The 117,674-nt window shown below is 43.8% G+C and overlaps 3 protein-coding genes across 4 annotated transcripts; 2 read left to right on the top strand and 1 right to left on the bottom strand.

Moving 5' to 3' along the window:
* Positions 1–11,706: 11,706 nt before the first annotated feature.
* On the top strand, positions 11,707–31,850 carry CNPY2 (canopy FGF signaling regulator 2). 2 transcript variants are annotated; one of them, XM_056862264.1, is made up of 6 exons: positions 11,707–11,760; positions 14,076–14,203; positions 17,432–17,547; positions 23,305–23,502; positions 24,443–24,539; positions 31,766–31,850. In XM_056862264.1, exons 2-6 carry the CDS (start codon positions 14,098–14,100, stop codon positions 31,807–31,809), a joined length of 561 nt encoding a protein of 186 aa, XP_056718242.1. In that variant the 5' UTR covers positions 11,707–11,760; positions 14,076–14,097; the 3' UTR covers positions 31,810–31,850. The 2 variants fall into 2 exon arrangements, with proteins under 2 accessions (XP_056718242.1, XP_056718232.1); XM_056862254.1 differs by having other exon boundaries at positions 11,707–11,766.
* Positions 31,851–45,556: 13,706 nt separating this feature from the next.
* Positions 45,557–85,338, top strand: CS (citrate synthase). Its single transcript, XM_056863352.1, has 11 exons — positions 45,557–45,621; positions 63,279–63,326; positions 63,620–63,727; positions 66,366–66,431; positions 66,520–66,651; positions 66,880–67,068; positions 68,139–68,338; positions 69,365–69,494; positions 69,601–69,702; positions 73,340–73,549; positions 84,664–85,338. Exons 1-11 carry the CDS (start codon positions 45,568–45,570, stop codon positions 84,832–84,834), a joined length of 1,410 nt encoding a protein of 469 aa, XP_056719330.1. The 5' UTR covers positions 45,557–45,567; the 3' UTR covers positions 84,835–85,338.
* Positions 85,339–93,921: 8,583 nt separating this feature from the next.
* Positions 93,922–96,871, bottom strand: COQ10A (coenzyme Q10A). Its single transcript, XM_056848869.1, has 4 exons — positions 96,699–96,871; positions 96,065–96,257; positions 95,511–95,612; positions 93,922–94,089 (listed from the first exon to the last, which is right to left on the bottom strand). Exons 1-4 carry the CDS (start codon positions 96,869–96,871, stop codon positions 93,922–93,924), a joined length of 636 nt encoding a protein of 211 aa, XP_056704847.1.
* Positions 96,872–117,674: the final 20,803 nt, after the last annotated feature.

Genomic DNA, 117,674 nt, shown 5'->3' with positions numbered 1-117,674 from the left:
AGGCCCCGGCTGTCCCAGATCTTCATTCAAGCTGCACTGGCACTTGCTCTACAAGGTGGAGGCTGTACTCAGCATGCAGATACCTTGGTTCTGAATCTCTACAGGGAGCTGGGGAAAGTGGATGCAGATGCTCTGCTGATTGTGATGGCAAAATCTCTGGGAACAGCTAATTCCTCTGGTTGGAGCAAGAGCAGTACTGCCTTGCAGTTCAACCTGGACCAGCTGGCCTACACACGAGCTCGGCACTGCAAAGGTCTAATGCAAATTCAGGGGTCTGTCTTGCATGGCCAGGTGCGCGGTGTCTACAGAGGGTTTCTAGCAGCTGCCGCAGCTTGTCATCAGCAAGGAAACACTTGTGCCGGTGTGGCCTCCAATGGTACTGGTTTCTACCAAGTGGTAGATCAAGATGGCAGCTACTTCCTTCCTCACTATGGTGCCCATTCCTGGCTACATCGGTGTCATAAAGTTGCAAGAAACAGGCGTTCTGCCCCAGAGAACTGTACTGGTGAGAGAGAGCAAAAGGTACACAAGGTTGTGGAATGGATACCTGTGGTCAGCACCTATTACAACTTAGGTACCAGCATCTACTATGTAACCCAGAACTGCACAGATCTGGCCAAGGAACGTGCGCTGGAGGGTGCCATGGACCTTGGCTATGATTTACTGACAGCTTTGACAGGCGGGACCGGTAGCGTTGTCGGGATGGGTATTTCTGCAGGACTAAAGCCTGTGGTAAAAGCTGGTGTGCGTGCTTCTATCAGATACTTCTATCCAAAAGAAGAGCTTGCTCCTATCCCAACCAACTACTCTGGCCCAGTCAGCATCATCTAGCTGACTCTATTTTTCCAGATCATGTGTATAATTAGCATAATTAGATGTTTGCTATGTATTCATATTTGGTGTTTTAAGAGCATGCATGGTAGGAGAAAAATAACCCTTGTTTGCTCCTTTGACAGTTTGTGGGTTCCTACTTAATGGAAGATCGTTGCACATTCTCTGTCTTCTTACTAACTATAAAGTCCACAGGTTTGGGAGCAGAACTCTGGTCTCCTACAGCAGTGGTTCCCAACCTTTTTTTGACCAGGGACCACTAGGACTTTTTTGTTCGGTGCAGGGACCCCAAGGTTCAAAATGAAAATTCAGAGAATTTGAAAATAAACTTTAATCATAACTGTTAGTTAAACATTAAACTTAGAATAATATTTGAATGTATTTTTTATAATAGAGAACTTTTAATTGTAAATCAATGTGATTTTTGAGCTTGCATCCTTTTTACAAGCTGGACAATTCTGGGGCTAATACTGTTGCTCAGAGCTACACAAATATCATCACTTGCTTCCAATTGATTTCTGGTCTTGTTCTTAATTATAAGCAAATCAGAAAATCCTTGTCGCATAAATCAGTTGTGAAGAGCATAAGATATCGCAAGGCGAATCCCCGAACTGTAGGATATGAAATTGCTTTTTTACACCAGAACTCTTAAAGAGAAACTGATTCAAACGCATCCTTACAGTGCCTATCATTTTGGAATTCAATGAGCTCTTCCTGGATTTCTTCTGCAACCTCTTCAACAGCAATACCAAAAGGATTGTGAATCAGCTTTTGGGTATCTTTTGATTCTGTCTGGTTATATTCCGGGAAGTAACAGTGGAATTCATCAAACAGCATTTGCAGATGACTTCTGATGTTGTCTTGTATATTTGCGGTGATCATGTCATCTTTACTATCATCGACCAGTGCTTTTAATGTCACAAACGCAGAATAATTGTTTTCACCTACCCATAATTGAAGTTTCCAAATAAAGGCACGCAGTTTATCTTCAAACATAAAAATGTTTCCCACACCTGCTAAATTTGTTTCCAGAACCTTGCAACTATAAGTTTAGTTTATTCAAATGTGAGAAAATATCCACAAGATAAGCCAAACGCATCTGACTTTTCGAATCAGAAAACAGCTCTAGTAACTCTTTAATTTTCTTCTCGGCTAGAAACAGCTCAACCTCTTTTCTTAGTTCAAATAACCTTCCCAGCATATTGCCTTTCGATAGCCAACGAACTTTGGTGTGGAAAAGAAGAGTCTCATGACCGGAGTCCATTTCAGTGCACAGTTTTTTAAAAAGGCGTGTATTTAAGGTGCTGCTTTTAATAACATTGACCACTTTTATGGCCATTTCCATGGTATTAACAAGGCTTTTAGGAAGAGTCTTGGAAGCTAACGCCTGACGATGTATGATACAATGAGTTGTTATTGCTGAAGGATTCTTCTGTTTTATTAATGTTGCTAGACCGGAGCGTGATCCTAACATGGCTGGAGCGCCATCCGTACAGAAGCCGGCGAGCTTTTCCCACATAATGCTATGTTTCTCAAAATACTCCGCTATTATATTCATGACGTCGATACCTTTTGACGTCGTTTCCACGAAATCAATAACTCCTCTTTAATAGTGTTGTCGTAGTCTAAAAAGCGGACAAATACGATCAACTGATTGCAATTAGAAACGTCTGTCGATTCATCACACTGCAAAGTGAAACATGGCAAATTTTTTATTTTCGAAACAAGCTGCTCCTCGATGTCATTTGACATAATTTCAATTCGAGCTTTTACCGTGTTGTTCGATAGAGGTATTTCTTGTATTTTCTTTTTGGCTTCCATCCCTAAAACCTCTTTGACAGCTATCATCAAACAAGTGTTTCGCCTATTGTGTGTGGTAGTGTGAGGCTCGCTTGCACCCTCCCTTGGCCTCCCTGCCCCCGCATGTTCCTTACTTGTCGCGCGCCGCTCCCGCAAGTCACCACCGCATGCCGCCGCGCTCTGCGCCCGCGAGCCGCCGCCATGCTGCCCGCGTAAATATTAATTTATTAATTTATAAAATATTAATTTATAACTTTGTTTCTCGGACCCCTGGTTTAGTTGTCGTGGACCCCTGGTTGGGAACCAGTGCCCTACAGTGAGACCCTGTTTCCTCTTGCACAGACCATGTCTGCAACCTGGTACCTCTTTATTTCTTCCCAGCTATTCCATTTCTTCTTGCATGTCAAACTAGTACCCCAGGCTCTGTTTGTACTACGTATTTAGTGTAGAAAAAGGCCGATACTACTTGGTATCTGCAAATTTAGTAGGTTCACATTGTGATGTGTATCCACCCTATATGTACCTGTTATTGGCCACTTCAGCCTTATAGGAATTGCTGTCAGAGCAGCAGCGTTATACACCCCTCTCTTCTTTATCTCAACCCTGACATATTTGACAGGTCGGGGGGCCCTCCCACTGCTCTGGGTTGTTCTATGCCCCTCCCCTGCCGCTGGTGAGCAGCTGTGGCAGTTACCCTCCCCCACCCAGCAGTAGGGGCATGGTTTTTCATGCATCTTGAGGCAGATGTGAGTGTGAAGACCAAATTAGACCCCTTCCCCTGAATTTTTCACACGCCCCAGGTGCCAGTTTTGGGCGTGGTTTTTTTAGTCTTGATGCTGAGGAGGGGAAGTTTTTTTCCCCCAGGAGACAGGGACTCCATGTGCTTGTTTAGTGTACAACTTTGGAGTGGGGTGGGTAGTTTCTAGGAAAATAGCTCTGGTGAGAAGTTAGGTTTTTTTCCTGTCTCTTGAAAAAGCTTCAATGAGTGAATGAAAAGGAAAATTGAACTTTTGAAAGTACAGGTGCTTAGGGACACTTAGAGAGGTCTTTTTTCCTCTCTGCTAGTCTGCTTTGTGCAACAAAGGGGGCTGTCCTGGCAGGCAGAGAATTGTTACCCTTTTCTAAGGACTGCAGCAGCAAATGGATACCGCCCCCCCCCACACACACACACAGCCACAGGGTATGTAAGACTTGCATGCATAATATTTATTTTACTGTCGGCTTCACGGGGGTAACATTGAGAGAGAGACAGACAGAGAGAGGAAATGAGTTGAAACATAACGATGGAAGTTTTCTTTCAGGGGGGAATCAAGACTGATCTTGTCACAGCCGTGAATTCTATCAGCCACAAAACAAAAAGGCAGAGACAGAGCAATCTTCTCAGCGTTGAAAAATGCAAAACCCTATTTTGAAAATTGTTTTAGTCTGTTGTAAAATAACACTTTAGTCTTTCTGCTACAGCAATGCTATGCACGCTACACAACGGAGCCATTTTTTTTTTTAACTTCCTTGTTCCTGCAATGGGGTGGGTGGAGAAAAGTTCTGGATAGGCTGGTCTTTCAGGAAGACTGCTACATCATCACTCACCCCTCCCTTTACCCATATATGACCAACCAGCCCCTCCCCTCTTTACACACACACACTAAACAGTGTCTTAAAAAAAACTTTCCAAACTCATGCTTTTTAGCAAGCATGCTGCGTATCACAACCCTTTTGCAGTGATGAAAAGATAAGGAAAAATACAGCTATAGGCATTGAACCCACACAGCTCTTAGAATTGTAAGCCATGTATTTTTGCATATGTTCATGCATATGAATCAGCAAAATCCCACAGCCTATGATTCAACAAGCTTACAGCCTCAAAATGTATAAGCAATTATCACCCTTCCCCCACACCATCACACAGCACTCTACACACAATCCCACTTTGTACTAGATAACAAATGCCCTTGAAATCCATGTGGTTTGCAAACAGGCTTTTTGTATATGATTAGGCAATGTCAGGTTCTTCAGCCAATTGCCCAATTCTTTGGGCAATTCCTAAAAAGCCACTCGCTCAGACAGTCAAGTCAGAAGCAGGTAAACTTTATTGTAGAAGCATCAGGTACAGCTAAGGTAACTTGCAGGTTTCAAAGCTGCTAATGGCGGGCCAAGTTACAGGATAATACTTAAGGCATGGTTACATGATTACATCACAGGTGCAAAAACTAACAGGCTTGGGAAAGGGATTGATAACAGGACAGGGAACGATAACAGTGTCTGGTAGAGAGGAGAGCGAAGCAACTCAAGACAAACTACAGCTTGTTAGCTGCTCAAGGCCAAGGCAAAGGGCGGGGGGAAACCGGGAGTGAGAACAGTAGAGCTATAATGTAAACACCTCGCAGGGCCCTGACTCATGTCAAGAGCCTGACCGCTTGTACGGGCCAGCTCCAGCACGGCTAGTATGGGCAACACAGGCATCAGAGAAGAAGAAACCGAAGACCACCTCTGACAGGCAAACTTATAGCTTCAACAAGCACCCTATCTCCCTCCCACCCCCTCCACTCCCCACACACAAACCCTAGCCATGCTAGATAAAGATGCAATCAAAGGAGCTATTTTTAAATTTTTTAATCGCACGCCAACCCTGTAAGGTAGTCTTAATGGTCAATTTTACGAAGGAGCACCTTAAGAGTGCCAGGAATTCTCAGATGTTTTGCGCATGCAGTCCACATGCGTGTTGCAAATGTGTGTTTTCTTTTGGGGTATTGTGTGACATCTTGTTGAACTCGTCTTGATGAGGGGAAGCTGTGGGGAATATTTCAGGAGGGGGTTGACATTGCTATGTGGAGGGGCGCATTGGGATACTGGGGATTCCCAAAGACATGTGATATGTCTACAGGGGCGCGTGGCATGTCTACAGATTTGGGCCGACCCCCTCTATCCCCTGGAGTGTCTTTTAGTGTGGTTTAAACACAACAATGAGAGCTGAGGCCTCTGGTGGGCAGCTGTATATTCATTATCTAATAAAAATACTTTTCATAGCAGCAAAGAAAGGCTGAAGCGTCATGGCTCTTCAAGATGGTGCTTTAAAAAAGATTTATTATAAAACTGTTGAAGGGTGTTTTGGAGGGACTGAACCATTTTTCAGGGCGGCTTCTAAGAGGGGATATAGTCAGAGCTGAAAAAATTTAAAAGCATGGCTCTCAGGTTAGGATGCGTGCACTTTTTAGATAAATCAGCGAGGCTGCAAAAGAAACAGACTGATTGTGGAGGATATAGGGGAACAATGGCAGGCCAGTCTGGTAGATATGCAGAAATATTCTAAATACAACAGCCACTACAAATACATTTTAACGGTGATAGACATCCTGTCGAAATATGCCTGAGCAGTACCTCTGAAAGACAAGTCACCTACAGAGGTGACACACCCTTTCCATAGTATATTTAGAGAAGCATGCAGCCCCACAAAGCTACAAACTGACAGGGGAAAAGAGTTTCTAAATTAAAAAGTGGGAGCCATGTTAAAACATCAGAGTTTATCACTTTGTCACCAACAATGAAGTTAAGCGGCAGTGGTGGAGATCTTAGCCACAAAAGTAGGACTCCTCCCCTCCTGATCAAGCAAGGGAGGAGATGACTCAACTTTATGCAAAGAAGGTTTATTATTTGCCGGCAAGGAGAAAAGAGCCATACAAGCTCAAAGCAGTTCTCCGAAGGACCCCTCCCACTAAACAGTCTTTTTGTGCTTCTACTCAGATAAACCATATTAGGAATACAAATGATGCATCATTTCATTGGTCGAAGATCCTAACATCCGCGTTTGAATTACAATCAGCTACAATAGTTTTTTGTGTATATATCTGTTTTGATTGGTTGTTTATGAGCTCACTACTTGTTCTACGCATGTCCAGCCTCTCTTTACTATGCATATATGCTTGCCTTGGTTGGTTGCTACATCTTTAAAGCTGATTGGTCCTTTCTTAGGTTCAAGCTGCATAATCATCCTGTGCTCTCCCCAATTTGTTCACGCGCAGAGTTTGTGCTTAGAGATATACCTTGGGCATGTTAACTAGCTTATGCATCCCTCAGAGAGATTTATTAGAACCTTAAAGTGCAAAATGTGGAGGTATTTCACAGCCAATAATACTTTTAAGTACAAGGATGTCCCTCCAGATGGAGACTGAAGTTGGTTCCCAGTTGGTTCCTTATTCCCAGTTCCTAGTTCCTGAATGATATTGAGGACAGGTTAAAAGCTCTGCACCCCAAAATAAGGATCGGACCACCACATATCATATACCCCCACATTCAGGGGGAGTGTGCCCTCCGAGAAGGTGCATGCTGGGTCCTGGCCAAAGTCTGGTTCTTGTGCCAGCTGCTCCCAAGTGGGGTGCCCTCAGGACCAATGCACATACAGACACTGGGGCCCAGCCACATCCCAAAACAATCTTTGGACCATCCCACATTACACATCCCCACACTCCAGAGACTGTCCTCTGCAAGAAGACATACAGTGGTGCCCGGTCCAAACACTCGTTCTGGCAACACCAGCTTCTCCCAGCCCCCCGCCCCAAAACCTGTATTGCAAATAAGATTTGAATAAGCAACTGGAACAGTTGTGTTCTTTCTGTACCCCAAAATAAAGGTTGGACCACCACATCATATACACCTCCACATTCAGGGGACTGATCCCTCCAAGAGTACATATGCTGGGTCCTGGTCCAAAGTTTGGATCTTGTGACAGCTGCTCCCAAGTGGGGTGCCCCCAGGTCCAATGCACATACAGACACCGGGGCCCAGCTGCACCCCAAAACAATCTTTGGGCCACCCCTCATTACACATCCCCACACTCCAGAGACTGTCCCCTGCAAGAAGACATACAGTGGTGCCAAACACAGGTTCTGGCATCACCAGCTTCTTTTTGGGTCCTCCCCTAGAAAACTCTACTGTAAACTAGATTCGAATAAGGAACTGGAATAGTTATGTGCCCTCTGCATCCTGTTAGCAAAACTGCTCTTTGATTGGGGAAATTAGCATGAGCAGCGGCACTACTTTATTTATTTAGCGGAATCACCCAATGTATACCAGGGTTGTTTTCAGTGAATCTCAGAATAACGACAGACCAAGGAATTCCAGATTAAAAGTGTTTATATATTCATTCAGTGTTGCAAATACATACATCCAAGAAACTAAGAATAAAAAGGAGTTAGGATTAGAGACGTTTCTCAAGGGAGAGGATGTTGTTGATTGGGTAATACGTTACCGATCTAGAAGTGGAGATGTCCAAACTCCGTGGCATATAGGTACAAAATGAAATATAGTGGGGGATGGGAGAGAGATGTATCGGAGCCTTGAGCCAGCCAAGTCACCAGGAAGGAGGGGTGTGTGGAGCTTCGCAAAACTCAACACGGTAGAAAGGAGAGACGGGTAGGGTAGAACAACAACTTGCTTTGTCAGGGAGGGCAAAATATACTCTTCTCTGGGGTGGGGGGGGTTGAGATTCCCCATATGGCTCCTATCTAAAACAATAGGATCAGGGCAGGGATCGGGCAGAGTGACAATTTGTAAACTAAGCTGGCACCAATGATTTGCATATCTCCGGGATGGCTTGACTCGATCGACAATACCTCAGGAAGGTGTGAATCTTTACACTCCAGGGGGATTCGGCAGAGGAGTTGTTAATTGTTAATGCAGATTGCGGCGGATGTTTTTCTCACAGGATATTGGGGGGGGGGACTGCAGGAGAGAGCGACGTGATGCTCTCGCTTCGGTGTTATGGCTTCCCTCTGGATTAGGAGACAATCAGGATCATGGCTTCCCTTTGGCTGGTTCTGCAGGGGTGACCCGTTCTCTTGTCCTGGACAGCCTGGTAATGCAGCGGAGTGCTAGCCCAGAGCAGCAGGCTATTAATGCTTAGACAGTACAGTGAGTCTCTGAAGTAGTTGCCAAGACCAGGGCGGGAGGTCAGGTAGTACATGTGGCAACAACCCCAAAAGAAAATTTAGACCACCACATATCATATATCCCCACATTCGGGGGACTGTGCCCTCCGAGAGCTAAAGTTTTGTGTTCAGTTTTGGGCACCACAATTTAAGAAAGAAGGAGAGAAGCTGGAACGTGTCCAGAGGAGGGCAACAAAGATGGTGAGGGGTCTGGAGACCAAGTCCTATGAGGAAAGGTTGAAGGAGCTGGGTATGTTTAGCTTGAAGAGGAGAAGATTGAGAGGGGATATGGTAACCATCTTCAAGTCCTTGAAGGACTGTCATATACAGGATGGTACTGAGTTGTTTTCTGTTGCCACAGAAGGTCAGACCAGAACCAACGGGTTGAAATTAAATCAAAAGAGTTTCCGTCTAGACATTAGGAAGAATTTTCAACAGAGCAGTTCCTCAGTGGAACAGTCTTCCTCGGGAGGTCGTAAGTGCTCCTTCCCTGGAGGTTTTTAAGCAGAGGCTAGATGGCCATCTGTCAGCAATGCTGATTCTATAACCTTAGGCAGTTCATGAGAGGGAGGGCATCTTGGTCATCTTTTGGGCATGGAATAGGGGTCACAGGGTGTGTGTGGGAGGTAGTTGTGAATTTCCTGCATTGTGCAGGAGGTTGAACTAGATGACCCTGGTGGTCCCTTCCAACTCTATGATTCTACGATTGTCCTGAACACCCACCCAGAGACACACGCTGAGCAGCTGGGACGTGCTCCCCACCTCCCAAACCTAGTGTACATAGAGTACTAACACATGCACATAATGGATGGTGGTGCCCTATGGTGTTTCCTAAGGTACCAACAGAGAACCATATACCTGGGAAACAACGGGCAGATCAAGCAGAAATGTTACAAGCAGCACGCCCCAGCACCATGTTGGGGACATATTGCTGAAGATTCTTATTACTGTCTGTACATTGTTCTTACAAAGAACAAGCTTCCATGGAAAAAGTACCACCCTGCTCCTCATTTTCTGATGATTTGTGGCCTCCATCTGAATCCCCAGCGTAATCTTGCTCTCCAGAAGATGGACCACCTCCTGTCATGGAGAACAAACATAAGCCATCATGTGAGAGGCAGTGAGACAGGGACAGTGTGTCTACTTTTTCCAAACTCTGAAACTGACAAATTGTGTATCATGGGTCATGTTTCTTATCTTCCCTTGAACATATAACTTAGTGCTTTTAAACAGAAAGCCTCCCAAAGGAACCAACTGCAGAAACACATGCTGTGTTTTTTTAGAACAAAAAGAACACATGGTCTAAAAAAGGTAAGGGGCAGCATGCCATCCCCCCCTTAAGAAACCCAGAAACCCCATCCCGGACATGCTTCCAAGCAGCAAAATTCCATGGTAAACCCCCCACCCCCGGTAAAGAAACCCAGACACCCACATCCCAGGCATGCTTCCAGGTGTCCCTTCCAGGTCTGCCTGAGCACCAACGTGGAGCAACAAATAAAGACGCCAATCCCCCCTTCACCCCCCAACAAACCTTGCAGCAATTGGGGAGTAATTATGGTCTCGTCGAGGTCTTGGCCAGAAGATGGATTGGTAGACCCACCACTCACTGGAGTGCCCCAGTACCTATTAGGAGTAAAGAGTTAGTATGTGGTCAGGGAATGTAGGAATGATTCCTTGCTAATTTGATAAGCAATCGGGAGAAAAAAAAGTTGTCCCAGGGGCTGTCAATTCACTTGGAGGGCTGTCAATCCAGCCCCAGAACACTTCTGCTAGTCCCAGGGGCTGCCAATCTACTTGGGGGAGTGTCAATCCAGCCCTAGAACAATTGTGCTAGTCCCAGGGGCTGTCAATCCACTTGGGGGCCTGTCATTCCAGCCCCAGAACACTTCTGCTAGTTCCAAGGGCTGTCAATCCCTTTGGGGGCCTGTCATTCCAGCTCCAGAACACTTTTGCTAGTTCCAGGGGCTGTCAATCCCTTTGGGGGACTGTCATTTCAGCCCCAGAACACTTCTGCTTGTCCCAGGGGCTGTCAATCCCTTTGGGGGACTGTCATTCCAGCTCCAGAACACTTTTGCTAGTTCCAGGGGCTGTCAATCCCTTTGGGGGACTGTCATTTCAGCCCCAGAACACTTCTGCTTGTCCCAGGGGCTGTCAATCCCTTTGGGGGACTGTCATTCCAGCTCCAGAACACTTTTGCTAGTTCCAGGGGCTGTCAATCCCTTTGGGGGACTGTCATTTCAGCCCCAGAACACTTCTGCTTGTCCCAGGGGCTGTCAATCCCTTTGGGGGACTGTCATTCCAGCTCCAGAACACTTTTGCTAGTTCCAGGGGCTGTCAATCCCTTTGGGGGACTGTCATTTCAGCCCCAGAACACTTCTGCTTGTCCCAGGGGTTGTCAATCCGCTTGTGGGGCTGTCATTCCAGTCCCAGAGTAGTGAATCTAGGTTTAGAGAGCTTGCTGGAAAATCCGTTCCACATTTTCTTTGCAACTCTTTTTGCACTGTAATATATTTCAATGGAGCCAATGCAAGTCTATGGACACTCCAGGCTCCTATGATCTCAAATGGGCTGTGCAGCCTCTCCCATTGCTTCTAATGGACTAGTCTGTCATTCGTTTTAGTACATCCCCAAAGGAAGGGGATGGAACAGCGATTTATGACGATCTTGTAGAAACCAACCATTTGCAACCAGACACGGCGTCGCACTCTTCCCAAGTCTACCCAAACGTCCGGGGACCGTCTGTCACGAGTCTTTTTCTATCTCCATGGACACGGGGGAAGGCGTGGTTGTTCCCGCCCAGCGTCTCACCGGGTATCTTGGCCACGCCCCCGACTGCCTCGCGGAACGGTTTCCGGCTAAGCCACGCCTACCTTCCCTCCAGTTGGCGGCGCATTTCGCCACGCGATCCGGGAGGGCTTTGAAGGTCCTCTGGAAAGATTTAAGCGGCTTAGGCTAGTGCCTGGGTCCTCGAGAGGCTAGTTTTCACCGCATTTCGAAGGGTGGAAGGGCATGCGGGTTCAGTTTGGACCGCTTTCTGGAGCAGAGTTGAGGAAGTGGGATTAGCATAGTCGGTAAACGGGATTAATTTTGGTAGTCGGCCGGTCAGGCAGACGTTAGCCACCCCTTCAGCAGGGAGCTTGGAGAAACCGCTGCAGCCGACGCTGAGTTGGGGTTCGGGTGGACTCGGGTCCTGTCGTGGAAGGAGGTGGTGGAGGTGGTGGAGGTGGTGAGAACTGGGGCCGGGGGAGTAGCGAGTTTGGAAACGGGGGGGCAGTTTTATTGTAGAGAGACTCTGTGGTGGTGCAGCAGTGTCGACGCTTACAGAGTCTCTGGTTCAAATATGACTTTTCTCCCACGGAGGACGTTTTCTCAGCCCTTGCCTCGCCACGTGCGCTAAGAGGGGCAAAAATATTAACCCCCTTTACCAAGCTGTTGTAAAATACTGATGAAAGTAATACCCGTGATTTTCACGTTCAACCCGTGTGCTATAAATGCTGTTATTACAGCAGCTCTCTATAGCGAAGTGGTGGTTAGTGGCATGTATTCTGTTTCGGGACGGAGAAAGTTTCTGCCGCCCGAGCAGGCTTCTAATTTAAGTGGTTCTTTCGTTGGAAGAAGGCTTCAAACTTTACTCAGCGGAGTGATAGGATATATGCTACTAAGTGCTTTGAAATATGATTGCGGGGGGGCGGGCGGGAGGTTTGCTGGTGTCCAAAAGATAGGCTAGGGAAAGTAATGGAATATGCTTTGTGTGTTTTGGGGTGAGGTAAGTGAGCATCTATCCCCTTTATATCATGTATCCTCTCTGTGCCAGGATTATTATTTTTTAAATTTCATATATACATTCTGTTTTCATCCTCTCTGGCGGATGTTTAAAATCTATACTGTGGATTGGCAATTCCAAAACATTTTGGCAGGTCTTTTTCTGGCCACTAGAAAACTTTTTATTTTATTGGACCGCCTGATGAGCAGGAAAAGATTGGAGCCCCAGTCTGGAGAAAGGCATGCTTAAATCCCATTGAAATCAATGGAAAATTACTTGGGAATAATTTTTAAATTCAGTTCCACTGGAATTAATGGGAGTGGGACTAACTTTCTAAGCCAACATGCACCATGGGGACCACCATACATACAAAATGGACAGTCTTTGGTGCTTAATATGCATATGTAAATTCATCTTGGTCATATTTGTATAGTATATTTGTTTAAGTAATGCTTGCCATGAACAGGTCTCTATTTAAAAGCTGTTTTCCCTCCAACTTCTCATACGTCCAGGTTTTACATGCATCATGGAACTGTTGCAATGTCACTATGTTATGTTTTTAAATCTTGATATGTTTGTCCATAAATGGATGTATTATCTTTCTGCCCTATGTTAATCTGGCAAAAATATATGCTGAGGTGGTCATCTGAGAGCCGAACTACACTTTGGATGCAGGAGCAGGAAGGTCATCTGAAGGAAATTAGTGGTGGAGCCCTGAGATTGCTGGCATTGAGTGTTTATTTTGTAGAAGAAACTGAGAGCTAAGCTACACATTCAGCAAAATCACCTAGTAAAATTCTCCTCGGAGCGTTTCATTTTAGCCTGTTGATGAGGGCATGTTTTTTAAGTGCTTCCCAACATTTAAAAAGCCCTGCCTCTAGAAAACTAGTACACCAAGGAGAGATTCTAAATTATCAGTCTCCCTGATATGCTAGCTTTCTACATATGGGGCACCTTTAAAATGCTGTCTGCAGTCCTAGAAATATTCTACTGCAAGACTATGTTGAGTCTATACATCTACTCGTAGGCTCTCATGGGATTTAGTTTATTTAGAAAACCTGTCGATGGTGTCTTTTTAGAGATATTGAGTAGTTTTTGCATTGAGAGCTGTGCTTTTCAAGAAACTACAAGAATATAGAAATCACTAGGTGAAGTGGAAGACTATACAAGACTGAAACATCTGGCTCAAACCCCAGGAATGGAGTGCTACATGTTACCTGGAATTTGGGTCTCCTAGCTTGTTCCACCCCACAACTATGGATCAGTTTGATACGTGACCACTATTACCAAAATTTATCTTGGAAACTTCTTGTAGCACAATGCTGGGGTGCTGTTCTGTATCTCTTGCTGTTCATCCTGCTTGTTTCTCTTAGATGTCCAATTATGGAGGGGTTATTTTTGTTTCTCTGTTAGACAGAATGCTAAACTTGCAAATAATTCCAGTAGCTAAAATTGTAAGACACGCTCGAGCATCTGGAAACCAATAGCAACTGCTGCCTTTTGCCTGCCACACAAAGGGCACTTTGTGCTCTAAACCCCGAGCTCAGGGAATAAATATTAATTTGGGGGAGTGTTGTTCAGCATAGTAGGATGTACTATGGAACCTTGGTGGGATCTGACTGTCAGGCAGCTTTTATGTGGCTCATGGTAGAGGTTAGGATGAAATTCCTTGCAACAGTAGCAGTTTGTTTTGGGGTCTGAGGGATTGGCTAAAAATATTCCTAAACTACGTGGAAGCTAACTTCTGCCTTTATGTGCAGTCTGCTGTGCTTGGCCACATCCATGAAGATGAATGGCTGGGTTTCGAGCATGCTCTGCCTATCCATCGTCCTCTTTCTGCTGTTAAAGGGTACCTTTACCCGGAAAAGCCAAGATCTCCATTGTGGAGGTAAAAGGAGCAAACTAAACTATCTATTAGTTATATAATTAATTACATAAAAGTGGTCCTACTAAAGAATATCTTTCAGCACAGTACAGATGTTGATTTCCTTAGTGCTATCCAACTTTCTGATTTCCACAAGCATGTTCTGTGTTGATTTGTCTGAGGTCTTTGAGGCATTTTCAAAGGACACAGTGAACTGTGGATTTCATGGGAAGGTTGGTAGTGGTGGGTAAGCTGGTTTGTCAGCTAAATGTATCTTCCATTACTTGTCTTCTTATTGAGAATACACAGGTTTCCCCATGATCTGAATAGCACAGGGTTATACCACTTGTTTCTGTGCAGGGTAAGCTGCTGCTGCTTTTCTCCTCTGTCTCATTTACTTCACTGCTGCATGAAGATGAAAGGTTGATTAAGGCACGTGGGCAGGCAACTAGCGGTCCAGGGTAAATAACCGAACTATACATCTTATACAGATTATATTCATTACTTTTAAAAAACTGAACGTAGCCACAGAGGCTGTAGTTTCTGGCATGGGGGGGTGAACATATATTTAACTCTCTTCCCTTTCCATCGTGTCCCCCCAAAAATTGCCATTTTCGTGTTGCTTTTGCCCCTGCTAGGGAAAGCATATAAGTTACCCCCAAATCTGTGTTGTTTTCTTCCCTCTCACAGTGGGCAAAATCAGCGTGGAGGTGGTACTTTTCAGTGGGAAATGACACAAGAGGAAAAAATAGCACTGTTTTACCTAACCAATTTTTATCTTTAAATCCTAGTCCCAGTGGCTGCATTTTGTTAAAAAGGAAAAAATAATTGCTGAACCTGTAAATTATGTGTACCTTTTGACCTCAGTCTAGTGGTAGAGATTTGCCTTCTGGTCCCAGCATAGCAATTGATGTTAAGATTTGCCCCTTTATTATGCACCTTACATGCATTTTGCATCAGAATCATCTTGTTTGTTTAACGGGTTTGCATCTGTATGTTTTAAAAAACGCTTTTACTGTGTCTTAGGGTGAGTGGCTGGGATATTAATATGGGTAAATCCCTATCAAAGCATTTGTTGGTCTCCACTGTGAAGGAGGGGGTGAAAATGCCTCCCCCACCCCGGTCAACTGATGTAAGAGAGAGTCAATGGGAAGGACCAGCATCACTCAGTCCAAAATACAGCCCATTGCAGCTGATTTGCATGCCTGGAACACCATCACATCTTCTATCTGTTGAACTACTTCACCATATGTAATAATAATTAAGGGATGGTTCCAACATTGCCTGTCCTGGGGAAGACTACCCAAAGTGATTTATATTGGTTTTACTTTGCAAGCCAGACCAAACGTATGACGTTGCTTTGCACCAGCACTGAACACCCTGGGGGTGGCAAGGCCCTGGTATTGAAGCATTCTCCATAACTGGGCTAGTGGTATGGTTAGCATAGTACAAATGTTATGCCCCACTATGTGAAGTGCTTGCATCCAGAAGGAGTTTTCAGTCACATGGGAAGGGAGATGTTAGGACTGCTGCTGTCCTTCCTCAGGACCCACTTCTTTCAGAAAACAGTGTTTTGGAACCACCATGGCTTCACCTTAGTTCTCCCTCAATGGCTACTGGATTCATGAAGGGCTGCTAGTTTACAAAGCAGAAATGGCAGGCTGGAGGTGAGAAAGAAGAATAGGAGGACAGAATTGTTTTGTTGCCCTGGAAGTTATGAAAGCCAACAGGTGCTGTCTTCAGGTCAGCAGATGGCAACACTATCATTTTCTCGCTCATCACTTTCAGTTCTTTATGCAGATAAAAAAATAAGGCCAAGGCCAATGGTGCAAAATAGGTGAAAATTTTTAGTTAAAATTCCTTCTTCAGGGAGGCAGGGGATCTGTGATTTTTCAAAGAAGAGTGTAAGATTCTGCATACACGCACACAAACATATCTGCCTAATGTTAATTTTAACTAGATCATAATGCATCACAGTTACTGGTGTGCACAATTGTATGACATCAGGGGTAGTGTATTTATTTATTTAGATTTGTAGCCCGCACTCCCCAGCAAGCCAGCTCAGGGCAGGTAACATCATTTAAAACATCACATACAATTGATAACAAAATCACTAATAAAATCAGCAGTAAAAACCCTAAGACCCTACAGCAGAGATGGCGCATAAATTACTAAATGAACTGTGTGTACTGTACAGGTGGGTCCCCTTCCAAGCATAGGTTATTGTTATATGTTATTGTTTTATCGATTTACTGGTTGCTGTTATAGTTAAGGGCGCCTGGTTTTAATGCTGTTTATAGCTGTATTCATTGATGCTTTATCTTTGGGCGAAAACGCATGGTCGTTTTATCCTCCTTTAATCCCTGTTTCAGCCAGGATTCAGCCAGGATTGAACACATGCGTTTCGCCTAATGTGCGTTCGCTCCTGGCTAAAACAGGGATTAAAGGAGGATAAAGTGACCATGCATTTTCACCCTTTGTCTTTATCCTTTCCCACAATATTTCCTGCTTTTGCTTCCCCAGATAGTGATTGAGGTCCTATAGCATGAGTTAAAATTTATCTACCTCTGTTCTATGAAGTATGCATATAATGTATATAGCAAGATCTTTACTCCCTTTTGTTACACCTTCGCTCCCCTGAAATCTTTTAGAGTCACCTATGTGTAAAAGGCTTCCTATTTGCAGGAGGTTTCATCTTGAATACTGCATTTGCTCAGATGCCAGATTTGGGCAAAACTGGATGTAGAGGGAAGGAGGGAGTTGAATTTTGGAAATGGTCACTGATGGGATAGATGAGCATTTGATGAGCATTTGTTTAAAAAAACATAAAGGCCCTGCTGGATCAGACCAAGGCCCATCAAGTCCAGCAGTCTGTTCATACGGTGGCCAACCAGGAGCCTTTAGGAAGCCACAAACAAGATGACTGCAGCAGCACCATCCTGCCAGCAGCACCATCATTAGTTTGGCAGCTAATGATTGAAACGGAAAGCTCCAGTAAGCACTGCAGTGGGTAGCAAAGCTTTTTGATCCCATTTGGATTTGTCTGGATAAATTATCACTGGGTGTTTTGAATAGTCCTATGAACAGCAGCACCAGAAAGTGCATGAAGGTCATTTAATTCAACCCTGTGATGTGGGGAAATAAGAATGCTTTTTATGTTTAAGACTAGATTCTGAATGTGCCTTTTAAAATGTCTTTAGAATAAATAACAATAGTTGTTGCTATCTGGAATTAAGTTTTCTCTGATTTTAGCATGTAGGGCCCTGGTAGATGAACTGGAATGGGAAATTTCTCAGGTAGACCCCAAGAAAACCATCCAGATGGGTTCCTTCCGTATCAATCCAGATGGAAGCCAGTCGGTTGTAGAGGTAATTGGATTTTTGTTCTGAATCAGTACTATCGTTTTCTGTTTATTCACTTAGAAAGTACTTATATGCTACCTTTCTGCTTGATACCAAATGTACACAGTGGCTCATGAGCACATTAAGTTGCTTTTATACGAAATCAGACCCTTTGTCCATCAAAGTTAGTGTTGCCTACTCAGACTGGCAGCAGCTCTCCAGGGTCTCAAGCAGAGGTCTTTCATATCACCTACTGCCAGATTCTTTAACTGGAGATGCCAAGGATTGAACCTGGGACTTTCTGCATACCAAGCAGATGTTCTACCACTGAGCCACAGCCCCTCCCCAAAAATGAGTACATGGAACTTTGTGACATCATCATCCCTGTTGGCTCACACTCTTACTTTTGCAGCACTGAAACCTCAACATAGTTGAACCCAACTGTGATGACCATTTTTTTGACATCAAGTCACACCTGGCTTATGGCGACCCCTGGTGGTGTTTTCAAGACAAGAGATGTTCATTTTTTAAAAAAAAGATTTTTTTATTATTAAGTCACGTTCAATTTCAATATTATCATCTTCAGAGTTACATAAAATAAAACAATTTCAAACTAATCAGCCTAATCAGTGTTGACTTTTCTGACTTCCCCTCTCCCCTCCTCTATCAAATTAATATCTATATAATCCCCCCTGAATTTGTTTTCTAATTCATTATAATTCATTATATCATTTCTATGAACTACATATTATCATCCTATATACTTTAATTATTGAATACTTCATCCTTTCAACATTGATCAATTGAATTAGATTAAATCATAGCCTTTAACATTTCCCATATTTAATTCATTTTCACAATATGTTATCCATGCCTCCCATTCTCTCACATATTCTTCATTGTCTTTTTGATTTACTAAAGCAGTAAGTTTAGCCATTTCTGCTAGTTCAAACATTTTATTTATCCAGTCATTCTTGTTTGGTATCTCAGACATTTTCCATTTAGCTGCATAGACAATCTTGCAGCAGTGGTGGCATATATCAAAAAAGTTCTTTGTGTCAAAATGTGTTCTGGTATCATACTTAACAGCATCATCTCCGGTGTTTTTGGGATATTTCGCTGTAAAATTAATCTTAATTCATTTTAATCATATCCCAAAAGTTTTTAGCTTTGTCGCAAAGCCACCATATATGACGAAAAGAACCAACTTCTTCCTTGCATTTCCAACAATTTGGATGCACAAACAAACAAACAAATATGGCCCCGGTCACTCATTTTTAGGTATCCCATCTTTGTCCCTCCTCTAATCTACATTTTGGCTAGTTTTTTCGGTGTTAAATATCATCTGTAGATCATCTTATATGTTCTCTCTCAACGACTGTGAAAGCACAAATTTCATATCTCTTGTCCAAAGTCTTTCCCAATTAAGACAAGAAATGTTCAGAGGTGTTTTGCCATTGCCTGCTGCCATTTCATAATAAGAGGGAACTGTTCCACATGCAATAAAGATAATAACATAGAAAGAAACAAAGGCAACATTGATAGATGAAGGCACAGGAAATGTAAAATATCCTTCTCCTTAGATGTTACTGTTGCTTGAACTGTTTCTCTTTAAAAGATCTGGAACAGCCACAGGAGAAATAGCATACCTGGGTGAAGGGCTATGAGGCATCAAGGTCCAGGTGTGTGCGAAAAGGATCTTGGGGTCTTAGACCAAATACTGAACATGACTCAGCAGTGTGATGCAGTAGCTAAAAAGGCAAATGTGATCTTGGGCTGCATCAACAGAAGTATAGTGTCCAGATCACGTGAAGTGATGGTATCGCTTTACTCTGCTCTGGTTAGACCTCACCTACAGTATTGTGCTCAGGTTTGGGCACCACAATTTAAGAAAGATGTAGACAAGCTGGAACGTGTCCAGAGGAGGGCAACAAAGATGGTGAGGGATCTGGAGACCAAGTCCTATGAGGAAAGGTTGAAGGAGCTGGGTATGTTTAGCCTGAAGAGGAGAAGACTGAGAGGGGATATGATAACCATCTTCAAGTCCTTGAAGGGCTGTCATAGAGAGGATGGTGCTGAGTTGTTTTCTGTTGCCCCAGAAGGTCGGACCAGAACCAACGGGTTAAAATTAAATCAAAAGAGTTTTAATCTAGACCAGTGGTTCCCAAAGTGGGCAGTACCACCCCCTGGGGGGCGGTGGGATTACCTGGGGGGCACTCAGAGGCAAGGGGGCAGCAGAGGGGTGCTAGAGGTGGGCCCCTTCAACTGTGTTGTTGGGTAGGGGGTGCTGGAGTTGAGTTTGTGGAACCAAGGGGGCGGTGGCCCGAAAAGTTTGGGAACCACTGATCTAGACATTAGGAAGAATTTTCTAACCATTAGAGCGGTTCCTCAGTGGAACAGGCTTCCTCGGGAGGTGGTAAACTCTCCTTCCCTGGAGGTTTTTAAAGAAGAGGTTAGATGGCCATCTATCTGTAATGCTGATTCTATGACCTTAGGCAGTTCATGAGAGGGAGGGCATCTTGGCCATCTTCTGGGCATGGAGTAGGGTCACTGGGGGTGTGTGGGGGAGGTAGTTGTGAAATTCCTGCATTGTGCATGGATTTGGACTAGATGACCCTTGTGGTCCCTTCCAACTCTATGATTCTACTATTCTATTCTATGATTCTGTGGTAGCAGCTGTTTTTATCCATTGGGAGCAGGCTTCTCCTCATTCATACAACTGAAGAGCATGCAGCTCCTGGCCCTTCCTGAATAGCAGTGGTGACTGATGGAAACACTAGTAGGGCAATGATGTCATTCTCATCTCTTGAACATGAGATGAGGAACATGTTTAGCACACTGGTGTGTGAATGACATCTATGGAAATCTCATGCTTAGATTGTAAATCTTTGACAAAAAGGAATGGAGACACTAGAATCTTTCTTGCTTTCATTCCTTTCTTCCATAGCTCTGCAAAAGTTCCCTAATGGGCTGAGGCTGTTTAGTCAAAAAAGTATTTCCTTTTCAGAAGGCGGCAAAGGCACACTCAGCATTCTGTGTGATATATCCAACAGCTAATCTGTTTATTTTCATATAGCCTTACTGTCCAAAAATGTGAGGTAGCTTATAGCTGGAAGTATGAAGTGAAACCATAAAACAAACCGTATGTCCGAGTCTTAGAACAAAATGCAACAGTTAAAAATCTGGAAACACAGTGTCCAATGTCACTAATTAAAGCAGCAAAAACCTTTCCCAGCTGCTTAAAACAGATGGGCTTTTCAGTGGTGCCTTAAGGCCAACAAGGTGGTGGGCTGACACACCTACATAGGCAATTCATTCTAGAGCAGTGATGGCGAACCTTTTAGAGACCAAGTGCCCAAACTGCAACCCAAAACCCACTTATTTATCGCCAGGTGCCAATACAGCAATTTAACCTGAATACTGAGGTTTTAGTTTAGAAAAAACAACTCATACAGTCACATATTTTGCATTAAAAGAAAAACAATAACAGAGCTTTCAATGATACAAACAACTTTTTATTGAAAGGTAAAAGTTTGCATTTCGCATTTTGCATTTGGCAAACTCGTCCTCTGTTCAGCCACCGGACATTATTGTACATAAGTACATATTGTACATAAGTACATATTGTACATAAGTAAACAATTATACTGTGCCTGAACCTCCTCAAGAAGTGCTTGAAACTGTCGACAATTCAAAGCACGAGCCATGATGTAATTCACCATTTTTATGAAATCTTTGAGGACATCGTCAATTTTTTTAACAATTAATGTGATTTTTGCTGTTGTGTGCATGCTGATAATTTGTCTATCCTTGGCTCATACTTTGTACGTTTGAGAGCAACACATGCAGCACTCAGGTCATCTGTTAGCCTGTTTCTGGTGTCAGATTTGATATAATTCAAAGCTGAAAACAGCTGCTCACAAGCATAAGATGATCCAAACAAAGTAAGGAAAGCAATCCCAAGTGCTTTCATTGACTTAAAATTATTTGGCAGAGAATTCTAAGGATTTCATTTTCAGAACTAACTGTGTTGTCCTTTGGCATCCCTTCTATCTTCTCAAGTGTTTCACGCAGGTCATAGAATTTATTTTTCCAGATAGAGCTTTCTTGAAATTCTATTAGCTCCATTTCCAGATTTTCTAAATCTAACCAGTGTAGGCAGGAAAGATCAAGTTCTTCAAATGTGGCTTTATCTGGAGAAGTAAGAAAACACAGGGTTGTCTCCATCTTACGGAACTGTAAAAATCTGTTGCTAAAATTCACCTGTGCAGCTGCTACAATACTAGATTTCCTGATGGCTTGTAGGATTGTCTGCAAATGTTGTAGAATTTTCTAAATGCTTTTTTAGACGGGCGGGGACCCAGACAAACTGAAGACGGGCAGGCCCCCGACAAACAGCTGAGCTGCCCCGCAGCTCAGCTGAGAGGGGGGGGCGTGGCAAGGTTGTCTCCATCTTATGGAACTGTAAAAATCTGTTACTAAAGTTCACCTTTGCAGTTGCTACAATTCTAGAAAATTCCATGTAGATTTCCTGATGGCTTGTAGGATTGTCTGCAAATGTAGAATTTTCTAAATGCTTTTTTAGATGGACGGGGCCCCCGCAGCTCAGCTGAGAGGGGGGCGTGGCAAGGTGCTCCGCCACAGCCTCCTGGTCCAAACTGAAGACACCCAGGCCTCCGTCAAACAGCTGAGCTGCGGCCGGAGCTCAGCTGAGAGAGAGGGAGGGCGCCAGCGCAGGCTTGGGGAGCATGGGCTTGGGGAGAAGGAACACCGCTCTCACCACGGCAACACGGCACAGCCCTAGGCAGACGCAATGGGTCCGCGTGTGCCCACAGAGAGGGCTCGGTGTGCCAGCTGCGGCACGTGTGCCATAGGTTCGCCGGCACGGTTCTAGAGCATTGGGCCCATAGTTGAAAAGGTTATGATTCTTTCTCTGGCTATTCTAAATAACCCTTGATGCGAGAGTTCTCAGCAGCACTCACTGAATTTACCAGTGATGGAATGCACATCTCTTTTTGTGTGCCGCTGTTGTACAGTAGTTAGAGCAGTTATCTCCAGTGTGGTTCCCATACGCATCATGGCATGTGCTAGCATGTTTCTTGGTACCCATTTCCTTTCCCCCCCAAAGCAAACACCCAGTCATGTTTTCCTCTACCTAACTTGGGCCAGAGTGTCTGTAGGGAGCACCCACTTGGAAGCGGCAGTCTGTATTATAGGCTTGGAACTTCGTAATAAGCTCCAGGGCAGCTTATTTGTGATTGGCCATGCCCCTCAGGGTGGCCATTTTGTGGTGACACCCCACTACCGGCTTGCAAAGCTTCTAAAGTGCTGCAGAAGCTCTGGGTTAGAGTGTTCAGCTAGGGCTTGGGAAGACCTTGGTTCAAATCCCCAGTGTTCCCTGAAGCTGACTGGGTGACTTTGGCCAGTCATTCTCTGTCTGCCTAAGTTACCCGTCAGAGGTGTTGTAATCCTCCCCTTGTAGAATCCTGGTTTGTGGGGAGGAAACAAATACTAATTTGTACAGGTTGCCTGCACTGGGATGTCACAGCAAACTGAAGTTTGATTCAAGGCTTCCCAGATCTAGAAGACTTCAGTTACCGTCCTTCTGTATTGAGGGAGGGGGAAGACATAATGCTTTTTGTGGACGAACCTCTATTTGTCATGATGTCTCACTGCAACCACTATGTACCAGAGTGGAAATGGGGTTGTTTTTATTGTTGGCTGTGGTAAAGAGGAAGGAGGCTCTTGCCATTTGCCTAGCAGACTGCCTTCATTCTGCTGTAGGTGCCCTATGCCAGGTCTGAAGCTCACCTGACGGAACTGTTGGAGCGCATTTGTGAGAACATGAAAGAATATGGAGAGAAGGTGGATCCTTCCACTCATCGTAAAAGCTATATGAGGGTTCTCTCTCATGATGGGACTAAAATGGACCTTTCTGAGACCAAATTTGACGGTGATGTGACATCAAGCCTGAAATTTGCGGTGAGTAATGTAGAGGGCATAGCTGGCTGTTATGTAAGTCCTGGTATCTGGGGAAAGGAGATCTTACTGTTATCTCCTCTGTAGCCTCTTTCTTTCCTTTGGGAATGTAGTGGGTTATGCTTTCATTCACTTCTTACATGCAGGGAGTGCGTTATTGTGATAAGCAACTGGCAGCATAACGCATTTTATGTAGTAAGTTAGTTGCAGTGTTATTGCCATAGCCAGCATTTTGGGCTATCTCCTTGAAGTGCCGGATATGCTATGGAACAGGACAGAAAAGGATAGATACAGTAGAAAGCATACAAGAAGACCAGCTGCCACGGCAATCTGTAGCTTACATGCCAAGCAGCTTAGCCCCATCAAGCGTTTAATATATTTCTGGGATGGTCTTGGGTTCAATGCAGTCTGCTCTCCTTCTATACAATCTAAACATTGGGAGTTGCATCAAATGGCTACATTTATTTCCAGTTTCTTTGTCACCACCCATGTTCCTGCAATGCTTTTAATACTTTATATTTCCTTCATTTGTTATCTGCCTTTCTTGTTGAAACTCAAGGCGGATTACTTAGGAACCAATGCAGAAACGCCACTCATATGCTCATATAATTGGCCTGCTTCGTAAGGGAGCATTCATTATGGTGGCTGTAAGGGCATTTTTATTTAGCTTTCATAAATAACAGGATTTCTGCTTGTGGAAGGAGAGGAGCTACAACATCAACATAATAATGGCTAATCCAATGGACTCTCACTCCTGTACAGGCAGGCTCAGTTTGAATTTTGAATATTTTCTATTTTACAGCTTGTCATAGGAGGAGAGTTACAAAAGTAGTCTTGACCCCAGTATTAGCAGTGTTTATGATTGGCCAGGTCCAGTGTGCCTGTGGGATGGGCAATGGAGATATAAAGTTACTTGATTGGTTTGTTTGGTTCTCCTGTACAGTGTGAGAGTATAGCCGAAGAGTATGAAGATGAGCTCATAGAGTTCTTCTCCCATGAGGCAGAAAACGTCAAGGACCGACTATGCAGCAAACGCACAGGTGAGTGGGTGGGATTCAGGGGCTAGGAGCTGTAGGAATGGGCTCAGTCAGCATTAGCAGACTTTAAAAAGAGATAGGAATAAGATCAGATTATACATTTTCTGGACAATCCATGGTGTTGAAAGGGTAGGAACTTGGTTGCAATGTTCAGTCGGTCTGTTGGATTAATTGCTTGAATCCCTATTGATTACTTTTAAAAGGTGCCCCCAATTAATTGGGATGCAGATATTGTATTATGTTTTATTATTTTTGTTACAGTTACTTGCAAAAAGCACAGGTGGCAGATGCCATCTTTAGAAGACAAGGAGTTCCTTGTTCCATCTTGCAATGAAATATTTTTTTAAGATGGTTCTTTCTGTGACATATGTTGGGGGAGGTAAAGTGTCAGGGGTCTCTTTGGGAGAAGCAGTGCCTTCAGTGTCTTGCTCCCTTAGGGGACAGCCTCCGTGTGGGCAGGAATCCAAATGAAAGAGAATGTGTGTGTCACAGCACTACAGAGGCCCTCCTCTACTTTGCTCCTGGCTGGCCACGTACTGAGTGGTAACCATCATACCTACGGGACCGCCTCTCCTCGTATGTCAGCCAGAGAGCCTTACACCCTGAATAACAATCTACTGGTGGTCTCCGGCCCAAAGAATGTGTGGCTGTCCTCGACAAGGACCAGGGCTTTTTCAGACCTGGCCCTGGCCTGATGGAATAGTCTTCCTAGCAACATCAGGGCCCCGCGGGACCTTAAACAGGGCCTGCAAAACAGAACTATTCCACCAGGCCTATAACTGAGGGCAGCCACAAGTTTACCATCATTGCTGGCCTCCCCATCTCCCCCCCCCACCTATGTTACCTGGGGGGGGGGGTTCAATCTGCTTGCCCGGTTCCATAGTGGCTACTAGGGCTGTCAATTCGGTTCAGCCCGAACTGAAAAACAGCCGAATTTCCCCTGATTCGGCGGTTTTTAGTTCGGATGGAACCGAACTCAAAAAAGGCTGGAAACCGGGGAGCCGAATTTGGCGAGTTGGGTGTGTTCGGCGAATAAATTTGGAAAATTTGGGGTTCGGCACAGCAGCATAACCGTCAGTTAGTAAGCAGCATTCTCCCGCTGCCAATCGGTGGCCAAGCAGTCGCGATTGAGCACATGAGCCCAGCTGCTTCGTGGCCCGGGGAGAGAAAGAGAGAGTATCTGTTTGTGTGAGAGAGAAATCCCCATGGGGGGGTGTGTGCGTGTGCACATTCACTCCTTTCTGTGGCTGCAGGGGGTGCATTTTTGGGGGTGCAGCCCCCAAACTTTCAGCGTAGCTTCAGATGAGGCTTCTTGCAAGAACCCCCAAGTTTTGTAAAGATGGGATCAGGGGGTCCAGAGATATGGGTCCCCCCCTTTTCCCTATTGGGATGAATGGGATCAGCCAATCCTATGCATCTAGAGAGCGGCAAATCCAAGGCAAAACCTCCCGTGCTTAAATGGAATCGTATTGGATTACCCAGTCCCTCCTGATGGAACAGAAGACATCCACAGTAAGACCCCTTTTGGGGCTTTAATCTATAATTTTTTCCCATGTGTATGTGGAGGGGGGGAGCAGAGTCTGGGGGGGCAGTTTCTGTGGGGGGGGAAGCCAAAGGAGGCTTTTGCCCATTCTGCCGAGGGGTGTGTGACCGTTCACCTCTGTGGGAGTGTGTGTACTGCTTTTAAAGTTAAGTTTAAAGTTGAGTCTGTTGTGGCGGCTAGCAAGTCTCTCTCCGCTCGGCACCCTTGGTGTCGAGCCTCCTCCTTGGTGTTTTTCACTGTTTTTGCCTCTAGCCTGGGGTTGAGTGCAACTGGGAGGCTTGCGCAAGATCCCCTGCGTCTTGGATTTTCCCCCCGTTTGGGGGGTGTACCGTGGCACCGTATTGGTTGGAGAGGTGGGGGTGGTGCTGGTGAGACTTGGGGGAAATTGACTTGCATTGGACTCTTCTCCCTAATGTGTTAGACTGGACAATGTCCTGTTAGGCAGCAAATAGAAATTATCAGTTAAAACTTCAAAAGTTTGAGCTCTTCCCTATGCATTCTCTGTATCCGTTTCAGTTTTTACAACATACCAAGCCATGGTTCAGGCTAACCTAGTTCAGAATCCAAATCATGAGTTGAGCTTCCAAACTTACAACAGAAACCCTGGCTTTAAGTTACTTCACTAATTTTGTTGCTGTCCTCTGTGTAATTAGCTTCACTCCTTTATCTGTGGAGCAGCAGCCTCTGGAGACAGAATTATGGCTATGATCTTGTAAATTCAGACATTATGCCAGACTTCTAATTCTGGTTTGCCAGCTGCTTGCAAATGCATGAATTCAGACATCACTTCAAACTGTAGTTAAGCTTCTATAGTTGTCTCTTTGTTCTAGCATTCTGCAAGTAAAACCTACCTCCACCAGAATGGTCTGAGTATCCCAGACGCTGGAATTACCAACATATGAAGAAAGCAAGATGATAGCTGTATTCCATCTTTTAACAACTGTCTGAAGATTTTTTGTTTTCCTTTTTAATTTCTTTCAATTAGTTTCTTGGAGCCAATAGAGCAGGCCAATAAGAACTCTCCTCCCTCCCTCCCTCCCAGATTTTAATTGGCTGTCAAAAGAATGACAAGTTGCCAGGGTGCCTTTGAGGAAGCTGGTTTTCATGTAACACTGAGTTATTTTTGGACAACAAACTTGACCCTCCTTGTTTCCATCTGACCCTTGCTCCCTGCTATTTGAGGTCTGGAAGCATGCCATGGTGCTACAGCCAGAGTATATCCATTGTGCAGTGTCTATTTCTGACCAGTATCAGCAAACACAGTGGCGCTTCCCAATAGTTATTTTTCCTGTTCACTTCAGTCTATTTGTAGTATTTAGCCAAGGATTGTAACGTTCAGCACAAATCCTCCTGTTTTCAAGCTAAAACAAATATGACTAGGCAAAGTAGATTCTAAATAACCATCTGATACTATGATAGATCAGTAAGACGAGGTACCATCAGCTGTTCACTGGCAGGAATGGCCTTGATGATTGTCTAGTAACCAGATCAATTGCATGTTTACCCATATGAATGGCTAGACTTTGTAATAATTAAAAAGGTAAGTTAACCCTGTTTGTTGATCCCGTAGCCCAAAACCAATAACTGAGTCATCTGCTCTACATTCCTTTTTTATAAAAGAGGTAATGAAAATGTTTGGGCTGGGGTGTGTGGAAGCATGGCTGAATGGTAAAGCACATAATCTCTCATGAAGTAGGCTCCAGGATCAATCCCCAATCTTCCCAGTTAATAAGAACCTAGAAAATTACATGCTGGCAAAGACCTTTCTTTGCTGGAGAGCCTCTGCAAGAGTAGACTGAGCTAAATGGGCCAATGGTTGGACTCCATATAAATGGAGCTTTATATAGAAGTCAACCATTAGGGGAGTTGTTGTGGATATGCCCCACTGGGTATAGGGGGACTCAGGTGAAGATGCAAGCCCATTACCTTGATCACATATTTAATAGTGATAAATAGTCTCAACATGTAGATGGAAATATCCACAAAGAGGACCCACCTAGGACTAAACTGTATGTTTCTGCAGAAAACTCCAAGCTTGCAACAACAACCACAAAAAAACCCTATGATAACCTTAAAAAGTGGGGAGTTAATTCATGCATAGATGTGGGAAGAGGGGAAAGGGTGTTTAGTTGACAGTTTGGCTGTCATTGTTGGCTGACATTGTGTGATTCCCCCATCCAGATGCAAAAGGAACCAAACAAGTAGATAATAAAGGAGAGGGGGAAGTTTCCAAGGGAGAGAGGCTACAGGGGGGAAAGGTGAGCCTGGTTGGGACAGGAAGGAAAACTGAGAACAAAAATAGTAGTAGTGGTGGGTGGGTGAAAGTCAAGGAAACAGAAATATGTAGTGTGTGTATGTTTTTAAGTACCATAAAGTCACTTCCAACTTATGGCACCCCTATGAATTAATGACCTCAAAAATATGCTATTGTTAACAGTCTTGCTCAGGTCTTGCAAACTAAGGGTCGTGGCTTCCTTGATTGAGCCAATCCATCTCATGTTGGGTCTTCCACTTTCCCTGCTGCCTTCAACTTTTCCTAGCATTGTAGTCTTTTCCAGTGATTGTTCTCTTCTCATAATGTTTCCAAAGTACAATAGCCCTAGTTTATTCATTTGAGCTTCTAGGGAAAGTTCAACCTTGTTTTGATCTAGAACCTGCTTTATTTGTCTTTTTGGCAGTCCATGGTATCCTTAAAACTCTCCTCCAACACCAAAATTTATTTATTTAATTAGATTTCTACCCTGCTTTCTTCCCGGCAAAGACAGGCTCAGAGCAGCTAACAGTCATTGGAGAAATCCAACCTCACAGCATAAAATGTGATATGATACAATACAGATTAAAATCAATAAAATTTAAACAATCCAATAAGGCCTATTAAAACCAGTTGACATACATTAATATCACACTGGAGCCACAGTGAGTCGGGGAAATTAGTCAGGACCCCACCAAGAAATCAATTATATGGAAATCAAAACAGAAATAGTGGTGGGCAGGGAGGCCAGTTATGATATTATATCAACCGTTGCTGTCCTCAACCATAGTTTTTTAACAAGGAAAGGGAGTACATGGTAAGTGAAAACCAAAAATAATTATTGTACACAATCACCTTGTAGCGAAGCTCATGAACCAATTGGCCTTACCAATTAAACAAGCTTGTTGCTATGAGTATATCATGTGTAATCAAGTTTATACCAAGTTTCCAAATAACAGCATTTTGTGTCAAATTTCAAAATAACTGTTGCAAAGGTTTTTGTTCAGACTTATATAGACATACATGATACAGAGAATTGTTGTACATAAGTAATGTTTTCAAGTAAGCAGAAAAATCTAATGCAGAGTTGAACCCATGAGGTGCTACTGTATTTAGTTTGTAAGTATATACTGCTTCTTGTTTTAGAATTTTATCTACACCCACTCTATTGTACTGATGTGGCTGAGAGTGAAAAATCACAAAAAAATTGAAGTCATCTGCAGTGTGTCCTGTTTGTGAAAAATGAGAAACTAACAGTGTTTCCATGTTTTTGCATCTGATTCTAGAGCGATGCTCAGCTATTCTGGTTCTTACGGGTTGTAATGATTTCCCTACATGTAGCAGATTGCACTTGCAAATTATCACATATACTACTTTTTTGGTGTTGCAATTTGAACTGTTTTAAAGTCTGGGTGAACTCAGTGTTTGTCCACTCAAACCTTTTTAATTCTAGAGATAGGTGGAAAACAGAGAAACTTCTGCATTTATAATGTCCCTGTATTGGGTGTGATGGAAGTCAGGATGGATTTCACTAGAATGTTTCTTAAGAGCAGCAGTTTTTTTAATAAATCCAAATGTTGGTCCAATACTGGTTTATAATTCACTATTTTTAATTTTAAATGCCAAATGATTGTAAGGCAAAGTGCAAAAAATCTGTTCTGTTGGTGATCTGTCCCTATCTGACATTAAGTATGTCTGTTATATGTGATCTTCGTAGTGCTGCTGCAACCACGTGGGTCGGATATCCTCATTCTATAAATTGGTGATATAGAGTGTTTGTGCCTTTTGATTAGAATTTCGTTTAATACATAAAAATTGTCCATGTGGAAATTGTTTAATAAATGTTTTGGATGACAGGAATGAAAATGAAGGAAGGAATTTCTATCTGTAGGTTTAAAGTCTGTTTTTACTGCTAGCCTGTTTTTATGATCTCTGTATATCAAGGTGTCCAAAAACGCAATGGAATTGTTCCACTGACAACTAAATTTAATGATGTCATGGATGGAACCGACTCATTCAAAAAAAATCAGGCACTAATTTTACGTTGTCAAAAATAATAAAGCTGTCTTCTGTGTAACATATAGTTATATTTGATGTAAAAAGGGTTATATTCTTCATTGCAAATTGTGGCTGTTTCAAGGGCGGCCATCAAGGGCGGCCATGAATAAATTGGCAATACTGGGAATCTAAAGTAGTTTTTTTCAAGAATTAGGTCCAGTAATTCCAATAAGAAAAATGTGGGGGGGATGGCAGACTGCTTGATTGTCTAATGGATTCTCAATGGTCCTACGTTCCTCCTCGTGTGGAATTTTGGTGCATATTGAAGATACATCCATGGTTATTACAACCGATTCCTTATGTATTTGCAAACCTTCCACTTAGTGTCTTTGACATAAGATGTTCTGGGTTTAAAAAGGAATCTAAGTATTCTGCTAATGGTTCTGACCCTCTCTGCCTGATATTATAGAACATCCAGGGGGTGGGAATCCCTTTTTGTGTATTTTTGGTAAGATGTAAAAAACAGGAATTTTTGGACATTCATTAAGTAGAATTTTTGCTGTAGATTCATCTATAAAATTCAGTGTGTGTGTGTGTGTGTGTGTAAAGTGCCTTCAAGTCGCAGCCGACTTATGGGGACCCCTTTTGGGGTTTTCATGGCAAGGAACTAACAGAGGTGGTTTGCCAGTGCCTTCCTCTGTAGAGCAACCCTGGTATTCCTTGGTGGTCTCCCATCCATATACTAACCCTGCTTAGCTTCTGAGATCTGACGAGATCAGGCTAGCCTGGGCCATCCAGGTCAGGGCATAAAATTCAGTACTAGAGCTTTTTGTATGGTGATCTGAATAGTGTTAGAAATGTGTTTGGTGAGATCATAGGTTAAGGTTCTGTAAAAGGTGGTGTCATTTAATTATTTATACACTTCTGAAAGGTAATCCTGTGTATCCAAAATTACTATGGCCCCGCCCTTGTCTGCCTCTTTGATAGTTATGTTGGGGTCAGAAGCTAAATTTTGTAATGTTTTACAGGCTCTCCAAGAGAAGTTGGACCATTTCTGTTTATTTGACTGGTCTAATCTTGCTATGTCCTGTAGTACTAGTTTTTGAAAGACCTATAGTTCAGGGTTATCTATGTTAGGAATGTAACTAAATTTGGGTTCGAATTTGTTTTGGGGTGGTGTGGAGGAATGTAATTTTTGCAAATGCAATCTGCTATATGTAGGGAAATCATTACGACCCATAAGAACCAGTTCCAAAAAGAACTGGCACCTTATATTCTGAGATTTAATTCCAGGTGATTGTGGGAAATTATGGAAATCATATAATAGCACTCTATAGTCATAATGTCAAAATATTGGGTAAAGTATAATACATTTCTGCTGTTTGGAAGTTGTAGTTCATGTAATCATGTGACTTATTTTTCCCCCTTCTCTTGTAGATCTGTGTGACCATGCCTTGCATCTCCCACATGATGAACTGTAACATGCATAGGCTTGACTAGTCGGGTGGATGATCTGGGATGACGTATCTGGGATGACTTACCTTCCAGTTTCCAGCAGCTGTTCTTTTCATCATCTATTCGTTTTGCAAAGAGCATTGAGCAATCTATGATTGTGCCTCTAGAAGAAAATACAAAACTTCTTTATATATTTGTTTTTAAAAAAAGAAAAGAAAATGAAATGAAAGAAAAGGTGTCTTCGTCACTTAATCTTTTAACTTACTAATCAGGTCTTTCCTTTATATAACATCCATTTTGGGCTCTGAGTCCATTTTTTTCCTATGCATAGCCAAATATGTCTGTGTGGTGTTTGCCTATTCTTGTTACAGTATGCAGACATACTGTATAGGTTGCAGTGATTCTCACCAACAGAGAAGAACTGGTTGATGAGGTTAAAGTAGTAGGCACTCTGGGTAGTAGTGACCATACAATCTTGGGGAAAGGAAAAACTGTATGTAGTCAGACATATAGGTTGGACTTTAGGAAAGCAAATTTTAACAAGCTTAAACATATGATGGGTAGAATCCCATGGTCAGAAATACTTACGGAGAAGGGAGTTCACAATGGGTGGGAGATTCTTAAAAATGAAATACTGAAGGCTCAATCACAATCCATTCCTATGAGAAGGAAAAATGGGAGGAGCCTAAAGAGACCAGGGTGGCTCCATAAACAGCTTTTTAAAGAGTTGAAAAATAAAAAAGACTCCTTTAAGAAGTAGAAGGAGGGCCTTATAACCCAAGAGGAATATAAACAAATAACTAGTGCTTGTAGGGAGAGTGTTAGGAAAGCTAAAGCTCAGTATGAGCTTAGGCTAGCGAGAGATGCTAAATACAACAAAAAAGGTTCTTTTCTTATGTACAGAGTAAGAATATGAACAAGGACATGATAAGCCCATTGCGGGGACCGGAAAGTGAAATTGTAACAGGAGATGAAGAGAGGGCAGAATTCCTCAATTCCTACTTTTCCTCAGTCTTTTCTTGTGATGGAAACATTGCATAAACAGAACACATGATGTGGGAAGGGAGTTGCAGCCTAGGATTGGCATTGGGGTAGAGCACAAATACCTAGTTTCTTTAAACGAAACAAAGTCCTCAGGGCCAGATGAATTGCATCCAAGGGTACTTAAAGAATTTGCAGATGTAATTTCTGAGCCTCTTACCATTATTTTTGAGAATTCTTGGAGAACAGGTGAGGTGCCAGAAAACTGGAGGCGGGCAAATGTTGTCCCCATCTTAAAGAAGGGGAAAAAGGAAGATCCAGGTAACTACCGACCCATCAGCTTGACTTCTATACCGGGAAAAGTTTTTGAACAAATCATCAAAGAGTCAGTCCTTGAGCATTTAGAAAGGGTGGATTTGATTACTAAGAGCCAGCACAAGTTTCTCAAGAACAAGTCATGTCAGACTAATCTTACCTCCTTTTTTTGAGAAAGTTACTTCCTTGCTGGATCAGGGGAATGCAGTAGACACGGTTTATCTTGATTTCAGTAAGGTTTTTGATAAGGTTCCCCATAATAGTCTTGTTGACAAATTGGGAAAATATGATTTAGATCCTGTTACTGTTAGGTAGATCTGTAATTGGTTGACAGATCGCACCCAAAGAGTGCTTGTTAATGGTTCCACATCCACTTGGAGAAGAGTGACTAGTGGAGTGCCTCAGGGATCTGTCCTGGGCCACGTGTTGTTCAATATCTTTATAAATGATCTGGAAGGGATCATTTATTAAATTTGCTGATGATACTAAATTGGGAGGGGTGGCAAATATGGTAGAAGACCATACAGGATGATCTTGACAGGCTGGAGAATTGGGCTAAACCCAATAAAAATGCATTTCAACTAGGGCTGTCAATTCGGTTCGGTCCGAACTGAAAATCAACCGAATTTCCCCTGATTCGGTGATTTTCAGTTCGGACGGATCCGAACTCAAATCTGGCGGGCAACCGGGGGGGCCGAATTCAGCGAGTTCGGGAGTTCGCGAATAAATTCGGCCAATTAGGCCCCCCCTTCAGAGGAGCCCACTGAAAGGCGCGGGCTGCCCTTTAAACTGATCTGCGCCTCCCAGCTGGGAGGCGCAGATCAGTTTAAAGGCCAGCCCGCCTCCCTTCAGCGGGCTCCCCTGAAGGGAGGCGGGCTGTCATTTAAACTCATCTGTGCCTCCCGGCCGGGAGGCACATATGAGTTTAAATGACAGCCCGCCCCCCTTCAGGGGAGCCCGCTGAAGGGAGGCGGGCTGTCATTTAAACTCATCTGTGCCTCCCGGCCGGGAGGCGCAGTTGAGTTTAAATGACAGCTGCGCCTCTCCAGCGGAGCCCGCTGGAGAGGCGCGGCTGTCATTTAAACTCATCTGCGCCTCCCAGCTGGGAGGCTCAGATGAGTTTAAAGGGCAGCCCGCCCCCCTTCAGCGGAGCCCGCTGAAGGGGGGCGGGCTGCCCTTTAAACTGATCTGCGCCTCCCAGCTGGGAGGCTCAGATCAGTTTAAAGGGCCCCCGCGCGCCTTCAGGGAATCCCTGAAGGCGCGCTTCGGCCGAATTTCCCCCCGAACTCCGGATCCCCCCGAATTACCGGGGATCCGAAGCGGGGGAGTTCGGACTTCGGCACGTACCGACCCCACAAGGGTCAAATTCGGCCGAATCCGAACTGTACCGAATTTTTTTTTTTGACAGCCCTAATTTCAACAGAGATAAATATAAAAGGTCTGCATTTAAGTAGGAAAAATCAATGTGTAATTATAGGACCAGGGAGACTTGTGGAATCCTGGGCTGTATCAACAGAAGTATAGTGTCCACATAATGCAAAGTGATGGTATTGCTTTACTCTGCTCTGGTTAGACCTCACCTAGAGTATTGTGTTCAGTTTTAGGCACCACAATTTAATAAAGAAGTAGAGAAGCTGAAACGTATCCAGAGGAGGGCAACAAAGATGGTGAGAGGTCTGGAGACCAAGTCCTATGAGGAAGGGTTAAAGGAGCTGGGTATGTTTAGCCTGGAGAGGAGACAACTGAGAGGTGATATGATAACCATCTTCAAGTATTTGAAGGGCTGTCATATAGAGCATGGGTTCTCAACAAGAGGGGAATTCCCCCCCAGGGGGGAATTTTAGGGTCTCAGGGCGGGGGGAATTGGGACCATTATTGAGCAAAGTGTGATGTCCTGTAGATTATGTGCAATCTGTAAAATTGTTTGTTTTTTTGAGTTAGACTATGTTGGGAAGGGGGGAATTATATTCTGAACAATAATGAAAGGGGGAATGGAGATAAAAAGGTTGAGAACCACTGATATAGAAGATGGTGCGGAGTTGTTTTCTGTTGCCCCAGAAGGTTGGACCAGAATCAACAAGTTGAAATTAAATCAAAAGAGTTTCCGGCTAAACATTAGGAAGGACTTTCTAACAGTTAGAGCAGTTCCTCAATGGAACAAGCTTTCTCAGGAAGTGCTGGCTTCTCCTTCCCTGGAGGTTTTTAAGCAGAGGCTAAATGGCCATCTGTCAGTAATGCTGATCCTATGACCTTAGGCAGATCATGACAGGGAAGGCAGGAAGGTTTGCATCAGTGTTCGGCTGTCGTGGCCCTTTCTTTCATGCCCAGGGTAGTGCCAATCACCACTTTGGGGTCAGGAGGCAATTTTCCTCCAGGCCAGATTGGCCAGTGATCCTAGAGGGTTGCTTTTTTTTTTTTTTTGCCATCTTCTGGCGTGGTGTAGGGGTCACTGTGTGTGTGTGTGTGTATGTGGGGAGATAGTTGTGAATTTCCTGCATTGTGCAGGGGGTTGGACTAGATGTACCTGGTGATTCCTTCTAGCTCTATGATTGTATGATTCTATGAAAATTTTGAAATCCAGTTTCTGGTTTGGCGAAGTGATGTATCTACTGCTAAGGAGGCTTGCATTGGGCAGGGGTAATGGGCATTTGGGGACTGGGAAGGAGGTATTTACTCTGTTTAGAAGAGGGAGTTGGTTATATGTTTCTTTTAAAGCCTGTTTTTAGATCTTTGATCCAAAATTACATATCTGCTGGTGAGGACAAGAAAATAAATTATGCTGTGATTGAGATTACCAGGAGGAGCTGAGTTTACAGTTTTGTTTCTTTTGCTCATGTGGTGGCACAGGTGTACTATTCATGTAACAATGCTAAATGTACAAACAGCTGCACCTGTTTGTTTAGGATGCTACTAACCTAACCTAGCTACCATCTATCCCTTGGAAGTTGGCTCTATCCCTTGTGCTGGAATGCTAAAAGAGGTAATAAGATTTCATTCTTGAAGATGTGGGCAGGTGATGTGCTTGGCAAATAGGCAGGCTTATACAGGAGGCCATTCAGACATGCCTGCTCCCATTCTGTTTAGAGCTTTATAGACTGGCACTAGCATGTTATGCTAAGAAAAGATGAAGACCCAAAATGAGATAGATTGACTCAATAAAAGAAGCCCTGGCCTTCAGTTTGACTCAATAAAAGAAGCCCTGGCCTTCAGTTTGCAAGACTGTTATCAGTAGGACGTTTTGGAAGACATTAATTCATAGGGTCACCATAAGTTGGAAGTGATTTGACAGTACTTAATATACACACCAGCATTTTGAGATGAGCAGGAAACAGTAGGTACCAGTCAACAGTCTGGCTGCTGTATTCTGAACCAGTTGAATTTTCCAAAGGTCTTTAGACACAGCTGTATGTATAATGTATTGTAAGCCAATGCATTCACTGTCAAGGCAAGGGTGTAACTGCAGTCAGACCTTTTTACCCCAAAGTTGGTAAAAAAAGTACTTTGTAGAACTTGGGAATCCATAGGGCTTCATCTAATAGTATCCACAAGCCGTGAACCTGATTCTTAAGTGGGAAGTGTAACATCAAATAAAACAGGCCAAAGGAATAATTCTGGTCAGCTGGACTACCTACCGTTAGCACCAGTCTTACCTGCACTGAATTTCAGTTTATTAGCCCTCCTTCAGGTTACTGCCACACCTCATACTTATCCCAAATCTGTGGATAACCTCATCCCGTGATTTCATATAGAGGTTAAATAACATGAGGGGTAAGAATAGAATCTAGTATTCCATAGCACAACTGCAATAGAACAAAGTCCCTCAGCACCACTTTATGGATTCTTTCACCAGGTAGAAGTTGAGCAAGTCCCATGCCTCTAGCCTATATGTGAGTAGGCAGATTATCTGGAACAATACCAAGGTCAGTTGTGTAGAAAGCCAGGCAGAGGGCCAGTAGGTTCCTGCTGTTTTCAGGCAGAGGTCAGCCACCAGGGCAACCAAAGCTGAGTCAGTCTTAAAATGGGGTGGAAGCCAGATTAAAATAGGACCTGTGTCATCCAGGAATGTCTGGAGTTGGGTTGCCAACACTTCTTTTAAGTACCTTTAAAAAGGGGAGATTTATGACTGGCCATAGGCTGTAAGAATCATCTAGATCTAAGGATGGTTTCTTTAGGAGCATTCTCACAGCCATACCTTCCCTTAATGATGACCAGGGACAACAAGATAGTGTGTGTGTGTGTGGGGGAGAATGTTATAATTGTACATTTCTGTATTGCTTGGTATGTATGAACACCATTGCTGCAAGCAGAAATTTGGTATTAATATTCCCTTTCACTTAATCTTGTGGGTGGCATCAGTAGAATTCACCTTGGCTATCCTGTGTCACATGTCAATGAAATTAAAGGAACCCCTCAACAGTGCAACAGGCATGATGAGAATTGAAGCTAAAATCCGTCTCATGTCCTTTTACATATGGGCTAAACTAAATATACAAAAACCCGGCCCCCTTGCAATTATTAGTCTGGACACATATCAGTCCAGATGGTCTGAGGAGGTGCAATCAAACCTAAGAAAACTAGGGTTTTCACCCCATGATCTATTGACACTGAGTGGAGATCAGTTTAAAAAAGTAGTAAGGCAGAGAGTAGAAGACACAGAGACCATGACCTCGCAAGGTCGCCTGGTTTCATAGCCTCACTGAAGTTCAGACACCTGATGACGGCAGCCCCATATCTGATGACAATGGAGGTGAACAAATTTAGAAGGGCTTTCACGTTAGCCAGATGTGGAGCTTTGCCATCGGCCGTCCTAGAAGGCAGATATAAAAAAAACTCTTTCCGAGAGAGTTTGCCCGTTAAGATCTAAGACTATCCAAGAAATTTTAAGAAATAATATAGGGCTACCTGATAAAATTTGTATCCAACGACTACTGGAAGATAGTAACCTACAAACTTCAAGATGTGTGGCCAAATTTTGTGTTGCTATATATAAGGCCCAAAAGGATGTAATTTACAAATAGGTGAAATTTGATAGATAAACATTTTAGAAGCTAGCTTATTTGCTTCTTTAGATATGGGGTTTTATTGATATATTTTAATTTGTGGACTCTTCGAATGACACTGTTTTTTATTACAAATTTATGTTACTTCTGATTAGATGTGTTCTATTTTTTGGTCAAATGACCGTAAAATAAAAACTGACTGAGTGCAACAGATTAAACAGGAAAGAAGGCTGCAAAGTAGTAGAAGAAAATAACCTGTTTATGAAATACACACAGTGGCTTGTCCAAGAGAAAGGGAAGGTTTTTAATTTGCAGGAAATGGCTATGTCCTTTGTTTGATAATTAACCACTTGGGAAATGGTTCCTATTCCAGTTAAGCAACTATTCTAAAAAGGCACAAAATGAAGTCAAATGTTGACATTTTTTGAAAATGCAATAAGAACTTTTAACTGAGGACATTACATGATCTTGCCATGATCCTGTACTGCAGACCATTACAGTATATCTTGGTTTCAGTGTGGTGGTAAGAATTTTCAGCTGGCTGATCAGTTCCAAATGGGCTCCCTGGAGGAGCAGGAAGAACAACAAAATGTGTGAAAGTCAGTGTGGGGCAGTGGTTAGAGTGTTGGCCTGGGATTTTGGAGATCCAGGTTCAAATCCACACTGGGTAATCTTGAGGGGCAGGATAAATATGTGATAGACAACAGGTGTGCAAGACATAGCCTTTATGAGACAGCTGGTGACTTCCAGCTCTCTCTTAGTCTAACCTACTTCTCAAATTTGTTGGGAGGATAAAATGGAAGAGGGGAGAATTGTTGTAAGCAGAGTAGTTTAGAGACTGAGCTCTAAATTAAGAAGTCCCTGCATTAATTCACCAGTAGTGCAATTCTAAGCAGAGTTACACCCTTCTAAGTCCATTGAAGTCAATGGGCTTAGAAGGGTATAACTGCTTAGGATGGTAATGAAGATGACCTTAGGCAAGATTTTCTGAGAGCCAGCATGGTTTAGTGGTTAAAAGCGGTGGACTCTAATCGGGAGAATGAGGTTTGATTCCCCACTCCTCCACATGAAGCCTGCTGGGTGACCTTGGGCCAGTCACAGTTCCCTCAGAACTCTGTTGTGAGGAGAGGTAGGGATTGTGATTGTAAGCTGCTTTGAGACTCCTTAAGGTAAAGAAAAGCATGGTATAAAAACCTATTCTTCTTTTAGCCTCAGCTACTGCTCTTTCAGAGTAGTTATAAGGATTATTTAGATAATGTATGCAAAGTAGTTTGGGTATTCAGAAAGTGCTATACACATGCTAAATTGTATATATAACCATGCTTGTTCAAGATCTCTCTACAGGTGAAAACCTGTAACCTTCTGGATCAATATTTGGGAGGTTAGTGGAAACACCTTATTTTCTTTCTTGCTTACCTTATGCTTTTTGATCTAGGCCCAGCTCCATCCCTCTTCAGTAGCCTTCTAGGGCTACAGAATGGAAGAAATGGCTGATAACTAAGCAGACGGAGCCATTTCTATTCTAGCATTTTGCTTACAGGGTAATGTGATGCTTCCCAATGCAATCTAGTTCAGGATATGAAGAAAGGCCAGTTGGTGCCACAGCCTTGGTGTCTTGTTAATAAGAAAAGCAAACACAGCCTTGATGAAGTTATAGAATGTACACTGACCTTTAGTTATATAACATACTGTTATTACAGCTAATGCTAATGTTGGTTTGCCCACAAAGTGCTGTTCTGCTGTACCCATTACTGTAAAATCCCAGTCAATGCCACCTCTACGTCCTCTTTTTTAGCCCTTAGCAGTAGACCTGCAACTGATAGCAGCTACTGCAATCTGTTTTCTGCCATCTGTTGGAGTTGGCCTCAGGTATGGTATCTATCTCTAATGGCAGCTGACTTCCATAAATGCCTTGATCTTATCCCCTTTTTGCTCCCTGCTTTTCTTTCCATTGTCTTTTAAACACTCCTTTCCAAAGACTCAAAATGTTAGTTTAGTAGGCTTTGAAAGGAGTTCAGATTAATTCACTGTGGCTATTAGTTATGATGCCTAAATGGGACTCCCTTGTTCACAAGCAGAAAGAGGGAGCATCTCGAAGAGGCTTTGGTCTCCGTACTCTGTTTGCAGGCCTTCCAGGGGCATCTATTTGGACACTATGCAAAACATGATGCTGGACTAGATGGACCACTAGTTTGATTCAACATGGCTCCTCTTTATGTTCCTTTTTTCTGTCACTTTCACTCCACTTTACAGCTTGCAATTATTTTATAAACATCAGAACCATGTAGCATTGTAAAAAGCAAGTTTACTGTGACAAAAGCTTTTGTGGGCTTTATCAGATCTTAGTCTTTAAAATGCTGCGTAAATCCTGTGTGTAAATTCAGCAAGAGATTAGCACGATTACCCCTAGAGATCATATTGCAAATCTACGTTGGTTACTGGAGCATTCAAGAGAATTTCAGAAGAAAATCAGCTTGTGTTTCATAGATTACAGCAAAGCTTTTTACTGTATGGATCACGAAAAGCTATGCTGGTTTTAAAGGAAATGGGTGTGCCACTACATCGGATCGTTCTGATGTGCAAACTGTACTCTGGACAAGAGGCCACAGTTAGAACAGAATATGGAGAAATGGAATGGTTTCCAATTGGCAAAGGGGTTAGACAAGGATGTATTTTATCTCCCTGTCTCTTCAATCAATATGCAGAACATATAATTGGGAAAGCTGGATTGGGTTTAGATGAAGGCGGAGTGAAAATTGGAGGGAGGAACATTAACAATTTGAGATATGCCGATGATACTACATTACTGGCAGAAAATAGCCAAGACTTAAAACAACTACTGCTGAAAGTTAAAAGAGAAGGTGCCTAAGCAGGATTACAGCTGAACATCAAGAAGAGCAAAGTAATGACTACAGGGGACTTACACAACTTTAAGGTTGACAATGAGGAAATTGAAATTGTTGAAGACTTTCTGTTTCTTGGCTCCATCATCAACCAAAAGGGAGACTGCAGCCAAGAAATCAGAAGGAGATTGAGATTGGGAAGGGCAGCCATGAAAGAGCTAGAAAAGATTCTAAAGTGTAAAGATGTGTCATTGGCCAGCAAGATAAAGTTAATTCATGCCATCGTATTCCCTATTACTATGTATGGGTAAGAAAGCTGATAGGAAGAAAGTAGATTCTTTTGAAATGTGGTGTTGGAGGAGTTACGGATACCATGGACTGCCAAAAAAAACAAATCAGTGGGTTATAGATCAAATCAAGCCTGAACTGACCCTAGAAGCTAAAATGACTAAACTGAGGCTATCGTATTTTGGTCACATTATGAGAAGACAAGAGTCACTGGAGAAGACAATCATGCTAGGTAAAGTTGAGGGCAGCAGGAAAAGAGATAGACCCAACAAGAGATGGATTGACTCAATAAAGGAAGCCTCAGCCCTCAATTTGCAAGATCTGAGCAAGGCTGTCAAAGATAGGACATTTTTGAGGACACTGATTCATAGGGTTGCCATGAGTCGGAAGTGACTTGACGGCAATTAACACACAACATAAAATCCATAAATAGCACAAAAAATATCTGATGGTGCCCCCCAAATTGTAGCATAAAGTTACAGTGGGGAGAACAGATGAATAGGCCCCCACAAGATAGTAAAAAAGGGGGGAATTGGCAGTGTAGGGTTGGAGAGGCCAACATTTATAGAGAAAGAAACTGTAGCTGACCTCAGCCATAAGCCTGGTGGAATAGCTCTGTCTGGCAGGGCCTGCAGAACTCTTTAAGGTCCCTGGTCTAACTGGAGAGGCTATTCCATGAGGCAGGGGCCAGGGCAGAAAAAGCCCTGGCCCTGGTCAAGGCCAGCTGAACACTCTTTGGGCTGGGGTACCACCAGAAGGTTGGTATTTGATGTTCAAAAAGTTCTCTCGGGAACATACCAAGAGAGGCGGTCCTGCAGATATGAAGGTCCCAGACTGTGTAAGACTGTACAACAACCCTGTAAAGTACATTATGTTGAGGGTGAGTGACTAGCCCAATATCAACAAGCAGAATGGGAATTTGAACCCAGGTCTCTCATAATTGAGTATTAACAACTTAACTACCACACTGAGTCATCTTTGTAATATGCCACAAAGAATGCCAATAAAGCAGTAATCACGTCAGTTTGAAGCAGCAGGAACACCAAAAGTGCTGTAATCCCCTAAAGACTACTTGGTTTATTTTTCTTCCATAGATAATGGTCTCTACAGTCTCTAAATTTGGCTCTGCTAATTTGCATCTATGAATAATGCGTGTGTGTCTGTGTGTGTGTTAAGTGCCGTCAAGTCGCTTCTGACTCATGGCGACCCTATGAATGAAATAATGCATAGGGAAGGAAAAAACAACTTGTGTAATCAAGAGTTTATTTCAAAAGTGCTCTTTTTGTTTCATGTATGATGACACTCAAATAGGGTTGTTCCTTTTTCCTTTAATTTACAAAATCTGTGGGGAAAATGACATTTCAGAACTTCCCATCCCCAGGCTAGCCTGATCTTGGAAGCTAAGCTGGTTAGTATCCTGGTTAGTATTTGGATGGGAGACCACCAAGGAATTCTAGGGTCGATATGCAGTGGAAGCTAATGGTACACTACCTCGGAACATGTCTTGCCTTGAAAACCCCAAGTGGTCATCAAAAGTTGGCTGTGACTTGACTGTACTTAACACGCACATCGCACATCCCTCACAAGCTCAGCCTTGCTTTTCTGCAGGCTGTTTGGCACCATTCCACATTTAACTTGGCAGCAACAGAAGGCCTTGGCAGGAGCGATAGAAAAAGCTTCTCTAGCAGTTTGGAAAGAGAAGGCTGCGGTGACCTGTTTGGATTCAGCTTGAGGACTCTGCACTCTCACTCACACATCTGCTGCTTAAGGGGCAGCAGGACACATGCTAATGCCAGGATAGGCGATTGTGACTTGGCAGTGTTAAGGAAAGGGTGCAGCATGTTAAAGCACAGGACCAAATGGAGCAAGGGGTCTAGACAGAATGCCCAGCTTACAAAAGGCTTTGGCTCCACAATACTTCCTGTACTGGCATTCTCTTCACCCACATCTGCTGTGTGACACAAACCAATGTTATGTCAATATCGGCATTGTGCTGCATGTTGTCCCCATGCTATTGCACTAAGAGGCAGCATGCTTGCTGTTTGATCAAAGTGGCCATTCTCAAACCCTGAAGGTGTGTCCTTTGTAAGGTCAAAACCCTGTTTTCAAAAAAGCAAGCTACTCAGCAGTAAGCCTCTGAGGAGCTGCACTCTTATCTATGGCATATTTCCTTTCCAGAAATATGTATGCCTTCAAACCTGCAGTGGGCCTATGCCAGGGTTGCCATAGAACCATATTGAATGTGACTCTGTCATGCTGTAGAAACATGCAATTGTTATGTGCTGTAAAAGTTCCAGAGCAGAACAATGAGAAGCGTAGCAGACAAGTTTTTACTCCCCACTCGCCTTGCTAGAGTAAATTCTCTTGGTCTTTCCTTTTAGCGTGATAGTTGAAGCATTACCTTTGTTATGTCTTTAGGGAAAGACAGTAGTGGTTATAAGAACTGTGCTTTATGTATCTCAACAGGCCACAACTAGGACTCAGTAGCTCCAAACTCCTCCTCCAGTTATAGTCACAAGACCTGAGCCGCTCCATTCTAGAGAGCCTCTGGGAGTTGTCCTTAAAGCAACAGTACCAATATACCACAACCTTAACTATTCTCAGGGCGGCAATGAGAAACTGAGATGTTGTTGCTCTGGTCTCTTTCCACGCCATCGCGATGTGCAGTGACAGTTCATCCCCCACCCCCCATGTTTTTATGCTATAGCAAGGGAACAGCGTGTGACTTTTTCTTGTAACATTTAAGACAACACAGTGACCTTTCATTGTACTACAGCCAGTAAGTGAGAAGTGTATTACAGGCACTTAGTTGCTATCATATGCATTCTTACTTAGAGGATTGACTTCTAAGTAGGATTGGACCTACTTAGGGTCACCCTGCCTACTCTGGGGCCTACATGCAAAATTCAGAGGGGTTTTGCTATTATTTGTTTGTGGCACTTGTGCAGAGGTGACAACCCCGGCGGTTCTTGGACTTAAGAACATATTGCTGGCTCTGCTCTTGTATCTTTAACAGCAGTATCAACAATTAAGGTCGTGAATTCCAGAAAAGCATCTGTCTTACAGTATGATTATTCAAAAGTAAGTAATTAAGTTTAGTGGGAAGAGTAACTATGCTAGCCCATTGCAGGCTGTAGCAAAAATAACACAGCCCGGATAACCTACAAGAACCAAAAAATAACCTAGTTATACTGGAACAGTTGCTGGTTTTATTCCCTGGTCATTATGCTTAGGTTTGAAACCTTACAAGCCTATCGTAGCAAGTCTAGTCAGTCTCAGAAGTGTTGTGCCGACCTAACCACATTCAGACACGCAAGCTACACGCATACCCACAGAAGCCGCTTGTCAGTGGCCCCACCCCCCTTTCCTTCAGCAAGTAGACACACACATGCCAAAGGCTGGAATCTTTCCTCTCACATAAGGGAATAGCCTCCCTCCCACCTATTCCTCCTTTAGGTTTCGCTTCACCCTGCAAGGGAACAATAGAGTTCTATTCATTAATGTAGCAATGCTCACGCAGGCGCTGTAGACACTAATGACGGTGCATTGACAAGCTAACATGGAATGTTATTGGAATGTCAAACGTCTATAAAGCCTCTTGCATTGCCCCTCCCTCGGTGTGACAGGATTGCAGAGCTCATTGTCTGTGTCCTGGATCAACCGGTTATGATTCCTTGGGCAATGAAGCAAGCCGTAAGCTCAAACCAGCCTCCTGCCCTCATTACTCCATTGGACTCTACGTTAATGGGGGGGGGCACATCAGAAGCAATTCAATGGAGCTTTCTCAGCCCAAAATCAAGGTCTTGGTGAAGCGGTGCAAAGTTGTTTCAAACTGTTCCCTTTCTTTTTTTTAACTCTGAAAGATTAGCAGGGCCAATGTCCCACGCTCACCCTTCCCCTCGCCAACTGTGAGACTGCTGAAGTTGGGACAAGGCGGGGGAGGGGGGGGGAAGGCCGAACAAGCTGAGCCATCAGGCATTTGACTGGGGCGACTAACCCTCCGGCGGGTCTCCTCCCTAGCCTGCCCTTCCCGCAAACTCGTGAGCGTCAGCCGCGCCCGTCTCACCACTCCGCCCAATGGCGTCGCGCTTGGCGCACAGCGGGGGCGTGGCTTTTCCGCCGAAGAGGGGAAATTATGTTAATGAGGAGGGCCTTCTTCGAACTTGCTCCGCCTCGCGCTGCTGACGCTGCCCGTGTCGCCGAGGACCCTGCCCGGCGCCTCTCGCTCTCTTTCCCAGCCGCCGCCGCCGCCGCCTCTTTTCAACCTTGGTCTCCAGCGCCTTCTGAAGCGTCCCCTTCTCCTGTGAGGTGGCCGCCGATTCCCCCGCCGCCGCGCCCAGTTCCCTCGCTGCTCGCCATGACCTTGCTGACAGCCAGCAGTAGGGCGGCCGCGCGCCTCCTGGGGGCCAAGGTGACGCGTCTCGTGGCTTCTTTCTCTCTCTCTCTCTCCCCCCCCCGCACCCCCCGGAAGGAACTGGCCTTTAAAAGGTCTAGGCCGCGGTCTAGGTTTGGCGGGGAGTCCGCGCCCGTAGTCTGGTTAGCTTAGTCGAAAATGGAGGAGGGGGGGGGGTCTTTTAAAGTGTCTGGGTGAAGAGGGTTATTTTACTCGTCTACAGGTATCTCCCCCCCCCCACGCACACCCCTTATTCTGCGTACCAACAGCGTTAGCGGGTTGTTCCGTAACGCGATTACGCTTAAACTAGGGGGTTAGATTGCAACGTGGGGAGGGGAAAGATGACGTTCTCCGATCGCCCTCAGTCCTCTCGTGCCCTTGGGTTGGAGTTGTCCGGCTGTCTCGCGACGTGCCTTTTTAAAAAGAACTGCGTGTGTCAACCGTGAGAAGTCTTGATCCCGCCTTCCTCTCCTCTGCGGGAGCATCTGTGGGTGAGGATCAGGCTCCTTTAGGTCGGAAAGAACCGATTAGAAAGAGATTGGGGCAGACTCGGCTGTATATGAGGCAAAAATGTTGTATCTCTTCCCCCCCCGCCGCCCAATTTTGGGGTCTGGCTTGTAATGGCAGTTTGGGGTCTTTATACTGGTTTGCTTTGGGAGGTTCCTAGGCTGATCCCCCACTACCACCTTTGCGCCTTCATGATTTAGATGTGGAAGCTCTTTTGTCTATGGGAAAGGGGCCATTTCCATATAATGTAGCTGTCCCCAGGCTTAAGTTGGTATTTAGGGAAAAGGTGCACCCTGGGTATTCTGGTTCCTTTTTATAGCATGTGACAGAAGCAGCTGAACTAAGCTGCTTTAGTTGGTGGAGATGTAGCTAGGAAAATGGGTGCTTCCCTCTACTTCTTTTCTCTGCTCTTTGGCTTCCCTTGAGCAGGCTAGACCCGGACTCTAATAACCCAGGCAAGCCCGATCTTGTCAGATCTCAGAAGTTAAGCTGGGTCAGTCCTGGTTAGTATTTGGATGGGAGACCACCAAGGAATATCTGGGTTGCCACACAGGGGCAGCAACTTGACTGCAACAAAAACAGGCTAACTTCCTTCCTTGAAATGTCTATTTGCCATGTGCTTAGAAGACAAAAGGGATTGTCTATCCTGAACTTGATGTTTTGTAACAAGAAGTTTTAGGTCTGTGCTGCTTTTCCTGTAGTTTGAGGCGGGAATCGAATATTAATAGCAAACTACCAGGGTTTGCTAGTACCACAAAAGCTAAAACCGCCATGCATATCTGACTTTGTATAAATCAAGGGCTGTTTATTGGCTTACAGTCGATCTGTTGAGGCAATGTAGGCCTCTAAGGCAGAGGGAACTTTGTCTCTCTTTTTGTAAGAGACTTCTCGCAAGATGTCATAGTCTTACTGGTACACTGCATTAGTCAGGCCTCACCAGGAATCCTGTGTGCAGTTCTGGAGCCTCACTTCAAAAAGGATGTGGACAGAATGGAGCGGGTGGAGAGGAGAGCAACAAGGATATTCAGGGGCCTGGAGACCAAGCCCTATGAGGAAAGGCTGAGGGACTTGTGAATGATCCGGAGAAAAGGAGATGGGGGGGGGACATAATTGCTCCTTAAGTATTTAAGTTGTAGAATAATGTTTTTTTTAAAATAAGCATGCACTATGCAGTAGTGGTTCTATTAAAATTAGAGATTCCCTGCTTTGTTTCTCTTCTTGTGTTTTCTGTTATCCCTTTGTTCAATCTCAGTTTGCCTCCAGAGACTGTTCAGTAAGTCTTTTTGCTGCTGCCTTGCTAGAAAATTCTCCCATGGCCTATTCATGGTCAAAGGCCTTCTGCCAATTTCATTTCGACTCCAGACCTACTAAGTTGGTTAACAAATTGCTTACAAATGGCTGACCCTGGAGCACTTATTTTGGCTTTATTTACCCCGCACCTGCATGCACACACACTGCCTTGCAGTTCCTGGGTTTTTCTCTCTAGTATGACTCTGCTTGGTTTAAAGGACATGTTGATAGTGTTGGAAGGAACCTAAGATAATTTCTCTCTGGAAAAGACCGTTTTTGTAGGTATTTATTGTTTAAAAAATGTATATACTGCCTTTCTTCCCAGTTAGAGCCAGCACAATGGCTAATGATTAAAAGCAAAACACTATAAGAGTAGATCCAGTTAAAACCAAAGCTAAAATATGTGTATAAAACACATGGGCGGGACTTATAGCATAGGCAGGAAGGAGGGGTCATTGAGGGAAGACCAGATAAAACATCTTTGTCCACTGGTGGAAGACAGTGATAGACAGGGACAGATGAATATCCCTGAGGTGGGCATTCTATGTTTTTGACACCATGACCAAGAAGGTATTCTCTTGGGTTCCCACCCATCTGACTGTAGTGGTTGGGCAGGTTCTTATGGGAGTAGGAGATCCTTAAGTTATGGTGATCCCAAACATATTAGTATTTTAAGGTCAATACCACTGCCTTGAATTAGGCCTGGAAGCAAATTGGGAGCCTGTGGAGATGGATCAAGACTGGAGTGATATAGTTTCTAAAGGTAAAGGTAGTCCCCGGTGCAAGCGCCGGGTCATTACTGACCCATAGGATGACGTCACTTCCCAACATTTACTAGGCAAGCTATGTTTACGGCGTGGTTTGCCACTGCCTTCCCCAGTCATCTACACTTTACCCCCAGCAAGCTGGGTACTCGTTTTATCGACCTCAGAAGGATGGAAAGCTAACCTTGAGCCGGCTACCTGTTGGAATCGAACTCAGGTTGTGAGCAGAGCTTTTGACTGCAGTACTGTAGCTTACCACTCTGCGCCACAGGGCTGCCTGATACAATTGCTATAGCCCAAGTCAACATCCTGGCTCCATCATCCTGTATCAATTGTAGTTTCCAAAAACCTTTCAGGGGCAGCACCATATAGAGTTTATGGGCTTGAATCCTACCTAGATTTTTGCAGGGGTGTGTGTGTGTGTTTGCCCACAATCACCCCTACCATGGGAGACCCCTAGCTCCCTCCAAGCTATTTCTTGGGGGTCCAGAAATATTTTTTTGGGGTTGTGCTGCTACAGGTAGCGGTGTTGGCAAAAATTGCTGTCCACTTTGTACCCATGGAAATCTAGGTGGGATCCAACCTATGGTGAGGGAGTAGTGAGGAGTACCTGTATCCAGGAAAATTAAAATGAGTACATTCTTAGTGTTTGATACAAAAGCCAGATGAGCCAGACTCCTAGTGATCTGGATAAGCTCTTCATCTTGATGCTCCTAATTCATTCTGCCTTGACTTCCCTCTTTCTCACCCCCCTTTCCTTTTGATTGTTGATTTGTATTCTAAATCTCACTACTTGGTTCACAAGCTGTTCTTTCTTCTCCCAGGAGTATTTTCATTTCTAGTACTCGTAATTCTAGAGATGTCTAGAGTGTCTAGAGATTTCACGGTATGTGAAAAGGTGCTCAAGTTGGTTTGTAGGGACATTGCATTTACTTGAGGGCAGTGAAATATTCCTGAGTAGATGTGATTGTGCTTTCCCACTGCACAATGTTTATCCACTTCCAGAAGGGTTTGAATAGGCCCTCTGTTTTTTGTGTTTCTGCGGTCTTTGGGAAGCTTTTGGTTCATAGGTGAAGGAAGCAAGAATTAATGGGTTCTTTTCAGCTGGTGTTGCAAAGGTAAGTTCTTGTTGGCATCAGTCTTTCCCAAGATCAGTTTCTTGATCATTTTGTGGCCCTGGTGTGTGTATGAAAGAAGAGGATGGGTGTACTTGAGTAACATGTTTAACCAGGTGCTGTTCTTTTGCAACATACATTTCAAAGACCCACCCAGTCTCTGTCACTGCAACACAGGCGTGTGCAGTGATGTGGGGCAGACATTTTTCTGGAAAACATTTCAATGCTATATTTTTTCCATGGAAACGTTTCCAGCCTCCATATGTAAATGTAATCTGTTTATCTATAGTTGTCCTGGCTTTTGTGCTGCAAATCAGTCTTGTTAGATGATCTAAATGTGAGATATGAGGCATGGACAAATCTCAGTGCTTGTACATGGTATATTTACCTTCTTTTGTTAACATTATTTAAATTTTGATGATATTTAAATATTTGTTATTTAAATTTGAATCAGAAAATGGTTCAATTCAAATTTTTCCAGAAAACCTGCATCACTGGGTCTCTCCCCACCATTTGTTGAGAAAGGTGGGCTTTTTATATTCTCAGCTGTATAATTGTGGCTTCTGTGAAATTTAGGTAAATAATTTCTTACCCCACCAAAATCCCTTACTGCTGTTCTCAGTACTGTTAGAAAATAGATTAGTAGTTGACAGTGTGAATCTATAGCTTTAGGCATACCTGTTCATAGGACAAAATATTTCTAATCCTATCTCCTTCAACACCCTTACCCCTGTTTTATACACAGATGTCTCTCTTCTGGGTTTTGCTTGGCCTTTATGGTCCATATTTGGTCTTTTAAATGGGTGAATACTCTGTGCCCATAGGCAGGAAGTGAGTTAATTGACTTGCAGCGTGACTCCAGACTAGGGTCTGTTTTATCAGATCACTAAAGCTGGGATTCTAAGCCTCAAGGGGAAACAAAAGTTTACCTGCTCCCACATCTGTTTTAAGCTCTAAATCAAGGGTGTTGAACTCATTTGTTACGAGGGCTGGATATGACATTTCATTTCATTTCATTAACCTTTATTGGCATACCAAAGACAGAGATAGAAAAAACAACAACAAAATACCTCCAAAGGGCAATACATATAAGTTACAGTCGGGTTAATAAAACTTTTCTTGTTCTTTAAGAACTCCTGTAAGAAATTCAGCCACGGTAGCAGTAATTTTGGGATCATGGTCACTCAAAAGAAATTTGCATTTCACTTCATTACTCCTGTATGTCTTGTACTGGAGCAAAGTAGATAGCAGTTTATCCCGCAGAGTCACATAGAAGGGGCAATCTAAAAGGATGTGGTCAATTGTATCTAACAAGTTTAAACCGCATGTGCATAGGCGTTCATGTCTAGGGATCTGGAGATATCGGCCTAAGAGCATCCTAGATGGGAATGCATTAACCCTAGCTAATAGAAAAGCGCGGCGTTGAGAAGGTATCTCTAGGTTATCTAGATACCTAGCCATTTTACCTGATCCATTATTAAGGCCTAGGGCCGCCGGAGAGCAGATGGGGGGAAGAGCTGGGTTAAAATTCTGCAATTCTACATCAAGGAGACGTTGCTTGATTCTTTTAAAGATGTAAGATTCATTGGCCAGAGCAAGATTATCTAAATCAATTCCAATTTGACATAGTCTAGATCTAATCAATATGTCCCATGAGAAATAATGAAGTTCACTTTTCAAGAAATATAAAAGGGAACCTGGCTCAGCTTGAAAATATAATTTGAGCCAATATCTTATTGTTTGAATCCAGGCTTTGGTGGCAATCAAGTTTTGCCCAGTTTCATAACAAATTGTGAAATATGAGACACATTTAGGTATCCCCAATATTTGTCTAAGAAATATGGCTTGGATGTTCTCCACTTCTTGATTAAGAGTTCCAAGCCATAAGGGAACTCCAAACAGAAGTTGGGGGAATATTTTCAAATTCAGGATTTTTATCACTGCAGGAACACACTGATTCCCCTTCGCGTAGAAAAACTGCTTGAGTTGATTTAAGGAAATCCTGGTGGCTTTAATAGTATTTTGTCGATGTATAGACCAATTGAGATTATAGTTATAAGTAATTCCCAAATACTTATAGCTTTTAACTTGTTCAATTGAATCCTTCCCAATGTGCCATTTGTATGAGGACCATTTTTTGGAAAATACCACTACTTTTGATTTGGAGGAGTTAATAGAAAGTAAATTAAAATGGCAATAAATATTAAAAGCATCTAAATATCGTTGGAGGCCTAGTTTAGTGAAAGAAAGAATGACGGTGTCGTCCGCATAAAGAAGTAGAGGTAAAGACTGGGACCCTAATTTAGGTGGATGACCATTAACTGAACCCAATGACTGCGCTAGATCAGAAAGAAAAATATTAAAAAGTAGGGGAGCTAAAACACACCCTTGTTTAACGCCTCTTTGAATTAAGATTTTCTTAGTCAGTCCACCATTAGGTGAGTATTTAACTTGGCAGGTGGTATTTAAGTGTAATTTCTTTAAAAGTATTAGCAGCCTGGGGTCAATTCCTAGATTTGACAATTTGTCCCACAGTTTCTCTCTAGGAATAGAGTCAAAAGCACTTTTTAGGTCTATGAAAGCTGCAAACAATTTCCCCCCACCTATCTTCATGTATTTTTCCACAAGAAAGGATAAAACGATACAGTGATCTAAAGATGATTTGTTCTTAGTGAATCCTATTTGCTCTGGGCCAATAATGGATTTAGCTTGAGACCACTCCGAAAGGCGGGTCTCAAGGTGTCTAGCATATAACTTGCCCAGTACTGATAGCAAGCTAATAGGACGATAATTTCCCGGTAGATTGGGGTCTCCCTTTTTATAGATTGGCATTAATATTGAGTTCAGCCATGAATCAGGAAGGATACCATAATGATCAATTGATGTAAAAAGACTGGCTAGTAGTGGAGCCCACCAGTCAGCATATTTCTTAAAAAGTTCGACAGGGAGCCCATCAGGACCTGGTGCTCGACCGCTTTTTAGTTTAGAAATTAGGGTCATAATTTCTTCCCTACTTACTGCATGCCATGGAGGGATATTTGCGGGAATAATTTCGTCATTATCAGATGGAGGGACCACAGCATGGCCAAAGACGTTAGAAAAATAATCAACCCATACTTGAGGCATAATACCTGAGTCAGGAGAGGGTTTGTTGTTTAATAGACAAGAAATTGTTCTCCAAAAGATTTTACTGTCACTTGATTTCAGACATAAAAAGAGCTGGTCCCATCTTTTTTGATAATAGGCTTTCTTTTTATTAACCACTAATTCCTGATAAGCTTTTTTGGACGATAAATATTGCTCCATATCGATTGTTTGGCCTCCTTTCCTAGATTTCCCAAAAACCGATCGCAAATGATATGACATAAATGTCATTTGGTTGGGCTGGGCCATGCCTTGCTAGCCTGGAGCAGGGTGATGGTGGTGGTGCTTGGCGAGCCTACAGTGAGAGGTTGAGAGACAGGTGGTGGCTGGCGAGTCCGCAGCGGGCTTGCCAGCCCAGATCAGGACTGGGGGAGGGTGGCTGCCTTGGCTGGTTCACTGCCCAGATAAGAGCTCTCTAAGGGTTGGATCTGGACTAGTGGCCATATGTTTGACCCTGCTCTAAGTGCAGTTGAACTGGGGACAGAGACTGATAACCATAGTTTGGAGGTCAGGAATATTAAATCTCCACCAGGCCCCTAATATTTGATATCCCAAAATATCCTTAAACAGGGAGATACTTGCTTTGTTGTTCACACTACTTAAGCGTTTGATGTATGCAGAACCTCCTATAATATTACTCCAAAAATGGGTTAGAATCTTTCCCGGTAGGGTATTCTTTCAAAAAACCCACTGAGCATATTTTCACAGCCATGCTGTTTTATACAAAGGGGTCTCTCTTCTGGGTTTTGCTTGGCCTTTGTGGTCCATATTTGGTCTTTTAAATGGGCGAATACTCTGTGCTGATGGGCAGAACTTCAAGGAAATGAACTTCAAGGAAGTGAAAGTATATCGTGGTAAATGCACGACAGCAAATGAACAAATGCTTGCTTATTTTTATACCTTGCAGACCTCTGGCCACTGTTGGACAATGACTCAGCGTTGATTGGATAGTTCTTTTCTTTTTTCTTTTTGACTTTTTTTTTTAAAAAAATATGTTTTTATTCAACACAACACATACTAACATTTAAACATAAACATAAAAACAAATTCAACAAATCAATTACATTATATTGGAACTTACTTGAAATTATCCTGCAATTATTAACTTAGTTTTTATCTACTACCTCTTAGCTATATAATTAAAACATATCCCATTTTTCATTAAATTCAGAAATTGTTCTATTATGTACTAATGATGTTACCTTTGCCATTTTAAAAAGTCTTTTCCTTTATATAAATTGGCAGCGTTTGGAACAGAAAAATCAGCCTTGGTAATATATTCATTTTGACTGTAGATATTCTTCCCATCCATGAAATTCTTAACACCTCCCACTTTTTTATATTATCATTGATACTCATTGATAGTATATTTCATCACTACCTCTTCCTTGTAGTCTACGTCTTATCCGAATCCATTGAATGAAGCATTTTAATCTAAAACATTCTGTTTTCATTGTCACAGTACCTGATGGTGGGGAGAAGTGATCAGTCAAGAGTTGTTGAGTTTGATCTGGCACCCTGCAAGCGCAAAGGGTGTGCCAGCCAGTACTCTTGGGCAGAGAGTATTAACTTGGGTAATTCAACTGACTCATCAAGTTTTGCTGCATGCGGTGAGTTGACAGTTGCTGAGTTTCACTGGTGAGGTGGCCCTTGGCTGGGTTAAGTCATCTGGGTGCAAATAAAAAAGGTTGAAATGACATAGACACATTTGTCTGGCCTTGCCTCTGTAATTGTTCTTAGCTGTTATGTGTGTCAGGAAGGAATAAGGAACTGAACTTCAAAGTCTCTGTTAAGGTAGCCTGCATTAACTGATAATCTAATAATATCTCCAAATAACATGTGGCTGAAAATTGGGACATCGGTATTGTGTCTATTCTGTATAGAATAACGAGACCAACAAGATTTTCAAGGTTTGAACTTTCAAGAGTCAAAGCTCCTTTTGTATTCGCACAGGCAAGCCCACTGCATAGTCGTCTTTCCTTGGTTTGGGAAGAAGATAATCAAAAGTGATTGTGGCTCTCTGGGTCACAGTATGTCTACTAGGCTCTGCCTAGCTAGTAGGAATCCTTTAAGTGGCTTGGACTCCTGTTGGCAGATAAAACTGTCTTCTGCAGAAAGGCAGTGTTATCTTGAACAAAGTCTTTGATCTGCTACGTGTGTCCCTATTACAAGGGAAGGGCACTATGCCATTACACCTCCAAATCTCTTTGTTCCCTTTGTGTGTGTGTGTGTGTGTGTTAAGTGCCGTCAAGTCGCTTCCGACTCATGGCGACCCTATGAATGAAAGTCCTCCAAAATGTCCTATCTTTGACAGCCTTGCTCAGATCTTGCAAATTGAAGGCTGTGGCTTCCTTTATTGAGTCAATCCATCTCTTGTTGGGTCTTCCTCTTTTCCTGCTGTAGCAGGGATGTATCCCTTTGTAGCAGGGATGTATCTCGACTGATAAACTGCACTCCCACTGTAGAATGAAGACTAGGACTTCAGAAGTTTCTTATGTGTTCATTTGTACTTATATACGCCTGCTGACTAGGGTGTCCTCTGAGCTGTGTCTGCTGTGATAACTCCCCCCCCCCTCCAGTTACAGATTAGGGCTGGCTGGTATAGCTTAAAAGAAACACAGAATCTGACTTTGTCTGGTGTGTGTGTGCTTTGCATGGCAGTACAGTGTAGAATCTGGTATGCAACTTAGTTTTATGGTGATCATGGTGGATTTGATTTAAATTAGTAAGACTAGATTTAAATCATGGTTTTCTTCATAAAGACTTGTGGAGTATTCTGCTCAAAAGGTTTCACTTTCATTTTTTGCTGCTTGCCCCACCTTATCATACATGAGTGCCTTCTACTTAGCTGATTAGTAAACCTGTAAACTAGCCACTCTGTAGGTTGCTTTATCAAAGGCTGTTAAATAAAAGAAAATACTGTAAGAGTGTTATTGTTTTAAGCATGTTTGTATTTTAAGTAAAAATGATATCATTAATTGGCTTTGCCTCTGTCTTCTATAAAGTTTGTATCTCTGGCACCTGGCATTACATTTATTTATTTATTTATTTAGTTTACATGGCCTGGCCCGATCAAGTGACATTTATGTCATATCCGTCCCTCGCAACAAATGAGTTCGACACCCCTGCTGTAATGCATACAACAAAGTGTTTTTGGTTGACATTAAACACACAGTCATTTGTGATGCGCCTACAGTATCTGTTACAGAGGCACTTTCACATTGCCCTCTGTTGTCCTAGCTGCTCATTGCTTGGTGGTGGGCAAATGCAGGCACCTCTGGCTTTACCACACAAATCAAATGGCAGATTGAAGGGGGTACTTTGCATGTTGGAAAGGTAAAATTACTCTACTTTCTTCCCTTCAGCTTTAATTAACCCTCCTCCCCCCACTGAGAAATAATGTGTAGTTTGGACCTAATTTGCAAAGTTGCGTCACAACATAGTTGATGGGTGATTTCTTTTAGAACAAAGAGGGCTTCATCTTCTCAACAACATTGGCTTTTCTGAAGGCAGCACATTGCCTGGCAAATATGTACTGATCATTATGAATGCAAGAGATGCTTTGCTTCTGCCATCTTGTAATGTGATAACATATGGGTAACCTGTTTCTCCTGCTAAATATCTCTGCTGTGTTCCTTTCCCCTTCAGTGTGGCTTTGGGCAGAGGACTGTGTGGCTGAATCATACTATAGGAAACCCCATTGAACAGAATTGAGCGGGTGCAGAGGAGAGTGACAAGGATGATCAGGGGCCTGCAGACCAAGCCCTATGAGGAAAGGCTGAGGGAATTGGGAATGTTTAGTCTGGAGAAGAGGAGGCTGATGGGGGACATGATCGCTTTCTTTAAGTATTTGAAGGACTGTCAGAGGAGGGCAGGGAGCTGTTCCCGTTGGCAGCAGACGATAGGACTCGCAATAATATAATATAAAGGGAAGAGCTCATCCTAGACAGAGTTCTACATTGGCTCTCCTATAGGGCCATCACCCTGTTTCCTTGACTCTGTCTAGGACAGTGATGTCGAAACTTTAGAGACCGAGTGCCCAAACTACAACCCCAAACCCACTTATTTATCGCAAAGTGCCAATACGGCAATTTAACCTGAATAGAGGTTTTAGTTTAGAAAAAACAACTCATACATTAACATCCGCACTTCATCCCATGCTAGCCGAGTCTCTCTGCACAGGATCGCACAGCTGGAAGGTCTCCGGGGGGCATGACCCTCACCTTATAGAGCGTGTAGTGCAGGTACAGGTAAGGGGTACGTCGCTGGAAGTCGCGCAGGGTCTCGGCCAGCGAGTAGCAGAGCTGGAAGATGGGCAGGCCGCTCTTGCAGAGCCCCAGGCAGGAGGCATGCTGCAGGATGCGCCCGAAGAGCTCCAGCTCAGCCAGCCCCTCGTCTGGCGTGGCACCGGGGCCTGGCTCTCCAAAGGCTGGCTTCCCGAGCCAGGGCTCCCCCGGTGCCCCACCACCGGCGCACTCCTGGTAGCAGTGCATTTCACTGTTGCGCAGCAGGTGGTGGAGGCGCAGGCTGGCCTCCAGGGCGCGGATGCTCTCCTTCCAGCCCTCGCCCTCTTACTGCTCCAGCACGTATGAGTAGGCATGCTGCAGCGGCAGCAGCTCGGCCGCCGGGAAGCCGCAGAAGCTGTACTTCTCGTACTGCGCAGGCCAGGGCAGCCAGCAGCAGTGGCAGCAGCAGCCTCCGGCTTCGCCGCTCCATGCCCGCCCCGCTGCCGCCTGCTGCTGCTGCTCCGGAGCCGCTGGGGCGCTCAGAGGCCCATCGGGAGGCTCCGGGAAGCAAGGGGGAAAGGAAGGCAGGAGGCAGGCCCAGGCAGATCCCTCAGGGTCTTAGCGCGGCTAGTGGGCGAGGGGAGGGACCAAATGACCAAAACGCATGGGAGGTTTTGCCTTGGATTTGCAACTCTCTAGATGTGCTGGGGCGACTGCGCGCGTGCCCACAGAGAGGGTTCTGCGTGCCCCCTCTGGCACGCGTGCCATAGGTTCGCCACCACTGGTCTAGGATGAGCTCTTCCCTTTATATCCCTGCCCATAAACAAATTGGATTGTCTCCACTAACTTTTTGAGGCACAATCCAGTGCTTTTTTTTAATCTACAGCCTAATAAATTCCATCCTATTTTTGAACGGTGAACTGACCTGTTGAGTCTCTGCCTGCTTAGACTAACTCTCGAATGTGGGTATCTGCTTCTTGTGATAGTCTCTCTTTCTTGTGGTGAACCAAGATCTAGGATGTGGGCTATTTGCTGAACTCTTGTGTCTTGGCTTCTAGTAATTACTGGGTTAATTGGCTGAGGGTGGAGTGAGTTATTGTCCCCTTGGAATGGCCTCTTTTGCAAGAGCATCTGCCCAGTTGTTCCATTGAGTGGCTTTTGACCTTATTCTCTGGTGTCCCTTTGCATGGGTTACCCATGTAGTTGTAGTCGTGCCCTTAATTAATCTAGCTATTTTAAATTAATCTAGCACTCATGTGTTGGCATGAGCTCCTGGTTTCCTATTTGCAGTTTGGAAATTGCTGGTTTGCTGAAGAGGGAGCTTTGGCCGTCCAGTCTGAGTTAGTGTAAATTGGAAGAGGGACTTCCCAGGGTTTGCCTTGAGGGCTTCTACCTGCTGCTTGACTAGAATGAGGGTGAGCTATTCCTTAAGGGCAAACTCGTCCTGGGCTTGAATTACACTATACCTGGTTCTTGGGGAGCCGTACACATGAAAAGAAGACCCATTGCAGAACCAGCAAATCAGAACTTGCTGTTCTGCTTCCTCTTAAGTAACCTCCCCATTGAGCAGGATTCCCCTTTCCTTCACATGAAGCCTGCTGGGTGACCTTGGATCAGTCACAGTTCTCTCAGAACTCTTTCAGCCCACAAGGAAGTAGGTAATGTCAAACCACCTCCAAACGTCTCTTGCCTTGAAAATCCAGCGGGGTCACCATTAGTCAGCTGTGACTTGACAGCACTTTCCACCACCACCAAATGCTGTCATCCTTCCCGTGTCCCCCATAGTAGCTAAATATAATGAATTTTTAACTGCTGTTGCAGCCAGAGCAAAGTATTCTCCAGATTAGAGTACGCCGCTTTTAACCACCACACCATGCTAGTCTGAAATCCCCTGTCGTTCACCGAGTGACACAGTCTGCTTTAAGGACCGGCCACCAGGGACATTACAAATAGATTGCATGGACACAGTTACATCCCACCTAAATAGTCTCCCTGTGCCTATTTTGGCTTCCAGAGGATACCGATACTGCTTTTTTAGGGAGGAGGATCTTTCCCTTCTATGAGAACTCATTTTTGACCTTGCTGCATTCCGCCTTGTCCTTCAACCAGACTTGGGGGAATTCTTTTAAAGGACAAAACCAACATCTTGATCAGCAGTCTGGCCGCACCATTCTGCACTAGTTGCAGCTTCCAAACACTCTTCAAGGGCAGACCAAAGTAGAGTGCATTGCAGTAGTCCAGTCAAGATGTAACTAGCGCATGGATCACTTTGGCTAGATCTAACTGACCCCGGAACAGACACAGTTCATGAACCAGCCGGAGCTGGGCAAATGCACTCCACAACAGCCACCTGGTTTTCTAAAGTGACCTGTGTCAAGCAGCAGGGAGAGTATAACCCCAACTGAGATAGGGTAGAGCTGAAGTCCCTGGTCTGCCTTGCTACTGAGAAATTGGTGCAGCTTCTTCAAGGACCCCCACCACCAAATAAGTCCCAGGGGCACTCCCTTCCTGCTGTCCTTTTTTACATCTCATTTGCATACCACCTATAGTCAAGCATTCCATCTCTGTTGATGGCCAGACAGGTGATTCTGGGCCCTATAACCAGGGCATGATGTCCTTCTCCTGTTTGTCCCTAGCATCTGGTGTTCAATGGTGGTTGGATCCAAACTTAAATGTTTCCGTGGGTGCAAGTACTATTTGCAGAACATGACTTTCCTGTCCCCTCCCCACAGCAGTCAAAAAAGCCCCACCCCAAATCCTGTTCCTTGGAGTTCTTGGGATAAAACTAACACCTTGAATTGGGCTCAGGAGAAGATGTAATTGTTCTAGTAATTGGGGTATATGCTCCCAATAGCTGGCAGCAGTCTAGCTACAGCATTCTGCATGGGCTGAGGGTCTCAGGGGCATCGAAACACACTCTACTGGGTTGAAAGTCTGAACCATGCACTTGCTATGATTCTGGGCAAGTCTTGGAAGGGGCATGCCCTCTCCCAGCAGGATAGCATATTGCGAAAGGGGGACTGTAGTTTCCTTTCTTAATCTTCTTTCAGTATAAATTTTAATGGGTTACCCTGTCAAGAGGTGGGAGGAGAAAAGAACCATTTCTCACTTGCATGCATTATATTTGAATTCAGCACATTAAGTTTAGCGCTCATGGAAATCATAGAGGACTTAGAGGACTTAGCAGCAGCACTTAGAGGACTCTTCACTAATTGAAATGGGGCTGAAGGGCTAGGCAGTAGCATAAAGACCTGCTCTTTCTCAAGGTGATTTGCAAAGGCTTGGGTGGCATGTCTTTTTGCAAAGGCTTGGGTGGCATGTCTTTTTGTCAAGAGGCCCATCCTAGTATTCATAATACTCCATTTTAATTAAACTCCAAAATAAAGCAATCACTTTAGGCAGCCTCTCTAGCAAGAGCAGGGAGCGAATACCAAATCACAAAGCCCCACTGAGAGGGAATCAAGTGATTGGCTTAGCACCAGCCAGAGTGGGAAAAGAGCATCTGTCCATGCAAGGTGATGTGATTGTAACAAGATTGGTCAAACCTTGAAGGTAAAATTACTCTGGCCTTTCCGGAGAGCAAGCAAGGGATAGGCCCATGTCAGGCTGACAAGGCACAGGATCTGTGAACCATATAAGCCATTAAGATAGCAAATCAGTTTATTCAGGTTGCATTAGCTTATTGCATTTTATCTCTGTTTTGCATTCTCCCATGTGTTTAAAATCTTTCCCCACTTCCCTTTCCCCGTGCAAGTGGTTATATGCATCTTCCATCCTTCCTGCTTTCCAAAATAAAGTTAAAACTTGTTGCATTAAGAGAGCCTGTGTCATCCCAAGATCGCTCAGGTATAAAAGAACTGGATTTTGCTCAGGCCACTCTCATGTGAGTTGGGCTGCATTTTTGGCTGGGGGTGGGGGTTAGGCCATGTCAAATGACAAGTGGTGGCAATTACCCAGTGAGAGTGTGTGGGCTATTGTTTCAGAGGCAAGCAATAGCCAAACTGCTACAGGGAAGCTGAGAAGCAGGATTCTCCATATCTAGTGCTGTCCCTCTCTCCTGAAAGAACTGGAGCAGAGTGAGATTCGGGTTGCCTTAAAGTGTGGCTAGAAATTTAAGCCTCTACAGAGGCAGTAGAAGTTACAGAATTTCACATGCAGCCCTGTAGATGGAGAGACTTTCAGATTGGCAGTGCTGTTGCCGGTCATGAGACACATTTGTGTTGCTAGTTTTGACTGCTTGCTTCAGTGAATTGATGCCACCAGACTTGCTGAGTAAGTCTAGGGAGCTTTAAGGATCTTCTTTTACAGTTACCATGTTAAATTCTTTCTCACATCCTCTGAACACCTAATAGGATCCATCCCTGAGCCATTTGGTTGCCTGTCAAACCTACCGGCACTTGTTAATTCCAAATATTGTCTTTCTGTCATGTGACATTGTTCTTGGGATTAGAAAAACAACAAGTTCTGTAAAGCACTACTTCATTCAGGATTTGCTTGTTTGCTCTACCATAGAGAACAACCATACAGTGTATGTGCTAGTAGTTTATGTGGCTGTGATCCTACCGGCCATAGTGGTATTATGGTTTTGTCTGCAGTGGATCCAACAGGGTCCTTGGCCTCCCAGTTTTTGAAAGAATCATGTCTGTAGCCAGTGTGGTGTAGTGGTTAAGAGCGGTGGTTTGGAGTGGTGGAGTCTGATCTTGAGAACCGGGTTCAATTCCCCACTCCTCCTCAAGAGCTGCGGAGGCTAATCTGGTGAACTGGATTTGTTTCCCTGCTCCTACACACGAAGCCAGCTGGGTGACCTTGGGCAAGTCACAGCTCCGTTAGAGCTCTCTCAGCCTCACCTACCTCACAGGCTGTCTGTTGTGGAGAGGGGAAGGGAAAGTGATTGTAAGCCGGTTTGATTCTCCCTTAAGTGGTAGAGAAAGTCATCATATAAAAACCAACTCTTCTTCTTCTGTAGTTCTTCTGTTGCTTCAGGTGTCTATTTGAGGAGGCTAGAATCAGACATCCGTTCCCTGTCCCTTCTCAGGGAACTTCAATACTACCATCTTCCAATGTCCTTAGAATCTTTCTTTTCCCAGTGTAACAGTTTGAAATTAGGACAGAACCATCATGGGTCAAATTCTGACCCAAAGGGTCAAATTTACCGAATTCAGCTCATGGTGAACTTGCAAGACTTAAACTTTGGATTGCAGAACTTAGCTTCTGGGATGCAATAAACTAAGGTCCCAGCAGTTAAAAAGATGTGACAACCTCCTCTTTTCCTGTCTCATATCTTTTTCACAGATGCCCTTTCAAAGAGTTGTGTGTATTAGAATGTTTATCCCAAGTGCAAGCCACTTGGGGAGAGGTATCAGTGCATCTGAGGGCAAGAGGGCAGTAGGTTGTGAGTGTTAAAGAAGCTGTATAAGCCTACACTGGGGCAAACGCTCTTTAGATATGCTATGCCTGCTGGATGCATGTTGGTTACCTAGCTTGAAGGAGGTACTCTTTGCCATTGTACTAACTGCCACTTAAATCTCCCTTTGATTTTTTGAAGTTGCATAGGGAGTGGCTCAATGGTAGATCAACTGCCTTGCATGCAGAAGGGCCCAGGTTCAATCCCTCACACCTCCAGTTAAAGGATCAGGTGGTAGGTGATGTGGAAGACCTTTATTTTGAGACCCTGCAGTAGGTGATGCTGACTTTGATAGAACAGTGGTCTGATTCAATATAAGGAAGCTTCATGTGTGTTCATACGATTTGTGTTTGTGTCCCACCCTTCTTCCATGAAGGATCAGGGAAGGTATATGCATCTCCTTCATATTATCCTTTAAACAGCCCTGAGGCAGGTGAAATTAAAAGAATGACTGACCTGAGATTTCTCAGTAAACTTCATGGTGAAGTGGGGGTTTGATCCTGGGACTCCCCAGTTAGCCTAGCACTTTATCCCCTACGTGGAATTATCCCAGAATTATGCAGCTGAAAACTGAAGTCTAGTTATGCTGCCTGCTGCAAAGTTTTCCACAAGTGAGCTTGGAATAAGATAGCAGCTGTGTAGTGGCTGGCCTTGTGCTTGAAACTCAACAGTTAGCAAGATTCCCATGCTGCTAAACCAGCAAGACTGCTGGCCTGTGAAACTGTGCCATACTCTTTGCTTTCCCTAGTGGAAATGACTCTGAACTCTCACTAAGTGGAATTTTGATCAAAACTTTTGAAAGGGTAATGCCTGTTTCTCTAGCAAAACATGATTCTCTCATTGCTTATAGCCCTGTCAGCCAGCAGAATAGCAACAAATTTGTACCTGTATTACATGAAAAATTTGGTTGGACTGTTTTTGTTTCTGTGTACAGAAATATACTTAATGTGTTTTAGTTCTGTGGATAATCATGTATGGGAAAGTTACTTTGAAAGCTCATTCCCTGGTGCAGATACTGTGCAGTGAAAATACTTAGCATGCCCACATGCTTGTGTGAAATTGACAAGAGCTGCCTTTCTGTAATCCAGGAGCCCCTTTGGAGAGAAAACTGGGGTACAAATGTTTAAATTAAAAATATTGGGAAATGTCTGAGATGAATTTGTGGGATGCAGATGAGTGTTCATCAGAGAATAGCTAATGCATAAGTCTCTTCTTTTTTTTGTAGAATGCATCATGTATCATATTTGCCGCTAGACATGCTAGTGCCTCCACAGTAAGTGCTTGTTTCATTACTGTTGGGTTGTGCTGGGGAGATGAAACTTGACTATTTTGCCTTCAGGGGCTATACCCATCTGAGCTCTTTTAGGATCATCCATTAATTGATCATAAAGAATACAGGATGGCAGAAAATGTAACTGTTTCATTTTTGTTCACTAATAAAACTTCATTAATTTTGGAGTTCTCTCTTCCCTCTTTATCTCTCTCTTCCTTCTCCCCTCTTTTTTATAACTGGTTTACTGTTGCTGACTGGTTCTGTGTCAGGGCTCATTTTGCCATTTATTTCAGAATCTGAAAGATGTTCTCACAAACATGATACCCAAGGAGCAAGCAAGACTTAAAAGCTTCAGGCAACAATACGGCAGCTCGGTCATTGGTCAAATAACTGTGGATATGGTGAGTTGTTCTGACATGCTGGCAGCAGGGCATAAGAGAAAATCTGTTCAGGTATCTTTGCCATTGTAGCCTGCAAGAGGTTAACGCTCTGTGTGCAGTTGCTGCTACCACACCTATGGAGATGTAAAGATACCTTTGTTCTATGCTACCTCCAGGCACTTTGTCTGGTAAAATGTAAAGATGAGACATGGTCCACTTCCTGCTCCAGAGCCAATGGTTGTCCCTTATGGCTCTTTAAAAGAAGATATTAGCAAGAAACATAGGCAAAGACTTATGTTATTTTGCATAATTTATTCAGCATTTTTACCACACTACACAATTTTGATTTTACTAGTCATGAGAGAGGCAAGTAACTACAGAGGATATTGCAGCTTCAACCTTCACCAATGGAAATCTTATAAGCCATCACTGTTTTGAGGTCACCTGACAGGGGCCACACTTTTCACTATGTCTTTGCAGCCATAAGAAGTAGAAACCTGGTTAATTTAAAAAGAGGAGAGCTCATAAGAAGCTGAATACACTACCTATTACACTCTTCACTTCTATGGAACCTTGCATCCACAGTTCCTTGGTGCTAGTAACTGTGAGCCCCAGCTTAAACACAGTTGATTTCCTGATTTGGAATAATGTTTCTGGGTCTCTAACCATTTGAATCAGCCTTTCTGATCAGACTGACACTCCCAAGCAAGGATTCAGCTATAGTGGATCAAGTAACTGTATCTGCATGCCTACAACAGGGATTAGATCAAATGTCTCATCCTAACCCATGAATCCTAAATGTTGTGTATGAAATGGTTCACTGCTCTTTATTGAATGCACTTATGCTGCATTGAAATATAAAGTAAATAAAGTTAATGTTGCCTGCAGTGTAAACTACTCTGGCTAAAAATTTTGGGCTGTGCTGCCATCTTAAAAGGAATGTAGAACAGACTCTGATGGAAAAACCAGGCAGGCAGGAATTAGATTAAAGAACTGTGCATATCCCTCAACCAATTTGTTGCAATTGTGGTGGTGTTTGGCTAGACTAATTGCTGACGAAACAGGGGCTTTGTGTAATACACCTCTGTATATTCGTATAACACATATACACTGCATAGGACTGCACTGTAATTGAATGCAGTGTTACTCTAACTCTAGATTTGTTGAAGTTAAAGGACTTTGACTGGAGTAACACTGCTTGAAATTTCAGTGTTTGCATGAGTAACAAATCCTGACTTGTATATAAGAACTAGTTCTGTATCTTGCCTATGTTCTACTTCGCAGCAGTGAGAACTTCTTCCCTATGCTGGTGGTAGCAAGGTTCAGTACTATCCAACAAAAGGTTTTGTACTAATTGTAAATTGTGTCAGTGTCTGAATTCACACATTGACTGTGGACTCTGGCATAATATCCTAGTTCGATGCTGACCAAGAAACCCTAATTTGTGGGCTCTTCTCTCAGACATCACTATTAACCAGGATTTAACAATTTCCAGTGACATCTTCATGACATTTCTTTCTGTTATGCAAACCATATGTTATTGTTCTTTTGTGTTATAAAAATTCCTACACTGAAGTTGTTTCCATGTAGGGAAATAACATGTCATTTGTGTGTAGCAGTGTACACAGAAGTGTCCGCACATACTGTATGTAAAGCGCCCCTGTGGACCTATCGACAGAGCTTGGATTTTGGGGTGTTCAAGCAGAAAATAATTCCCCTAATTATAAGTGATCTGAACTGCCTATTTCAAACTTGCACTGGCTTGCATTTTTACCTGCCTTTACAAGGAAATAAGGTGGGATATAAATATTAAAAAATAAATAAATTGGTGGGGTGGGACAGGGCAGGGATCATAGAGTTGGAAGGAAATTCACAACTACCTCCCACCCCACACCCCCAGGGAACTCTACATGCCCAGAAGATGGCCAAGATGCCCCCCCTCTCATCATCTGCCTAAGGTCATAGAATCAGCATTGCTGACAGATAGCCATCTAACCTCTTCTTAAAAACCTCCAGGGAAGGAGAGCTTGCCACCTCCCGAGGAAGCCTGTTCCACTGAGGAACTGCTCTAACTTTTAGAAAATTCTTCCTAATGTCTGGACAGAAACTTTTTTGATTTAATTTCAACCCATTGGTTCTGGTCTGACCTTCTGGGGCAACAGAAAACAACTTAGCACCCTCCTCTGTATGACAGCCCTTCTAGGACTTGAAGATGGTTATCATATCACCTCTCAGTCTTCTCCTCTTCAGGCTAAACACACCCAGCTCCTTCAACCTTTCCTCATAGGACTTGGTATTCAGACCCCTCACCATCTTTGTTGCCCTCCTCTGGACACGTTCCTGCTTGTCTACATTTTTCTTAAATTGTGGTGCCCAAAACTGAACACAGTACTCTAGGTGAGGTCTGAGTAGAGTAAAGCGATACCCTCACTTTGCATGATCTGGACACTACTGTTGATACAGGCCAAGATCGCATTTGCCTTTTTAGGTACCGCATCATACTGCTGACTCATGTTCAGTGTTTGGTCTACTAAGAACCCAAGATTATTCTTCTCTGTCCACTGATTGTCCTGGAAGAGATGAACTGCTCCAGTTTTCTAAAGATCCTATCCCAATGGCCTTTTCAGTCCTTAACTGGTTTCCTGCTTTTCCTTTCCAGATTTATGGTGGCATGAGAGGTATGAAAGGGTTAATATATGAAACTTCTGTGTTGGATCCCGATGAGGTAAGTAAGCTTGTGCCTGTATTAAAAGCTGTCTAGTAGTGTGGCTTGTCCACTATGTAAACCTTTGTGTATATGTGGTGTTTTTTAGGGTATCCGTTTTCGTGGCTATAGTATTCCTGAGTGTCAGAAGCTGCTGCCCAAAACCCCTGGAGGTGCAGAGCCCCTGCCAGAAGGGTTATTTTGGTTGCTGGTGACAGGAGAGATCCCCTCCCAGGAACAGGTAATGAGCCTATGTGTGAAAGAATAGGGAGAATCTTAAGTTCTCTATATAGCTTCTGACTACAGAGATGGTGGGAAGGCTGCTGCAGCCCTTAAAGCTTGGTTGCATGGCAATCAAAAATATTCCGCTGCCCTCTGCAGCCTTAGAGGGGTGGGAAAGACCAGAGAAGGTCATCTGAATATCAGCCCTTTTCCTAGTGCGGAGGAGTAATATGTTTCTCATCTTCAGGTTAACTGGGTCTCCCGAGAGTGGGCCAAGAGAGCAGCTCTGCCTTCCCATGTGGTCACCATGCTGGACAACTTCCCCACCAACCTTCACCCCATGTCCCAACTCAGCGCAGCTGTCACCGCCCTCAACAGTGAGAGTACCTTCGCCCGTGCCTATTCCGAGGGAATCAGCCGGACCAAGTACTGGGAGGTAACTGTGAATGGCAAGTGGAGATGAGTGGCCTCTCTCACTGTGTGAGCTTCTACTGGCTTGACCACCTGCACGTGAAACTTTGGAGAGTCTTCTGTTGGAAGTCCAGCTGGTCATGGCAATGGCACTCTGCAAAATCTACCTTATTTACTGGCAGGAAACAATAGGATTGTGTCCTAGAGCTGGAATGTGGCTTCTAATGCACAACAGTAGGCATAATTTCACAGCGCTGGACATCTGAGCTTTTTGTTGCTGCTGACAATAAATAATATCTGGTTCTGAAGGCAAAAAGGAAAAACAGGTTGGTTTGAAGGTAGAGGAATTCTGTTTTGCTGAAGACTATTTTGTTCAGATTTGTCTGCATTGGAGCAATACATGGGAGCTTCAGGTTTCCACATGCTAAGCTGCTGTCCGGGAATCATTCATTGTAGGGGACTGCCTTGCTAGTGTTGGGTACTGGTGAAGCTGTCAAGGTTGGGATTTTGGCCAAGGTCGTGGCGCAGTCAGAGCAAAGCAGCTGCTACAGAAAAATAGATTTGGCCTATGCAGTCCCTTTTTTTTTCGTTTTAGGCTTTTCCCTTTCCAGTTTGGGAGAAGCACCAGCTCAGTTCTCGTTGGATCCTTTAGCACGTGACAAAGGACTTTTGTCTACTTTGTCTGTGACCTTTGGACATTTGCACGTGGAAACCAGCTGCCCTGGAAATGAGACCTTGAGTGTAATGACACGTGCCTCTGGCCTGACCCAAATGGAAAGCCAAGGTTTTCAGGTGTCCAGAAGCCAGCGTTGTCCCTTCTGGCCTCTGAGACTGCAGAAAGTGCTGCCCTTTCATGACTCCTTGTGATAATGAGAGCTAGAAATGTGTTCAGAGTTCTTCATTCTCTGGCTGTTTGAAGAGTGGTGCTGTGTGTGTTGCTGAAACACAAAACGATCCTGTTGTTGAGTACACATTTTTGGTTTAAACTGTGCAGCTGTAACTGGTTAACTGCAGGGATTGGAGTGGGAAGGCTGTGTGGGGCAAAAGGGCCTGTAGTAGTTTAACCTCTGTCACCCCCCCCCCCAATCCATACAGTTCATCTATGAGGATTCCATGGACTTGATTGCCAAGCTGCCATGTATAGCTGCAAAGATCTACCGTAACCTGTACCGAGAGGGCAGCAGCATTGGTGCCATAGACCCTGCCTTAGACTGGTCTCACAACTTCACCAACATGCTGGGTTACAGTGACCCAGAGTTCATTGAACTCATGCGGCTCTACCTCACCATTCACAGGTAACTCCTATCTCTGTGTGTGATGTGAAAGCTACCAGGGGCTCTGACTTCTGTGGCTGTAGGGCTGTTGCCTCCGCTTGCTTGAGTTGCAGAGGTTGCATGGAGGAAGAGTAAGTTGGTGGGAGAAGCCAGTTGTGAGTTGGTCACAGGGAGCTTCCCATTGGTTAGTGGATCGTCAAGCATTTGTCATGAGCAGAGCAGGAGCTGGGCAGTCTGTTCTTGTGACTGGATAGGGATGCTACCTGTGCCAGTGCTCCCTCTCTGGGCCAGAATTTTCCTATTTAGAGGTTGTCGGTTGGGGGAGCTGAAGATAGAGGCAGATAAAGGTAGGTTGGCTGTTGGGTGGGAAGGAGAGGAGGAAGCAGGATGGGAGGCTATGGGGCTTTCAGGGAAAGGAAAGAGGAAATAGTGGGGAAAAGGGAAATAAGATGCCCCTGCAAGTCCTTGCTGGTTTCCACTTGTGTAGCTATAAATACCTAAGGTTCTACTAAGCCAAATCTTGGTGTTCTGAGTGAACCTATTTGATTCAGGTTATGTATACATCTATAAAACATAACTTGTGTGTTAATCTGTACATCACCTTTCCAACATTGGTACAGACACTTGGACACTAGCGGTACACAGTAAAAATGGATATAAAATATCAGTAAAACAGCCAGAAAGACCAGCCCCTTAACAGGAAATTTAAAAAAGATCCAGGGTTATTAATGGATATGCGTGAAGTTTGTGTTGATGTTTTAGAGAAAATGTTACATCATAAGTACTATCAGTATTCCTAGCAAGTACAAATAACGTAGGTCATTCTGGAATATCAATTGGGATCATGGTATGAACTGTGCATGCTGAACTTTGCTTATGTAATATTTTGAATTATGTGGAGGTTGTTTGCGGTCTTTTTCCTTAAGAAATTTTTTCCTTAAGAAGGGAAGTCATCCAAATTCATTGGCAATACACAGTCTGATATTGGTAAACCTTGTTTCAGCTCTGCTCTGTTTCTTCTCTCCTCCCCTTCCTCTTTTACTGCAGTGACCACGAAGGTGGGAATGTTAGTGCTCACACCAGCCATTTAGTGGGCAGTGCTCTTTCAGACCCTTACTTAGCTTTTGCTGCGGCCATGAACGGTCTGGCGGGGCCACTCCATGGTCTTGCAAATCAGGTAAGGAGCCGCAATTCTCAATGATCCAGGTAAACCCAGAGTGGTACAGAGTAGATTTAGGAAGCTTTCCCTGTTGTTTTTACATATCATCACATGCTGTTTACAGGAAGTGCTGGTATGGCTGACAAACTTGCAAAAGGAGCTGGGCGAGGATGTGTCGGATGAGAAGCTGAGAGATTTCATCTGGAATACCTTGAACTCTGGCAGGGTGAGTGGAAGGATTCAAACCTGGTGGGTTTGGTTAAAGGAAGAAATATATAGGGATGGTCTTTTTTTTAACAAGTAGCATCTACTCGAAGGAATGTTCAGCAGGCAGAAAAGAAAGTTCTGTTGATGATAGGGCAAAGCACTGCTGAAGAACTCATCAACTTCCTGACCTGGGCTAACAGTACTTAGGACCAAGGCTATGTTAGGAATAATAGAGTTCTGAACCAAGAGAAACTGAAACATATGCAACTCTGCATGATCTTGGTTTGCCAAGCATTTGTACAGGGCCCTGAAACACCACTGGACATCATAAATTGGAGACACTCCCACCCCAGCCTACTTCTGAAATTTGAGCAGGCATTGTCCGTAAACTTTCAAACTTGTCTTTTAAAACAGAACGGGACCTTGGTTACTTACTGAGGTTCCTTCTACTCTGAGGTAAGGAGGGCATCTTGACAGAGACGGGTGATTCCTTTCCGGTACTAAGGTAGCCAGGAACTGATGTTCATTTTCTGTTTTCTGCCTGGAATCACCCTCTGCCTTTAGTTTCAAAACTTTCCAAGATAGGGCTCCGGCAGGAAGGTGTAGAGCAGGGGTGTCAAACATGCAGCCCGTGGGCCGGATCCGGCCCATGGAGGGCTTTTCTCCAGCCCCTTTTCCCCCTCCCCCGACATTTTCTGGGCTTCCCGGGGCTACTGTGGCCTTGCGTGCCCAGCTGGAAGCCTTTCCCCCTCCCTCCCCAGGTGCACATAGGCTGCTGCGGCCCTGCATGCCAGCCTGAAGCCTCCCTCCTCCTTCCCCAGGCTCGCATGGGCTGCTGCAGCCCCACGCGCCCAGCCTGAAGCCTTCCCCCCTCCCTTTCTGGCGTTATCTGGGAACTGCCTTATTGTGGTGGGGGTTTTCCCATTCCTTCTTCACTAGGGTCTCAAAATACTCAGGGAAGGGAACCACCCTGGTAGAGGATTGTGATCTGGGGAATAACCCTTTGGGCCCTTTGTGTCTAGAATTGTCGTTTGGCCCATCTCCCACCTTTGGATCTTCGGAGAGATCAAGGGCCATATGGGTGAGGAGGCTTTGGTACTCCTCCCCTGCGAACAGCCGGGTTTGCTGTTCTGATGTGGGTTCCTGTTCCTCCCCCTCTGAGGAGAATTCCCCCTCTTCCTTCACATCCTTGTCTGAATCCAGAGAGGGTGCTGGGGAAAGTGGCCTATGGCTGGGGCTCAGTGGAGGCCTGGCCTTGCATGTTGCCTTTGTGGGCCACGGCTGTAGGTGGTCCCTGTGGCTGTTGGTCGTGATCCCACTAGGGCCCTCCTCTGGGTCTGGAGAAGGATCGGGGCGGGAGCCCTAAGATACAAGGACCCTGCACTTGGGGCCTACCAGAATGGGAACTCTTCCCTCAGTGCCCGCCTCATCAAGGCCAGGATATCTGTGGCCTGCCCACCCATAATCTCGGGTAGCGAAGTTGGCTCACCACGTTGGTTCTTCTCTAACTCCGGCTCATCCTAGAGGGCCTTTGGAGAGTGCACTGCTTCCCGAGGGCCCTTGCTGCTTGGATGGGCCGAACAGGCCTCTTCTGGGGTTGAGTCTGGGCGGCGCGGCTTTTTCGCTGCTTTCCAGGCCACCTCCATCTTTTTCTTCGTGGCCTTGCCGGCCCCCGGGCCCAGGTACCTCCATGGGGGCTCATTCGCAGGTGCTGGGGGGCTGGGTGCTCGGAGGTCTGCCATGCTGCTGTGGATCTGAGTGAAGGCAGGAGGAGTAGGAGGTCTCCCCTTCTTCGGTGTGTTGCTACTACAGAGTGACCTCTGAAGCTGCCTTCCCTTAGCGAGGCAGGCAGGAAACTGAAGACAGAGGGTGATTCCAGGCAGGATACAGGAAACGAAAATCAGTCCCTGCCTACCTTGGCACTGGAAAGGAATCACTGGTCTCTCTCAAAATGCCCTCCGCTTCAGAGTGAGAAGGGCTAGAAACGTTGCTCTTAAAAGATGAGAGGGGTGGTTTGCCAGAAGCTGAATTCTGCATGCACTACCATATTATATGCTTTTTCTATATTGCCACAAAACTGTGGGATACATACAACAACCCTGGCTGACTACTTTTTATCTTCCCTCTTCTCTTGATGTATAATGAATTCCAATTTTGAATTGTCTAATGACCATTTAGAGCAGTGCATTCTTTAAAGTGTACATTATCTCTCGGTTACTCTGCAGTGCCATTAGAAATGAAAACATGCAGACTCTCTAAAGGAGGATCTGGTAGTTCAACCAGTAGAGTTGGTAGTTCTTATTGACATTGAAAGAAGGAATAGAGAGGTGGGTCTGGAGTGCCCAGTGGTGGGAGGTAGAAAGTGATGCATGCTCCATCCATGCTCCCTTGCCAGGGGGTAGCAAAGCCGCAGTGGAAACTGAAGGTGCTAGCGGTAGTGGTCAAACAAGAAATTCCGGGTCAGGACTTAGGAGCTCCTTCAGTTCTCTTCATGATGTAAGGGAAAGGACATCATCAGGGTGGATTTGATTTAATTCGAGTTGATTTAAATCACAATTTAAATCTCTAGTCAGTAAGGCTCCATTTGAACCATGGTTTTCTGCATAAAGGCTTGTTCTTGCTGGTTGTTATAACCTTAGCATTTACAACCCAGATGAAGGTTTCATTTTTAGAATAATAACTTTTTAGGTTATATCAGAAAATTAATGATAGGTTTTAGGTTATATCAGAAAATTAATGATAGGTTGTTTACCATTTGAAATGGATAATTATGAAATCATTGTGAAGTGAACTGTCTCCAGTTTAATAGGTTGACCATTCATATGTGGACAACTTTTCTGCTGTACTTTACTGGAAGGAGAGAAATCATCATTAACAATAACCATTTAAATAGTTTAACTGAAACAATAACCATTATATAGCATATGTATTCTTGTATTTGCTTAAATATCCATGTTTGTTAACTAACGTGGAATTCTTTTCCAAGGCCCCGTGGGATGTTAAAGAATTCCACAGGGCCTGCAAAACAGATATTCTACCAGGCGTGTAGTTGAGGACAGCAACTGTTCCATCGAATCTGGCCTCCCTGCCCCCCCTCCTTTTATCAGATCTTTCTAAATTATATGAGGGGTCCTGATTGGACTGCCTGGCTGATGACAGCCCTGGGCTCTAATGACGCACCATTAGTTATATTGAACTGGTCAAATTTGTTGTGATTTTAAAAAGGTAAAGGTCCCCTGTGCAAGCACCGGGTAATTCCTGACCCATGGGGTGACGTCACATCCCGACGCTTACTAGGCAGACTTTGTTTGCGGGGTGGTTTGCCAGTGCCTTCCCCAGTCATCTTCCCTTTACCCCCAGCAAGCTGGGTACTCATTAACGATTTTAGATAACTATATTGTATATTTTATTGTATTATGTTATATATAATGTTGTGAGCTGCTTTGAGCCCGGCTTTGGCCGGGGAGGGTGGGGTAGAAATTAAATAAATAAAGGTAATTTGACCTGTCAGGGCTTTTCATAAACTAAGTGTTTATTGGGGGAGGGGAGCTATTTGGAGTTTTGTTGGTTTTAAATTGTGATATTTTAATCATGAGAAAACGTGGAATTATAAATACTTCAATAAATAAATTTCTGACAAATTGTTCTGCTTGCAGGTGGTTCCCGGCTACGGCCATGCAGTGCTAAGGAAGACTGACCCTCGCTACACCTGCCAGAGGGAATTTGCCCTCAAGCACCTTCCCAAAGATCCCCTCTTCAAGTTGGTGGCTCAGCTGTACAAGATTGTCCCTAATGTGCTGCTGGAACAGGGCAAAGCCAAAAATCCTTGGCCCAATGTGGATGCACACAGTGGAGTACTGTTACAGGTGAGTTGTCAGGCCCAGCCTCCTGAATTATGTGGGAGGAACACCAAGCCCTGCATAGATCTGAAGCAAGAATCTATGTCTAGCAAGCATTTTTCCATCCATGTGATTAAAAGTGTTCCAGCTTTATAAAACTCGAGCAGCTTCTTGAGCGCAAACTAGTCAGCAATGGATTTGTGGTAGAATTGTTTTCTGTCAACTTTTGTGGGTTGTGAGCTGAATGTTCCAGAGTTTCTTGCATGTATTAGCATAGCACAAGCACTGCTCTGGTAACTCCCTTCCTGAAACTGGGGCAGGGGAAAGAACTTTCTAGTTGCTGATCAGTTATCCAAAGCCAACCCCCCCATATTTGTTTGTCGGTGTTCAAAGCATTTCACAATTACCTTGTAATCCTTACAAACACCCTTGTAAGGTAAGCCAGTTTTACCCCGAATTGCTGAGGGTGAAGGTGGTGGGACAGAGAGAGTGCCTAAGGCTCCCTGTGATGGCAGTAAGATTTGAAACTGGGATCTCCTGGATCCTGGTCATGCTGCAAAGAATAGATGAATAGAAATAACACCAACTGGTATGGACTTTGCCTTTTGGAGGGAGAGGGGGGGTTGTACATCAGTTGTTCACCCTTGGCAATGAGCTTGCTTCACCTGGCTGATTACACCTGCTCTTCTGCAGGCCTGTTCTAAGCTGTTTAAACCTTTAGGCTGGTTAGACACTGGTGTTCTGGTGGTTTCCCAGAAGGGAGTTCAATGAAAGCTGTTTCAGGAATGGTGCAGGTCCCAGGTTCACCCGTGCCATACTCTCTCTCTCCAGTTCCAGAGGTACAGGTTGTGCCTGACTTGCTGCTATACTTGGTCGCAAAAGCAACTTTGGGTACAATCCCAGGGCAAGGAACTGCAGCTTAGTCTATCAAAACTTGCCTCCCCTGCCCCCTCTCCAATATGGAGAGCGACTCCATGTAGCTACTCCCAACTTTCAACAGCAGGAGGACTGAACCACTTCTTCCAGGGCTTCCCCCCCCCCCCCGGGTCAAGTCGCAGCTGACTTATGTCGACCCCATAGTGTTTTCAAGGCAAGAGACGTTCAGAGGTGGTTTGCCATTGTCTGCCTCCACGTCAGGACGCTGGTACTCCTTGGAGGTCTCCCATCCAAATACTTCACTTCTGAGATCTGACGAGATCAGGCTAGCCTGGGCTATCCAGGTCAGGACTTACAGCAATACACATCCCACTTATGTCCTTAGGAAACGTTTTTTCATATTGATTAGCCATGGAAACTCTGCATTACTGAGTGTGTGGGACACAGGTGAAAGGGCCCTCTGGCCTTGCTGTTGCCCAGCACAAACTGAGTGTGTGCTCTGGAATGCGCCCTGCACACCTCTGAAGCTGTTTGTTGTAGAAAATATTGCCAGTTGTTTCAGGCATCCGGCATGCAGTTTGTCACTCCTAATAATCTGGTCCAGTAACTTTGATAGGCATCTGCAGAACATGGTTCAGGAAGCACTGATTAACAGATCACAGGCAAAGAGAGATGGTCTGCTTCCCTCTAGTGGTGGCTGCTGGGCCCTAAAGCTGCTGATTCTGTGCTTTTACGGCTGAGTATGGAGTAGGGCTGAAATCCCAAATGGCTGGGAATCCCTTGGAGCAGAGGGCATTAATATTATGACTAGGATGACGTGAAGGATCAAAGAACTTTGTACCTGTTGAGTTTCTCTTTGACTGAAATTTGTATTAATTTATTTAAAACATTTATTAGCTGCCTTCCTTCCTTGCAGAGCTCAAGGCAGCTTACAATGTTAATAAAATATTACAATAAAAACGATTATAAAACTTTTAAACATCACAGTTTAAAAACTCCAATTAAGACTGGCAATAATAAAAGCGAAATCAATCAAAATGCAGTCATAAATAAAACTGTCTTCAACTGCCTCCTGAAGATAGACAGTGAGGGGCCAGGCGCACCTCCCCTGGGGAGGTTGTTCTATAATTGTGGGGCTGCCATAGAAAAGGTCCTCTCATGTACCACCAAACAAGTGTCTTTAATTGGTGGGCCAGTCAGGAGGGTATCTCCACACCATCTTAATTCCTGGGCAGGAACGTATGGGAGAAGATGGTCCTGTGAGTCGAAAAGAGAGTTATATAGTCGAAAAGAGAGTTGATTTATTGGAAGATCTACAGGTTTACAGCAGCTAAGATTCAAGTTGGCACTAATGAAAACTAGAAGCATGGTGCAGGGCCTATATCAGAAAGCATAGAACAATTCAGTATGCCATGGCAACCCCCCTCCCACTGAGGTAAGATTCCCACAGAGTCCTGAGTCTAAACAAATACTTGGCAGTAGAGCTGACCTTGGCCAGCACCTGGAGAAAGCACAACATCCTCTGTAAGACCATGCCTGGCAGTTTCTGTACACTGCCCAGGCTGGGCCTGACAGGTCTTTCTGATCCCCAGTTCCAAGGACAAAACCAACACCTTGATCAGCAGTCTAGCCGCACCATTCTGCGCTAGCTGCAGCTTTCAAACACTCTTCAAAGGTAGACCAAAATAGAGCACATTGCAGTAGTCCAGTCTAGATGTAACTAAGGCATGGATCATTGTGGCTAGATCTGACTGACCCAGGAACAGACACAGTTCATGAACCAGCTGGAGCTGGGCAAAAGCACTCCACAGCAGCTACCCGGTTTTCTAAAGTGACTGCTGTGTCAAGCAGCACACCCAAGGTTGTGAACCTGGCTTTTCAAGGAGAGTATTACCCCATCTGAGAAGTCTGAAGTCCCTGGTCTGCCTTGCTACTGAGAAATTGGTGTAGCACCCATCTTCTTCAAGGATCCCCACCACTAAATAACTCCCAGGGGCACTCCCTTCCTGCTCACTTTTTGACATCTCATTTGCATACCACCTATAGTCCAGCATTCCATCTCTGTTGATGGTTAGATAGGTGGTTCTCGACCCTATTGCCAGGGCATGATGCCCTTCCCCTGTTTGTCCCTAGCATCTGGTATTCAGTGGTGATTGGATCCTTGGTCCAGGTACTTCTGCCTGCAGAACATGACTTTCCTACCCTTCTTTCCACAGCAGTCAAACCCCCCCAATCCTGTTCTTGGGGTCCCTTTCCCCCCATGAACAAGTTTTCAGGCAGCTTCTTGCACCCAAGAAAACTCATCTGGAACTAAGCCTGTGCCTTTAGACAGATGCTCCATTTAATCATCATGATGATTGCTTTTGTTGGGATTTAAATTTATACTTTGTGGTCAAATAAAGCTGGCTTGCAAGCATAGCATCTGTATAATGTCTAAAAATCAGACCAAATCAATAACTGCAGTTGACACAGAAGAATCACACGCTAAACTTAACTAGGAGGCTTTCTGCATGTGCAACTTATTCCTGCTTTTCTTAGCAGTTAGTTAAGCTAGCATTAGAATCATGCCAGAGCTTTGAGCGAGAGGGCCATTGTTATTGGTGGCATTGCAAAGCTAGCCTCTTTTTTCTTTGTTAAATATGCAATATCAGAGGGGGTTGGGCATGCACATGTGAGAGAATCTCCATATTATCCATGTGGAAAAATGTTCTCTGTTCAAAGGTTCACCCTGATATTTGGAGATTTGGATCTGCAAACTGGTTTTAAAAAGCTTTCCTTTCTACAAATTGCAGGCGACCAAGAGTAATCAGTCAGTCAGATTTATTACAGTGATTGCCAGCAAGAGAGTACAAATATACATTATAAATACAAAATAAGCAATTAATAAAAACACAGATAAAATATTATCTCTCTAAAAATATGGCCAAAATTTTAATAACTTAGGATTTAAAATTATCACTACAGAACAGAATTTAGCTACCTGTAACAATCTATTAAGATCTCCTTCCCACATGAGATAGTTCAATTTCTCCATTTCTGAGCTAAAATCTATTGTATTAATGAGTGGGGAAATCATTTTCTGGTGCATTTCCTCATAAAAAACGCATCTAAATAAAACATGACCTACATCACCACTCCGATTTTGCTAGTTTCCTAAATTTTCCATCTATATCGCTGACGGCAACGCCTGAGCCTCTCGCCAGGGTGAGGGCTCTTCTTTGCTTATTTTACTCTATAAAAAATATTCTGCCGGTGCTAGGATGAGTCTATTTCTGACTGGTGCCCAATACACCGGGGAACTCAGAAGCTCTAATTGTCTCTCTCTATCAAAAATCCTTTGTCTAACTATCGGCCTTACCTGCTCTCTATTTAGCTCTAACAAGAACTGAGGGGAAAGGCTGAGGCACTCCATTTTTTTTGTAGTCTGCTTCCACCGTTTTGATTTATAATTATCCAAAATAAGCAGTGGCAGGAACCCTTTTGAGGCCTCATGTGCCTTTAGCCAAAGAGAAATTGAGGCTAGCGTGATTCTAGCCTCTATCTTTAGCATGCCCATCTCCAAGCGAACCCAGGAGTTTGAAATCAGACGAGGGACTTGTAAACTGCCCTAAGAAATTTTGACTGAACCCTTTCCATTGGCACATAACTAGATTTAGTTTAGCCTAAGATTGTATCATATAGCATTTGACTAACTGATTTAGCCTGAAATAGTTTTAAAGCTGCAGGGGTATAAAAGGCACCTTTTGTCCAAAAGAATTTTAATTTGTTATTGGAAGATCTCTCAGAAAGCATCGCCACCTGTTTATGGTGCTCAGTTCTTAGACCATTCGCCTGGAATGTTACTCCTAAGTATCTAAAAGACATAACCTGTTCAATTCCATTGCTGTCTACTGCCCAGGTTCCTCTTCTTTGATGGCTCCCAAAGGCTAGAATTTTAGTTTTCTTATAATTTATTGTGAGAATTTCAATTTTACAAAAATCCGCCAATCTAGCCAAGGCTCTTTTTATAACCACCTGGGTTCTTGAGAGTTTCACAACATCATCTGCGTAAAGTAACATCTGAATACTATGCTGTGCTATTTTAGGAGGATGCAAGTCCTCAGAACTTAAATAATCCAGATTGTTTATGTAATAAGAAAACAGTGAAGGGACTAGTAAACAGCCCTGACACCTTCAGATGAAGCTATAGGCTCTGTAAGACTCCCATTCTTGTTACATCTTACTCTAATTGACGTATGCTTATGCAGAGCGTGGATAAGAAAAAGAAGCCTCTTATCTATAGAGGATTGTTTCACTTTATCCCAAAGGCGAGGCCTAGAAATAGAATCAAAAGCCGCTCTAAAATCCACAAATGTGGCATAGAGCGAGGTTACATTTTTGGAGCTGTGTTTTTCTATTAGATGTTGCAGAATTAAACAATGCTCCATGGTGCCTCTGCCTTCTCTGAACCCTGCTTAAGCTTGTACAGTTATCTTCTCCTGACTCAGCCATGCCGTGAACTTATCCAACAAATACCTAGCATAGATTTTTCCAGTAATATTTAGGCTAATTACTAAGATCTATAATTACTAGGGTCCTCCCTTTTCCCTTTCTTAAAAAAAGGAATTACCACCGCCCTTCCCCAGTCCTTCGGAATATGGCCAGTAGAATTGATATATGTAAACATGGCTGCTAAAAAAAAGGAGCCCACCAATCTTCATGTTTTTTGAGGAATTGAGGAATCCCATCTTCTCCCAGGGTTTTCCCATATTTGAGTCGTCTTATATGAGATCAAATTTCTGCCTGTGTAACCAGGGGCTATTCTTGTGTCCCTTCAGGTAACTCCATACAAGAACCCATAAAATTAGAGTCACTGAACATATTCCAAAAATAGGAAATCCATTTGCTTGGAGGAATGACTAAATCCAGAGGGGTATAAACTGATGTAGCCTGATTTGACGTCATGTGCCAGAAAAGCAAGGATTCTTATCTTTTGCAGCCTTGATCAATATTGACCATTGTTCCCTTACATAACCCTTCTCTTTTTGGGAGACTAGGTTTTTGTACTTCTTTTTATAATATTTCACAGAATCTAAAGCTTCCTCTTTCCGAGACTCTGGGGCTTCCAAAAAGTCCCTATAAACAACATGCAATGCTCTCTTAACTGCAAGACACTCTCCATCAAACCAAGGTTTGGAAATTCCCGCTTTTTTACCATTGCTAGCTGATGAAGAAAACAAAATAGGTCGCAGTTTCTGAACTAGGGTTTCATATACGGAAAATGGTAGCTGTTCCAATGGGGGGTTAAGAAAAGCTGCGCATAATGACTGAAGATCCTGCACATTCAAAAAGTCTTACACAGCGCATTCCTGAGCTCTAAGGGCAAAAGCCCTTAGGAGGCCAGGAAGGCACTGCACCGGCGTTAGGGCCCCCTGCGCCGGCATCCGGCTTATTTACACCGGTGTTAGTGGCCCGAACGCTGGCAGGAAGGCCCAGATGCCGGACTCTGGGGGCTGCTGCGGCAGCAGCGCCACCCCAGGACGCCAATGGGGCCTTCCGCTGGCGTCCCACCAGCGTAAAGGCCCACGCCGGCATCCCAGGAGGCATCCCAGCATCCTGGAAGGCATTCCTGGGGCAGGCTGGGGGGGAGGAGCTGCCGTTAGGCAGCTTCCTGTCCCCTTTTGCCCCTGGGAACGCTGGCACCGAGAAGAGCGAGGTTGCGCCTGCTTTTCTCTATGGGGTGAAAAGCCCCGTTTAAACTTTTAAAAGCCTCTAAAAAGTTTTTTCAGTTTTCAGCGCCGGGGAAACGGGTTTGGAGGCGCCACTGCTGTGCTTCCTTCCCACCGTAACTTCGGGAATGCACTGTTAGACTCTCATACAGCTAGTCTGACCATCTAACTCTACACTCTACTCGATTGCCAGGAATTAAATTTATTGGGTTTCCTGGCATGAGATGAGTATGTTTTAAAGGAATATATAAATGCAGGAATAATGGAAGATGGTCACCCTCTAAATAGGGTAAGATTTTAAATTCTTTTACATCCCACAGTAGTCTAGTACAGACTAGAATATAATCAATCGTACTAGTTCTTGAACTAGCCATGAATGTAAACTCTCCTGGATGATCTCCCGGTGAGGAGCAGTTAAGAATATGGAGACTAAATTTTAGAGCCAGTTTGGCCAAGCAAATTCCCGCATAATTGGAAATTTGATCTTTAAAAATTCTTGGAAAGGGATAACCGCTTAGAACATCCTCAGGATCGTTTATCAAAATTTTGAATTTCTTTTCTAAGCTGGCTTTGTCAGGTTCCAGATGAGCATTAAAATTGCCCATTAAAAGAATTCCAGCCTCAGGATGATCTAAGGACAAGGTCATTATATATCTTTCTAGCTCAAGCCAAATATCCTCTACTTCGGCTTTACACTTCCCAGGAGGAAGGTAAACATTTATAACTACTATCCCACCATCTTTCCCTTCCATGAGCACTGCCATTGCCAACCTTTTGAGTGGTTCCAGCTCATAACATTTCACATCCATAGCACTGGAAGTCAAGATACCCAGACTTGCCTTCAGGGCCTTTCCCCAAGGAGGCACCCAAACTAAATATAAAATAACCATCCAGAAATATCAGAACATCCATCCATGTCTCCTGTAAGGCAACAATGTCATAACTTTTACTGTAAAGAAATATCCGAATAGTCAGACAGGCAGAGAAACCAGCCTGCCACATTCCAGGAAAGTATATTTAAAGGCCTATTTGTCAACTCTCCCCCGCTGTTATTTTTTGCTAGTCCCATTACCGAACCTATATTTTGTGTACATCCAGAGAACTCCGCTTTTTCCACCTTCTCAATTCCTCCTACTGAACTGGATGCCATCTGGACCTCTCCCTTTCCAGAAGACTGCAGGGTAGGGCTGGAGGATACCAAAGGCACCTCTTCCATAGGGACATGTGTCACTACACCAAAGGCAATTTCTCCTCTTGTACTGTCCTTACCAGTGACCGGTCCTGGACAGGTGACCAATTTCTGGCATGCCTTCTGTAGTTCTTGCACCCAAGAGATCTGGCCTGAAGTCTCCAACAGATCATTTTTAGAGTAAATGTCAAATAAAATATTTGGGTCATGATCGCAGTCCGCACTCACAGCCATCTTGAGGGGGGGCGTGATTCCTTATATCCAGGCATGGCTCTCTCTTGAATGAAGGCTGTTGTTAAAGCGGGATGCACCTCTTGGGCACCTCCCAACTCCTCAGAGACAATGGTTTTGATAACGGTGACCCTTAATGTAGATTCCAGAGAAGACATAGAATCATATGAGGTGGAAAGAATCTCTTGAGAATCCTTTACCAGGTCTATTGAAACTACTTCTCTCTCTCCTGAGGCCTCTCTAATCAGAAGAGGGGGTGCAGAAGCGGTATCTGAATCTCTCATATGATGAATCTCCTCTGCCCTTGCATGCGCATCCTCCAGAATCTCCTGAGGTTGTAGAGAAGATTTTATAGAGGATATTTGGGCTCTTTGTTTTGAATGCCTGTTTTCCTTTACTTTTACTATTTGTCTTTTCTGTGATAAATTCCAAAGAGGGTCTCCTTTGCTTCTTGCCACAATGTTTGGCTTTTTAAATTGAGCCTTGAAATTACATAATCGGGGACATGCAGAATCCTCAAACACTCTGGTGGGATAAATGAGATATCTCTTTAAGAGGTCCTTCATATTCAAAAGCAGAGAGGGAATTCTACTCTGCCGGAAGGTGAAAACTAATCTCTTATGGAAGCTCTTGCTTGGAAGCCAAAACAAACTTTCCTAATTCACTTCTGAGTTTTCACAATGTAGAATTTGGCCTAAAGAATTCACAACCGCTCTTTTGTTGTCCCATTTATGATAATTGACCTTCCGGACAAACAGAGCCACCTTTTCCCCCCAACCGAGAATTTTCAATACAAAGCCTACTCTCCTACCCCATTCTTCTCCCTTGGGGGTTTCCATTAGTTGCTATAGATTTTCTAACTGAGTCTGTTTTTGCACGTTTATTTCTGGGGCTAGCACTTCTAGCCACCACCCTAATTTGCACGCTGGGTTGTTTCTCAGATATGGAAACCACCGCTGTCTTTAATTCCTCCAGCTTAATATTTATTTCATCAAGTTTCATTTATAAATTCACTAGGGTTTCCTTGATAAGGAGAGTTTGTTTGGATAATAACACCATTTCACTTGCCTTTCTTATCGGACCTTGAGAGTCGCAGATTGGGGGGGAAATCCTCCCTACCTCACAGGGTGTCTGTTGAGGGGAAGGGAAGGTGATTGTAAGCCGGTTTGATTCTTCCTTAAGTGGTAGAGAAAGTTGGCATATAAAAACCAACTCTTCTTTTACCACTTTTCCAGGCAAAGCCATCAATCTCTCCTCTCCTACATGGGGGAGTTGTTCCTGTTCCAAGGCTGAGAATCTGTTCGATAACAGTACTGAGTCTATTACAGGCTCTAAATCCACTGCTTTCAAGAAGTTATCAATCTTAAGTTGTTTCACTTATTGGATTCCTGTTCTTCTGTTGCTGACTTTTATCCGGTTTTTTTACCCCATAGTCCAAATTCACAGCCTTGAACGGCAAATCTTTAAGGGTCTAGCTCTTCTAAGCAGGAAACTCAGTTTTAGAAGGCTTAGATAAAAGAACAGTTAAAACAACATATAATACAAACAAATTCCTCAAGGTCAATAGCAGCTTGGCTGGGGCTTCTCCCATCCCAACTAGCTGAGGAATCATTTTCAGAGGGTAGCTGTGTTGGTCTGCAATAGAGCAGTTAGATTCGAGACCAACAAGCATTTCAGGATCTAAACTTTCAAAAGCCACAGAGGAATCAGTTGCTTTCTAGCAGCTGCACTTTAATGTTTATTCATATAAATGTCTCTAGCAGGCGGAGAACAATGATGTGGGCCTGAGGCAGCTCTGCAAAAGGTTCCACCAGAATTGAAAGTTATAACAAATTACCCCTGCAAAAAACTCCCCATAAATAGAATTCCCACAAAAATAAACATAGTAAAGAGGGGGAGGCCTGGATATCATGACACAGGCACACAGAGATGTATCACTCTCAAGAAGCCTTTAAAAAAATAAAATCACAGACTTGCCTACACAAGGGGAGGGGAATCCTTCTTTCCATGGGGGAGGGGCATATGAAGAGAGCCAAGCAGAAAGGCAGAGTGAAAGCTGAGTGGCCAGAAAGAACAATTGAGCCCTCCGGTGCCTTCTGGGAAAAATATATTGGGGGGCAGAGAAAGAAAAAGGTACCAACTGCTGTGCTGCCTTATAGAGATATAGCAACACATCGCTGTCAGGTGAATTTTGCTTAATTTGAAAATTTGCCAACACAAGGGATAAAAATTCCTCATTACCAAGGTGTGGGAAAGAGAGCATAGGGCCGGGTTTGCCACAGTTCAGTCCAGTCAGCAGAAAGTTGGAGGAATCAGCAAAAGCATAAGGGACATTTTACCTGCAGACAAGCCTGGCTCAAATGTGATTGCTAGAAAAAGATGGGGGTAAAAACCAGGAGAAAGAAGGGGGGGGGATGTGAGGTGAAAACTGATGGTGCCAGAGAATGAGCAGAAGCCAGGAGATAAACTGGAGCAGTAAGCAGCACTCTAGCAACAACGCTATGCTGGAAACTCCTAATTCAAAGCAGAGTCTAGATTTCTCATTCCCTCCCCAAGACTTCTGATGATGGGACGGTTGAATTTGTTTATAATCACCACTTAAAGTTAGATTAATAACCTCAACTTCAAATGGTTTGTGGATCTCCTTTGAAATGGGGAGTCTGGGTTAACCCACCTTTTAAAAGAGAAAAATGTTCACTTCTCTAAAAATGAAACTGAACAGATCCTTCAGGAAAACATGAGTTGTTTGAAGAACTGGGAATTTGTGTGTGCCCTCTCCATTGGGGCTTCAAGGAAGCCTGCCTCATGGGAATGTTCTGGAATTTATTCCATTGTTTTGTATGCTAACCAGGCCACTTGCCAGAAGATCTAAGATGCAACATGTCTGCATTACTCTTGCACTCTTTAGAAAGGGTAGGGTAGCTTTGAGGGATCTCGAGGTATTTGCAGGTTGGACTTCCAGTGGTCTTAAGCAGCCATTAGATATGTCAGCAGCCAAATGAGGGGACATGGGGAGACAAAAGAAGGAGATAGCCTTAGTGGGGGAAACCACAGGAGTTATGTTTTCATTGGCTGTATGTGGAATGGCTTCATCCTCCCTTGGCAATATTTTAACTATGGACCCTTTTTTCCCACAGTACTATGGCATGAAGGAGATGAACTACTACACGGTGCTGTTTGGCGTCTCTCGAGCCCTTGGTGTTCTGTCTCAGCTCATCTGGAGCCGGGCACTTGGCTTCCCCTTGGAGAGACCCAAATCTATGAGCACGGATGGGCTGATGGTGCTTGTGGGTGCCAAGTCTGGTTAAAGCCAGGGATGTGGCAGGGGGTAGCTATTGAGGGAATGGTTGAGACGATACAAATTATTGGTTTTGTTCAAAAGGGCCTTGATCTTTCCTTTTGAGGCACTGACCATCACATTTTCAGGTTATTTATGGGATAATGCAGCTGAAACTAGAAACGTATCTCCCCCCGCCCCCCATTACTTTTTAATACCACCTAAAGTTAGTTTAGACTCTTAAGTGCAGGGCCCAGGGCAGCTCTTCCCAACTTGAGTTGATACCCCAGGCTAAAGATTGGGTTGCTTTCTAGCTCTGGTGTTACTACTTCATTGCTGTGTTGCTGGCCAGGAACAGAGGATACCTATCCATTTAACAATCATGTTGTATCACATGCTGCTTTTATATCGGCTGTATCACCGTTTCCCCTCCATGCAGAGAAGAGCTTCTGCATTCTGAACAATGTCCTCTTTTTCTAAGCCAGCTTGGAGCACTGTGAGGAGGGGAGGGAGGTTCTTGCCCCCCACATGCTCAGTCTCCTTCTCCCTTTGTTAATATCCCCCCTGCTGTAAAACAGCAGGATTTGTGCTCTTAAAGGTAGAGCAAGACAGGCTGCAGCTCCCCAATCCTCATCTGTGCTAAGTAGAAGAGTAAAACTAATCTCCCCCCTTATCTAAGAGGGACAGTACTACGTTTTCCCCTTGCCAGCTGCCACAGCACCTGATTGTCCTAATTTGTATTGCTGCCCATGCAACACCCCCATTCCCTGCCCTTAGGAGACTGTTCTTTGTTGCCAAAGGCAGAATTCTATTGAGCTTTTGCCAGGCACTGAGATCTCCCCATCCCTTCCTATTTGGCTTAAAGGGGGAGAAGGCACAGGGTGCTTGAAGCAAGTGCCTTCTCCCTCTGTGTTTTGATTTCCGTGTTAGTGCTGTGGTATTGAAAGGGTGGGCTAAATCTTAATGGATGGCATTTGGTAACACTTTTGTTTCCCAAAATGGCAGCCATGATGATAACTTCCATGTGGAGCTCAGTGGGCTAGCCATAGCTTGAGAGTAATGATGGCAGAGAATGGAACCTGTCTCCTGGCCTCCTTTCCTCACTAGAAAGGACTTCATACACTCCTATTTTTGTTTTGTTTTTCCTGTGTGTTTGTGTGAAATCCCTTGAAACCACAAAAAATGAAAGAAACCCCATTCTTTAATTTGAAGGCACAGTATACATGGCTGTGCAAGCATCTGCATTCTGTTGCAAACTTCAGGTGTTTCTGTACAAACTGCAGAATAAATGTTTTTATTAACGAGTTACAGTATTCAGGAGTCTAGTCTGTTCTTCAGGCTACCTTGGGCTCTGTGTTTTTGTACTGGAGTTCTGATTGGCTCCAGTGGCTCTGTGCCCCCCCCCCTTACTGTGTCTGTTTCTTTATGCAATTGGGACTGCAGAGGATTCTATCCCTAGGATGGAGCTGATCCACTTAATGCTTTAACTAACATAATTTGATCTCCTGATCTTTTCCACTGCAGCTGAAATGACTGCTGGGCAACCATTTGCCATGAATGAAGAATAATAATCCCAAGGTTATTCACACTTTCTGCCTCTTGTAGAGGATGTTATTAGCTTACCCACTGCAACTTAATACATCTGTTGCACTATTTCATGTTTCTTCCATGATGTATGCTGGCTTGAATTTCATGGGGTTCCCAGATTGTCTCTCATGTGCACATGTACCACCCCCATACACACACCTGCTTAGCTTCCTCTGATGTTCCAAACGTTCTGTGACCTTAGACATGAACTTCATCCTGTGGTGGCTGGGCAGATGGAGGCAAACTGGATTAACAGGTGTCTCTTTTTGCTGTAGTGATGGCTTTCCACGTGGGAATTTCTGTTACCCCATCAATGTACATGCACACTAGCCACCTACACAGCATACCGTGTATGCTTAGTATCAGTTGTACCTTGCATTGTGGGGTGCTAACATGCCCTATAGAAATGTTCCTACATTAATGGGGGTGGGGAAAGAATCTTGTGCTGTTCTTAAGACTTTTATGAGAGGTCCAGCTCCTGGCTGGGTGGCTAAACTAGTTTCATTGGAAATCTGAAAGTTAGCTGCAAAAACCAGTGATGAGGGCATCCTCTCTTATACTGGGCCCAGGTAAAATAATATGGATTCAGTCTTTGTATGTACTGAGTCACTATTCAGCAGCTGTAGGTTTTGCTGTTTTATTAGGCCTTTGTAATAATCTGGTCACAATCTCTTGTCTTTAAGGAAATGGGAGTGGTGGCATGGTTGTTGCTGCTTTTTAAAGTTAAACAGGACTAGCCTGGATATAACCTTCAGCTTACAAATTTACAAGAGAATGTAAAGCTGGCTGAAGATGCACTTGGAGAGAAGTTGCAACTGAAAAGGAGGGGAGAGGAGAGCCTCCTCTAACTCAGGCCACCTGTTGCCACTTGCTCTAGAAGAATTTTTAAGGGGGAATGACGAGCCCCAACAGCAGTTCCCCAGATAAGGAGATCTGTGTGATCTTTAAGGTAACCTGTGTAATCATTTTAAGACAACAGCAATACTTGCAGTTCAAGCAGCAGTCCTGTTCACAAGTTATGGTGAGTGCATCTTGTACATAATCTGCTTGTAAGAAAGAGCCAATGTGCAATCAGTTTACAAATGAATGTGGGATTTAGATTGCACGTTCAGCTGTACATGCATTGAATAAATTTAAGTGTACATTATAGACTGTGTGTTCACTGTACTTTGAACAGACCTAGTGGGAGAGAAGGAACAGTTGTTCAGAAACTTCCTGAGCCTCATTTTGAAGCCTAATGAGGCAATTTAAAAATGCTGCAAGGGCCTATCCCCTCACCCATGTCTTTTCAAGTATTACACTCCCAATCAGGGTCAGGCCCCCACAGCATTTCTAAATTGCCTCATTAGGATTTAAAATGGCAGCGGGATCCATGGGTCCCAGCCTGTAAACACCCCCATGTCCAGCTTTGCCTTAATTCATATGAAGTTCAGCAATGCTAACGCAAAATGGCTCTTGGAGAAAGTAGGCTGTGAGCATATTCCTAAGGGCAGGCTGCAATGGTATAATGTTCATAAAGAGTCTGAACATAAGCACCCCAACCTCAGCTGAACTTGGGTAAGCCTCTCCTTGCCCTTAAAGAGTTCTGGGCACATGCTGGAAGGAAGCCACTGCCTGGAGAAGGGAGACTGTTGTAACCCCTTCTGGAATGATGGTCCCAGAAGACTGCTATAAATAGGCTGGGCAGCTTGGGTTTGTGCCAGGTAGCAGAGGCTGCCCTTTGAGATGACAGCCTGTCAAAAAAGACAGTATATTATGCCCCAGCAAAAAGGAAGCAGCTGCAGGGCATAAGACCAATAAACATTCAGAAAAGGGTTGTTATCTCAAAACAGCACCCACATTCTTCCTGCCAAATTCTGGAAAGCCAGCCCAGTTTTTTCATGAATACTATACTTTCCATGTAGAAGAGCCTTCAGTCAATCAAGCAATCACCTTTGACGAAGTGGTGTGGTCCCAGGAGACCCCTAGCATACTCTTTTTCTGAATTAAGTAGCTCCTGTGATCTATAGCCAATAGCTCTCTATATGTAGGGTTTACTCAAGCAAGTCAGTATCAGCCAACTTTATACCCAAAGTACAGTGTATATCTTAGAGGGATGTGACGTCACCCCGTGGGTCAGGAATGACCCGGTGCTTGCACAGGGGACCTTTACCTTTAATTTGGTCTGGCTCTCAGCACTCCAGAATAAATGAACACTTTTTGAACAGATGAAAAAAGTATACAGGCAAGGGAAGAAACTAAGGTGAGAAAGATAAAACAAGCAATTAAGTTAGATGAGCAGGGCCACTGCAGCTACACACTCTGTGCCACCCAACCTAACTGCGCCCCAAACAGGCAGGCAGAGTCAGCTAAGCATTTATCCAATTAATACAGAAGGTGTGGTGCTAGGAATATACTCTGAAGTGTCAGACTGCCTGTTCTAGCTGGCACTTCTAGCTACCTGGGACAGGTACTGGAGACGTCCCCCATGCCGTCTGTAGGCCCTTGCAGCCTTTACAGTTCCACCACACCCCAGGGACCTTGTAGCACCAACTTTATTGCAACCCATATTAATGTTTCAGCTGCAACACTGATGGGCCTTGAAAAAAAATCACAATGCACGTAACACTTTTTTGCAAAGAGGGTTTTTTTTATTGGTCTATAAAAATGCTTTTGGGATTGGTTTAGCCTTTTAACTTTTGTGGAGACGGGCTTTACACATATCAAATTATTCCTTCCTCAGTCACTTGATTTTGCTTCCTGCCCCCCATTTCCCCCCCCCCCCAGTAATAATCCCTTTTCCTAACAAGCTGAGGTAGCATGCACCAGGCTAAACAGCATGAGGCAGCTGAAGACAGAAGTAGCTACAAGTAAGTGAAAGCAGAAGGCACTGCAACATCTATGCCCGAACTGCTTTGATCGTGAGAGCAGCAAGATTGGGGGATCGTCATAGGGTGGCTTAAGTTTCAATGGGTTGAGAAAGTCAGCACACCGGTCTCACAGGTACCACAGAAGGACCTCAGCCTATAATGGAAGACACACACAGGAGGTGCACTGCCAATCAAGCGAGGCCCAGCGTGAGTCTCATTGATGCAAAGTTCATGCCAGAGAAACAGGCTCAGCAGAGGCTGAGAAAGTTCAACATAATATGGGTTGAGTTTCAACAAACACTTATGCAGAAGGCTTTTACTTATTTTTTTTTACCATAAGTAAAAGCCCCACTCCACACATACATAACATTAAATTCCATTGAAACTTTAGGTGGCCTGATGCCATGATCTATTTCTGTCAATCTAAAGAGGCCTCAGCTGACATCTACACTAACAATTCATGACTCAAGGATCAAGTTTACAATGATTCAAAGTCACACAGAAAAAACTAGTCTCAGCAGAATTTCTGCTTCCCATCCTTCCAAAACACCATTCTAGCACATACAAGCTGGTCTTGGTCCTTTCTTAGCAAGTGAATAATGGTGACAGTGAGAGTTTGCATTTAGTCAGTACTTCTGTCACCGCAATTCCAATGAGCACCTTGTTTTTTTATTTTTAAAAAGGTTTCTAACACTCATGGCTATGAAGGAAATCTCCCACCAGAAGCTCAGAACACCAAAGGTACAAACAAAATAATTACCAAAATCAGTGGCATGCCAGCAATGGAGAACTACCCAGCAACCTTGTGGGATACAAATTTGCACAGGAGCCCAGACAGAAGAATTTGTACAGTTACTCTTGATCTGGCTCTAGCCTGGAATTGGAGATTTTCCTGCAGCCCCTTCTGACACCTATGAAGATCATAGGGTTGTGGGACTGGCGTGGAGCAAGAGTCACTTGGGTCACGGGGGTGCAGTAAGAAGAAAAAAGGGGTGAACCGGTCCACAAGCCCAGTACCACTGATGGAAGTGAGGAGGAGGGAGTTCTGCCTCCCTCCCCACCCACACCACAGCCCCCTGACCCACACAGCTGTTCCTCTGCACAGGCTGTACCTCCAAGTAGAAAGCAGCCTGCTTGGTGGAATGCACACAGCCAGACTCAGAAAGAGGAACCACTGAGGCAGGTACTCAGGCTGAGAAGTAGCGGCTTGTACGCAGGGCTGGCAGCATGCCATGCTAAAGTGGGAAACTCATGCCCAGACAACCCCAGTTCAGCTTTTCTTGGCATAGAACCCAATGACCTGTATGAATGATACAAATTAAGTGCGTAATTTCCTCCCCCCCCCTTTCTTGGCACTGTTTATTCTACAGTTTAAGAGTTTGCAAATAAGAGGAATATGCCCCAACCACTGGAATCCTTAGCTATTCCTCTGACTTCTCAGGTCTTAGTAGGCATCACCTACACATTTTCACACATATCTTCATAGCCACAAGGGCTAGAAACATTTTTTTACTTAAAAAAATGAAAACAGATTCGCGGGAAGATGAATTCTGTTCTCAATACTCCACTGACACCCCACCCCACCCCCACATACTGTGTTTCTGCAGAATAGCAAGCACACAGAGCTAGGCTTTCTTTGAATCACTAGTCTCTTGAGATGACAGCTTTCTACACACACACACACACACACACACACACACACACACTCCAGACTCTGGCACAACTAAGCAAGGTCTAACAAGTGCAACCTGAAGTATGTTCAGAGAGAAGAAAGTTCCACTGAGTTCAATGACATTTACTCCCAACTAAGCACATAGGAGATTGCAACCTTAATAGGCTGATCAGTGACTTTGTACTAAGATTACTAAACAAAGAATAAAGAGCCCTGAAGCTTTAGATAGTTTGCACAAAAGGGAGAATTTTTTATCATTGGTGGGGAATCTTTCAATGAAGCATATGAACTATTAATCTAAATCCATACAGTCCACTACTCATGGTGTAGCTCTATACTGCACTGGCGGTATCTGAAAACCACCAAAAATGAGAATGGACTGGACTAAAGGCGCTACCAGAAATCCAGGTTGCTCATTCTACATAAACGGCAGGCACAGGGAAGTAAACAACAGAGGCACCACACAGATTTAAGGGGAGCTGGCAGACAGTACACACAAATGTTCAGCAAAAGAACAACCAGCTCTCTGTGGGGTAAAGGGAAAGATGCTGGCTCTGGCAGAAATGCCATGCTACATTACAAGTGACTGGTCAGGTATCTCCTCTGCAGCAGGCAACCTTACATCAAGGCACAACACTGTCTGAGAAGGGTCATCCCAATGGTCCACATGTTGCTTACTTCCCACTACGCCAAACATGGCTTCAGATCTGTAACCCAGCCTTTGTCTCTGAGTCTATCAGCAAGCTTGTCCTCTGCTACGCACAGGTTTTTCCACCTGCCTTTTTGACCTGAGTGTCAATCACAGAGCTAATTCCACATAGGCTTAGCAACAATGGGAGATCTAAGTAGGGCTGGAAATCTTGATACTGGAGGAAACCTCAGAGAATGATGGTTTCAGTTATATCAGAAAGTCTTGCCTCTGTTGAGCCATTCACCAGACAGAACTTTTCATCACAATGGCTTAGGTATTAGCACTACTGTGCCACAAACATTTGAGGAAGTGAAGTGGAGCGCAAGCAGTGCCTAAGATTTATCTAGCTACCCTATTCACACTCCTCCCCACCCTACAGCTCAATTTAATACTCTCTTCTCCCTCTCTCCCACTTCTTTTTCCCTCCAAACTGACCCCACTCAAGAAAAACAGTCAACGGTAAGCTATGGCAGCATACATGTGCACTCTCATTCTCTCATCCACCCACCCACCCACTCTCGGGACGCAAATCATTCAGTTCACTGCATTGCTCAGCCCTTGATATAACAGCATCTGAGGAATAGCAGCTCTACCCTCATATGGCATCTTGCCAAGGCAGACCCCCTAATCCAACCTCAGCAACAATGTGCATCCATGGTTTGTGCAAAACGTGCATCTAACTTAGGTAAACTTATCTTCCTGATTAGCAGAGTGTGGCGAAATTCAGGAAAACAAAATGGACCTCTGAAAGAGAGTGCTCCTGGGATACCCACACTGGGGTCATGGGAATAGAAGGCAGTCTCTGGAATGGCTATAATTAGGTTGACAGCAAGCATGATGGCCATGTGATGGAACTTCATGGGACAGAGAACCCCAGAAACTGTGGATTCCAGATTAAGCTCCTGAAGAGAGTGGAACCCTGGTCACTCCTCTCTAGTCACTCACTTCCAGATGAACCCTCTGCAATGCACAGCACACAAGGCACAGCCACTCTCCTTGTGCAGAAGGAGCATCCATGGTTGTGGGAAGGCAAGGGGAGGGGGAAGAGTGACCCTACCCCAAAATAATCAGCCCCCAATCTACTAATGCCTTTTCCTAGCCGCTATATAACCATAGAACTGAAAAAATGGAGAAAGCTTGCTCTCATCACTGTTCCAGTGCTTCTAGCTTTCAATATGCCTTGGTCAGGTTTCTCTACTAGGGAGGGTAACTCAGGCATTTCTTTCTCTACCTGCCACTGGGACCCAGGTAATATGTGGATGCTTGGAATTTGGATCTAATCAAGCCAGGAGACACAGGAATCTGGACTTTAGAGAAAGCTCTGGTAGCAGTCACAACAGACCGTGTGGTTTCTCCTTACCCTGCCTCCCTCCCACTAATTTGGTGCTTCTTTTCTCACACCTCTTTTCTAACGTTACCAGATTTCAAAAGTAACCTGGGAGCCTGGTAAGCATTTCAGCCTTCATTTGGCATGCATCTTTCCTTCGAGTCTCAAAGCTCCTTTACACACAGCTATCCTAGACATCCTAACTACAAACAAAGGACAGGTACAAAGTTTGGATGAGGAGGAGGAGCCCAGGCCAGTTGCTGCAGTACAGAGACATTGCTTGTTTTTGAGCCCCCCCAAGCAGCCATTACAGAACATCTCCTTTCCTCCACCACTGTCTCTAACAGCTGCCTGCCTCCCCTCTACTATCTCCGTGCACTCTCCCGTTTGGCCTCCCATGTTCCAAAGCAAGGCAGGACCAACAAGGTTATTATTTTGCTGCTGTAAATCCAATAACTGAACAAGACTAATCAGGCAACTGGTACACCCCCACACACACACACTTCGTACTGCTAAGAGGCAGCCCCAGTCTGTTTATTCACATGATTTAAGAGGCACAAAAAGAGAACCTGATCACACACATGAGTGCTTCTGCTACCTTGCTCTTGAGAAACAGAGATTGGCACAGTTCATAGCCTAAGACAGCCACACTGGCATATACCACAGGGATGAAGGACAATGGGATGGAGAGGAAATCCTCAGATTGGGGATTTTTAAAGGGGGGGAAGCTTAAAATAAAATGTGCTAATAGTGACCCAGCATAAGAGCACAGCCAGGCAAAATCTGGAGGTTGTTCCACAGACAACACAGCAACCCGCCCCCTTTTTCTGGAACAAGTCTCTTAGTCACATGAGATCCAGTGGATAAATTAGATAGTATATTGGGAGAAACCAAATAAATAGGTAAAAAGAGATGGCTGGGCCAGCCCTTGATCGGGCGCATCCCAGCACGGAGTCCGTGTCGCCCTCCACAGCAGCCAAGGCCCAGCCTCTTCACGTCTGGTGGACCTCGTGGAACATCAGCTCTCGGGGAATGCGAGTCTCGGGGCCGAAGGTCACTCCTGCTCGCCGCTCAAAGGCTGCCACCATCTGCTTGACCACCTCGTCGAAGAAAACCGTGGCCAGTTGTGAATGCAGCAAGGAGCGGAACTCAAAAGAAATCTAAGCAGAGAAGGAGGAGAAGCATCAGACATCGCCAATTCAGCCAAAGAGGACAGGCTCTCTCCAATACGGCATCGTGGCCATCTTCTGGTCACTGGGGTGTGTGTGTGGGGGGGGGAGGTAGTTGTGAGTTTCCTGCATTATGCAGGGGGTTGGACTAGATGACCCTGGTGGTCCCTTCCAACACTATGATTCTATAGTGCAAACACTACATTATAACACTTGAATGTGAGAGTTCTGTTTTTCCTGAACTGGGGAAGTTTTCCATGCAAGGTTTAAGGAATCCTACTTTGTTGGATGGTCTATGACTGAAGTTTACAGAAGATGTGCAACTTCCCAAGTGTAGCTCTGACAAGGTTGACAGAGGACAGGCCCAGGTGCATCAGTAGACAACTGCTAAAGTTAATGTTTACATTCAAGTTCCTATGAGAACTATTCTAGCAATGCATTGCTAGTGCTCCAAAGAATTCGTCAACAACAGAACGCAGCCTTAGCTTCATTATTGCTTGAGGTCCTTGCTGGAATTTCTCTCCCCAGTCACTGTCTTCCTTTGTTGGCTGGGGAAGAGTCTACAAGATGCTATCTGCATCCTACAGTGATTGGTAATCCCCTCCCCACCAAGGGCAGCACCATTTGTATACCAGGGACTTGATAATGACTGTCCAAAATCAGCATTAGCTTTATAGGTCATCAAGCATAAAATTTCAAAGAATAAGCAGACAGTCACACTGCTAACACATTGGCTGGGATTATTTAGGAGTACCAAAAAAGCAGAACCGTTTCTGCTTTGTGGACTATACTTACAGAGGAGCAGCAGCTCATGTGTACCATAGGAAATGGCCACACTTTAGCAGGGAGACACAGGGAGAATAATGACTGAGGCATGCCAGGGACTAAATGCAAGAGGCCCAATGTCCGAGAGCCTTCCTCTTGTGCATTATCACATGAGTAGAACATTTGCTTCCTTTACCGATTAACACTTGCTGACAACGCTCAGTTGTCCGAGCCAGAGTGGTGCAGCAGTTTGAGTGTCAGACTAGGATCTGGGAGACCGAGGTATGTATCTCCATTCTGTCACAGAAGCACTCTGCAACTGACTGTGGGTCAGTCACTGTCTCTCAGCCTAACCTACCTCACAAGCTTGCTTTTGCAAGGATAAAGTGGAAAAGAAGAGAATGATGTGGTCAGCTGCTCTGGGTCCCTACAGGGGGAGGGGGGAACAAAGTATAACTATCACACTAAATACATTTTCCACAACCTGACAGACCTTGGGTTCTGTCTCTTCAGTTAGGCCACAGAGTCATACACAAGTATAACCCTTTCCCATTATATGAGGGCCAAGCTCCATCCTTATTAGCACAGACTGATGAACCTGTCATACAAGGTGGGATGCGCTGGCAACCTTTCAGACGTGTGCTTACTGAGAAGTCCACTGTGCATGTGCGAGGGTAGCCGGGAATGCCAGGGCTGAAACGCCAGCTAGTCTCCAGATGGTTGAACAGCTTCCCATCCGTGCAGACAGCCTGAGGGAAAGAGCAGAGGTACGGTCAGGGAATGGCACTGCTAACAAGGCCTATCCTGTTTCTGAATGACTACCAAGGATCATCCAACACAACCAAGGCCAACCCCAGACTCCAGGTGCCCATCATAGTTCCGTAGCCCTGGTTCATCCCGGAACTATGATTGGCACTTGGAGCCCTGGTTAATCCGTCAGCCTTCAAACTGCATCTTTAATGGAGGACTCACTACTGGTTTTCCAATACGCCCTTTTCTAAGCAGCATCCAAGTTGGAAGCAGAACAGCTCCCCACATCTTCCATATTTCTGAAAACTGAACTACTGAAATGACATCTAAGTTATCTGAGTACTGGGGGCAGACTGCTGATTCAGGGCATTCGTTCTTTTAAAGAAGTATTTTAAGTGCCAAAGAATCCTCATCCTGGAGAAATTCACAGGCAGAAACACACAAAGTGCACCTTCACCAAATGGGGCCGCACCAATGTCACAATCGATGTGTAACGTTCTACGATGGGAGGGAATCCAACTTCCAGTTGGGCCTTTGCATGACCCGTGCGCTTAGAGACCACCACTGATTTCTTGCACCAAGGAACAAAGTGTTTGTATTCATCCACATTGGACACAACATCATACATTTCCTGCATGGAGTAACTGCAAGTAAGAGAAGAATGTGTTCAGGAGTCATGCAGCACTTCTAATCTCATACTTAAACAAACTGACATCACATCTCATAGGAAATGCAAGCCACCATCTAACTGAAGTGTGAAGAGAATTTATCAACAGAGGGTATGTAAAAGTAGAATGGCTGCAGCCACACCTAGTGAGAGCTTGACAAGGTAAGATTTTCTATCTGCAAGTGGCATTGCCTCCCACCTACCAAGAACTTAAGTGACTTGTTCAAGCTCAAACATAGTACTGGGAACTGATCCTCTGCAGTCTCATGTTAGTGTTGTTTAGTATATGCTATGACCTCTTGAGAAAAGTAAAGTGAAATATGCTTAGACAAATCTTACAGGTCAAGCCAACACATCATGCTACTTCCCTCTAAGCACAAATAGCCCATTCATCTTCCCATGAAACAAGCCTGCTCACCCAATGATCCTCCTTTCTGAATATTCCTTCCGTTTGTTAGTGAAAGGCCCTGAAAAGTTGATGAACGTCCGACTGTGCTGGGCACTGACATCCCAATCGAGGCTGCCAATAGCATGGGGAGCTCGGATCATCAGAATCCCACAGGATGGCATGTACCTGAAACTATAAATCATTTGGAATTAGTAGGCTTGGAAAGTCAGTTTGCCTTACTGGAGATTAATCATAAAGGGGTCACACATGATTATGAGCATTAACAAAAAACAAGATGGAAGGATTCATGTTAGCTTTTAACAGCCCTGTTCATTATTCACTGATGAATTTCAAAGGAGCATGAACTAGAACTCTCTTCTGCATGTGAATCCTATACCATATTATGGGGAAATGCAAACACCTCTCACATTACTTCCACAGGGATATCAACTGGCAAGCCTGATCCTGGGGAAATCACCCTCTAAGGACAATGGCCCTTGTTCTTCCTGAGGCTCCTATACTACCCCTAATCCTACAATATTCTCTTAGGCTTGCAAGAGTGTCTCTTCCTGGTTGAGGAAATGCATAACCCATCTGCCAAAGCAGAAAGAAGGGTGATGTGACACATGGGATTCAATCCACCAGTACGTTCTCCTGTGCAAGACCACTGAGATCACTGGTAACTGCAAAACAGCACTACCAGGGCTATTGCAGATGCTGCTTATTTCAATGGAAATTGTGGATTGTGCATGATGTTTGTTTATGGCCTTCCTTCCTTACTGGGAGCCAAGACAGGTTATAGCAGACTTATCCAAACTGCGACCCCTGGGCCGCATGCGGTCCAGGACAGTTATAAATGCGGCCCAACACAAAATCGTAAACTTACTTAAAACATTATGAATCAGCTATCATTAGTGTTAGTGTATTTGATGTGCGGCCCAAGACCATTCTTATTCTTCCAATGTGGCCCAGGGAAGCCAAAATATTGGACACCCCTGGGTTAGAGGATATAAAACAGTTGCAATCACACAGCATAAAACAACCAATGAACAAAGCGATTGGACTAAGTTTACAGAATTAAAGAACACTGCGAACTGAGGCAAGATACATTATACGACAGCATCATTCAGATTTCCTCCCACATGCATAAAATAATGTGTAACTTGACTAGTTCTGTATTGACACACCTTGCCCTTGGACTGCAAGTGCTTTCTGCCAGACAAAGCATATGTACAGCATCTGGGTCCCTAGTCAGGATTATTAAACACTTCCTTAAACAGTAGGGTGGTTTCCTCAGCAGCTTGCTCAAAACTACATGGGAGGAAACATGAGACAGGGTTATACAAGTCCCTCTGCACTTCCTTCTGCATTGGCATGGCACGGCACACAGTCACAGTTCTTGGCTGACTTACACTAAGCCCTCCCACTGTGTCATACGAGTTGTTGCATCAACCAATAAATGTTTGGAATGCCCATTTAGGAAAGGCAGAGTGAGAGCTGTCTTACTTGAGCACCTCCTTCCCTCAGCCAGGGCATTGAAAATGGGTCGAGGATGGGTATTCCAGCATGACAATGACCCAAAACACACAGCCAAGGCAACAAAGGAGTGGTTCAAGAAGAAGCACATTAAGGTCCTGGAGTGGCCTAGCCAGTCTCCAGACCTTAATCCCATCGAAAATCTGTGGAGGGAGCTGAAGGTTCGAGTAGCTACACATCAGCCTCAAAATCTTACTGACTTGGAGAGGATCTGCAAAGAGGAGTGGGACAAAATACCTCCTGAGATGTGTGCAAACCTGGTGGCCACCTACAAGAAACGTCTGACCTCTGTAACTGCCAACAAGGGTTTTGCCACCAAGTACTAAGTCATCTTTTGCAAAGGGATCAAATACTTATTTCACTCATTATAATGCACATCAATCTCTCACATTTACAATAGACCTACCATTAAAATTATGGACTGGTCATTTCTTCGTCAGAGGGCAAATGGGCAAATTCAGCAGGGGATCAAATACTTTTTCCCCTCACTGTATACCAGAAGTGGAATGTTTAGTACTCGTTACCTAATTTTTACCATCATGATAAGCAAGTACCTCCAGTTTATGGTATAGAAGGGGGGTAGTACACAGATGACAACTTACCCAAGATCACAAAAGGGCATCTGGCTCAATCAGAGAGAGGGAAGATGGATGAAATGACCTTAGTTCTCTGCTCCTAGACCTTGGTAGCTTTTAGCGAAACTGTTCAAGCATAATATAAGGTCTTCAGCTCTAAAATTAAGTTCAGGCTTGGATGGGGAGGAAGGGAATTCAGAAAGCATCTGCACTATAGCCAAATGGGAGACCAAAATCCACTGAATTACAGTGGTTGGAAGTCTATTACAAACATCTTTTCAATTGCCAAATCAGAAGGTCAAACTGTGAATATTACAGAATGCTTCAAACTTAGGGTTTGGCACAAACATATAGGTGTTTCTGGAAATCATGGATCAGGTGGAGAATATTTGCTATTCATTATTACAAGCAATGGATTTGGATCACAACAGCGTCCAAATAGAAAATATCCACCATGCTGGAAAAGCTAATTATTCCCTAACAAAATGGGGTGTATGTGTGGGAGGGGGAGAACGATCCCCCAAATAAATAAATTGAACTTGACATTTATATAGCACATTCGTAAATGCTTAGAGCACTTACATAAGTTAATAGTGTGCTACTACAGATGTGAAAGCAGCAGAGGATGAGAGACAGTAATTTGATTTCAGCCACCAAATGAAGGTAAATCTGCCTTACACCAAGTCAGACAATGGACCATCTAGCACATGCAGTCTTCTCTGTCTGGAAGCACTTCTCTGGGATCTCAGGCAGAGCCAGAACATTCCCTACCACAGCTGCCAGAAATCTTTTACCTGGGAGTTCTGGGGACTGAACATAACACCTTCTGCACGCAAAGCATGTGTTCTACCACTGCACTCATGGGTGAGCCAAGCTGTGTTCTTCACCACTATACCAGCTCAGGGTTTTTTAAAAACCATCCCCATTCAAATCTTGTGAAGCCAAGCCACCATGCTATGGCAGGGCATAATCCTGGCACTTCCCACAATGTAGTTGGAGCACAGCTAGAAGATGCAGTGTGTGTGATCTTCCACACGTTTTACACACACATCAGAGTTCATCCTGGGATCCACTTCCTCAAACTTAATTACCTTGACATTAGCAGAAGCACCTTTTTTTTTAAAGTAGCAATACACTGTAGTGCAAAGAAAACTTCATTGTATCTGAACAGTTATATCCACTTGCACAAGTGCTAGGACTACAGTTGTAGTCTAAGTTTGTGTTTGCACACCAGTTGTTTAATAAACCTTTTCATACAACTATATTCAACTGCAGCAAATAGTTAGTGCTCAGGGTGGTAAAAGAATAATGGCATAAGCAGGTTTACCACTTGCACAATAATCCTTCCATTCACGGAATACCACCAAGCTGGAGATGAATCCTATCCACATTTCACTGGACACATGCCAATATATGCTTTCTGATCAGAAATGTGTGTAATTCAGAAGCCAAGAGAAAAAAAGTACTATTGGAAGATGTGCAAAAGTCACTAGTCCTGAATCCAGTCAGAGGGATATAAAGTCCATACTGAAAGTAATTTTGCTGTGTGACCAGCTCTTCCACCACACTGCATCTCTATAAAGCTCCATGAATATTAACAAATCATGTCTGATTACTGAAGAAACAGGCGCCACCAACCTTCTCCAACTTGAAGGGTAAAGGGAGCAGAATGTTATGTCCTCCTGCCAGCTGATCTGAGAACTTCTTTGTTGCACTGCTGCTACAGCCAACAGAGGCCTAGCAAGTTTATTAAGACCAAAGACCATTTATAGCATTTTTATAAAAGCTATGTGTCTGACAACTGTCACTCAGATACTAAACTCTCTCCTTGTTTCCATTTCCAAACAATACTTTTCTCTTATAGCCTTATAGGAATACTTCTCTCTTATAGCATTGCAAAAAGGAATTGCTCTAAATTTCCACCTATCAAATGATATGGAGCATATCTACCAACATTACAATTTACAATTCTCCTAGGTATCCGTATCTTCAAAGCTGGGCTAAGAGATTCCTGTACAATTGAATAGCCACTAGGCCTGAACTGCTTCTACTCACATGCTCAGTTCTCTAACACAATCAGTGAAAAAGTGTGCTTTTCAGAGTAAATCAATCTGTATTCACAATCACCACTGTACAAATCAACAAGAACTGAAAGTGTGTGTGTGAGTGTCTCATTTACATTTGTAGAAAATTGGTGGTGGTGATAGACAGGGCCGTCAAGCCACAGCTGATTTATAGCGACCCTGTAGGGCTTTCAAGGCAAGAGATGTTCAGAGGTGGTTCGCCATTGCCTGCCTCTGTGTAGCAACTGTGGTATTCCTTGGTGGTCTCCCTTCCAAATACTAACCAGGGCCAACCCTGCTTACTTTCTGAGATCAGGCCAGCCTGGGCTGTCTAAGTCAGGGCTATAGAAAATTAGAGTTTACAAATACAGCCACCAATGGTAAGCAGACATTTAAATATGGTGATCAACAGCAATTGGGCTGTGCTATCAGAGAAATACATTTTAAAGCATGAACATGACACCAGGCTGAAACACAGCACCATGGAGTGGAAGGGATGCTATGTACACACTACCTGTTTGCTGTTCCTATCCTGCAGAACCCTGTTGTTGGGCACTTCATACAAAATATATACATTTACACTACCTCTCCATGGTGTAGAAAGCAAAAGATTCTGAGAGAACTGGTTTCCAAGCCGATCAAAAAAGCGGAGGTCCCTGCTTACCCATATTAAATAACCTAGGATACACACCTCTTCCACACACCTTAATGTGAATGAATACCTTTCCCTGCAAGGGGGGGGGGAGAACCCACTGTAGTCGTTTTCTGGGCCGACAGGATCCTGCACCATTAACGACCCCCCCAAGATTCTTACCAACCAAGCCAGTTGCATCCCCCCCCCCAGCTGATTTTCCTCACAGCTATCTCCCCTTCAACAACCGTCATGGCCCTCCCCCAAGCTCCAGGTCTCAGCTACAGGCAACAACTCTCAACTGCATAAGAGGATCCATTTTAACTTCTGTCTCTTCTTCCTCTTACAACTCCTTTCCCTTTGCTCCAATAGCCCTCCATAGGACACAGGCAGTTGTTCCTCCCACAACTCCTTGGAATGGCATAATGTAGTTAAAAATTCAAAGTCAAAAGAATCCAGCATGTTTTCCAGAGCGACCTTTCCCCGCCCTAAACTCCCTGTGGAGGATTGCAGGATGTTCCTTATTGTTTTTAACCTTATTTTAAAGGCCTGTCTTCTCAATATGTTAACGGGAGCCTCTTATCTCAAAGGGCTACCAGCTTGTTCTCCCTTCTCCGTTTCTACGCTTTAACAGCTGTGGGACACTCAGAAATCCAACCGTCTGTGGGGGTTGCCGCACTTGTATCCGCTTCCCATGAAGACGGAGGAAGCTTCGATTCTGCCTTCCCTCTGAAAAGCACAGGAGCCTTGCCAGGAACAGACGTGGCCACCCTGGCTGCGCCCATTCCCATTGGGCAGCCCCCCTCCCCCTCCCCAGCCCCACCTGTTGCTCCCTCTGCGTCTTCCGCGTCCTTCCTTTGCATCTCCTGCGCGCCGCTCACCTGTCGGCGGGGGGCGCTCTTCGTCGCACCCCTCCCCGCGTTCCCAGCTGCCAAACTTCCCGGAGCCGGCGAGCCGCCATGAAGGGGTGAAACCTGCAGCAAATGTCCGACTCCCGGCTGCTTCGCTTGGGCCAGCGACCACACACACACGCCGGCCTCCGTGAACCTTCGCTCCGTCTACGTCACAACGCCGTCAAAGACGTCACTGTGCGTCCCGCCGAGACAGAAAGCGTGGGACTGGGGAGGAGGGAGAGCGGGCGACCGCAATGCGTCGTGGGACTTATAGTCCAAAGGCCACACCCAAGAGAATGGTGGGGATTGTAGTTTTTTGTATCACTGAGGACGCGTTAAGATTGTCGGCTCTTCAAGTCAGTTTCCGTTCCATGTGCCAAACTAAAATATAAAATATACGAGGAAGAGTTGGTTCACTGCAGTGTTAACAATCTTAGCAAAGCCTGGGACCCCACTCATTACATTTGTTAACTAACTTAGCATAACTAGCGAATGGGTCTTTTTCTTGATGAGATCTGAATTTTACATACGCATCATCCTGTACTTCCTGCATTTTAGATTACAGCTGTTTGATCCTGCTTTCTCCCCCACCCCCGACCCGCCCATACCTCCTACCTTAAAGGTCTGCCTAGTGAGGAGCCAGGACATGGTATCTGAAGAAGTGGGCAGCAGTTCAAGCTTATGCTGTGATAAAATGTTGTTAGTCTTTAAGGTACCACAACTCCCCTGTTTACTTTTGCTGTTTCAGAAAAAAACATGTAAAAATGTATGGGGGGGGGGAGCATTCACACACTACAATTTATTGTGATATAAGCTCCCCACCCCCCGTGTTGCATGCGTGAAGTGGATTGCATTCGTGAAGTGGATTGAGAAGATTTGCAAGACGATCAAGATATATATAAAATCTTTTCCAAATGTGTTTATTAAAGCATTTACAAGGCCACTTTTCTCACAATTTGAGATCTAAGGTTGGGTAATAACGCTTGTTAAAAGGAATTTAAAAAACTAACTGCAACTTGAACTACTGATACAGGAAATGCGAAAACAGTACATAGCCCAATGGGTGAGAGAAGTTCCCTGTCAAACCTTTAGAAACATGCAATCTACTATGAGTTCCAGTTCTAAAGCTTTCTGTTTCCTATTATCCTTCTGAGAGTCTTCTTTCAAGCATCATGATCCAGTAATCTGATGTAACCTTCAGTAATGGAACAAAAATAAAATAACATTTGTATTTATATTCTACAGGACTATGTTTTTATATTCTGGAGTAGAGTATGTTTTGAGTTAAGCGTGAAAATAAGGGGTGTTCATCAACACAATTACTATACAGTTGATACTGTTATGACATAGTGCTGTAATTGCAGGTCTGAGGCTTTGAAAAACATAACAGACCTGCCCAGTCCTGACTCCTGGCTTTGAAAATGCAACAAGGACACATGGCAGTTATTATCTGTATGTTCTTTTTGTCTGTGTCTTGGTTTTAAACTGTTGCTGGAAGTTTATGATGTCTCAGTGTCCTCGCAGCTTTTACTTTTTTGTTAGGTGCCTTGAGTCTGAACATATATGCTCAACTCCTCCAGTGAGCTACAATTTCCTGGAGAAAACAAATTATTATTTCATTTATGTTAGTAGCTCAGATACTGTAATATATTCTTACAGTGCTTTTACATTATTACATTTTTTAAAAAATCAATTCATTCCGAAAGGAATTAGAGTGTCAGACTAGGACTGGGGAAACCCACATTCAAATCCCCACTCTGCCATGAAGCTTACAGGTTGACCTTGAGAAGGTTAGGCAGAAGGAGTGACTGTTGCAAGGTCAACCTGTGCACTTTGTGGCAGAGGGGGCATTTGAACCCGGGTCTGTCATTCTAACTCCTCTTGGAATTAACTGATTTTTAAAACAAATTGTACAAGGGACAATCACTGTTCGTGCTGCTTCCCCAGTGAATTCAGAGAATGTGTTCCCTGGTAAAAATTTCAGCAACTGATCTTTACGCCTCTGTCACCTCATCTGGATTTTACTGTTAGGTAACATGGCTAATTACAGGTCTAAGAACAGGATTACAAATAGCTTCAGCAGCACAGTCCTCTGATCTTCATTAACTCATTTGAACCAGTGATCCAAGTTGAAAGCCAGAGAGGAGTTGTCTGTTTTCTGCCAAGTCACTTGGTAAAGTATCTACATACTTCATTCCCTCACCCTCAAGCCACGCAGCAGGCAGCATAATGATATCAAGGATTTTATAGTAACACAAGCTGCAATGCTAAGGACACTTCCCAAAGAGTAAACCCATTGAATAACACTTCTACATAGACTTGTTTAGGATTGCTACCACAGAAGTAACAGTGTCTGGCCTTCCCTGGTAATGCCAAAGTAGGCATTCTTTGTCACATTTAGAAGACAGAAATAGAAGCATGGTTTTCTGAATGCTTTCACAACCAACCATGTGATGAGGTAGGTCAGGCTGAGAGAGTGATTTGCAGACGGTCATCCAATTAAATTCATGGCTGAGTGGAAGTTTCTATCTGGCTTTCCCCACCTATAGTCGGAGCATCTCTGACAAGTGTTTGTCCAGCTGCTGCTTGAAGACTGCCAGAGAGGGAGAGCTCACAACCTCCCTAGGCAACTGATACCACTGCTGAACTACTCTTACCGTAAAATAAAATTTCCTAATGTCCAGCTGGTACCTTTCTGCCCATAATTTATACCCATTATTGCAAGTCCTGTCTTCTGTTGCCAACAGGAACAGCTCCCTGCCCTCGTCTAAGTGAAAGCCTTTCAAATACTTAGAGCACAATCATATCCCCCCTCAACCTCCTCCCTTCCAGATTGAACATGCCCAAGTCCCTTAGCCTTTCCTTGTAGGGCTTGGCCTCCAGGCCCCTGATCATCCTTGTCTCTCTCCTCTGAACCCACTCCATTCTGTCCACATCCATTTTGAAGTGAGGCCTCTAGGTGTGGCCTGGCCAATGCAGTGTGCAGTGGCACTATGACATCTTGCAATTTGGATGTTATGCCACTGTTTATATCCCCCATGACCACATTTGCCTTTTTTGCCATTTTATCACACTGACGGCTCATATTCAGCTTACAGTCCACCTATACTCTTAGATCTTGTTGATATAGTGTTACCCAGAATTATATCCCCTAGCCAGTATGCATGCTTCTCATTTTTGTTACCCAAATGTAGAACTCTTCGCTTGTTCTTGTTGAATTGCATCTTGTTCACATTAGCCCACTTTTCCAGTGTGTTCAGATCTCTGATGGCACTGATGTCTCGTCTCAGTGGCATTTGAGCTGGCATTGATGTCACATCTCACAATAAAGGACCCATTCAAGGGACCAATGCTGAATGAGATTAATACATTTTCCTTTTATCTTCTTTGGAAGGGCTGACTTTTTATGGAAGACTTGACTGCAGTTGCATGTATTTCTATATTCAGGATGCTCATGCGTTAGGATGCTCTCTGTTACAGCATCTACCTCTACAACTCTCTTTCTGACAAGACCCATGTGAGTCATTGCAGCTCCTAAAATGCGGCTACAGACTCTCCTCCAGTTTATGCTGGCAGCTACTGGGCTGTGAACAAGTTGGTTTTTTATACCATGATTTGTCTGGTTTTACAATGTCGTATTGGTTTTACATCTTTTTATGGAATATCTTGGCCATTATTTTTGGAAAGGCTGTTGATGTTTAACATAAAATATTTTGAGTTTATATGAATTGAATTCATATAAACTCAATGATATTGTCTAAGTGGCAGAGAAGATTGAACAGCTTTGTTTGGAATGGGAAAAAACCTAGAATGAGATTTGCAGTTTTACAAGATGAGAAAAACAGAGGTGGATCGAATCTACCCAATCTTAAATTATATCACCAAGCAGCAACTCTGGCTGCACTGACAGACTGGATTATACGTCCTGAAGATAGAATTATTAGATTAGAGAAAGCAGATCTTGGACATGGTTTTCACCAATGGCTTTGGACAAAAAAAGACAACCTAAGATTCAAGAATACAAATACAGAGAACCTACCATTACAGATGAGAAAGGTATGGAATTCATTAAAGAGATTTCTTAGCCCATCGCCACCTGGATTAATGTCTCCAATAGAAGCATATGCAGATTTAGCAAGCAGGAGTAAAAATGACCTATTTACTTACAAGGATTGAGAAAGGTATGGAATTCATTAAAGAGATTTCTTAGCCCATCGCACCTGGATTAATGTCTCCAATAGAAGCATATGCAGATTTCGCAAGCAGGAGTAAAAATGACCTATTTACTTACAAGGATTGTATCAAGAAAGATGGCCAAGTGAAAACATTACAGGAACTTCAAGGAGAGAACATAGAGATCCCCTGGTTTGTATACCACCAAATAATACACGCTTTAAGAAGATATTATGTACAAGAAGGTAAACAAAGGAAACTTACAGAATTTGAAATCTTGATCACCAAAACACAAGACCATCTTTTGTCAAAAATCTACAAACTACTGCTGACCATAGAAACTGCACCTGAGCAAGTAAAAATATGTATGGTGAAATGGATGCAGAACTTAGGGGAGATGATCCTGATGCAAACCTTGGGAGAAATTATGGAAAACAGACATTAAGTTCACCAGATCACAAGCTGTAAAATAAAATTGGTACAAGATGTTTTATAGATGGCACTATGCACCGAAAGACTTGCAGAAGATGTACAAAGCAAATCAGGCACACTGCTGGAAATGTTCTGAAACAGAAGGGACATATTTTCACCAGTGGTGGATATGTAAGAAAGTACAATCTTTTTGGAAAAAAATACACAAAGAAATACAAGACTTAATGAATACTACTTTCCAACTAGAAGCCAAGTATTTCTTACTGGGTATCACTCCACCTCAAATTTCACCCAAAGAGAGTTGTATCACTATTCAACATCAGCGGTGAGACTATTACGGGCGCAAAAATGGAAAGAGAAAGAGGTACCAGACTTACTCATGTGGGTTACAAAAATGCATGAATATGCAATGATGTCAAAACTTTCTACCCTGCTACATCAAAAAATGTATGAAGAGCATGAACAGAAATGGCAATCCTTCTATGACAAATACGATAGTTCTTAAGTATATACTCTAGATGATAATGTTTTAATAATAGCGATTGTTTTTTGTAATAGTTCAAAAGGTAATATCAGAGATATCAAAAAAAAATTAGAGAATGATTACATGAATGATTCAATAGTAATAGAACAGAGAGTAAGGTTATGATAGAGATAATGATAAGAATGTTCGTATGCCGGTGTAACAGATAAGTAAGTGAACATAATCTGAATATCCCTTTCCCTGTTTCCCTTTTCCCATGTCTTGTATTAAAAATAATTAAAAATTATTAAAAAAAATATTGTGGGTACTTCTTGACAGTTATAAGATTTCTCTTCTCCCCATCTGAGTCTCCAAAATGAGATATTAGGCTCACAGAATGACCTAATGAGCTGTCAAATAGCAATCAGTGCTATGGATTAACTGTTCCTCTCCATTTATTTCTAAAGGAGTTATTCTAATCTAGTCCAGAACTAGGGTTGCCAATTTATTAGAGCCCCCCCCCCCAAAAGTCTTGCTTGCCTTTTACAGGGTTGCAGAAATCAGCAAGAAAAGCTTCTCGCAGCATGGATATAAGTATTTACACCTACTAAAATATGCACATTAAACTGCTGTTAAAAGTACACTTTGGCAGAGGATTAGAAAATGAGGAACACTACATTTACCGTTTCATAGACTCATAGAGTTGGCAGGGACCACCAGGGTCATCTAGTCCAACCCCCTGCACAATGCAGAAAATTCACAACTATCTTCCCCCACACCCCCAGTGACCTGTACTCGATGCCCTGAAGATGGCCAAAATGCCCTCCCTCTCATCATCTGCCTTAGGTCATAGAATCAGCATTGCTGACAGATGGCCGTCTAACCTCTTCTTAAAAACCTCCAGGGAAGGAGAGCTTACCACCTCCCAAGGAAGCCCATTCCAGTGAGGAAACGCTCTGTTAGAAAATTCTTCCTAATGTCTAGACGGAAACTATTTTGATTTAATTTCAACCCGTTGGTTCTGGTCCAACCTTTTGGCGCAACAGAAAACAACTCGGCACCATCCTCTATATGACAGCCCTTCAAGTACTCATATCACCTCTCAGTCTTCTCCTCTCCAGGCTAAACATACCCAGCTCCTTCAATCTTTCCTCATAGGACGTGGTCTCCACACCCCTCACCATCTTTGTTGCCCTCCTCTGGACATGTTCCAGCTTGTCTACATCCTTCTTAAATTGCAGTGCCCAAAACTGAACACAGTACTCTAGGTAAGGTCTAACCAGAGCAGAGTAAAGTGATACCATCTCTTCGTATGACATGGACACTATATTTCTGTTGATACAGCCAAAGATCCCATTTGCGTTTTTAGCTACCGCATCACACTGCTGACTCATGTTCAGTGTTTGGTCTACTAAGACCCCAAGATCCTTTTCACACACACTACTGCTAAGACAAGTCTCCCCCATCCTATAATGATGCATTTGATTTTTCCTACCTAAATGCAGAACTTTACATTTTTTACCTTTGTTGAAGTGAATTTTATTCATTTTAGTCCAATTCTCCAGCTTGTCAAGATCATCCTGTACCCTGGCTCTGTCTTCTACCGTATTTGCTACCCCTCCCAATTTAGTAACATGTGCAAATTTAATAAGCATCCCCTCTATTCCTTCATCCAAATCATTTATAAAGATGTTGAACAACACAGGGCCCAGGACAGATCCCTGAGGCACTCCACTAGTCACTTCTCTCCAAGTGGATGAGGAACCATTAACTAGCACTCTTTGGGTGTGATCTGTCAACCAGTTACAGATCCACCTAACAGTAATTGGATCTAGATCACATTTTCCCAATTTATCAACAAGACTATTATGGGGAATCTTATCAAAAGCCTTACTGAAATCAAGATAAACTATGTCTACAGCATTCCCCTGATCCAGCAAGGTAGTAACTTTCTCAAAAAAGGAGATAAGATTAGTCTGACTTGTTCTTGAGGAACTTGTGCTGGCTCTTAGTAATCAGATCCATCCTTTCTAAATGCTCAAGGAGTGACTGTTTGATGGTTTGTTCGAAAACTTTTCCCAGTATAGAAGTCAAATTGATGGGTCGGTAGTTACCCGAATCCTCCTTTTCCCCCTTCTTGAAGATGGGGACAACATTTGCCCGCCTCATTCTGCTGGCACCTCACCTGTTCTCCAAGAATTCTCAACAATAATGGACAGAGGTTCAGAAATTACATCTGCATGTTCTTTGAGTACCCTTGTATGCAATTCATCTGGCCCTGAGGACTTCCTTTCATTTAAATAAACTAGGTGTGTGTGCACTACCCCAATGCCAATCCTAGGCTGCAACTCCCTTCCCGCATCATGTCTTCTGTTTATGCCATGTTGAGCATCGCTTCCCTCACAAGAAAAGACTGAGGAAAAGTAGGAATTGAGGAGTTCTGCCCTCTCTTCATCTCCTGTTAACCATTTCACTTTGGGCTTATTTTGTCCTTGTTCTTATTCTTACATAGGAAAATAACCCTTTTTTGTTGTGTTTAGCATCTCTAGCTAGCCTACTCATACTGAGCTTTATCTTTTTTAACACTCTCCCTACAAGCACTGGTTATTTGTTTATATTCCTCTTTGGTTATAAGGCCCTCCTTCCACTTCCTAAATGAGTCTTTTTTATTTCTCAAATCTTTAAACAGCTGTTTATGGAGCCACCCTGGCCTCTTTAGGTTTCTCCCATTTTCCCTTCTCATAGGAATGGTTTGTGATTGCGCCTTCAGTGTTTAACTTTTAAGAAACTCCCACCCTTCTTGAACTCCCTTCCCCTTAAGTATTTCTGACCATGGCATTCTACCCAGCATAAGTTTAAGTTTGTAAAAAAAAAAATCTCCTAAAGTCCAACCTATATGTCTAACTATATACAGTCCGTTCTTTCCCCAAGGACAAACCAAGTTTACATGGTCACTACTACCCAGGGTGCCTACTACTTTAACCTCATCAACCAGTTCTTCCCTGTTGGTGAGAATCAAGTCTAAGATAGCAGATCCCCTTGTTTCCTTGTCCACTTTCTGGAATATGAAGTTGTCAGCAAGACAGGAATGTATTGTATCTTGCATTTTTAGCAGAGTTGAACTTCCAACCGATATCCGGGTAATTGACATTTCCCATGACCACCATGTCCCGTGTCTGTGAGAACTTTGTAATCTGGTCTAGGAGTGTCTCATTCAAGTCCTCTGCCTGGTTTGGTGGTTGATAGCAGACCCCCACCATAATATCAAGTCCTCTTATGGATTGAGAGCTGGCTGAAAAATAGGAAGCAGAGAGTAGGAATCAATGGTCAGTTCTCACAATGGCGGGATGTGAGCAGTGGGGTCCCCCAGGGATCTGTGTTGGGACCGGTCCTTTTCAACCTGTTCATCAATGACCTGGAGTTGGGGTTAAACAGTGAAGTAGGCAAGTTTGCAGATGACACCAAATTATTTAGGGTGGTTAAAACAAAATCACACTGTGAAGAGCTCCAGAAGGATCTCTACATACTGGAAGAATGGGCATTAAAATGGCAAATGAGATTCAACGTGAGCAAGTGTAAAGTGATGCATATTGGGACAAAAAATCCCAACTTCACATATACACTGATGGGATCTGTGCTGGCAGTGACAGATCAAGAAAGGGATCTTGGGGTGGTAGTGGATAGCTCAATGAAGATGTCAACCCAGTGTGCGGCTGCTGTAAAAAAGGCAAATTCCATGCTGGCCACAATTAGACGAGGAATAGAGAATAAAACTGCTGATATCATACTGCCCTTGTACAAATCTATGGTGAGACCACACTTGGAGTACTGTGTACAGTTCTGGTCACCGCACCTAAAAAAGGATATTACAGAGCTTGAGAAGGTACAGAAAAGAGCAACTACCATAAAATGATTAGGAGACTGGAACGACTGTCCTATGGAGAGCGGTTAAGACGGTTAGGGCTGTTTAGCTTGGAAAGAAGGCGGCTAAGGGGTGACATGATAGAGGTCTATAAAATTATGCATGGTTTGGAGAGAGTGGACAGGGAGAGGTTTTTCTCCCTCTCCCTTAATACTAGAACGCGAGGTCATCTGTTGAAGCTGGAGGGTGACAGATTCAAAACAGATAAAAGGAAGTATTTTTTCACCCAACGCATAGTTAAATTGTGGAACTCCCTGCCCCAGGATGTGGTGATGGCTGCCAGCTTGGAAGGCTTTAAGAGGGGAGTGGACATATTCATGGAGGAAAGGGGTATTCATGGCTACTAATTAAAATGGATACTAGTCATGCTGCATGCCTATTCTCTCTAGTATCAGAGGAGCATGCCTATTATTTTGGGCGCGGTGGAACACAGGCAGGATGGTGCTGCTGCAGTCGTCTTGTTTGTGGCTTCCTAGAGGCACCTGGTTGGCCACTGTGTGAACAGACTGCTGGACTTGATGGGCCTTTGTCTGATCCAGTAGGGCCTTTCTTATGTTCTTATCAATCTCTATTATGGAAATTAGTCACAGTAGGGCCCACCAAGGCTGTTTCACCTTTGTCTTTTTGTATCCCGCCAGATAGATGGGTCTCCTTTTTTCAATCATTGTACGACTGGAGAGAGTCCAGTCAAAGTTTTGAAGGTCACTCTTACAAATCCCCAAATGCGAACCTAATTCCTGGATCAGATTAGAAACAGGAATGATGAGAGTGGAGTCTAAAATATGCATTCTGTCGATCTGCAAGTGGTTATCAGGCTGTTTGATTCTCCAAGATTTATTCCCTCTAATTTTACAAGACAACTTTCAATCCAGTTGGCACAAAGCTGTCTTAAGTTCCATTCAAAAAACAGGGATTTTCACCTCAGACCCTCCTGGATTTAGGACAGGAGCGTGCAAGAGCAGAAATCAAACAGAGGGTGATTGATGCAGAAAGACAATTGAACAACTTAGCTGCTCCTGGTTTCATTTCACCTGAAAATGTTGGATATACTGCAGTCTCAGCAGCCTACCTGTATTTTTTTGAATCTAACAAAGCCAGAAGGGCGTTTACGCTAGCCAGAAACCATACCTTACCCTCTGCTGTACTGGAGGGGAAATATAAGAAAACACCCTATGTACAGAGATTATGTGCTTGCCCACAAAGATAGATTGAATCAACTGAGCACATATTGCTGGAGTGTGCCTTATACAACAAAATCCGCAGTGAAACTATTGGGATATTGTTGGAAAGATTCCTAGGGAGATCTAATAAAATCAAAATAGAATATCTCCTGTCAGATAAAAACCATCAAACGGCAGGAAGGGTTGCCAGGTTTTGTGCCCAGGTCTATAACCTCAAAAAAACTAAGAAGTGTTCTTAATTTAAAGAGGGGTACAGATTTTAAATCCTTGGGTGATTTTATATTTAGTATTAGTTAAGGAGTGTTATATGTTAAATACACTACGTTTATCTGTATTTGTGGTTGATGTGTACCATGATTATTTTTAATTGTTCCCATTTTTTATATTTTTGTTACATTTGCTGGTCGTGAACCGTAATACCTTTGACTCCTGGTTTTCCATCTCCTGTGGGTCACATTCTTCCATGCACCCTCCTCCTGTGTTGCTAGCGCCTCCATTTGTAGAGATTCCTTACTCTCCTCCTCCTGTTGCCCTCGAATGAGTGCTTCATACATTCTGTTCATGAACTCTGCACCCTCCTTTACAAAATGGAGTGAGGAGAAGCGTGTTTCAAATCCCTGTATCTTCTTCTCCAGCAGGGCTACCAACTTACACTTGCTGCAAGTGTAATTATTGTTACCCTCAGGTAAGAATACAAACATGCCACAGACCTTGCATGTTACTGCCTCAGCTCCCTCATTAGTAACACTACTGTGATCCATTGCTGAAGTTGTTCAGTGACTTTCCTGCACTTCTCTGATAGCTCCCCTGACACACTGCCTCTCAAGACTCCCTGCTTGAAAAGCAAAAACACTCAACAGATATAAAATTGTAGAAACGTCAGTTGCTTACAGGGCCCCCAGGCTCTGGCGAGAGGAGCCTTCTTAAATAGTCTCAGCCCCACCCCTCAACAGCCAACAGCAGAGCAATTAACTTCAGCCACACCAGCCCTTCCTGACTCAGCAACAGTTTTCTCTAAGCTCCTGCTGTGTCTCTCAGCCTAGCTGCGCCTCTGGCAAGAGGAGTCTTCTTAAATAGTCTCAGCCCCACCCCTGAACAACCAACAGCAGAGCAGTTAACTTCAGCCACACCAGCCCTTCCTGACTCAGCAACAGCTTTCTCTAAGCTCCTGCTGTGTCACTCAGCCCAGCTGCCTCAGCTGCACCTCTGGCTAGAGAAGCCTTCTTAAATAGTCTCAGCCCCACCCCTCAACAGCCAACTACATCCTGCACTGCTGTAGCATTTGAAAATACATCAACAGTGGATAGTGCCCTCTAATGGACTTCAGAAATTCTGTACCTAACTCAACCACCAACATAGACTCTTGATCCTGTGAAAATCATACTTAGATTCCATGTGGCATTTTCTTTGTGGTTCACAGAGGGGTGAAATGCAACATATTTGAGATTTTGTAAGCTTGAATCTAGGTTAGTACTACTGCTAGTTAGCAGAAAAAATATTCTTATTCTAACAGATCTAACTGGTGGCGCTATTAAATTAATCCATTAAGTGTGGCATAAGAGTTCATCAGCTGCATGATGTAGTACTCTCAACTGGCACACACACAAGGGTGGGATATTATTGCAAAGTGAGATGAGAAGGTCCAGCAGTCCAATAGACAGGTGCATTGTATGCAGAATGTAAATGAAAACAAAATCCAAACAAAATAATAATAGATATGATCAGAGTGGTCTTGACTGCTAAAGGGGACAATGATTTCCTGTAGTGTGTAGCCATTCCCTGTCTCTGCAGTGCCTCTCTCAACCAATCTCTGTATGAAGTCCAACTCAGCAGTTCACACTAGAGTCTTCCTTTGAAACTTTTGTAGAGGTACAGCAACTTTCCTTACCGAATTCAGAGGGAAAGAAATGCTCCCCCATTGGTTTATGTTTCTATTTTTAATGTTTGATTTGAATCCACTCATTCTCTTTCATACAAATACTACATTTCCCCAAATAATAGAAGGTCATTTCTGGCACATGATAGCATATATTATAGTAGTTCATATCAGATAGTAGGGTTCTTGTGATAGTGCTGATCAAATATACTCTGGTACTGCCAAAACCATACAATCAGGTGACTCTGGAAACAGAGCCATCAGAGTATCAGAATTTGGGTAATATTGCAAATCACAACACCCATCTCTGATGTGGTGGCAGGTTGCTATCTAACCTGATCTATGAGGTTACCATGATTTTATATACAAAACAGACAAAAGGGTTATGGAATTGTGAGTACTTGTTCTATGATGTGTGATGAAGTTTGAAGACTTCTACCAAACAATGTTCTTGTTTCATACTTCCCCAAGCCATTTCCAAGGCCAGTTTCCTGGAAACATATGGTGTTTTGGTGATATCCGTTTAGACACTGAGCAAGGATGGGGAATGAACAGTACTAGTTGCTAAGACAGCATCAGCTTCCAGAAATGACAGCAGCCCACAAATACTATGTGTATGTCACAAATTCTAGTGTCTTGGACCAGTCACCAGCTATTCAAGGCCCTTATAGAAGCCCTTTCAAATGCCTCAGTATACAAAACCTGTAGAGAGAAGATAATTTTAAATATCTAAAAATCATGCATGTCTTCCGAAGCACTGGATGTATATATTCCAACTCTGGCTGTGCTGGGCAGCAATTCAGTTGCTTTAGCATTTGCCTCTTTTCTCAAGCTTTATGACCACCTGAAAGCATCCTTTTGGTAGTGACCAGTGACCAGTTGACGAATCTGAATGGTATTACACAGCCCACAGAAAAGCAATAAAACAGCTTTGGAATTTTCTTCCTGCAGAGATTCTAAAAAGCCTAAACATGAACATCTTTCTAGAAGATGCAACATCTTTTTTATTGAGGGAAGAATATAGCAAGCATGGACAAACAAGGATTCTATTAATTTGATTAACATGGCATATTTATCTTTCATATATTTCACATATGTATGATTAGGGTTGCCAGGTCCCTCTTCGCCACTGGTGGGAGGTTTTTGGGGTGGAGCCTGAGGAGGGTGGGGTTTGGGGAAGGACTTCAATGCCATAGAGTCCAATTGCCAAAGCTGCCATTTTTCTCCAGGTGAACTGATCTCTATCGGCTGGAGATCAATTGTAATAGCAGGAGATCTCCAGCTAGTACCTGGAGGTTGGCAACCCTATGTATGATTAAATATTACTTTTAGGTCTGCAGTCCTGTTCACCTGGGAATAAGCTCCATGAAGGATTCTGATTTTGAAAACAGTCTGTTAATGTTACTGCCCACTTGGAGCCTTTTGGGGGAGCATTTCAACAGTGGTCCTGCTGCATACACATTAGCGTGAATGTGCATACATCCTGCATGAATGTGAACGTACCTGTTTGCAAAAAAAACAACAACCCACAAATGCATATTCATTAAAAAAAACTTGGGAGCAATATCTGGATGCACATGGAGTTTAAATCATGCACCCAGCAATATGCATGTTGAATATAACACAGAATTATTCATAGAATTATAGAGTTGGAAGGGACCACCAGGGTCATCTAGTCAGTGTGTGTATGAAGAAAAGGGTACATAGATTGTATGCTTACTCCCTACAACATGTGTAATTATAGTGTCAATAGTCCTGTATACATGTACTCTTCAATAAATGATGTGTATAAATACCAGAATTTAGTTCTCTAATAACCATAGGTAAAGCAGAGTGGGATGATCTACACTTCCCCAACAAGCCTATACTGAAAGGGAGAGAAAATAAATTATTTGACCACTTTTAAACTACCTTGCATTCATATATGATAGTCAAATCTGGGTGTACTCTGTGCACAGAATTAAAGATCAGTTCAATCTTAAGTATGCAGCTCTTTAATAAGGAAAAAAGCAAGAATACTTGTAAGTACAATAGCAAGGGTCTCTTTAAAAGGCTAACTGTGCAGTCCTATTCAGGCCTGCTCCAGCCTAGGGTTGTCAGGTCCCCCCTTGGCCACCGGTAGGGGCTGAGTTACCAGATCCAGGTTGGGAAACTCCTGGATATTTGGGGATGGAGCCTGGGGAGGAGAGGGGTCTTAGTGGGGTACAATGCCACAGAGTCCACCCTCCAAAGCATCCATTTTATCCAGAGGAACTGACCTCTATAGTCTGGAGATCAACTGTAATTCCGACAGATCCCCAAGTCCCACCTGGAGGCTGGCATCCCTACTCCAGTTTAAATCCACCAAAATCAATCGGACTGCAGTAAGTCTGCATAAGAGAACTGTGCAAAGTGACGGCCAATCTCAGCTGAGTTACGGTAACCTAGTAGGGCGTTCAAGGCAAGAGAAGAACAGAAGTGGTTTGCCATTGCCTGCTTCTGCATAGCCTGGACTTCCTTGGTAGTTTCCCATTCAAGTACTAACCAGGGCTGACTCTGCTTAGTTTCTGAGATTTGACGAGATCAGGCTAGCCTGGGCCATCCAGGTCAGGGCAAGAGAACTGTAACTTCTTCAAAATAAAAACAGGCGTCCAGTGGCACCTTGAATACTAATCTTTATTTCAGCATGAGCTTTCCAAGTCAGAACTCCCTTCATCAGATGCACTGAAGTGAACCACACTCACGAAAACTTAACGCTGGGATAAATGTTGTGCTGGGATAAGGTGTGCTGGACTCACAGGGCTACCCTACTCATCTGGAATTCACACTCCTCTTCTTAGGAGGTGGGGTGGCTCACACACAGACTTTGACTATGTCTTACAGACATCGTCAGTGGGCAGGGCCGGTGCTACCATTAGGCAAATGAGGTGGTCGCCTAGGGCGCAGACCTCAGAGGGGCGCAGAACTGGCCCCAGGGGCACAGTTTTTAAGAGATTCGTTTCTTGGAGGGAGGGGGGGGATGCAACTGACAATTTTTTTGTTTAAAGGTAAGTACCACAATAGTGCTATGGGATATAATTAATTACACCGTCTTCTAAAAAGTTTTGTAGGAATGCATCAGGCTTTTCATTTTTTTCCTACAAGACATCTGTTTTTGAAAATCGGTTAGCTATGAGGGGGCACAAGTAGTTCCAATCAATCGTTATTTTACGGTCATTTGACCAAAAATGGAACACATCTAATCAAAAGTAACATAAATTTGTAATAAAACAGTATCAGTCA

The sequence above is a fragment of the Euleptes europaea genome, chromosome 1 (assembly GCF_029931775.1).
Source record: "Euleptes europaea isolate rEulEur1 chromosome 1, rEulEur1.hap1, whole genome shotgun sequence".
NCBI lineage: Eukaryota > Metazoa > Chordata > Lepidosauria > Squamata > Sphaerodactylidae > Euleptes > Euleptes europaea.
This window is presented reverse-complemented; position numbering and strand designations above follow the sequence as displayed.

Excerpts from the sequence above, each read along its gene's own strand:
- CNPY2 (XM_056862264.1), top strand. The coding sequence starts at position 14,098 with ATGAAGATGAATGGCTGGGTTTCGAGCATGCTCTGCCTATCCATCGTC. Across the intron at positions 14,204-17,431 it reads CCAAGATCTCCATTGTGGAG|CATGTAGGGCCCTGGTAGAT; the intron begins GTAAAAGGAGCA and ends CTCTGATTTTAG. Across the intron at positions 24,540-31,765 it reads ACTATGCAGCAAACGCACAG|ATCTGTGTGACCATGCCTTG; the intron begins GTGAGTGGGTGG and ends CTTCTCTTGTAG.
- COQ10A (XM_056848869.1), bottom strand. The coding sequence starts at position 96,871 with ATGATTTATAGTTTCAGGTACATGCCATCCTGTGGGATTCTGATGATC. Across the intron at positions 96,258-96,698 it reads TCAGAAAGGAGGATCATTGG|TTACTCCATGCAGGAAATGT; the intron begins GTGAGCAGGCTT and ends TCTTACTTGCAG. Across the intron at positions 95,613-96,064 it reads TGCGGCCCCATTTGGTGAAG|GCTGTCTGCACGGATGGGAA; the intron begins GTGCACTTTGTG and ends TCTTTCCCTCAG.
- CS (XM_056863352.1), top strand. The coding sequence starts at position 45,568 with ATGACCTTGCTGACAGCCAGCAGTAGGGCGGCCGCGCGCCTCCTGGGG. Across the intron at positions 67,069-68,138 it reads GCCGGACCAAGTACTGGGAG|TTCATCTATGAGGATTCCAT; the intron begins GTAACTGTGAAT and ends CAATCCATACAG. Across the intron at positions 73,550-84,663 it reads ACAGTGGAGTACTGTTACAG|TACTATGGCATGAAGGAGAT; the intron begins GTGAGTTGTCAG and ends TTTTTCCCACAG.